We start from the raw sequence: 144,179 nt of genomic DNA, 5'->3' as shown, positions 1-144,179 counted from the left end.
ACATAGCGCTCGCACCCGCAGCACACAGTGTACGTCTTACAGTCCCTTTTGGGGGGGACACACCTGACACCACTTGTATTTACCGGGCCGTGCCACGGGCGGCGGGTGGGGCCAGGGGGTTCCCATGCTCACTCTCACGGCCAGTCGCGGTGCTCTGGACGGCTCGCATGACGGCAGTGGAACCTTCAACCTGAGGGCTCCGTGTCCTCTTTTCGATGGGTGGAGTCACAAGCGCCCTACCCGGGACCTCCAGGAACAGCCTCCCCCTGTTGCCTTTGCTGGGCATCCAGTCCGGGTGGAGCTCTCGCCACAACACAAACGCGTTGTAGCAGGACACGTCGATGATATTGTGCAGGATGACCATGGGCCATGGGACCATCATCCTGCAACAGCTGTACGTCCCAATCACCTTGTTCAGGTTATCGACACCCTCCTTGTTGCCGTTGTAGTCGAGGATCACGAGGGGCTTCTTGTCCCACCAGTCGCTGAGCCCACGTCTGCGTGCCATGTGTTCATGAGCACCACGACCTTGTTCCTCTAGGGCACGTACGAGACCAGCGCGGCCGCAACCTCGAGGAGGGCTCATGTCCGAAGGTTTGGGTGGGGGGGGGGCGATGTCCCCTTTCTTTCTTTCTTTCTTTCTTTCTTTCTTTCTTTCTTTCTTTCTTTCTTTCTTTCTTTCTTTCTTTTCCCAGCGTGTCCCTACTACACTGGCCCAAGGGAGTAGTAGTAGGAGGAGGAGGAGGAGGAGGAGGACGAGGACAATCGCTTCCAAGCTCCTTCGCGCGAATTTTGGGCCTGGGGGGGGCTCGCCTTCGTTTGTTTGCTCCTACCTTCTAGGTCTGATGCTTCGGCCGGCGTGTGGACAGCCAACGGGGACAGATGGACTGAAGGGAGAAGGGAAGGAATAAAAAAACAAAAAAACTAACAAACCCGACGGAAGATTGTGGACAAGGGAGGCTGACGGGCTGACCGGTGGGGAGGGACCGTCCTTGACCGAACCGACGAACTAACTAATCAGAACAAACCAACCAAACGAGGAGCCGGGCCGGGCCAAATGAGGGAGACAGAGAGAGTGCCGAGGGAAAAAAAAAGAATAACCAATGGATGATCCGGGGCGGGACAGGGACCTAGGCATAGGACAGGCGCAAACAGGCTAGGGTCGGGTCAGAAATGACCCGTTGGGGCATTGCGAGGGTTAACTTAACTGTTTAACATACCACTGTGTTGATGTTGTTTTCCCATTACAACATCACAAAACAATATGTGTGCAATATGACACAATAATATTATGGTAATATATGTTAACCTTTGTTTTTCTTTACTTCAATTGGAATATCCTAAACTAGCAGACAATCTAATAAGGAGGAGGCAGAAGAGGTTAACATTAATACTGTATGAGAGCATTGATGTCCTTAACTTGTGGCTGATGACACTGCATGAAAAACCACATTTGATCATGTGTTTGGATGACAACTCTGCTGCTATTGGTCATCTGTGCGCCACAAATAATAATAATAGTAATAATAAATACATATTAATTTAAATACTATATAATAAATTAATATATTAAAAATAATTATTTTATAGGTATATTTATGTATATATAAAATATAAATGATATATATATTTTATTTGATTGATGATTCATTGATTTATTTGGCGATCCACCTTCTACACGACCACACAGTAGAACACAAAGAACACAGTTGACAGAAACATTTAGAAAAAAAGTCTTTAATGAAATCGTGACACACACATTAACAAGGATCAACCAAGTAAAATCAGTGACTACTGGGGGAAAAAAGCAAGGAAATGTGCAGAGGGGTTCACTGATAAGAGTCTCTCGGTTGGGCCATGCCGCTCGTCCATGGTGCATGAAAAAGAGTCTAAGGCCTCTGGAAATGCTTCTTTGCTGCCTCTGGGTCATACTGGTTTGGTGCATGTCACTTTGAAGGGGACTCGATGCGAAGCCTCTTGCGGTGTGTCGCCACATACTTTGGGTCGCTCTCCAGCCGCTCTTGCAGTGTCTGGCAGAGTTTGGAGAGCTAGGACACTCCTTCTTGCTTCCAGCAGCTGTAAATACAGGTGTTAATATAATATTAGTACTGCAAAGAAACAATAACTCATGATAACATATGTGACCATGTTTGTCAAAAACAATGCAGCTAATAAATAAAATTCAGCCCATTTTTACATTGTTGTGAAAATAAAGCGGCATTCATGGGACTCTTACCTGCTTCCTTCTTTGTCTGCTGCCAGCTGAAATCTTCACAGTTGCTGCCTGAACTGGAAGAGCTTGCTGGGCATACCTGAAGCTCCTCCACACCATCTCATAATATGTCTTACAGGCCGTTGGAAGAAAATATATATTGGTTTGAAATAATTAAGACAGGCTTCAGTAAAAACAACAACAAGAAACAACAGAAAGGGTTTAAAACAACAACAACAACAAAAAAAAACTTACATAAAAAGACTGCTGTCCACACCATCCATGTCTGGACTCTCAGTTAAAGTCGCCATCAAATATGACGTCACCGTTTCGTTGTGGGGCGAGTTTAGTCTGTAAAACACAAAAAGTACGGGTCATGCAACGTTTACGTTTACTTATATTCTGCAGAATATTTCCTGTGTATTTTATTAACTTACCCCTGCTCAGGTTCATATCGCCTGTCGTGTCCGTCACTGTTGTGCAGACGTCGCACCTTTTCCTTTAAAATACAAAATACATTGTAATGTTAAATGTAACGTGAACGATTACCAAACGTTCGGAACGTAGTGCAATAAGAATAATAAAGGTTTGGCGCCCTAAAAACTGCACAATGGAGTACTAAATGCTAACTTACGTAACTTACGCACCCGTCCCTTCGTCTCCGCAGCTGCAGTTCAGTCGGGGCTGCTCCTCCAGAGCGAGCAGTCTGGCTTTTATCACGGCCATTTTCCTCGCCAAATGCGCGATCAGCTGCGTTAGCAGCCGAGACAATCCACTGAAGACGCTCAGCAGTTTCTTCTCTAAATTGTTTGGACTTTCTGGATATGGTCGCTCCGCAGCCAGGCCGTCCACTCGTCGCAGAGGAGTGCCTTCTGGGATGAACTGAAGACGACGTCCGACCATTGTATGAACAGAGTTAAAGTTTAGCAGGACCCGAAACGTACTGTTCTAATCTAAGCTCGATTCACGTTCACAGACGCGCCGAGGTCGTTTTCTGTCGACGCCATTGCGTCAGAGGAGGCGTCCAATCATATGCGAGGTCGCGCTCTCTGAATTTCTCGCGAGACCATTTTTGTTGCGTAGAATGAAAAACATGCTGTGATTTTGTTAGGTACTTTGATTTTCTATTTTTGTACCTGAATATTTTATAAAACATGTAAACTTCTTTAAAGTGACATCATCGAAAATATAAAAAAAGAAAAATAACTTTTACCCTGCTGGAATTTTGCAAGCTAATCACACAAGCATTGTTCATCTGGTGTTGTGGTGGCAAAATGCGAAAAATTGTGACCAGTGTCCAAGAACTGTAGATGCTTTAATTTTCACAATTTTGATTTAGCAATTTAAGTGGAAAATTAAAGACCTTTGAGAGTCAGGACACTTATCCTGTATGTAACCTATAAAATTATCTAAACACACTTTTAAATCCTCATGAAAAAAAAAAAATCTTTGTATTCTGTAGGCACAGAACACACACACACACACACACACACACACACACACACACACACACACACACACACACACACACACACACACACACACACACACAAAATCCCAATTTGCATTTGTATAGCTTTGCAGCATTACATTTGCATTTTAACACCTCATGGTCACAGTGGCTGAGAGAGAACTTCCACGGCAATTTACAGTGACGGAAATTGACGGAAATGTGGCTTTTCATGCAGTGTGATGTCGGAGGCTCCATACTGTGACTAAATGTTGTAGTATGAAATTAAAAAAAACGAAGTGTGTTGTTAATTTCAAGTAGCTGTGAACATATGCCCATTTGCTTTGCATGTGAAGCAGTTGGTTAAGACAATTTACTGCTAGTTTGCCACGAAATTGTGTATGACCTTATAATTCAACAGATCTATCTGATTCAGGATATGGACATTTGTGACTGTCAGAGAGAGAGAGGAGCAGGAAAGCTCCTTTTGACTGCTCTGGAGAGCGTTTTACTTCCTGCCTGTGTACTGTAGACTCTCGCTCCTCTTTTCTTTAGTGCTCTATGCTCTACCTGTGGCCTGTTGCTCAGTTTTCCCCTCATCTACCCCCCTGAATATCTTTGGGATGCGTGAGTACTGATTACATTGCTTGTGGATTTTTATTTTATGCTTTTGTAAACAAGTCAAGCTGCCATTACAGTTTTTAGGCCTCCATGCTCCCAAACCTCAACTCAGGCCTACGTCAGGTTTTGCAACAACAGACTTAAAGTGACTGAGAGACACTGACTGGTGGATGCATAAGAAATTCTACTGGAAGTGGAAGTTAAAGAGCTTGTGCACAGGGGCCTCAGCAAGGCCATTCCAGTTCATGTTCACGTTCACGGTTCCATGTTCATCATTCTTCTTTTTTTTAACATTCTTTTTATTCGTGGATGCCATTTCAGGGACTGACTCCTCGATACAACTACTATTCTACATACATACATGCTACCACCCGCTGCATTTCAGGGGAATTTATAAACACATCAAATAAGGGACTATGCCTTGTGTCAACTTTTTAAAACTGTGCTGCCCTCATCATATGTGCTGCATATAACTTGGCAGTCAGATAAATGCTTTCTTAACATCAAGACTCTGAAGACCGTTGTTCCCTTGTCCACAGATTTATTTACATTGCCAGGAAAGGTGAAACTATACAACACAGAAAGAAAAATAAATTTCTGCTTGCTCTCAACATGTACAGAATTAACAGTGTAGCGCTATCAAATCAATTTTCCATTAATTAAATAATTATTTTTACCTGTTGCAGTTTAATGTATTTTAATCCAAATTGTACCAAATGCCATCATTTTTTTAGCATCTAAATTATTGTCACTTAATATATTTATTGCAATGGTCCTTTAATGAACTGAGTGACTTGGGCGCTGTATAGTCCTGTAACAATGGTGTCTCTAGCATCTACCTTAGTTTTTATCATCAAACTTCACAAATGCAAAATTATAACAAAAATAATGATTTCCAATTGTAGATAATAAAGCAAGCACATACATACCCACGATGCGACTTTAGGCATAAAGACGTGTGCAGATTCTCGCCCATTGTAGCTGGGATAGGCTCCAGCCCCCCGTAACCCCGAAAGGGATAGGCGGTATAGATTATGGATGGATGGATGGACGTGTGCATCTGAGTGACACTGGATTCACTCAGATGTATTAAATCAACAACATTCAGAACCATGCTTATTACTTCCTCATTTCTGGTCACATGACATGTTCTGTTCCTGACTTCCTGTGACTCTTAAAGTGACCCTGGTTTACATCAACATACCAACTTAATTGTAACAAAACAATTACTTTTTTAAAAGGAGATTCACAGGAAAATAACATTTAAACAGGAGGACAAAGGGACAGAAGGATAAAAAATGGGAGAATCTGATTTCTAATTTCATTCTTGTATGGAGCACCTGCGACAAAAACTGTTTCCTCGGGGATCAATAAAGGAATCTGAATCTGAATCGCGAGATAAGGGTTGATTGCCTGCTAACTCCCAAATTGCTCGTTGCCACAGTAGTAAAGGGATGGGAAGAGTGTAGAGACCTTTGATGCTTCTCTTTCCATCCTTATTTTTACCATTGTAATCAAGTGGGGTCTATGCTCCATCTTATTTTACATTCATTTTCAATCCCTGTTTTTATGTTCAATCTAAAACTGGTCTGCGATGCAAAGGGTCAGCATGCCTTTGTCCTTGCTTTTGCCATGTTGTTTGTTCAGGCATTGCTCAACCAGCCCTCATGGGTCAAGGTTCAGCCACTAGAAGCTCCCTGGTGAGTTTCCCTTCCAGATCTGGCTTCTATTTCCCTGCTCTGCTGTTTGATGCTGTTGTTTGTGCTCGGTCAATTCATGTGAGATCTGTGAATCAATGTTAGTGAGGCACCCACCTCTGGGACTAATTTATCTTGGGGGACCCTGCCAAGAACTATTGCTCCCAACAACACAAGTCGCAGCATCACAGGGAGGCAGAAATCCCCTGCCATGTTAAGGTGGTGATTCTTGGAGTGGTAAAAGCTGTTGTTAGAGTTTTGACCTCTTGAGACTTTTTCTGTTGTCTATGCACCTTGGAAGTTGTGCCAGAAAGAAAGAAAGGAAATTATGCTACAACATGTCAGTGGCATGTTTCTTGTGACAGTGGTGCTGTGCATTGTTGGGCTTATCTTGAAACCACTGTGTTTGTGTTGAGGGCTGTCATTGCAGGGGAACAGAAGACAGCAGTAACAAATGAGCCTGACAGATTCATTACCAATGCATCTCAAGATATATTGATTTATCAATCACAATCCTGGACACTGACATTCCCCTCAGGATGAGATCAGAGCCATTGTTATGAACCCATTTGCCTTGCAACCCAGACAGTCTTCTTGCCCCAGCCCAGTTATGCAAGATGTGATTCAGCCCAGTAAGACATTGTGTGAAATATTTATCCTATGTTCAGTCTCTTTATTTTGTCATGATATGTTCAGGCCTGCAGCACGGTGGTGCAGCAGGTAGTGCGCGTGCCTCACAGCAACAAGGTTGCCGGTTCGATCCCCAGGCGGGGCCCTTCTGTGCGGAGTTTGCATGTTCTTCCCGTGCATGCGTGGGTTCTCTCCGGGTACTCCAGCTTCCTCCCACAGACCAAAAACATGCTCATTAGGTTAATTGGTGACTAAAATTGGTTGAATGGTTGTTTGTCTGTATATGTTGCCCTACGATCAACTGGCGACCGGTCCAAGGTGTACCCTGCCTCTTGCCCGTTGACAGCTGGGATAGGCTCCAGCCTCCCCTGCAACCCCAAAAGGGATAGGTGGTATAGAAAATGGATGGATGGATGTTCAGGCCTAAGAAAATGGCTCCTGAAGTCCAAATTCAAAAGTAGTGACACTGCCAACTGGAGTCAGTTAACTGCTTTTGGAAGTGGTCTTGAAGTCTCTACTTAAAAAAATATAATTTCTCCTTGGTGTTGAATAAACTCCATCTTCCAAAAACAGCTCAGGACTATCATGTCTATTGCTTAACTTATTTCTTTTTGTAAGTTAGTTTGTTGAGACAAAAAGTCAATGCACTGACAAAAGAATCAGAGAAAGACAAGAACAAAAAGAACATTAAGAACATTGACATCGTTAGAACACAGTTATCTTAGCTGTTTGATGTTGGCATTGGTGGTGTTCTATGTAGCAAACTACATGGCACCCCTGCCCCATCCCCTGTAAGAGAGGAAGGATTGAGGCACCACCAGTGAACTCCAGAACAGGTCGGCACGGTGACTCCAGTAGAATCAACATAGGTTACTGTTTATCATGTCTATTGTGAGGACCATTTAAGATATGAACAAATGTAGCCATAACACTGTTGACAAATTTCCTTGCTTTATCAATCTTAAGAAAACATTATCTTCATGCCAAGGTGCCAGAGGTCAAGCTGGTGCAGGTCCTCCTTCATCATTGTGACTTCTGCTGACCTCCCCCCTGTTGTTGGTGCCACAGTGGATGATGAGGACCTTCGGTGGTGCTCTTCCTTGTGGGAAGTGCGAAAAGTAGTGGGGAAGCCCCAGTGGCGCAGCCAGGATTTTTCAACAGGGTGGACATTTGCGCAGTAGTGTGGGCCACTATTTTTTACATTTTTTTTTTTTATTCCGAGGCAGTAGACCTACAGCAATTGTCCCAAAATTAAATAACACATGATTTCACAGATCAGACCATGGGCCACATTGATAAATAGATTATACTTTATTCATCCCCGGGGTGAATTTAAGGCAGGACATACATGCATGCATGTGATTTTAACATTGAACATACAGACTTGTCAAATAGCTACTCAAGACCATGGAGAAGAGAACCATATAAAGTAGCCTGGGCTAAATATGAACAACAAGACGCACGCAGACTAACTTTGTAGGCAATTGTGAGCACTTTGTAAACATGTAACAACAACAAAAAAGAAAAACAAAAAAACGTCAGACAGCCTGAACCCAAAACATGGATTCTGAAGGTACTGCTCAAAATGAAAAGAGTTCAATGAACACTTCACAAACGCTGATGATCAATTCGGTGCGTGTGAGTGCGTGCGTATGTGGGAGAGAGAGAGAGAGAGAGAGAGAGAGAGAGAGAGAGAGAGAGAGAGAGAGATGAACTCGAATCCGTCCTGATGGCCACTGAATTTGGAAGAAAGCGGGGAGGGTGGGAGAGGGAGAAACAGAGAGAGCATGTGCATGAGGTTGTGGCGAGCATTATCATGTCTCTCAACAGCTTGTTGACACCTGGGAAAATGTCTGGTTGACCGCTGTCCATCACTTCTACCAGGGACGTAAACTCATTCCCTAACGCAACCTTCCTTTCAAGTTAATGTCGGGCACTTCTGATAGGGTGGGCCAGCTGCCAATCATAGTGGCACTGGCCCACATTGGCCCTTATGTGGCTACACCACTGGGAAGGCCTTTCCTCTACCGTCCATCGCAGCCAAAGCAACAGACAGTGACATCCAGCACCCTGAGGTTGCGTCCCCAGCTCTAATAGTTCTTAAGAGTTGAATAAATGCTTCAGATCATGAAAAATATGAAGTTAACTATAAAGGCTGGATCAGTTTTTTTTTCCATTGACTATATGGAAAAAGGTAGGAATACCTCAAAATTTAGATGACAGTCTTGAAATATATGTTTTTGTAGTTGTCTATTGAAGACAGACAGTGTCATAACAGGTGTCTAAAGTGAAGTAGACAAGACTGGTACTTGTAGTTTATGCAGTGGAGCCAGCTCACAGGTGCCCATGAGCTCAACAACAACCAATGTACTTAAAGAAATAATTATTTTGCAACAAGATAATCTCACACAGCACTGTCGATAGCAGTGCACATCAGTTTCAGTCCCACATGGACTTACATCAGTACCAAAACCATGAATATGTGCACTGTTTGCAATTACTGTAGGGGAATTAACTTAATTTAATGTTACATTCATTCATAAAACACCAGGGCACCAACCTTCCTCAACTAAGAAGGATTTTATTTGTTGAATCTTGAAATGCTGATGTAAGGATAACGAATGAACCAATAGTAGACCAGTCTGATAATCTGAAGCAAAAACTCTAGATACAGGGATTGTTTATATCCAGCTCAAAAGGACACCGTCTAACCACGACTTGAATAAAAGTCTTACTTATTAAACACAGTTATGGGTAATGAATAATGTATCATGAATAGTACGACAGAGGATATAGGTGATATGAAATAACACAAACAATTGCAGAGAGAAACTTATGGCAAAACAATGGCAGAATGAGTTTGGTGATAGTGAGAAGTAGTTTTAAGGGAAAAATGGGGACGCAAATGGAGAGTTAATTTCTTGAATAAATGGTTGAGAGAATTTAGGTAAATTAGCAGTATCATAACCTCACAGACCAACTCTTATTCAAACCTGCTTAATGCATGCCTACTTGTCAGCGACGTTCCTGTCGAGGCCTGCTCTGAACTGACATGAAGAGGTTTCCAGTAGTCGTCCATAGCTCGGTCTGTTCGGAGGTCCAGTGAATGAACCAAGCACACCAAAGTTGAGAGCTGTTGTTGGACAGAGATGTTTCAGGAGCTGGAGCTCTACGGTGTCGGTGACAGGCGAGGAACGGCTTTGGATGGTTATCTAGCCCGGACCAGCGGGTTAGCAGCAGGCTGCAGGTCCTTAGCTTGGTTGGTAACCACGAAGCAAGACTTTAGATTTAACAATAATAAGATTGATAACCTCTTCGATGGCCGGTTGAAAAGTGTCTCCAAAATTATTATTACTTGATGAGAATTTTACTAAAAAAAAAAAAAAAATCATGCGGCTTAGCGTGGCGAATAAAAATTAAAGTTTTAAGGAGAGCAAACTAGAAAAATATGTCTTCTGAAGAATGAAATCAAGTCACTCGGCGTGACTATGAGCAGCACAAAAGACGTAGAAAACGACGGAACAAAAACACGACAAAAAAGACAAGAGGGCAACTAGACTAGAGGACAGAAAACTAAGACTCAGACTAAAAGAAACTAAAAGACAACTGACTGTCTGCTGCATGCTGCAGACAGTATATCGCTCCAGGACATGTCTAATCACTAACAGGCTCTCACACATGTGGGATGGCTTTCAGGCGAGCGATGTCATTTCACCTTATAACCTTATAACCATTCATGGTAACAATTTCAAATACTCATCCTAATATATATGATGACTCAGGGTGTAACTAACACAACATAACAAAGAAGTAAAGAAAGGCAGACTATATTTGAACAAAATGATTATCACTATTATGGTTACTATCAATAACGATCTCACATCAAGCGTATTCAATCTAACTGCTATGAACCCCTAGATGGTTCCATGGTAGAATCTCAGACAAACTTTGTAGGAAAGTTAACATCACAGCTTTTTCATTTTATAAGCTACAAATACGGGAAAAGCATTGATATTATACAGATTATGAGCTTAGTAATGTGAAAACATCCAAAGTTAAATCAAATATAGAGATTCAGTTATCCTAGTTGTGAGGAAGCCTCACCTCCCTCACTATTTGTTAAACCCCTGTTTTTCAAGTAAGGTGAACAGACACTCTCACACAATTGCTTTGTTTTCTTTCTTAAATTTTAGTTCAATAAATTAACTGAGAAATACCAATCTTGTATAATTGTACTCAGCATTAGAAGCACATTTTTTTAAGAATCTAGTAAACTCATGTGGTAAAGTTTTAACCTGTCAGAGGGTGAGTCCTGGTGGAGGCCATCTTGTGCTGGTGTTCAAAGAGGGAGCACGCCTGAACAATAGCCCTTTTATGTGCTGTAGGAGTGGGTGGATTCTTAGATTTGATTGGTCAAAAGGATGAGAGATGAAATGATGGATGATTAAGACAAATACTGTGCGATATTTAAATGATTTACTTATTTTGAATGTATGATATTTGTGATAACACACTGAAGAATGAAATGAGGCTTTGTTGTGTGAGCTAAGCTAAGAAAGACATTACAGTATGTGTTTGTGGTTAACCTTGTCAACCCTCTTTCCTGCAGTGCTGACCTGATAGGTCAGTTTGAACTGGCAAGGCGGGCTCCTATACTATACAGGTGCTGGTCATAAAATTAGAATATCATGGAAAAGTTGATTTTTTTCAGTAATTCCATTAAAAAAGTGAAACTTGTATATTATATTCATTCATTACACACAGACTGATATATTTCAAATGTTTAGTTCTTTAATTTTGATGATTTTAAACTAAGAACTAATGAAAATCCGAATTTCAGTATCTCAGAAAACTAGAATATCACTTAAGATTGATAAAAAAAAAGGATTTCTAAAAATGTTGTCCAACTGAAAAGTATAAGCATGAAAAGTATGCGCATGTACAGCACTCAATACTTAGTTGGGGCTCCTTTTGCCTGAATTACTGCAGCAATGCGGTGTGGCATGGAGTCGATCAGGCTGTGGCACTGCTCAGGTGTTATGAGAGCCCAGGTTGCTTTGATGGTGGCCTTCAGCTCTTCTGCGTTGTTGAGTCTGGCATCTTGCATCTTCCTCTTCACAATACCTCATAGATTTTCTATGGGGTTCAGGTCAGGGGAGTTTGCTGGCCAATCAAGAACAGGGATACCATGGTCCTTAAACCAGGTACTGGTAGCTTTGGCACTGTGAGCAGGTGCCAAGTCCTGTTGAAAAATTAAATGTGCATCTCCATAAAGTTGGTCAGCAGCAGGAAGCATGAAGTGCTCCAAAACTTCCTGATAGACAGCTGCATTGACCTTGGACCTAAGGAAACACAGTGGACCAACACCAGCAGATGACATGGCACCCCAAACCATCACTGACTGTGGAAACTTGACACTCGACCTCAGGCAACGTGGATTCTGTGCCTCTCCTCTCTTCCTCCAGACTCTGGGACCTTGATTACCAAAGGACATGCAAAATTTACTTTCATCCGAGAACATGACTTTGGACCACCCAGCAGCAGTCTAGTGCTTTTTGTCTTTAGCCCAGGTGAGACGCCTCTGACGCTGTCTCTTGTTCAAGAGTGGCTTGACACAAGGAATGCGACAGCTGAAAGCCATGTCTTGCATACGTCTGTGAGTGGTGGTTCTTGAAGCACTGACTCCAGCTGCAGTCCACTCTTTGTGAATCTCCCCCGCAGTTTTGAATGGGTTTTGTCTCACTATCCTCTCCAGGGTGCGGTTATCCCTATTGCTTGTACACTTTTTTCTACCACATCTTTTCCTTCCCTTTGCCTTTCTACTAATGTGCTTGGACACAGAGCTCTGTGAACGTCCAGCCTCTTTAGCAACGACCTTTTGGGACTTGCCCTCCTTGTGCAAGGTGTCAATGATCGTCTTTTGGACGACTGTCAGCAGCAGTCTTCCCCATGATTGTGTAGCTTATAGAACTAGACTGAGAGACCATTTAAAGGCCTTTGCAGGTGTTTGGAGTTAATTATCTGATTAGAGTGTGGCACCAGATATCTTCAATATTGACCTTTTCCACAATATTCTAATTTTCTGAGATACTCAATTGGGGGTTTTCATTAGTTGTCACGTATAATCATCAATATTAAAAGAAATAAATACTTGAAATATGTCGGTCTGTGAGAAATGAATGTATACATTATACGAGTTTCACTTTTTGAATGGAATTACTGAAAAAAATGAACTTTTCCATGATATTCTAATTTTATGACCAGCACCTGTACACAGAGTTCAATGTTCACTCAGGAGTTCAGCTACATTCATCCTTTTGGAATGGGTCACTTCACAATTTATTGAGTATAACTCTTGGAAGTGTTAGCATCTGATCCATCATTTCTCATCTCTATTCTTTCTCTTTTCTTCCTCCCTGAAACACATAGGTACACCCAATAGGATGAATTCTGCTTAAAGATCCATTACTGTGATGGAGTGGTGGAGTATACTTTTTTGTAGTATTAATAAATTACACTTTTTGGAAGTATTTAATGTGTCCACTCTCACTGATTCCCGTTAACTCATTGCATGGCTTAAGGTATGTGGTTTTAAAGAGTTGCACAGTTGGTATACACATTCAAGAGACTGAAAAGACTGAAAAGGTGTGTGTTGTCAAATGTGGTGGGCCAGTCTGGTCCAAAATGCCAGGGCCGATTTCTTATCCCAGTCCGCCCCTGGGTCAAACACACAAATATGGGTTACAAGTGAATACATGTGTTACGACTAGTGCTGTCAGGCGATTAAAAAAATTAATCTGATTAATTACAGGATTTGTAATTAATTAATGTAATTAATCGCATTTTAATCTCATATCTGCTAAAGGTCCCCAAATAAAGAATTTGAATTCTAGGACATTACAATTCACTGACATTCACATTACAGCTGGTGAATTCTTTTCATCACTGTAGTTCTCCACGGTAGCTGGAAATTAGAGTCAGATGACGCTATCTGAAACGCCTCTTTTAGGCCCTCGTCTTCCACGATTGAAATCGGCCTGCAATCAGCAGCAACCCACTTTGCGATTGAGTTTGTCAGTTTTTCTGTCGTGGCTTTGCTCATTCGTTTTCCTAGCTCAGCAAGTGTGGGTTGGTGGAGTGAGCTCACGGTAGCACTAGCGGCACTAGCAGCAACTACATGTTTAGCGTTGAAATGATAATTCAGGCTGGAGCTGCTACGGTGATAGGAAAATTCTTTTTTACACAAGGTACAAATCACTGCGTTCTTGTTAATAGTCCCGTCTTTGTTCTTTTTATAAATAAACTTGCCGTTCAAAGGTCCAAGTAGGCTTGCCTCACTCTCCGGTGTCGCATCCATGTCTGTTGTCACCCTGCTTTTGACCAGTGGCGCAGGTAAGATGCGACCTGCCACTGCAGCCTACGGGTCACTCAAAGGGCCAAATTTAAAATGTTTGTGCATTGACTTGCCACTCATGATTAATTGCGTTAATTTTTATAGCGCGTTAATTTGCAGCGTAATTAATTAATCTAATTAACGCGTTAAACTGACAGCCCTAGTTACGACCCCTAGCTCGTGGTGGAAAAAGGAAAGCAACAACCAGTTGGTCAAAGCCCTTAAAGTCCCGAAAAGGTATATTTTTTTTATCTTGTGCGAACAAGTTATTATCTTGTGCGCACAAGATTAATATATTATAGGAACAAGTTATAATCATCTTGAAACAATTTAATATCTGCATAGTAAAGCCATAATAGGTACTTTTTGAATACTACCTAATTTGTGTTTATAGCTTTTAAGAATTTGTTGATTTCTCAAGTATGTTTGAAACATGACAGCGTTTTATTGCTTTCTTTGACCAGTCAGTTTGATATGTTTTTGGTGGGTTAGCTGGTTGAAGATAGTCTATGTGATTGTTGTCTTCAGTTTTCTTTTAGATGATTTTCGGTAAGTTGGATGCAGCAGTCAAAACTTTTGGTTCTTTGCAGATCTTATTTGTAGCAAAAACCCACTTCAGTCAGAAAACAGTGCATTTTGTCCTTCTCCTGTGCACTCTTGACACTTTGGGATGCATTAGCTCTACTTTTTTGGCATACATGTTAATGTTTGATGATCACTACAACCGACTCATACTTTAATATCCACTATAGTTCGAAATCATGTTATGACAGTTATGCACACATTGGAATAATATAGCCGTAAGGTATTCATTTGAATTTAAATATTGGTCATGGGGCCTGCCATATTAGCCTCAATCAGCGAGCACAATTTGCTCTACAATATCGATCTATCGATCTTTTGGATTTTCTTCGTGAAAGGAAGATTGAGGAGGCCATCATCGCGAAAATTGTTGAGGACAATGTAAGTTTGGTTTAAATAGATAAATAAAAACTCATGCAGACATACAAAGACCTAAGAGCACGTCAGAGAAAAATTTTACAAATGAAGGAAACTGCCCATTTTTTTTTATGTGGATTCTTGATGGGGTTATTGTAGTATACAAATTCTTTACTATATCCTATATTAACCCCTCTAAATGTTTCCTTGTTGCAGATTGATACCACTGTGATTCCACTTATGTCAGATCATGATCTTGCCAACTACATACCCCGTTATGCTGACAGAATTGCAGTTGTGGCCTTTTGTCGTCAACATCAGTCATCAGAGGGAAACAAGATGGACAGAAAAAAACACTTGCTAGAGAAAATAAGATCAAGACTCTGCAACCCTTCCACAAAGAAAAAACACAGAGAAGACCTTTCACACAAACACATGGGAAACTCTTATGCCAAGAAGAAAACCAGGAGAATTGAATTAGGCTGGATGAACTACAGTGAGGATGACGGAGAGTTTAAGCAGGTTCGATCTGCAAAAGGAGGAAGGACAAGACATGTTAACATGGACAAACATACAAAAGTAGCAGAGATCAAAACTATGGCAGAGAGCTTGTTTTTCCCAGAAGGGAAATCGAAATATTTTGAGCTCAAAAATCTTCAATCTGACATGCAGGACATCTGTCACAAGCCAATTGATGAAGAGTTTACCATTGAAAAGTTATATGAAGAAACTAAGGTGAAACTACTGAGAATATACCTTTGCACCAGGAAGCTGGAGAAGATACACAGTTCACCTAATCAAACAGATGACATCGTCATCTCATCACCTGAACATACACCTGATGGAGATGAACAACCTCTTCCAGATGACATTCAACAGACCAGTGAAGAGCAAGAACCAACTGTCCTCGTGGTTTTAGATGAGACATACTTTGAAGACACAAATGTTGTGCAAGAACTGCAAGACCTGATGAACCAAACACTGTATGCTATGAGTGAGCACAACAAATGGAGAGAGGAAACAGGAAATGGGACAAATGCTGGTTCAGAGAATGGCTTAAATGTAAGTGACAACCAGACTGAGGACAGCTTTATTGAGGTTTTCATAGGGGCAGCCTTTCTTGAGAGTGAATCTGGCAATCTTGATGATACCATTCCAGTGGAGGATATCAATCCTGCTGTGGTTGTTGAAGTAAGAAGAGGGTTGTGTCTCACTGACCTAGTGAATGCATTCGGTAATCCAGCAATTATGAACAGAGAAGTGTCAATCAAAATGAAACTTCCTAATGGATCTTTTGAAAAGGGAGTAGGCTCAGGGGTATTCCGAGATTGCTTGTCTGAATTCTGGAATGAGTTCTACAGCAGATGCACTGTGGGTGCCAGTGTTAAGACCCCCTACCTCAGACACGAGTACCAAACTCATGAGTGGCAAGCCATTGGAAGAATACTTGTCAAAGGCTGGCTTGCAGTACAATATTTCCCCATACAACTTCCACTTCCATTCTTGGAGGAAGCCTTGTATGGCGCAACCTACAGCAGTATCAGAGAATCTTTCATGTCCTAAATATCAAAACCAGAGAGAGAAATCCTTGAGCAGGCACTACAGAACTTTGGATCTGTTGATCAGGACACCCTCATTGATGTTCTAGATTCACATGAATGCCATCAAATTCCAACTGAAGAAAACATCTCTGCACTTGTGACACAGCTGGGTCACAAAGCCCTCATACAAACACCCATGTTTGTAATTGAGTGTTGGAGGCCTGTTCTGAAGGCTCTTGCTGCAGCTTTGACACCACAGAAATTAACAGAGATTGTACAACAGCAAGTTCCAACACCAAAGCGTGTGAAAGACATCTTGAAGTTCCCACTGTCCATGAATGCAGCACAGAGGTGTGTCACCAGACACCTGAAGAGATATGTTGGGGAACTGGATGAGAATGGCTTACGGCTCTTCCTTCGCTTCTGTACTGGGGCTGATCTTCTGTTTGGAAGTGACATCACTGTCCACTTCATTGAAACCAGTGAATTTCAGTGTCGTCCTCAAGGAAACACATGTGGATGCTATCTCATATTACCAATTAATTATCAGAACTATCCAGACCTCCGCAGTGATTTCAATGCGATTCTAAACAGCTCAGTATGGGTGATGGATATAGTATAAACCTCAAATTGCTCAGTAGCCGTGCATGTGTCTGAGATGTTGACGTTCACACTTCATGCTTGTTTTTCATAATACAAAACGGCACAATTGAGCACACAGTGTGTGCTTTCACTGAGACATTGTTCACTTTGGTCAGATGTCAATTACATTATGTGGAGAAGCCAATCACAATTTACTTGCATTACAATAATGAATGCTTATGTATTTTGGTTGCCCAGCACAATACTTAAGCAATGTGGTGATGCCTCTCATGTGTTCCTGCTGTAACTTGCCTTTGTTCAGCAGACTGTCAAGAGTAAAATAAATAACTTTGCAATAATAGCTTTGTACCATTAAGCAAAAAATTTGAACTGATAAAGTTGAAGAATTTGAAAGTATGAAGAAAAAACAGTTCAGACTGAGAGCTTGCACATCTGTTCTTAAGAGTTTGATTTTGATATTACAGCTGTCAAAAAGTATGGTACATACAGCCATTTGAATTGTACTGGTCTGCACTTTTACAGTTTTATAGTTCTCATTAACATCAAAACCAAATGTCAATAAGTGAGGCTTGGCTTAGCATTCCAGTCAAAACATTTTCAAAGTGTAAACCTGTCTTCTATGCCAAAGAATTATACTGTAAATTACTTTATTATTTACAAAGCACATACATGTGGACAAAGTTTTGTTTTGTTTCATTTCATTTCATTTATATTTTGTTAAAAACACCCTACATCTGTCAGCCTTGAATAAAAGGTTAGGAATGCAGTTTTTATATTACAGAGTCAGGTAATGTTTTCAACAAAATTCTGTTACAGGTGTAAGTTTGTAAATAATGTTTGTAAAAAGAAAAAAAAATGAAAGAACTGCAGTGTGTGAAAGCATTAACTTTTTTTTCATTTGCTGAAGTGTATGTTGTAAAAACATTTTAGGTTTGTACAGACACAACAATCCCATAAAGCTTCATGTTTACTGTTCAAAGTGAAGTGTTGAACCATATTAAAGTATTTTCAAATTGACCCTCTGAACTCTGTTCTTGATACAGTAATAGACAAATGATAGTGTTGTTCATGTAATACAGAAATGTGAACAATCGCTTTTTATAATTCACAGCAGATGATGTCTATGCAAGCAGTGGCTATTTAAAGCACTTTCAATTTCCTGCATTTCTAAGTAGGCCTAAAGTTATTTATTTAATGCTATTTCAAATAAAACAGATCACTGTGTGAATGAGTTCTTTGTTACTGATGACACACGAGTGAGAAAGGTATAGCTTGTAGGCTAAACTACAAAAAAAATATCTAGTTATCACTGTTGATGGCATTTCTTAGTGTTAAGTATAGGTCAATAGCTTCCAGAGGGCTTTTACAAGGGAACTGTAAGCCGAGTTCCTCCACAAGTATCATACAAAGATCAAATATGTCTTCATCGCAAGGAACACAACTGCGAAACACACATTGTCCTTTGCACAAGTCCAGCTGATCAAGTGGCATGGCACAGTCCTCAGTGTCCCATAACTGTGGGGTGGAGTACATCACATTTGGGATTCCATATGGCACATTTGGGTTGGACGCAGGTCAGATTCGGTGTGCATTCCAAACATCCTTAATGTTATTCAGCTCTTCCTAAAAACAAACATAAAATGTCTACTTTAGTGAGCAAAATGAAAACATACTGGATAATCACATTCATCGCTGAGTAAGTCATAGTCATGAGTAATTTTATTGCATGATATAATGTTTTGCAATAGTCCATGTGTGACCACATTAACACCCAATAATCATACCTGAATTATTCCCATTACGCACAGCTGAAGTATGGCCTTGTCCAGTAAACCTCCATCAAACTCTCCTTCGTCCCGTAGCTCCCCAAGGAGCTGTATCCAATATTCCATACCCTCTTTCCGGAGGATTCCCCACCAACTCTCAATGCGTTGGTTTGCTGTACTCATTCCAGTGAGGTAGCTTCGGTCTCCCGACAAATCGTCTCCATGGGTTGTGCGTAAATGTCTCTGCAGATCTCTCACAAGGCTGTTTTCTGTGCCACGGTCAGTGCGCACAAGTTTGGGACAGCTATTTAGTGTATCTAAAGCTTCTACAAAATAGCCGCCGATAACTCTCGGGTCACTGCTGGTTTTGTAGGCATTCAGCCAAATTATTTTCCGGGAATAACCGTCTATACATCCATTAATGCACACACCAAACGGCTTGTCATATGAATCTATGTGCCAGAGATAATTGGGTCCCTTTGAGAAGTACTGTCTCCTTTGAAGTCTCCGCTGCTGTCTGTATGCTGACCTCTCAGGATCCAACTCAGCTAATATGATTCTAACTTCTTCTTTTTTGCTTTAAGGCCATTTTGTCGGCACTTTGTAAACATCCATCTATAGCCATGCATCTTGCCCGGACCCTGTAATTGTTCCTGGACGAAGTCAATGACACGGTCTAAATCTGCATAGTCCTTCCGCCGGCTGAGTCTGTTGTCCTTCAGTATACGCAGCAAATGATTTCTGCTGATGATAATCCCGTGTCTACGTGCAAGAGCAACAAGAATTTCATTGTATGACATTCCGAGGTAAAAATAAAACTTGATTAGCTGAGTTCTCTCCATTATATGGTGGCTATGTGCATGTTAAGTCGTTAGAGACGCATGTGAATATATAGTAAATTACTTGTTCGCACAACTTAATTATCTTGTTTGCACAAGTTATTATCTTGTGTGAACAAGTTATTATATTGTGCGCACAAGATAATAACTTGTTCGCACAAGATAAAAAGATATACCTTTTCGGGACTTTACGGGCTCCGTAAGTTGGAATTGGTTAAAGCAAAGTTATTTATTATAAAGGTAAGGAAAATGATATTTACAAACAAAAACCTGAGGCAACTCTAAAGGAAATGGGCGTGCAAGTGCTGATAAATCAAAACAATCAAAACGAAAAGAGGACTCTCTGAAGCTGCAGCTAATTAACAAGAAACAATCCAAAAACAAAACCCTCTCTGCTTCACTAGAATTTAACATAAACAACAAATCAGCACCCCTTCTTCCTAATGTGGCTAAACAAGGTCTTCACTACCTCTGTGTAAACTATGAACATCAGTGTTGAAACTAGCCCTGGTCCAGTCCTTCTCATATTTCAAAAATGCCTCTCACACCAACAATACAGCCATATACAAAAGACACATGTGGTGCGCTGCTCTTGAGCCGCCCCGACTGCTGGTCTGCTCGAGTCTTTCAGCATCCAGTCCTCGATTGGCGCCTGGGGATTGGTGAACGGCCCCGACACTGCACCAATCCAGCGAGCAGACAGCCAAAGGTGGGAGGCGGAGGGAGACCACACCTCCGTGACGAGCCAATCCTGCGCTGCGGTCTGCACCGCTTGCTCCGCATACACTCTCCTTTGGTGCATGGCAGGTTCGACAAAAAGGGGGGGGGCGTTGGTTTCCGTAACAACATGCTTAAAGGCCTCTGTCAGACAGTAAGGTTATATGAGGTTACCAGAGTTCAGTACACCACACAGAGAAGCAGCTGCCAAGACACCTGTGTATGAGTCATAGATAAATAACCTTTTTTAATTTTTCATGTAAAAATATAAAACTAATAACATTCATCAGCCTCAGCTTGTGTTCAGTACTAATCAGCAAATGTTAGCATGCTAACGTGTAAATCTAAAGTGGTGAAAATGGTTACCCCTATACTTGCTAAATACCAGTATGTTAACATTGTCATTGTGTGCATGTTAGCATGCTGACAATAGCATTTACTCAAAGCAGTACTACAAAAAGCACTGAATCAGTGCAGCCTCAAGTCACTTACATGACTGTAGACTCTTCGGGCTCTATTTTCGACAGTGGCATTTTTGAGCGGCGCAGCCAGGCGCAAGGCGCATTTGGTATTTTGGTAAATTGAGGCGTACAAAGATGCGCCAGGATGGGCGTTGCGGCGCAGTAGGGAGGAGGTGTCGGCATAATGAGCTGGTGCATTGGAATTTTCGACCATTTCGGTCTGCGCCGGCGGCATAAAAGTGCGCTGAAAGCTCGCCACCCCAGACCTGGTCAACTCTGTGGCGCAAGTGGATTTTCGTAAACCGGCGGAGTCATGCGCTCACGTCACCAACACCTCACAGTCAGGTTTCCACAGTGTCTGGCATTTCACTGCAATCAATAATTAGCAACAGCCGCAATTCAATGCAACTATCTGAGTCAGCACATACAGTCAGACCTAAATTTATATATTTTGATCCGTCTCTCGTGTGACCACATCGAAAGCGCATTCGGCATGCGTAACGATCACTCAACCTGACCGAATGTAGGTGAAACAGGGATGTCTGGTGATCTGTGACTCAAGTTGCCTGGTGACAAACGTGTATGCCACTTTCCCCGGGTCGGCACATGACTCGTTCATCCTGGCGAATTCTAGCATCCCTACAGTCTTTCAGGGGGACACCCCTCTGGATGGGTGGCTGCTAGGTAATAACGGCTATCCACTGAAAACGTGGTTGATGACGTCATATATCACACCATCAACAAGACGGCAGCGTGGTTTTAACAGTGTTTTCAGCAGTGCTCGGTCAGTCATCGAACACACACTGCGATCAATAATTAGCAACAGCGACTGTTAGAATGGCGAGTGGGAAGGGAAGGAAGGCACAGGCTGATGCAGGCTGTATTTCCCCCACATGATCATTTATTGTGCCGAAACCCAGACTATTTACAAGTGATTTGGACAAATGTTACAAAAGGCAAAAAAAAAGAAAAAGAAAACAAATCCTTTCAAAAATAAAAAAAAAATAAGAAGAGAAAATTAATCAATTAAATAGTAGCTCAAGTCATCTAAATAAACTTTGAAAAACAAAACTGACTCCAAATCACAGCATAGGCTAAACCCTTGTAGGGCCCTAAGCTCTAAGCAAGCGGTCCTGCTCCTATCCTCTGGGTGGAGGACAGCAGTCAACCCGCACCCCTGGGTGCTGGCCACCTTTATTCTCTAAGCTCCTCCTACAGGGACAAAAGAATAATTAATTTTCAATTTGCACACAATTAAACCCTAAGCTCCATTTCATATGACCATACAAACTTTATCAAAACATGTAACAGAACATGATAAATTACAATAGCCCTACAACTGTTAGATGCTTAAAAAAAAGTAGATATGCACGTTAATTAATTTGGACCCCCCTCCTCTCAACCACACTTGGCACAGTCCACTGCCACCCCTCTCCATAAATGAGGATGGCCTCCTCCGCCTCAGTTTCCCTGGCGGGGACTGAGCCGGCACCACTAGGCGCAAGAGAGGACAAACAAAGGGGTAAGCGTTAACATGCAAAAAAAACTCATTAAACATGTTAAACTGTAACATGTCTCCGTGTCCATATTTAATGTTTTAAATGGCCTATAAAATGTGTCAGCGGTTACGTGCTGTGTCCTCCATGCCGGCGAGATGGTTAAACAACGCAAACGGTAAGACACAACAGTCCGTCCATGTACTGCTTGTCGGCATTACTGTAGGGAACCGGGCATCCCCGTGACAGCGGCGATTCAGTGCAACTGTCTGCACATACCAGTCAGACCTAAATTTATATATTTTGATCAGCATCTCATCTGACCACATCGCACGCGCGTTCTGCACGCGTAATGGTCACTCACCCTGATCGAATGTACACAGGTGAAACAGGGGTGCGAATTAATCGGTTATAGTCGCTGTGCCAACCAGAAACAGCCATGGCATCCTACAGAGCATATATACTGCATCTATCTCAGAGCACTCGAGAGACAGAGAGAGACAGACATATGAAAAAACGTAAGTGATGATCGTTGTCAGCTATTGCCCACGTCATTTCATTCCAAATACAAATGTAATCAAATGGCGGCCTATCTCGGCTGTCAACGGGCGAGAGGTGGGGTACACCCTGGACTGGTCGCCAGCCAATCGCAGGGCAATACCACAAAATATAGAACAGAATATAAAACAATACACACACACACACACACACACACACACACACACACACACACACACACACACACACACACACACACACACACACACACACACACACACACACACACACACACAGTTTGGGCGTCGGACTTGCTACTTGCCATGCGTCTGGCCAGCGGCGTATTTAAAGGTGAGGCGAGGAGCTGCTGTGATTGGTGAATTTGACTCGGCTGTGTCAAACTCACTCCACGCCGTCTCCCCTCCCTCTTTCCGAGTTGCGCCGCTGGGTGGGACTGAGATGAGAAGGGGGAGGAGATGCGCCGCCGGCGCAGCGCAAGAGAACACCAAAGTCTGCGCCGCCACGCCCCATCGGCGCAGCGGACCTGACTTTGCGCCGCGCCTGCGCTGCGCCTGTGGCGGAGTCAAAAATAGAGCCCTTTGTCTTGTAACATAGTCAAAGAATCCATCCATTATCTATACCGCCTATCCCTTTCGGGGTTGCGGGGGGGGGGCTGGAGCCTATCCCAGCTACAATGGGCGGGAGGCGGGGTACACCCTGAACCGGTCGCCAGCCGATTGCAGGGCCACATGCATGGACGGTCCGGTCAGGTCCGCTGCGCCGATGGGGCGTGGCGGCGCAGACTTTGGTATTTTCGTGAGCTGCGCCGCATCTCCACCTCCTTCTCATTTCAGTCCCACCCAGCGGCGCAACTCGGAAAGAGGGAGGGGAGAAGGCGTGGAGTGGGTTTGGCACAGTCAAATCTTCACCAATCACAGCAGCTCCTCGCGCATGGCAAGTTTCCAGGAGACTGACGTCACTCATGTCTCCTGACAACCGTTTGTATCACTTTGCACACCCGTTTGTATATACTGTTTATTTTCTCTCTCTCTCTCTCTCTCTCTCTCTCTCTCTCTCTATATATATATATATATATATACACACACACACACACACACACACACACACACACACACACACACACACACACACACACATACTCATAAATATTTTGTTTTTATATTTGCTTTTTATATATATAGTTCTCTCTATTTTCTTTCTTTTCTTTTTTTTTCTAATTCTATTCTTGTAAGGAGCACTGCAACAAAAACAATTTCCCCTCTGGAATAAATAAAGAATTTCTGATTCTGATTCTAATGTCTAAATATGAGGTCCTTAGATGGTAAATCCTCCTCAAAGCTATAATATACTCCATCTTTGTAGATAACGTTAAGCATTACAATGATAACGTGTATTTAGAATGAAATGACGTGGGTAATAGCGGACAATGATCTTCACTTACGTTTTTTCATGTGTCTGTCTCTCTCTGTCTCTCGAGTGCTCTGAGATAGATGCAGTATATATGCTCTGTAGGATGCCATGGCTGTTTCTGGTTGGCACAGCGACGTTAACCGATTAATTCGCATCCCTGCTTCACCTGTGTACATTCGGTCAGGGTGAGTGACCATTACGCGTGCCGAACGCGCTTGCGATGTGGTCAGATGAGATGCTGATCAAAATATACAAATTTAGGTCTGATTGTATGTGCTGACTCAGATAGGTGCATTAAATCGCGGCTGTTGCTAATAATTGATCGCAGTGAAATGCCAGACACTGTGGAAACCTGACTGTGAGGTGTTGGTGACGTGAGCGCACAAATCCGCCGGTTTACGAAAATCCACTTGCGCCGCAGGCGCACAGAGTTGACCAGGTCTGAGGTGGCGAGCTTTCAGCGCACTTTTACGCCGCCGGCGCAGACCGAAATGGTCGAAAATTCCAATGCGCCAGCTCATTATGCCGACACCTCCCCCCTACCGCGCGTCAACGCCCATCCTGGCGTACCTCTGTACGCCTCGGTCTACCAAAATACCAAATGCGCCGTGCGCCTGCCTGCGCCACTCCAAAATACCACTGCGCCGGCGGCGCAGCCTGCGCCGCGCTGGCGGCGGACTCGAAAATATAGCCCTAAGAGTCCACCTCTCAACAAGACCAGACAGTATCAATATCATTCCTGCTGTTGGAAATATCCTCATGTGTTTGAAGATGTTTTTGAAAACTCACCCACTAATGTCACACAGTACATTTTATTTTACGACACATATATTTTTGCTATGCATTTAAATGTGTACTAGTTGAAACATTTTCAATAACGACAAAGATACAGGAATCAATATTATATTGAAAATTTTATTCAATGTAGACATCATATAGCAGTAGTACAACTTGTACTGTACAAGTTGGAACAAGTTCAATCAGAATATCCATGTTCATTTGTGCATAGTGTAACATTGACATGATTGTATGAACTGACAGCTCATTACAATGCATCTCTTTTTATGCTAGTCTTTCTTCTCCCTTAAAATGTTCTTTTTATAGCACAATGATAATAATTAACAAAATACAAAACATGACATAAAGATACCGGTAGCAGAGTCGAATGACGTGCTGATTCTTCATCATGCCAAATTTTATCAGTACTGACTCATCTATTAGCTTTTCTGGACTTCACAGAATAGGTCAAAGTAGTTTTGAGTTGGAAAAATCACCTTGAAATATTTTTCTAGATATGATCATTCTGAAAGCTGATCTGAACCAGCTGTAAAAGAAAGCATAAATAAATGGATTGAGCATAGAATTTGACAGTGTAAACCAGCCAAGACTTTCAATTACAGCAACTGGCACTGACACGTGATTCAACAGCTGGAAGGAAAAACAGAGAAAGAAAGGAGACCAGCAGATCAGAAATACTCCCATAACGATTGCAAGAGTTTTAGTGGCTTTTCTCTCCATCTTACTGGCAGTGGCTCCAGACTTTGTGCCCTGGATGCTGCGTACCTGTCTCTGTGCAACAAGGAAAATCTTCAGGTAGATACAGAGCATTAAAATCACTGGGAGGTAAAATGAACAAAGAAGTCCCAAAATGTTTGCAAGTTGAACATCAATAAAACACTTTTCTTTACATTTATCTTTGTTTAATCCTGCCATTACAAGGCCAATTGCAACTAAAGCAGAAGCACTCCAGCTCACCAGGATCATGATCACAACAACATGAACATTTATCTTCATTGTATATGTCAGAGGGTGACACACTGCATAATATCTGTCAATAGAAATACAACATAAATTCAGGATGGAAGCTGCGCACAGTGCTACATCAATGGTCTGACGTACTCTACAAAATAAATCTTCAGAGTACAGACATGAACTTACAGAGAATTCCATAGTGAAAGGAAAAGCTACAACCCCAACGAGCAGGTCAGCTACTGCCAAGGAAAGGATGAGAGAGTTTGTAGGAGTGTGGAGCTGTTTAAAGTAAATGATGGAGATTAATACAAGAAGGTTTCCACATATTATGACAACAGACAATGAACTCAGGAAAACATATAGTAAAACACATACTGTGAAAGGTATGCTTGTCAGTATGTAAGAAACATTCAGTCTTTTGTAACAAAGATGTAAGTCCACATAAGTGTGTTCGACAGTGACTTCTGGTGCCATGTTTCCGGGTTCCTGTAAATCAGTTTTCCATTAAAAATGAACAATATTCAAAATAGAAAAAATAATGTTGATTTTAAACTGTTTAGCCCTGCGTGAGTGCAAAGCTGCCATAATAGTTATCTAGATGAAAATAGTGATTTTCTGTTTATGTCATACCTTTTATATGCTGAGGGTAGTTCACACATCAGTGTTGATAGGTGTTCTTCATCACTGTGCCACTGGGTACAATCTTGATTTTTATCAACCCCTGTCTCATTTACATAATAAATACATTATATCATAGAGCAGTCAGATGTGGGAGTATTCATCTTGTTAACATTAGATACCAGAGAGACATAATGTACTGGAGATGACATCAACAAACTGTAAATATCTGATTTTTCATTTTGGTAGACATCCTAAGATGTTTTTCCAAGGACATGAAACCTTGTGATTTTTGATTTGTTTCACCTGTCCCTTATCCTTCTGTCTGTAGTGTGTTCAGCCTGTGCCAGTTCATCTTAGTACGTTGTGTGTCAAGTGTTCCAGCCTTTTCCCAGTATTGATTTCAAGTGATTTTGGATTTCTGTTTTGTTTACCGGGACCTTGTTTAGTTGGATTCAAGATTCTTTCCTGTTCCTCACCATATTTGTTTATGTTTGTAGGACTGCCTTTTCCTTGACTTGACCTTTGACCTGCTCACCATTCCCACACACCTTTTATGTGAGTTGTGCTATGGACTGCAAGGATAAGATGAGATAAGATATTAAAAGACTTTATTGATCCCACACTGGGGAAATATAGTTGTTACAGCCAGCAAGTATTTCAAAGAGCAAGTACACTGGCATAAAGAGGTCAAAATAAAAAGGTCTACAGCATACAGAATAGAAGAAAAACTATGACTATGTACTTTTGCGACATATTAGACAATAACATATTAGATAAGATTAGATTGAACTGTACTGTCATGTCAGAGTGCAGTCTGACAAGCACTGAGTCAGTGCAGCCTCAAGTCACTTACATGACTGCAGACTCGTTGGGCTCTATTTTTGATTCTGCCACTGGCACGGCACAAGGTCAGGTCCGCTTCGCCAATGGGGTGTGGCGGCGCAGACTTTGGTATTTTCATGCACTGTGCTGCCGGTGCAACTCCTCCCCCTTCTCATCTCAGTCCCACCCAGCGGTGCAACTCGGAAGGAGGGAGCGGAGAAGGTGTGGAGTGGGTTTGACACAGCTGATTCCAATTTTCACCAATCACACCAGTTTATTGCCTCACCTTTAAAAATGCGGCTGGCGAGGTGCATGGCAAGTTTCGAGGATGACTGAGCCCGCACAGGAAACTGTCCGACGCCCAAACTCCTCCCAGGAGGAAACTGACGTTCTGGTCCAGGAGGTCCAGGCTCGCAGTGGCCGTGTCTACAGCCACGCAAAGTTTATTTCAATAGTGTCTATCTGTTTAGTGTGGAAAGTTATTGATTGTCAGATGTTTTTTGAACTGATGTAACTGCAAATACTCACTTAAAGATAAAACTGGGCGGTGAGGGGCTCCCTCCTCTCCCATGCGCTCTGTTGCTCTCCCAGTTGACACGGCACATGCAGTTCAGCTTCTCTCCATCTTAAGTCCCTTAATGTGTCCTCAACGAGTTCATAGTGACATCCACGTTGTACAGCCATGTTGTGTAAAACGCAACATGCCACGAAGAATGCACCGACACCCTGAGGGCTGTATGTTAATGAACCACCTGTCCGGTCCAGACATCTAAAACGCATTTTGAGAACCCCAAATGTGCGTTCGATGACTGACCAAGCACTGCTGGAAACACTGTTAAAACCACGCTGCCGTCTTGTTGAAGGTGTGATATATGGTGTCATCAACCACGTTTTCAGTGGATAGCTGTTATCACCTAGCAGCCACCCATCCAGAGGGGTGTCCTCCTGAAAGACTGTAGGGATGCTAGAATTCGCCAGGATGAACGAGTCATCTGCCGACCCCGGGAAACTGGCATACACGTTTGTTACCAGGTAATTTGAGTCACAGATCACCAGACATCCCTGTTTCACCTGTGTACATTCGGTCATGTTGAGTGACCATTACGCATGCTGAACGCGCTTGCGATGTGGTCTGTAATGGCAATTTCAGCTCCTTGTACTTCATCTACTTGAGGCACCCCACCTCCCATTTCTTCACCAGGATATCAGGTCCATTTGTGTTTTAAATCCTGTTGTCTAGACCTCTTTACATCTACATACAAAGTCCTGCAGGATGCCTCCAGTGTGAGCCACCCCCTAGAGAGTTGGCCCAGATACCTCCAGCAGACCCAAAAGGTGTGTATTCACACCTTTGGGTAGGGGAGATGCTCCTAAGGTATAAATGTTACCTCTCCCCATGCTCGGGGTCTCTCTTCATTCTGCCGCTCGTGTGATGATTGTGATGATCACCAGCAGTAGAGAATTTCCACAACAGGTCAGATGAGATACTAATCAAAATATCAAAATTTAGGTCTGACTGTCGCAGTGAAATGCCAGACACTGTGGAAACCTGCCTGAAACAAAATCATCTTGGGCTTAGGGTTGATTAGACATGAGAGAAGTGGGGTTTAGCTTCGCTCACAAGCATGATGATTTCAAATCATGCCATGAACATAAGCAGCCATTAAACTGTAACATAAGTCTTAGAATCCATCCATCCATCCATCCATCCATCCATCCATCCATCCATCCATCCATCCATCCATCCATCCATTTTCTATGCCGCTGATCCCTCTCGGGGTAACGGGGGGGCCGGAGCCTATCCCAGCTGTCAACGGGCGAGAGGCAGGGTACATCCTGGACCGGTCGTAGGGCAACATATATACACAGACAGCCTTCTTGCTGTGAGGCACATGCACTACTTGCTGCACCACCGTGCAGCCAGTTTTAGAATCCATCATTTGATATTGTTTTCACTTTCAACAGTGTTCTTTAGTTGTGCTGTCTCCATGGTGTGGAGAAGAAAGGGTTTGGCTACAGGGCATTCAGTCATTCGCAACTGGACTTTGTCAGTTTGTCTTGGAAGACGTTTCGCCTCTCATCCGAGCAGGCTTCATCAGTTCATGGGCACCAGACTAGATAGGACAGCTCTAGTCTAATGAAATGGTGTTAGGTTCAAGTATTTATCCTCTTTTTGAATCCAAATATCCAAATTTTTGAATCTCTTTGGAAGAGATGAAAGGACAGCATTGTATGTGGGAGATAGGTGGTGTCTCAGACCTCTCCCTCTGTTCAGAGACGGTTTTTCAACCTTGACATGGATGGCTTCTCTCACTCCTCTTTCAAACCATCTGTCTTCTCTGTCCAGAATATGCACATTTTTATCCTCAAAGGAGTGTGCTTCCTCCTTGAGGTGCAGGTAAACAGCTGAGTCTAGACCTGAAGAGTTAGCCCTTCTGTCTTGTGCCATGCGTCTGCTCAGTGGCTGTTTTGTTTCCCCAATATATAAGTCTGTGCATTCCTCACTGCACTGGACTGCATACACCAGATTGTTCTCCTGAGTATGAGGTGTCCGGTCTTTGGGGTGCACCAGCCTTTGTCTAAGAGTGTTCCCAGGTTTGAAATGTACTGGGATGTTGTGTTTGTTAAAGATTCGCCTGAGTTTCTCTGATACACCAGACACATATGGAATGACAATGTTATGCCGTCTGTCTCTCTTTTCTTCCTCTGTCACCCTGTTCTTTCTGGAAGCAGCTGAACTTTTCACAAAAGACCAGCTAGGATAACCGCAGGTTTTGAGGGCATCCCTCAGGTGTTTGTGTTCCTTGTCTCTGGCCCGTTGGCTGGTTGGAACATTATCAGCTCTGTGTTGGAGAGTTCTGATAACACCTAGTTTGTGTTCCAGTGGGTGATGTGAGTCAAAAAGGAGGCACTGGTCTGTGTGAGTAGGTTTTCTGTAAACTCCAATATGGAGGCTCCTGTTCTCTCCAATGTGGACATTACAGTCCAAAAAAGGCAAACTCATGTCCTTGACATCCTCTCGAGTGAATTTGATGTTCTTGTGCTCGGTGAAGGCTTGCACTTCTTGGCTTTGGATTTTTACCCATGTGTCATCCACATATCTATACCAATGACTTGGTGTTGTTCCTTTGAAAGAGTTCAGAGCCGTTCTTTCCATGTTCTCCATGTACAGATTAGCCCCAATGGGGGATACTGGTGAACCCATTGCACACCCATGTTTTTGCCTGTAAAACCCCCCCTAAATTGAAAATAGGTGGTTTTTAAGCAGAGTTCCAGTAAATGGCATATTTGCTCCGGGTTAAGGGTAGTTCTGTGTCACACTGCGGTGAGGTCGTCCTGTCTTGGGTTATTGTCTTGTCATTTCCTGTTTTATTTTGAAAGTCTAACTCTCCTCTCGTTTCAGATCACTTGCCCTTCCTCTTGTGTCACCTGTTCGTCATCCCTGATTCCTGATTGTGTCCACCTGTTCCCCATTACCCTCATGTGTTTAAATAGTCTGCGTCTCCCTTTGTCCTGTGCCGAAGTGTTTCGTCTTATGTCCGATCACCAAAGCCTGCATCATAGCTCACAGCCACAGTCTGTATTTGTAAGTCTTGTTTCCTCGTCAGAGTGATTTTTTGTTGTAACTTCTGTAGTTTAGTTTAGCATTTATAGTCTTTTGAGTAATTTGCTTTCTTGGTTTGCCTCCCTTTGGAGTGATTTTCAGTTCATATAGTTCATAGTTGTAGTGAGTCTAGCCTCCATCTTTTAGGAGAGTTTTTTGTTTCTGTCCTGTTCTTTCTGTTTCTTTGTTAGCTCTTTCTCCATTCGGAGAGACTTTAGTTTAAAGTTTTGTAGCCTTTTGATTTTCCTCTCTGTGAGTGATTTTGATTTTGATAATTTTTATAGATCCGTGATTGAGATATTTTCCTCCTTTGGAGTGTTTTTTGTTTTCTCTAGAGTTGTTGAGTATTTTCATAGATCAGGTTTCATAGCCCCTTTGTTTGCTCTGCATTGAGGTTGTCTTGACTCAATAAAAGTCTGCTCACTGTCATTCTCTGCTCCTGAGTCCTGTTTTGAGTTCGGGCCTGACAGTTCTGTTCTGCAAAGTGTTGTCTTGTAACAACTGCCGCCTCACTGTTTCCACTGCATCCTGAGTTGGAATGCATGTGAACAACGATGTGACATCGAAGGAAACCATTGTTTCTGATGGTATAGATAAATAGTGAAACAAAAATAAGTTCAACTTAACAACTTATTTATCTAAAAAGGAGAGAGTTAATAGTCTGGTCTGAACTAGTCAAAAGTAACATAATACGCTATCTAACCTAAAAGAACTATTTCTAACCTAGAGAAAAAAAGGGGGAAAGTGTATCATATTTACTTCTGTTATACTTTGTTAACTGCAGGATAATTTGTTTGTATTTTACCTTACTGTGAATTTGTATGTGTTTATCTTGTTTGCATTCAGTAAATTGCTGGCTCTTACATTTAAAGTCTGTGGTCTTTGGTCTATTTTATAGCGCTTCCCCACTCCTTTGAGCCTAGAACTGGTCCAGTAGCATAGACAGTGGTGTTGGTTGAAACGAATGCTACACAAACAACATTGCAGCACTGAATGCAACGTTGTTCAGATCATGCAGTACCATCTGGCCTTCCAGGACAACCCCAATGTCCTCTGGTTTGTCGGTGGCATCTCTTGCTTTGATGACATATATTCCTAACGTAGTGTCCTCAGTGGATCCCTGGAGGGCTTCATCTCCTGCCTGCAGAGTGCAGAGTTTGGATTAGAAAAGTTAGGTTTAGAACTTTAACTCATTGTTCATACAATGGCCGGACGTCGTCTTCAGTTCACCCCAGAAGGCACTCCTCTGTGACGAGTGGACGGCCTGGCTGTGGAGCGACCATATCCAGAAAGTCCAAATAATGACTTAGGGAAAAAACTGCTGAGTAGCTGACTTAAAAGGAGAAATGGCCGAGATAAAAGCCAGACTGCTCACTTCGGGGGAGCAGCCCCAACTGAACTGCAGGTGTGGAGAAGACCAGAAGAGGAAGAGACGGGTGCATAACCCAAAAGTTGCAGTAAGTAACGTTAGCATTTAATACTACATTGTGCAGTTTTTAGGCCGCCAAACCTATATTATTCTTACTGCACTATGTTCCGAATGTTTGGTAACCGTTCATGTTACAATTAACATTACAATGTATTTTTGTATTTTAAAGGAAAAGGTGCGGCGTCTGCACAACAGTGACAGAAAGGACAGGCGATATGAACCTGAGCAGGGGTAAGTTAATAAAATACACAAAAATACACAGGATATATTCTGCAGAATGTAAGTAAATGTAAACGTTGCATGACCTGTTTGTACTTTTTGTGTTTTACAGTACAGACTGAACTTGTCCTACAACGGATCGGAGATGTCACATTTGAAGGCCACTTTAACTGGGAGTCCAGACATGGATGGTGTGGACAGAGTCCTTTTATGTAAGTTTTTTTTTTTTAATTTAACCCCTTTCTGTTGTTTCTTGTGTTCTGTAAGACATATTACGAGACAGTGCGGAGGAGCTTCAGGTATGCCCAGCCAGCTCTTTCAGTTTAGGCAGCAGCTCTGAAAATGGACTGAATTTTATTGATTAGCTGCATTTTTTTTTGACAAACATGGTCACATATGTTCTCATGTGTTATTGTTTCTTAGCAGTACTAATATTATATTAATACCTGTATTTACAGCAGCTGGAAGCAAGAAGGAGTGTCACTGGTGACATGATGTCTAGTGAGGAAGTTGACACCGCACCATGCACCATGGACCAGCGGCATGACCCAACCCAGAGATTCTACCAGGGAGCCCCTCTGTTAGGCAGTCTGCCACTAAATAGTAAGACCCAATGATGCAGACCCGGAGACAGGACTTATGAAAACAACAGTTTATTAACAAAAGGCAAACCAAAAGCGCACTCAACGAGTGGACAGGAATAACTAAGAACACAATCAAAAGGAGTGGATAAACAAAAGGAGCCCGACAAGGCGGGTATAGCAAACAAGGCACGCGTGGAAGTGGCGGGTAGGCACTGAAACAAAAGAAAAGAGCATACTATCAGTGGCTGAAACAAAACAGTGGAACATTAACAATTCTCGAGAGGAGAGGAGGACAAAGAGACGTAGTACTTACAACCAATAGACCAGACACCGTCATGGGAGGATGAGGAATAATCCAGCAGCAGGTAGGAGAAGGCTCACTGCTTAAATACTCAGCCAAATCAGGAAGTGTGCTCACAGGTGAGTCCAGCGGGAGGCGGAGCTGGCTGAGGTAAGGGGATGCCCAGCCACACCAACAGAGGTGAACAGACAGACAACACACACGGGGAAAAAAGGGCAAGGAGACACACAAGGAGAGGCAGGAAAGCAGGATCCTAACACCCTCTGCAGATTTCCTTTCTTTTTCCAGTCACCAGGGACCAGCTGTGTGGCCCAGTCCCCAGTAGTCTCTGGTTTTATTTGGTTGTTTGCTGTTCCTTGTTGAAGTGTTGTATTATTTGCCACAATTTCATTCAAGACTTTTTCAACATGTTTCTGTCAACTGTGTTCTTTGTGTTCTACTGTGTGGTAGTGTAGTTTTCAGAAGGTGGATTGTCAAATAAATGAATCATTAAAATAAAATAAAATAAAATAAAATAAAATAAAATAAAATAAAATAAAATAAAATAAAATAAAATATTTAAATAAATATGCGTGTGTGTGTGTGTGTGTGTGTGTGTATTAGTGCTGTCAAAAATATTGCGTTATTAACGCGTTAACACAATTCAATTTTAAGGGCGTCATTTTTTTTTTTTTTGCGCGATTAACGCTCTTTGTGACCTAGTGAAGCTTAGGTCACAAAGAGCGTTAATCGCGTTAATCGCTTATAAAAAACTGCGTTTTTTATAAGCGATGGCCACTGCTAGTAACATTAGGAAAACTAAAGGGTCCGATTGTAAACTGAAAAACAAAACAACTGGCATGCCCCACGCACATGTTTGGTCTTGTCTGCTCCCTAGCTGTGAAAGAGTAGGCTACCGGTTTTTGTGGATGTCAAGTGCGAAACGCCGATATGGAGGCGAACAAGATTCTGAATGGAAAGTTTAGTTTCAAACGTTGCCAGATGGGTCGACTGACAAGACTAAAGTTATTTGTGTGTATTGTCGGTGTGAACTGAGTTATCACTGTAGCACTGAAATCCCACTTGATGGCCAAAGACATGGCGAATGCAAATTCTCCTCCGCCTCCTTGTCAAAACCAGGCGACAATGGATGGCTTTCGACAGAGACATATGGATACAGCAACTAAGAACAAGCTTACTGCAGCCAAGTAATGTTCATTCTTTCTGGAGAGAAATAAGAGGCTGGGTTGATAAGCCTCTGGTGAATAAATAGAAAAGCATTATACTCTGACTGTTTGTATGTTCAAAGGAAACTTAAGAAAGGAAAGTTTAAGCCATGGTTTAACTGCACTATAGGCTGAGTCCTAGTTTACAATGGTGTGCACTTTGAGATGTGAGATTTTGCTTCAAATGTGAATGACTGCTCAAAGTGAGAATGTTAGTGTGAAATATAACACTACACATTGTTGTTTTCAATAAAAAACATTTGCACAAAGCAAGCCTATCCACTTTTCCATGTTGATAACAGTATTAAAATGATAATTAATGGGACATTTAGAATAGATAAAAATGTGCGATTGATTTGCGAATAATCACGAGTTAACTATGACATTCATGAGATTAATCACCCCAATAACAGCAGAGTTGCCATCCAATGGCATGATCACTCATTCATGTGATTGGAGTTGCTATCCAATTACGTGAGGGTTTCCGTTAAAAATGCCTGTGGAATCATTCAATGGTTGTTTGTGAAGCCTGAGTAGATAAAAGTTAGTACTACTCATGTGCTAATTAGAGTTATTCGCACCTTCGCGAATGTGTTTTCTGCAGCCCCGATGTTGTCTTTTCAGCTCGTCCGGGACTACAAACCTCTCTCCAGGCAGAAGCGTGGGTTTACACAGTGCGATCAGCTGTTTGCATGTGTAGACAATGCCCCCACTCCCCTCTGTATGGCCCTCCTTTACAAAGAATGTAAAAAGTAACAAAAAAGCCACCAGAAATGTTGCAAAACTGCGTGAACATCACGACACAGTTACCAAAAACGCAGTAAGAAAATGGAAATTAAAAGAAACGTAGAAAAACACACTAAAACATGAACGAAAGATGAACAAAAACGACGGAGCTACTGCAACAGGCTGCCACCTAACACAGCGCCATCTTGCATTCTTCCTGGCGTCCCATGGGGCTGTGTGCTGAGCCCTCTCCCCTTCTCCCTTTTCACCCATGACTGCATGCCTGTGCATGGCTCCAACTCTATCATCATGTTCGCAGGTGACATCACGGTGATAGGCCTGATTAATAATAACGATGAGTCAGCCAACAGGGATGAGGTTCAGCAGCTGGCCCTCAACACCAACAAGACAAAGGAGCTGATTGTGGACTAAAGGAAACTAAAGGCTGCAGTCACACCCCGTTCACATCAACGGGGCTGAGGTTGAACATGTCCAGCTTCAAGTTCCTGGGCGTTCACATCTCCTCGGACCTCTCCTGGACCCTCAACTCCTCCATCCTGATAAAGAAGGCTAAACAGCAGGAGACTGAAGAGAGTTAACCTTGCTCATCAAATCCTAGTCAACTTCTACTGCTGCACCATCAAGAGCATCCCACCAACTGCATCTCAGTATGGTACAGCAGCTGCACAGCCTCCGAGCTGAAGGCCCTGCAACAGGTAATGAAAACTATCCAGTACATCACTGGTGCCCAGCTAACTGCCATCGAGGACCTCCAGCACAAGCGGTGTCTCAGAAGGGCAAGCGGGATCAGCAGAGACAGCTCCCACCCAAACTATGGACTGTTTGCACAGGAACAGCTTCTTTCCCAGAGCTATTACCCTGCTGTACTCCACCTGTCAGCATGTATTATGTCTGTATGTATGTATTTGTACTTTGGATATTATGCCTATTTGCACTTCTGGTTAGATACTAAACTGCATCAATTTTCAATCAATAAAACTTTATTTGTATAGCACCTTTCATACATAAAAATGCACACACACCCACACCCACACCCACACCCACACACACACACACACACACACACACACACACACACACACACACACACACATACTCACACACATGCACGCCAACGAAATTGTCGGTGTAATAACATGACAGGGCACTGAGGAATCATGAGAGGAAAAAGAAAACCACCTATGGGGAGCTCATCCACACTGTGAAGGATCACAGCCCATGGCCACAGGGAGCACCACCGCCGACCCAGATAAACCGGGATGGACCCCATTCATAGTGCAGAGCCCCCAGGTCCCCCGACCCGGGCAGACCGGGGTGGACTCAACACACAGGGCAGAGCCCCCCAGTCCTCCGGGCCCGAGGGGTCCCCAGGACGATGCGGGCAGACCAGACACACCTCCCAGCGTGGAGGCCCCCCATGAGGAAACACTGGAGCTAAAACCTAAAAGACAATATAATAAAAGACCTAAAACCTAAAATTGAAGAAAATAAAAGGACCTAAAATCTAAAAGACAATGGGCTAGGGTAAAACATGTCTGAATTAAAAGAGTATAAGAAATCAATTGAAAGCCAAACTAAAAAGGTGAGTCTTGAGCCTCCTTTTAAAAACACCAACAGTCTCTGCGGTCCTGATGCACTCTGGCAGGCTGTTCCAAAGCTTCGGACCATAATGGCTGAATGCCACCTCCCCGTGGGCTTTGGTCCGAACGCTTGGAACAATCAAAAGGCCAGTGCCAGAGGACCTCAGGATCAACGAGGGCTGAAAACTAAAAAAAAAAAAAACTAAAGCTCAGAGTCAAAAATGACGCCCAGCTCATTATAATGCACCTCTTTTTGTGTCAGTCTTTGTTCTACCTTAAAGAGTACATGAAACACTCAGATTCTTATTTATTTCACACAGAAGTAGGTGTGTGGGAATACGTCTGTGATTTTTTTAAGATGGAAAGTGCTTTTACATAAAATTAGGAAGGAGGAGGAAGAGCAGCTGAGGGAGTGGGCAACACAGCGTGGTGTGGGTTTGGCAACTGAAGGGAAATGCCCACCCCGACAAAGTATATTTGTTGTTGGGAGGTGAACATGGGCTATCTTCTGGGGGATCTTCCCTGCATCACTTTATTACGCACCTACCAGATACTCTGCTGTGAGAGGGAAGTGCTGGAAGTGGCCATGCTTTTATTGAAAGACATCTGTGCCGAGACCCTGGTGCGCCCCATTAACAGCAGGTAATTTAACAGTAATTTTAGTTGCTGAGCTAGAAAGGCTCGACTGATTGAAAGATCATTATGTCCAGAGTATAGTCTGCCCTAGCCAGCATTATAGTTCACTGGCTAATGTCCTCATCGAAATTGCAGGTTAATCATGCTAAGTTACTTGTGTGCCACAATTGTAAACCTGCTAGCGTGTCATTTGCTAACCAGCTCCCTGGCTAGTTAGCTTACTCGTGTAGCTGTAATGCCACAGCGAACTCATGTAGCGTAACGCCACATACTAACTAGCTAGTGAACCGGCTGGCTAATGTTACACCAGTAAGTTTACCAGTGTGGTAACGTTAGGTTTATTGTGGCGTTACCTTGCTAGTGCCACATTAGCAAACGAATTAACTTACTAGCTAAAAAGAGCGTAAGCTAGCTAACCTTAGCTTACTTGTCTCATCCCTCTAGGAGGCAGAGGAAGCGCACCAGTGTTTTTTTTCCCATGATACTACAGGGACGTTGTGTACTTGGCAGCATCCTGTCATCCCAACATTGAGGAATGGTGTGGAATCAACTACGTGGATGGCAGATTAGAAATGTGGATCCTGTGGCTACAGATGATGTGATGGTTGAGGCGATGAGGCAGTGTACACTGATCGCAGACTGAATGGATCTCTAACTATTTGCGAATTTCACAAGAGCTTTAACATGGATTGAAAATAGTTTTTAACAGTTTTTTTTATGTGTATGGGAAAAATTAAGTAATCTAGAATCTTGAATGAGTGTTTTATTAATTATATGAATTGATTGTTTGATGTTTATTATTGTAGAAAATGAAGTGAAATTATTGTAGTTATTATGTAATAACTATGCCACAGTATTTTTCAAGCCTGCCATCAGTGGAAAAATGTGTTGCTTATATCCATGGTCCATTTGAATTGCACAGTGTTAGCAGGAATAAAAGGTAAATTATATTGTAGATAGCAAGCAATTTTATTTATTTATTTGTTTAAACGTGCCAGTTCTATGGCTGACGATATGGTTCTAACTAAAGATGGTGTCATCCGCGCACAAGCTGCACGCACACAGGACAGTGCATGCTCGAGCCACTGCAGTCAGTTTCCGTTTTCATGACCTAAATGTATGACTACATTTTGATCAGTTGTGCATAGTACTAGCAATCTCCACCAGCTAACCTATCTCCCTCTGCTCTGCCACAATGGCACGGTGTTATGCTCTTGCCTTAAGGCGCACAGGCCTCTTTGCTGCTGCCGGACTGTGTCGGGCGGTCTGTGGACCATACACTGTAAGATGAAAAATCAAACACAGATGGAGCAGCTTCTGGCTTTAACCTGTTTGTTTTACGAGTCACCAGGACACCTGATTCAAAAGCCTTCTCTTCAATGTAGTCCTCATTTACAAAGTGCTCGCTGCAAACCTTAGCTGTGGGACTGAGAGGGGGACTCTGGCATTTGAGAGCAGCTAGCCAGCGACGGAGAACCGATTGCCACTTTAGTGGAAAAACATGAAAATGTACAGTCTTGCCTTGGGTTTTTACACTAGAATTCATTGCTACAGCCTGGAGCGATACAAAAATGACCCCCCTTGCAGTTCTTCTTTCTTTGTGGTTCCATTTTGTCACTGTTGTCACCAGTGGAGTATTAAAAGACCTTGATCCAACCAACCTCGTGACCTCACGCTCTATGCCAAGACAATATTGCTGCGCCCTTGTTTGACAACATAAAGTTTGGGAGTTAATTTCTTTTGTAACAACTTATTAACAATGTTAGGCATTGGCTAATGTTTTTGTGTGGAAAACCTTGTATTAATTTTTGTATATATATACTGTTTTTTGTTTCCTGTCCCTTTTAAAATATTGATTTTATAGCATAAAGATGATGATTAAAAAAAAAACATGCAAAACATGACATAAAGATACAGATAGCAGAGTTTAATGACATGCTTAATCTTCATCATGCCAAATTTTATCAGTACTGACTCATCTATTAGCTTTTCTGGACTTCACAGAATAGGTCAAAGTAGTTTAGAGTTGGAAAAATCACCTTGAAATATTTTTCTAGATATGATCATTCTGAAAGCTGATCTGAACCAGCTGTAAAAGAAAGCATAAATAAATGGATTTAGCATAGAATTTGACAGTGCAAGCCAGCCAAGACTTTCAATCACTGCAACTGGCACTGACACATCATTCAAAAGCTGAAAGGAAAAGGAGAGAAAGAAAGGAGACCAGCAGATCAGAAATACTCCCATAATGGTGGCAAGCGTTTTCGTAGCTTTTCTCTCCAATTTACTGGCAGTGGCTCCAGACTTTGTGCCGTGGATGCTGCGTATCTGTTTCTGTGCAACAAGGAAAATCTTCAGGTAGATACAGAGCATTAAAATCACTGGGAGGTAAAATGAGAAAATGGGTCCCAAAATGTTTGCAAGTTGAACATCAATAAAACACTTTCCTTCACATTTTTCATGTTTTATTCCTGAAATAAAAAAGCCAATTGCAACTAAAAGAGAAACACTCCAGCTCACCAGGATCATGATTACAACAACATGAACATTTATCTTAGTTCTATATGTCAGAGGGTGACACACTGCATAATATCTGTCAATAGAAATACAACATAAATTTAGGATGGAAGCTGTGCTCAGTGTTACATCAATGGTCTCTCGTACTTTGCAAAATAAATGTTCAGAGTACAGACATGAACTTACAGAGAATTCCATAGTGAAAGGAAAAACTAAAACCCCAACAAGCAGGTCAGCTACCGCCAAGGAAAGGATGAGAGAGTTTGTAGGAGTGTGGAGCTGTTTAAAGTAAATGATAGAGATTAATACAAGAAGGTTTCCACATATTGTGACAACAGACAATGAACAGAGGAAAACATATAATAAAACACATACTGTGGAAGGTGAGCTTGTCAGTATGTAAGAAACATTCTGTCTTTTGTGACAGGGGTGTAAGTCCACGTAAGTGTGTTCGACAGTGACTTCTGGTGCCATGTTTCCAGGTTCCTGTAAATCAGTTTTCCATTAAAAATGAACAATATTCAACATAGAAAAAATAGTGTTGATTTTAAACTGTTTAGCCCTGCGTGAGTGCAAAGCTGCAATAATAGTTATCTAGATAAAAATAGTGATTTTCTGTTTATGTCATACCTTTTTAATGGCGAAGGTAGTTCACACATCCATGTTGATGGGTGTTCTTTATCACTGTACAACTGGGCACAGTCTTGATTTTATCAACCCCTGTCTCATTTCCATAATAAATACATTATATCACAGTCCAATCAGATGCGGGAGTAATATTCTTGTTGACATTAGATGCCAGAGCAACATAATGTACTAGAGATGACATCAAACAAACTGTAAATATCTGATTTTTCATTTTAGTAGACATCCTAAGATATTTTTCCAAGGACATGAAACCTTGTGATTTTTTATTTGTTTCATCTGTCCCTTATTATCCTTCTGTCTGTAGTGTGTTCAGCCTGTGCCAGTTCATCTTAGTACGTTGTGTGTCAGGTGTTCCAGCCTTTTCCCAGTGTTTATTTCAAGTGATTTTGGATTCTTGTTTTGTTTTGCAGGACCTTGTTTAGTTGGATTCAAGATTCTTTCCTTTGTTTATGCTTGTAGGACTGCCTTTTCCTTGACTCAACCTTTGCCCTCCTCGCCATTCCCACACACCTTTTATGTGAATGGTGCTATGGACTGTAAGGATAAGATAAGATAAGATAAGATAAGATAAGATAAGATAAGATAAGATAAGATAAGATAAGATACTCCTCCGAGCCATATTAATACTCACATTCCTCGAGGCAGCGGCAGAGGAGGTGGAGTTGCAGCCATTTTTGAGTCAAGCCTTTTGATCAACCCTAAACCTAACCTCGACTATAACTCATTTGAAAGCCTTGTTCTCACTCTTTCTCATGAAAAATGGAAAACAGTGCAGCCAGTTTTATTTGTTATAGTATACCGCTCTCCTGGTCCTTACTCCGAATTTATAGCTGAGTTCTCTGAGTTTCTATCAGGTTTAGTCCTTAAAGCAGATAAAGTAATTATTGTAGGTGACTTTAATGTACATGTCGACATTGATAATGACAGCCTTAGCACTGCGTTTTTCTCAGTATTAGACTCAGTTGGCTTCCATCAGAATGTACATGAACCGACTCACTGTTTTAACCACACCCTCGACCTTGTTCTGACACATGGCATTGAAATCGAAGACTTAATAGTCTCCTCACAGAATCCTCTTTTGTCGGACCATCATTTAATAACTTTTGAATTCATATTACCAGACTACCAGCCAATAGGCAAAAATTCTTATACCAGACTCCTGTCTGATAGTGCTGTCGCTAAATTTAAGGATATGATCACATCAGTATTTAATTCAATGTCATGTCTCAATACAACAGAGGATTCCTATGCTAACCTTAGTCCCTCCCAGATTGACTACCTGGTTGATCGTGCTACAGGTTCATTGCGTATGACACTTGACTCTGTTGCTCCCCTAAAAAAGAAGATAAGTAAACAGAGGACGTCCATGGTATACTCCTCAAACCCGCAAATTAAAGCAAACTTCACGGAAAATAGAAAGGAAATGGCGTGCTACCAATTTGGAAGAATTTTGGTTCGCCTGGCAAGACAGTCTTAAAATATACAGGAAAGCCCTCCACAGTGCCAGGGCAGCCTATTACTCTGCACTAATAGAGGAAAATAAGAACAATCCCAGGTTTCTCTTCAGCACTGTAGCCAGGCTGACAGAGAGCCATAATTCTGTTGAACCATGTATTCCTTTCGCTCTAAACAGTAATGACTTCATGAGCTTCTTTAATGATAAAATTCTAACTACTAGAGACAGAATCCATCGGCTCCTGCCATCAACAGGTACTGTTTTGTCTTCACATACAGAAGCCCTAGAAAGTGTTACTCAGCCTGTCGCAGTTTTAGACTGTTTTACTCCCGTCGACCTTCACTAATTTCAATAATTTCATCAGCAAAATCATCAACCTGTATTTTAAATCCCATCCCGACTAAGCTGTTTAAAGAAGTATTACCTTACCTAATTGACTCTTCAGTATTTGACATGATCAATCTGTCTTCATCAACAGGCTACGTACTACAGTCCTTTAAAGTAGCTGTGATAAAACCGCTACTTAAAAAGCCTACTCTTGATCCAGGGGTTTTAGCCAACTATAGACCGATATCCAACCTTCCCCTTCTCTCAAAAACTCTTGAGTAAGCAGTTGCCAATCAGCTGTGCCACTTTCTAAACAATAATAGTTTATTTGAGGATTTAGAGTGCATCATAGCACAGAGACAGCACTGGTTAAAGTTACAAATGACCTTCTAATTGCATCTAATAAAGGATTTGTCTCTGTGCTAGTCTTATTGGATCTTAGTGCTGCATTTGACACCATTGAACTCGGTATCCTATTGCAGAGACTGGAACACTTCATTGGCATTAAGGGAACTGCGCTAAGCTGGTTTAAATCCTACTTGTCATATCGCTCTCAGTTTGTACACGTTAATGACGACTCCTCTGTGCTCGCTAAAGTCAACTATGGAGTTCCGCAGGGTTCTGTGCTTGGACCAATTCTATTCACCTGATATATGCTTCCTTTAGGTAAGATTATCAGGGAGCACTCAATAAATTTTCATTGCAGATGATACCCAGCTATATTTATCAATGAAGCCAGAAGAAACCAGTCAATTAACTAGACTACAAGCATGTCTTCAGGACATAAAGACCTGGATGACCTGCAAGTTTCTGATGCTAAACTCGGACAAAACTGAAGTTATAGTAGTAGGCCCTAAACATCTTAGAAAATCACTTTCTGATGACATAGCAGTTATGGATGGCATTGTGCTGGCCTCCAGCACCCCTGTAAAGAATTTGGGAGTTATCTTTGACCAGGACATGTCCTTTCACTCCCATGTAAAACAAATTTCAAGGACTGCTTTTTTCACCTATGTAATATTGCAAAAATCAGGCATATTTTGTCTCAAAATGATGCAGAAATACTAGTCCATGCATTCGTAGCTTCCAGGCTGGTTTATTGCAATTCCTTACTATCAGACTGCCCAAATTCGTTGCTGAATATTCTCCAGTTGCTCCAGAACGCTGCAGCACGTATTCTGACAAAAACCAGGAAGAGAGGTCATATTTCTCCAATACTAGCCACTCTGCACTGGCTCCCTGTAAAGTTTAGAATATAATTTAAAATTCCCCTCCTTACTTACAAAGCCATAAATGGCCAGGCACCTTCTTATCTTAAAGAGCTCATAGTACCTTATTACCCCACTCGAACACTGCGTTCCCAGAATGCAGGTCTACTTATGGTTCCTAAAGTCTCAAAAAGCAGAACAGGAGTCAGAGCATTTAGCTATCAAGCTCCTCTCCTGTGGAACCATCTTCCAGTCTTTGTCCGGGCAGGCAGACACTGTCTCTACATTTAAGAGTAGGCTTAAAACTTTCCTTTTTGATAAAGCTTATAGTTAGGGCTGGCTCAGGCTTGTCCTGGACCAGCCCCTAGTTATGCTGCTATAGGATTAGACTGTCGGGGGACATCCAAAGATACACCGAGCTCCTCTGTCTTTCTCTCCCTCTCCATCTGCACGCTTTCATGTCCTACTACGGCATGTTACTAACTTAGCTACTAACTTAGCTCCTTCCCTGGAGTCTCTGTGCTTTGTCGTCTCGCAGGTTCCCATGGACAGTGGCTGAATCTGGATTGTGGATTGCGGCTGCATCTCCTGTCTTGGCCCTGCCTGACATCCACTGCAACTGCAACTACTGTTATTACATCCACTGTCACTGTCACTGTTACTGTGACTGCATGTCTGTCTGTCTCCCTCTCTCTCTGTCTCTCTCTCTCTGACTGCATTTCTGTCTCTCTCTTTGGCGCTATACAAATAAAATTGAATTGAACTGAATTGAATTGAATAAGACTTTATTGATCCCACACTGGGGAAATTTAGTCGTTACAGCCAGCAAGTATTTCAAAGTGCAAGCACACTGACATAAAGAGGTCAAAACCAAAAAAATGTATAGGGTACAGAATAGAAAAACAACTATGTATGTGTACATTTATACAGATTATTAAAAGCTGCCATAAATAAGTACCATTGCTAATATTCTTATGAGAAAGTACTAATGACATATGTTGTATTGCACTTAAGAAATACTATTGCACTTGAGAAATATTAGGACTATGGAGATGCACAAAAATACAGTTTATAAAAGCACTGTTGCCAACATGGATAATAAATAGTGTTTTTGCAACGTTGAGAGAAATATACAACTTAGAAATGGCCCCAGATGAAATGGATAATGTTAGCAGATATTAGCATTGACAACAATAGTCCAAAACAAAGTGGGTTTATGATGTAGAATTGAGAAAGAAAGCATCAACACAGTGATACATTACATGATGCTGGAGTTAAACAGTCTGACAGCTGTTGGGATGAAGGAGATGAGGGCCATCACAAATCAATTCAAAGCCCTGGTATTTGGATGCTCCAGGCATTGAGGAATTGTTAAATGAGAATAATAATTTTAAAAAGGCCATTTGGCTAAATTGGATTTGTCCAGTAGCTTCCATGCTGACTTTAGCATAAAGCCTGTTAGCCCCCTGTTAGCCCCCATCACCCCCACCACAGCTACCAGTCCAAGCTTCCGTCCCAAGTTCCCTTAGTCTGGTAGACACCAGCTTACTACCCTCTAGCCATGTCCCGCTCCTGAGTTGGCTTGCTTCATGTTTGAGTCCACCTCTGACAATTCCCCTCCTTTGTGGGGCATCCAGCCAGCCCACCCTGCCAGATCTCCAAAGCAGTTCTGCCCATGTGTCCTTGACCCTGGTCCACCTCTTGAGTGACATCCACATAGCCCAACCAGCAGAGAGGTTCCGCCTTTGCCGCCAACCTCCTGCCAGACCTCCCAAGCAGTTCTGCACATGTGTCCCAGTACATTAGTTGATCTCCTAAGCATGCAGAGTTTTCGGCACTGGTACCATGTAGGATGTTTTTCACAGCTGTGGCACTCTCCCCTGCTTCAAACTCAGGTTGACAATGTGTTTGTCCCACACAACTGGCTGGCACAGGACTTGAGGAGCCTTGAGCGAGTGACATTTGGACCTGCAGCCTCTCTTGACTTGATCCCTCATTCCTCACATGGTTTGGTCTGAGGGACAGATGAGGGCGGTAGGGCATTGTAACAGAAAAGCGGTCGATATACAGGATGGCTGTCAGCTGAATGTTGTGGTAAGGGGATTTAGGTGGGGGTGGGGCAGTGCAAAGGGGTTGGAGGACTGGACAAGGGTGTGTCCATGTGGGGGTCGAATGACTGATTAAATATATTCAAGAAAAGATTCTGATCATTCACTCACGCACCTTTAGTCTCCTTGTAGCCAGAGATAGTCTTAAGGCTCCTCCAGACTCTATTGATGTTGTTCTGCTTCAACTATCTTCCTGCTGTAGCTGTTTGTGCCCTCTCTGAACCATCTCCTCCATCTGCACATTCTGCAGCTCCTTTTTATCTCCTGTCCTTGTTTTTTCCTTGAGGAGAGAATTTATGTTAGGAGTAATGCCCTTTTTTGCCGGAGGAACACCATACAGTCCTGGTCGGTATGGCACTCTCCATGCAGAAACTGATCAAGTCCATTATACAGTGTGTGAGACTCAGTGTCCTCCCTATGAACATCAATAAGTACTTCCCTAATTCTTGTATCAAAACAGCTGAGTGACAGCTGGCTGCCTATGTAGCAGAGGTTTGTACACAGGCAGGAGGTGCACCAGTTTGTAATCAGATCTTCCCAAGGGAGGGAGAATGATGAGTTTTCTGTCTCCTTGGTGTTGGTATAAAATAAATCCAGTATTTTCTTGTCTGTAGTAGTGGTGGGTATTATGACCTGACATTCATATCACACCCTTATAAAAATAAAACGGATACAAAAAGCATGAATCTACGTCTTTTCACTCTATTAGCATAGGGAACATATCTTCAGAATTATTTCAAAAAAAAAAAAAAAAAAAAAAAAAAGATTATTTGCTCCAATTACACACGAAAATAAAATACAACCCCATTTCCAAAAAAGTTGGTGCAGTGTGTAAAATGCAAATAGAAACAGAATGTGATGATTCGCAAAACATCGAAACCCATATTTAATTGAAAATAGTACAAGGACAACATGATAAAATGTTGCAAATGAGAAATTTTCTTAGAGTATTTTTTAAATTATATCCTCATTTAGAATATGATGCCAGCAACATGTTTCACCAAAGTTGAGACAAGGTCATGTTAACCACCCAGTTGTTGTGAGAACATTCCATTCCAACATTTCAACTGAATTAATCCACTGGGTCCTCACCTCCTTAGGTGGTAGGAGTACATGAAGCCTTTTGTCTTGGTTCTTGCAGCCAACAACAGAAAAATTGTTATCATAATCTGAATTAGTGTAATGTTACCCTCCACATCTTAATGTTACCAGAGTTAGCATTATAGTGAGGAAAATAATAGTTACTTGCTATAACTCCAGTTCTATCAGAATGTGTGTAGCCCTCTCCCTGCATGTTATAACAGCTACAGTCAAGCACATTATTTGCAATATGGAAAAACATTTTTTTTTTTTTTTTTTTGCAAAACCTATGCCCTGGCACAATATGACATCGGTGATGGTGACTTAACAGGCAGGGGTGGACTGGGACAAGAAAATCAGCCCTGGCATTTCAGACCAGACCGGCCCACCACATTCAATAACGCACACCTTTTTGGTCTTTTCGGTCTCTTGAATGTGTATACCAACTGTGCAACTATTTAAAACCACGTACCTTAAGCCATGCAATGAGATAACGGGAATCAGTGAGAGTGGACACATTAAATACTTCCAAAAAGTGTCATTTATTAACACTACAAAAAAGTATACTCCACCACTCCATCACAGTAATGGATCTTTAAGCAGAATTCATCCTATTGGGTGTACCTATGTGTTTCAGGGAGGAAGAAAAGAGAGAGAGAAAGAATAGAGATGAGAAATGATGGATCAGATGCTAACTCTTCCAAGAGTAGTACTCAATAAATTGTGAAGTGACCCAGTCCAAAAGGATGAATGTAGCTGAACTCCTAAATGAACATTGAACTCTGTGTATGTATGTTTGAGAGAAAAAGAGAAAGAGAGATTTAATTATTGGTCAGTCTTCAAGATAAAAATAGCAGTGTAGAAACTGAAAACTTAAGAGGGATGATGACACATGAATGAGGGAGAGGGCTACATCGACAATGTCTAAAAAATACCTGTGTATACATGTATTACAAACTAACTGGAATACAAACTAACCTGGCCATAGAACATAAGCCAAAAATATGTTATTGACATTTTATCATTGTCAGATTTACCAAGGGGTTGGGTTGCTTCACTCACTACAAGTGTTCTGTTAGCAGTCCATCTAACCGCAGGTTTTACTGCATGTCCCTGTTCAATGTCACCACCACCACTGTCATCGGCCACAGGAGCTGATGAAGGCCCTGACGTGTCAAACATATCAGAATTTTTTTCGCATTTGGCAGCGTTAGTTTGAAGAGCCAGCTTCTTTTTGTCTCGCAGTTTCTCTGGACATCCTTTTTGTTTTCTCTCCATTTTCAAAGATCCTAACAGATTATGTTACCGACGCAAAAGAGGAAGTGTTTCATGATATGATTGGGCGAGATGAGCCCCGTCACGTGTCAGTGAAGAAAATAACCTCTGGGCCGCAGACCAGCGTGTGTCGAGGGCCAGTCGGTGGTTATGAACAAACTCGGACTTTTTTTTTTTTGCCAAATGCATTACGCCAGCAGGACCAAAGTGAAAGGGGTTGGTGTTTAACGATGTGATTGGGCCAGCCTAATGTCAGTCGGGCTTCTGATCAACTGTCTGGTATTATGGGCCGGTCAGACCAATCTTTAAAATTAGAAAAAAAAAAAAAAGTGGCCAAGTGTCAGCCCAAATAGCACGTCGGCCCACCGGGATGCCAGATGGTCAGTCCGTCCCTGGTGCCAACTGAAACGATTGTCGACAGCTCAGCCGTCGTGTACAATATGTTACTTCCTGGTTGAAAACTTACTGAAGCAAAAGCCATAGAAAGACTCCTTGACCTAGTCGTCCAAATTAAATGGAAAATTACATCATCATAATTGTTAGTCATAATTTTTATAGCAACTTGTTTTGGGGCTCTTGTTGAAATAACTGATACTGCTGTTCTATTTGGGAGGACAGTCTCATTTTTTTTATTAATTGAACAAAACAGTCTGAACCAGCAAAAGACTTTGCTGCTAAACTGAAGACAGTAGCTACGTTTCCATTACAGTTGTTCGCAAAATAAAAGCGATATTTCTGAAATTTCGACAAAGTTCAAGTGCTACTTGCAGGTGTTTCCATTGAACGGCGGTTGCAAACTAACCGAAATTCTCGTAAATTCTCGGCCGTCCCGCGAGACTTCACTTTGAGGAAGATGGCCGAAAGCGTTATGCGTCTCGGTACACTGATCTCAGGAGCCGCTACGGCTGTTGCTGTACTTATTATGAACAGAAGGCGGAGGCAACGTATAACTGTTCAAAGGCGAAGCCCTTATGTGTGGCAGCGGCCACGAATAAGGGATTTCTGGGAGAAGATTGTAAATGAGGAATTCACAGACGAACTGTGGATACAACATTTTCGGATGACCCGGGCCACGTTCAACGAGCTTTGCGATGTTCTTGAACCTCTTGTGGCACCAGATGTGTCATGCCCCCAGGAAGCTGTTCCTACTCGGAAGCGCATGTAAATGCGAAAAAAGTGTTTCCATTACACTTTTGCAATACACTTTTATATCGACACGTCTGAAAAACCACCTCATGAGAGCGTAAAAATGTTTTTGCGATATTTGAGAGGATTTTCGAAATATAGGTGTTTCCATTATCAGTATTTTATTGCGATATTTAGGTTTTGCGCATTTCTAGGGGTAATGGAAACGCAGCTAGTCAGAAAGAGAGCTGTAGCATTATGCATGGTGATATGGTTGTTTGTTGATGTGCATACTGAGGTGCGTGTGAATGATGATGCCAGCTGGGTCAGAAGAGGTGAAGGAAGTTCAGTCAGTAACTATGAATGCTCGAACCAAATAACAGAAGCAAAATGAGTCCACCTCCAGCTCCGGGCCTGAGAAGGTACTGTGTATAGGTACCTTTTTAAAATGACTTTTTGGGACAGAACAGAACAGTTCAGTTGGCTATACAGTTTGTTTGCCTTGTATACTTTCATCACTGTATGTTTATTTTTACTTATATGGGTAGCATATTTTTCAAAATCAAAAGTTTAATGCATGTTGATCTGAATTCCCACTTATGGCTTCATTATTATGTCTCCACCTAGATGATGTAATGCAAGAACCTTCAATTAGAGGTGTGAATGTATGGTGTTGTTATTGGTCCCGAGGCTGTCTTTGTCACAAGTACATACACACACACACACACACACACACACACACACACACACACACACTTCTCACCTCCTCAACCTGGGGCCTTTTTGTTTTCAAGCAATAACAGAACTGATAGAGCAAAACAAATCCATGGCCCCTTAATGATATAATATAATAGACCCACAGAGTCCAATTTAATAAAGAACAAGGAACAAACATGACGTCTGAGAATAAACCCTTGTTATAGTTTGGATAATACATTCTGTTTACCAACTGAATATCAAACCAAAAGTTTTCTTGAGTGTAAGAATGATGATTCAGTCTAAGTAGAATTCTTCATTTACATCATTGAGTTTTATCTCTGTGCAAATACTCACACACACGCAAGAATAATAGTCAAATTAAAGAGCTGTCAATGGACTTTGACTTTCCAGGTTATCGTGGTGAACACCTAACCTGTTGCTAAAATGACACTAGCTCATCCCATTCAAAGCACCATCATCCTTGATTGACCAGTTGACCCTGTCTCCTAGATATTATGTCTGTATATTACGTATGTGTTTTCATAATTACAGAGTTGTGACAAAGTTCAGGACTGTGACACCAGAATCCAGGGTTTTTGTCCAGATTTCAATCTGTGGTTAGGTAGCAAAAAAGGCACTGTGGCAAGGTTAGGGAAAGATTGGGATTTTGGTGAAATATAATGATATTTCTGTATTAAAACAAGCGAATTAAACAGAAAATAATAACTGAACCAAGTCTTAAAATAACAAGTAAACAATATAAAAATAAGTTCCACATGGGACACAAACTCTAGTCTCTGGGGTGAAAGTCCTGTGCCTGACCCATTCATCCACCTTGACCTGCACCGCAGGCAGACTTGGTCAGTTGCAGTGATGGTGTTGCAACATTAATTATAATGTTGTAAGAACAACACCAACACCGCAATAGCAGATAAACTGTAGCACAGTATGAGTGGATCCTGATAAGGTTAATCGAAAATGTAACTCAGTCAGCATTACCTTTCCCTCAAAAACGTATTCGCTGCTGCAGATTTGTTGTATATAGATATAATTTCTAGGAGACCGGGCTGATAAATGGAAACACACTTGCAGAATGTTGGTCGGTTGTAGTAGATATCACGAATTAACCATTAGCTATAGCCTTCCCCAAACAGCAGTTCTCCAGCAATACTGTGTATTTGAACAGTTTGACAGATACTGTCCATAGGATAGTGAACAGTCTAAGTAATTGATTAAACAATATATTTTTATCATCTCTAACAAAAACTGCAAAACTGTTACTGTCAAGGCCCATTCACAACTAGCATATCAACTGTGTAGTATTCCCCAACTGGCTGGAAACAAGTACTCTATGCTATCAGAGTTTACCTTAATGTTAGCGGCTCTGTCCTGTTCTTCAGTGAACTAAGGAAGTTTACGCTACAGGAACCAGTGCCAAAGTGACCTGAGATAGCTTTACATTTGTAGTATGTACTCATCCTAAAAGCCTTTTCTCTTGCAATGTTAAAGTGTGTGTGTGCAGAACATTGTCGGTATGAGTGTGTTTTTAGTGTTATAGGCTAAAAAGACATTTTATGTTTCATGCAAGTTCAAGAGTGGATGTAAATGATTTTATCACCAGTCAGTGAGTAGACCAAATTCGTTTTTGTGTTGCTCCTGCAACCAGATTATAGTGGTTAGGTCTGCTGATCTAGGTCTGCTGAAATGGTTTTATCTGTAAGAGGAACACATTCCTGGAATAAGTTACCACTACATCAGAAACTGCAATAACTACATACTCTTTAAAAAAAACCCTCAAACATTGGTTAAAAATAAAACAGACATGTACGCATTTACCCTAAATACTATTTTTAATCTGACCCCTATTCCTGGGGCTCTTGGTCTATTGTACTTTTATCAGTAACTGTGGGTTAAAATTTTATATTATCAGCTGCTTTGATATTTTCTGTCTGCGTCCTTTTTGTTTTGATGTTGTTTGTCTATGTCTTGTTTTGTAACTGTCTATTGTATGATTTGTAGCTGTGAGGTCTTAAAGTCTTCTGTGTCGTTGTTATGTATTTTACCTGCCTGAGCAATGTTTTTTATGTTATGGGACTACGGATGGAAATTAGCATTTTTGCTACAATCCGGCATGTTTACATATTTGTATGTTTATTAATGTGCACTGTCCCATCCAAATAAACAAATAAATACAAAAAATACAATTCTGCCAGCACAAGTATGCAGGCACTTAGAACAGCATTCATAAATGGTGACTGCTGTAACAGAGTGTATAAACTCAGGCTGGAGATAGAAAAATATATTAACAGGTATATAAAACCTGAATGCGAGACACTAAGGCAGGTATATATATATATATATATATATATATATATATATATATATATATATATATATATATATATATATATATATATATATATATATATATATATATATATATATATAAAAGGCGAGCTTTAATGACAAAAGTTGATTCCAGTCAAACAAAACTGGCAGGCAACAAAAAGTGAGGGAGCAAGCAAAATCTAAGAACAAGGAAAAATCCCCAAACCATCACACAAAATGAGTCAAAATAATTTAGGGGGCTGATGGTTGTCATCAGCTCTTTCCTAAGGGGGGAGGGGTGATGATTCATATGCCTCCTTGTTGTTGGCATAGAATAAGTCCAGTGTTTTATTGTCTCTGGTGGCACATGTGACATACCGGATGAATTTGGGCTAAGTGGAAGACAGACAGGCATGATTAAAATCCCCAGATATTAGTAAGAGGGAGAGTCCGCAGCCTGCTGATCATGCTGTTGATGACATCACAGACTGCATCGCCGTTAGCAGAGGGAGGAATATACACAGCCACCACTATGGCATGTGAGAACTCCTGCAGCAGATAATATGGCCTCAAACTAACAGCCAACAGCTCAATGTCCAGGCAGCAGTGCTGCTCTTTGATAGTGATGTGCCTGTAGTTACACCTTCTCTCATTCACAAACACTGCCAGCCCACCTCCTTTTCTCCTACTGCTCCTCTTTGTCCGATCTGCCCGTATGAGTGAGAATCCATCCAGCACAACAGTTGCGTCTGTGTGCTGCGTGCCCAGCCATGTCTCTGTAAACAATAGCATATTGCACCACCGGAATTCCTGATAATGCCGGGTCAGTGCCGCCAGCTCGTCCATCTTATTGGGGAGAGATCTTATGTTCCCCATGATGATGGACAGGAGAATCGGTCTAAAAGCTCTCCTCCTGTTGTGGCGTTTGATCCCAGCGCGGCGCCCCCGCATCCTCCTCCTTAACTCGCCGGGGACATCAGGTCGCTCCTCCAGCCGCACAGCTGTGTTACGCAGGGCCAGCAGCTGATCCCTACTGTAAACAATGGGAGCCATTGTCTCTCACGAACCCACAGATGCGGAGAAAAGTTGCACAAGTTGTAAAAGTGTTGAAAAGTAGCACCAGAGTTACCGTGCTTGATGTCTCTGATGCACCAGAGATTTACAAACACGCAGAACTAAAATCGATAAAAAAGACGCACAAGAAAACAGAAAAAGAGAAGAAAAACTCAGAAGAGTCTAGAGAGCTGCTGTAACAGGCCACCGCTCGTACGGCGCCATCTTTTTTTACCCTGAATATTAATAATGGTAATGGGATAGTGCTTGATAAATACACATGTATCAAGTTCACAGGTTCAGCATGTAGTTCAGTGCAAACACATCAAACACTTGTGTGACTACAGAGGTACTGTATGCAATTTAGAGAGAGAGGTAGAGAGTGAACTTAAAATCATGCTCTTTTTCTGAGAAAGCTTGGAAGGAAGTTCCTTTAAAACCTAGAAATTATCAGTATTATTGATGCAGGAGCTGAGAAGCATGGAACCAGAAGCCATTTTTAAGAAAAAGAATTCCTTTATTTGTCACAATTTACACACAACATGCAGAGTTGAGGAGGAAACTGCAAACGCCATGCATTTGTGAAATTCTTTCCCGCTTTTTGACCCATCCATGGTCAGTCCTTCCTCCACGGCAGACCAGGAGTGGTGGACTGCCAGTCGACCAGCGCCCGGGGACTTAGCTCTCGTTTGTCACCACTGGTCAGTTGGTGATCTTCTTGCATGTTTTTAGTGGGGGTAATAATAATTACTTACTATTATATTATATTATATTATATTATATTATATTATATTATATTATATTATATTATATTATATTATATTACTAATTAATAGAATTTATGTTGTCAATAATATACATTCTTGTTATGAATTAGACAATTCACCTTACATATTGCTGAGCAGCACTTCTATCGTATTTGTTTTATTATCTGTTATACTTGGCTCTTTATGTGCTAACACTATGGGCTCCATTTTTGGCCCCATTTTTGGCCCCGCTGGCAGGGCACAGGGTGCATACCCCACGCAGTGGTATATTTGTGCAGCGCAGGTGGGCACACAGCGCACTTGGTATTTTGGTAAACCGAGGCGCACAGAGGTGTGCCAGGATTGGCGTTGCGGCGCAGTAGGGGGAGGTGTCGGCAGGATCAGCTGGCGGATTTGGATTTTCGGTCCATTTCGGTCCACGCCGGCGGCGTGAAAGTGCGCTGAAAGCTTGCCACCCCAGACCTGGTCAACTTTGTGCGCCAGAAGCATGCCGCTGGGCAAGTGGATTTTCGTAAGCCAGCGGAGTCGTGCGCCCACATCACCAATACCTCACAGACAGGTTTCCACAATTTCTGGCATTTCATTGCGATCAATAATTAGCAACAGCCACAATTCAATGCAACTATCTCAGTCAGTACATACAGTCAGACCTAAATTTATATATCTTGATCAGTATCTCATCTGACCACCTTGCAAGTGTGTTCAGCACGCGAAATGGTCACTCAACTTGACTGAATGTACACAGGTGAAACAGCGATGCAAACTAATCAATTAACATCACTGTGCTAACCAGAAACAGCTGTGGCATCCCACTGAGCATGTATACTGCATCTATCTCAGAGCATGAGAGAGACAGGGAGAGATAGACACACGGAAAAAACGTAAGTGATGATCCATCCATCCATCCATTTTCACCCGCTTCATCCGGGGCCGGGTCGGGCAGCAGTCTGAGCAGAGACGCCCAAACTTCCCTCTCCCCAGACACTTCCCCCAGCTCTTCCAGTTGGACCCCGAGGCCTTCCCAGGCCAGCCAATTGATATTGTCACTCCAGCGTGTCCTGGGTCTTCCCCGGGGCCTCCTCCCGGTGGGACATGCCTGGAACACCTCCCTAGGGAGGCATCCAGGGGGCATCTGATAAAGATGCCCAAGCCATCGGATCCTTCAGGGAGCCCCAGCAGTACCAAATTTTTTCTTCTCCCTCTGTTCTCTAGGTCATCCGTTTTAGCTTCCAAAGCTTTGATCAGGTTTTCGGCTCGATGTAGATCCCGTTGTGCAGCTTGTAGAGTATCCTCTAATGTTGAGATCCTCTGCTCCGCTTCATCCATGCGCTGCTGTTGTTTCTCGAGTACTTGATTTGTTTTTGTCAATGTTTCTTTCATTGTTGATACTTGCGCAGTCACACTTTCCAAACGAATATCAATGCCATCTAAGCGGCTCAGTATCAGATCGTTGAGATCTTAATTCAGTCAGTATCTCAGCAAGTGAGGGGTTTGTATCGCTTTCCTGATACTCCCCACCAGTAAATGTTTGTTCCTCGAGTGCTGGCTTTTGTCGTAGGTTTTTTCTTGCCATTTTTGCGTTTTCTCTTCCTTTACACGAGGAATCAAATGTTACACTTTCACTCAAAGCTTAGCACTAGATTCTACTACTCTACAGAGTGGAGGTAAAACAAGCTAAAGTGAATCACTGAGATTGTGCAGCGCTCTCAGGTCAAGCAGCCATCTTGTCTTTCCTCGCCCCCCCCCCACAAGGCAATCAAACACAGACACATATTCAGCAGAAACTGCTCACATGGCTCAAACTCCCTGCCGACTACACACTGGAGTTGGAACGAGTACACCGCTCACTACGACCACATCCAGAACCTGGAAAACCTCCGAGACCCATCCTAATCCGCTTTCTGTGGTTCAGAGATAAAGAGCTGATACTTCAGTCCGCAAAGAAAATATCGATCCTTGAGGGTAATGCTAAACTCACCATTCGCCAAGACCTGTCTGCAGAGGTTCGCCGAAAACGTAAGGAGTTTGACCGGGTCATTAAAATATTCGCCGAAAGGGGTATGTTCTGAGGGTTTGCCAAACAGCTTGAGTAAGTCTCCCCTAACTCTCAGCACGAGCGGAAGTAAGATGCTGTTTTTGTTTACCCCCTCATTATGAATTATAACCTATGACTGAACTTTTGTTGAAGATTCATGCGGGGAGAGGACTATGTTTTTTTTCTCAGTCTTACCCCTTCACTTCTGAGGTGGACTTTTTTCTTTTTATTATTATTTTTTCTTAGACGAATTAGCTGGCTCACTCACACTTAGCTGATTCAACGGTTGTTCATTTCCTGCAACAATAAGTGACGAAGCAAAGGACGATACCATGAAACCAGAAGAGGGGGGTTACAAAGACAATAATGTTATGTTTGAAATTTAGTTCCCCACTTTACCCGCACTGTTTGAGTGTCAGGAGGTTTCAATTCAGGATCAATTCTTTATTAAGGACCCACATGTGATGGGGTTTTTCATTTTTTTATGATCGTTCCCTCTATAATCGGTAAATTCTCATTCAACGTGTGAAGGTTTGAGGGAACATACTAAGGTGGGCAATGGATGATTAGGGGCTATTAAGGTGACTTGAAGATTTATTTATCGACACATCTCTTTTGTGTGTGTGTGTGTGTGTGTGTGTGTGTTTTATTTTATTTATTATTATTATTTTTAATTGTCATTATTTATCTATTGCTAGGGGTTTGTTTGTTTGTTTGTTTGTTTGTTTGTTTGTTTGTTTGCTTGTTTGTTTGTTTTTTGGATCTCTGTCTAAGGTTATTGGAATCTGACTGCAAGATTTATTTATTTATTTTACTCTTTTCTCTTTAATTGGTATATGTAGAGGTTTAATAACTGGTCACTTTTTTACCCCAAATCTCCCTCTCCTTTGGAGGGGGAGAACAGGATTTATATGTTGTGTTTATAATTCACTAATTAGGAGCACTGAGGCAGAATGCTCCAAGTTGCCAGCAACACAAGGAGGACTTTTTTTTTCTTGTTTTTTTACCTTGTTGTTTCTCTGGCCTACAATGAATATGGTTGATTTGAAGTGGACGATAAAACCACGGCTGGGGTGGGTGGATTTTTGTTTTTTCTTTTTGTTTTTTGTGCTAATATTTCTTTTTCTTTCTTTATCATTAAGTTTCTTAATAAAAACAGTGACAATTTCATATATCTCTTCAGTTACACATTTTTTAATGGCAACTCCAGAAATGTACGGCAGTCACCATGTCAGACTTGAAAATAAATTCATGGAATATTAAAGGATTGGGAAATCCCATTAAAAGGAGAAAAATTTTGACTCTTCTAAAAAAAGACAAAATTGAAATCGCTTTTTTACAAGAAACCTATCTTTCAGATAATGAACATGCTAATTTGAAGAGGGACTGGGTGGGTCAGGTTTACTTTTCTTCATATAAAACTCATAGCAGAGGAACAGCTATTCTGATTAATAAAAACATTCCATTTAATTTAGAAAAATCAGTCATAGATCCAAATGGTAGGTTTATTTTAATTTCCGGCATGATATATGGAACACCAATTACCTTTTTAAATGTTTACGCCCCCAATACAGATGAGCCAACTTTTATGTCCGACATGGTGCTGCTCTTCAATGAAAACTGCAAAGGATTTGGAGTGATGGGTGGAGATTTCAACTGTACATTGAACCCTTTTTTAGACAAGTCTAGTCAGACTTAGAACTTTAGTCCTAAATCATCAAAGGTTCTGACAGGGTTATGTGCAGAGTGTGGAATAATTGATGTTTGGCGTGAATTAAATCAGGGTGTCAAAGACTATACTTTTTTCTCAAATGTTCATAATTCATATTCTAGAATAGATTTTTTTTTATTCACTCTAGATATATGCATATGATAAATGACTGTGGAATTAATCCAATTACTCTCTCTGATCATGGAAGAATTCACTTATCCATTCATTTGGATAGAGAAAACTTTAGGTCTAAGCGATGGAGATTTGACACTTCCCTGCTTAGGGATAAAGAATTTAAATCTAAAATGCAAGAGTGGATCAAAAACTACGTTAAGGAAAATAACGATTTTCTTATAGACCCCAATATTATCTGGGAAACGGCAAAAGCTACTTTAAGAGGGTTGATTATTTCATATGTAGCTTTCAAAAAATGTGAAAGTTTAGAACAAAGACAAGAACTTGAGAAAGAAGTAGAGAGATGTGAAGCACTTCTGCAGCAACAGAGGAGAATTGGAGACAATTAATTACAGCCAGAGTCAAATTAAATCTCATTATTTCAAATGAAATCACACAAAAAATATATTATGTCAGACAAAAGCAATATGAATTTGGTAATAAATTACTTGCCCATCAATTAAAAAAGGAGGAAGCAGAGAGGGTTATAAATGCAAAGCTCACAAGAAGAACTGGATAATTTTCTTCAGAACATTAATTTACCTAAATTATCGGAATCAGACCAACAAAATTTGAATTCGCCATTCACACAAGCAGAAGTTCTAGCTACACTTAACTTAATGCCTACAAATAAAAGTCCAGGCCCAGACAGATTTCCAGCTGAATTCTATAAAGAATTCTGGAATGATCTTCAGCCGATTTTTATGTCAATGATAAATAATTTCTGTCACAACAAAATACTCCCTCAATCAATGAACTTTGCACACATTAGTGTGTTACATAAAAGCGGAAAGGATCCTTTAAAATGTTCCTCATATAGACCTATAAGCCTTCTGGACCATGATTATAAGATCATTACTAAACTATTAGCAAAAAGACTTGAATCTGTTATGCCTAAATTAATTAATCCGGACCAGTCAGGCTTTATAAAAGGGCGATTTTCTGCTGACAACATAAGAAGGCTTTTGAATATGATTAACTATTTGGACACTTGCCGAACCCCTTCTGTACTCCTTTCGTTGGATGCGGAGAAGGCGTTCGACAGGGTCGAATGGAACTTTCTCTTCTTAGTCTTGAGTAGATTTAATGTGGGGTCGAATTTTATTGAATGGATTAAGGCAATTTACAAAAGCCCCAAAGCAGCAGTTATCACAAATGGTACAACCTCAGACTTCTTCTCCCTTTCGAGAGGGACAAAACAGGGGTGTCCATTGTCGCCTTTGCTTTTTGCCATCAGTAAGATGGAAAGAAAGGCCACAACAACTTTGGCTATCATTGTGGGAGTTTTTCTTTGCATGACATTTCCTTCTTTTAGAACTGATTCAGTCTCAGTTGCTGTATTTGAAACTCTTAATTGGCTTGCACTATCAAACTCAAAGCTCAACCTCTTTATTTATGCCTTCTTTTACAGCTGGTTCAGGTCAGCTTTTAGAATGATCATTACTGGTAAGATATTTCAGGGTGATTTTTCTAACTCTGCCTGCTTCGGTCTACCAACAGAAAAAAGCCTGCTGGCAGCTAAAGCTAACTAGCACCAAGATGCCTCCTTTCTCCACAGATGACCTCTACAAATGTCTGCAGCAGGTTGCAGTGTTGGAAACTAAAGTTCAGCGTCTGGAAATAAACGCAGAAGTGAACAGACTTTGTGGAAATGACAGCACTTTGCCACTGACTCAAAAACTAAAGGCCTGTGTCCCGGGTAATAAATCTGCCAGTATTAGTCCTCCCTGGAATGTTCTTGGGGCAAAGCCCAAGAGTAAATCACCTGATATGGGGAGATGTCCAACAGGTAGAACACAGTGCCCAGAGATCTGTGATGCAACAGGCTGGCCTGTGTTATCATCCTCCTCAACACCTGTGCAGAGTAAGACACAGCCGTGGACAAAAGCTAAAGGGAAGATGAGCAACAAAGCTCCCAAACCAGCTGGTGTGCAGTTACAAAATTGGTTTGCTCCACTACTGCAGGACCCTGGATCTCCAACTGAAAACCTGGATAACTTCTCGGACTCACAGAGAAGGGTAAGGCCTGACAGGAAGTCAGAAGCTAGAAAGCTACAAGGAAAGCTACTGACTGGTCCTGAGACTCTGGTTGTTGGTGATTCTGCTATTAAAGATGTGGGAAGAATGTACAGCAGAAACACAAAAGTGTTGTGCTTTCCTGATGATACAGTCTCCAACATGACCGACAAAATCCTCAGTATTGTTGCAGATATTCCAACTCTGAAATACCTTGTGCTGCACACAGGGGCAAATGATATTGCGAAACGACAATCTGAAGTGAAGTGAAGATTTAGGTAAACTGCTAAATGCAATGAGCTCTCTGAATGCTGAAGTCTTCTTCAGTGGGCCTTTACTACCAGTAAGAGGAGGAGGAGAGAGATTCCGCAGATTGTTAGCAGTAAACAGGTGGCTTTCAACTGCATGTGATGTCCACTCATCACATGCACTTTTATTGACAATTTCAACTTTTTCTGACACCGTAGACATTTTTTCAAAGGAGACAGACTTTCCCTAAACAAGTCAGGAGTAAAACTTTTTGCCTCCAACCTATCTTTCTTCCTGTGTCACACTGTTCCCACTCCCAAGGACAAGAGACAAGAGGAATCCAAACAAAAGCAGCAAACACCAAAACATGAAGGAGAACCAACTCTCCCCCCACCTGTGTGTTCTAACCATGTGGAATGCCAGAGCAAAAAGGGGATGCCTCATATCCTCCACCAGAGGCCAGTGCTCCTGAGGATTCACCGACTCCAACCACTAAAACTCCACGTAGGTCACCATCTCCAACCACTAAAACTCCACCTAGGTCACTATCTCCAACTGCCCAAACTCCATCTAGCTCATCATCTTCACTGGGTATCCCATCACCCTCCTCCCCCCTGCTGGACTTTACTGACCAAATGAACGAACTTGTCAGCACTGGTATCAGGCTTACTCCTCGCCCATCTGTCCCCCCAAATTCCGCCCCGCCCCCTACAACCACCCTGTCCCCCTCCACCACCACAGCGCCAACGGGCACCACCTCCACCCCCTCCACAGCTTGATCTGAACCTACTCCAGTCCCCTAGTAAAAGCCCAGCACAGCCACCTATTTGTGTTGGTAACTGATGTGTTCTGGGTCCAGCTTTTAAGGCAAATGTTATGCCTGACTTTTCCAAGGAAAAGCCAGGGCCCATTGTGCTGGAATCTTCATTGATTCATGTCTCAATATGTAGGAGGAGAAGATCAGTCCATCTCTCCAGAAACATCATATCATCAAAACATTCTTAATCAATGACTTTATCATCAAGCACAAGCTTGATTTTATGTTTTTAACTGAAACTTGGTTAGGACAAGATAACAGCGCAGCAGTTCTCAATGAGTCAGCCACTCCGAATTTCAGTTTCATAAGTGAAGTAAGAATGCATAAGAGAGGAGGTGGAGTCGCCATTTTGTTTAATGATAGCCTTCAATTCAATAGAGTCTCTTACAGTCAGTTTGAATTGTTTGAATATGTTGCCATTCAATCAAAGTCTCCCTGTCGATCAGTCTTCGTAACCATCTACAAGCCCCCAAAATACAATGCAAAGTTTTCCGATGAGTTTGCCAATCTACTGTGTGTTGTTTGTATTGATTTTCACCGTGTTGCATTAGTGGGTCAACATTCATGTTGATAATCTCAAAGATGGATGTAAACATCCTGGATCATTTTCTCATCTCAGCACATACAGATGGAGCAGCCTCGAATTTCCCCTAATCTCGCGCTGGGGCCCTGGCGGGTCTGTGACCGGTCCCTGCTCTGCAGTAGGCGGGTTCGTGACTGTAATGAAATCCCCCGCGATGACGTCATCGGCGCGGGGCCAACTCGTTACGCCCCTAAGCTCAATTTGCAGAAACTACCTGCACTCGCTCGATCAGTCCACCAGGAGGAGCAGTCATTATGATTGGTTACCGTGTCAGCTTTGCTGAGTCTTCTTTGTTGTTCATTAGATCTGCACATAGCCTCCACTGCTGTAAGAAAAACTGCTCGTCTAGTAGAGCACCCTGTGCAGTTTTTTAAATATAATTATGCTTAATCATCCACATTATTGTAGTGCTCGTTCACACACTTCTTGGATCTGCTCATCTGCCCATCCTGCCTTTTCCTCCACATCTCTCTCCACCTTTGGAGAGGCTCCCAGCGCATCTCCGCATGCCGAGTGATTTGTGCCCAGAAAATTAATCATGAATAACAGAAGTTGTGCGTCGCGTTTTTCTAGCTTTTTGAACTGCTAAACAGTTAAATGTTTAATACTCTGCCTGATTTGCGGAGCCACTCTGCTTTTCAGTTGGTGGGTTTCCTGTTTGTAGCGCATTTTAGATTTGCGGGTCGCTATTTGATGCGGCGACCAGCAATATGCAGAGTCCTGTATGTGTGTGTACTGTATATTACTGGACAGAAATCATTTACAGTGTGCTGAAGAGGGAGGGACGGGAAGATGAAATGCCAATTTCAGCCTGTGATCTGTTAATGTCTGACTGAACAGCCTCATGGAAGTGATATTTTACAGTTCTACATATTTTAATCTAACGAAATTCATTAAAACAAGTCACTTGGTGCTTTCAAAGTCATGTCATTGAGCTGAAAGGTTCCAGATTTCGTTCGCCTTCACAGGCGGCTGCGGAGCGCAGCAGACGGCTCGCACTGCGCACTGCGATATTCAACATCATAGGCTATCATATAGCCATAGCTAGCATCATAATGCCAGTGAGGAAGATTTTACATTAAGACGTTGTGCATGTGTGTTTGATATTAATATTGTGCCGCCGCACCTCAAATAAATGTTTTTTTGGGAAACGGAAATGTTCAACATGACTACATCATGTTAGACCAGACAGACAGGTTCTTACCTGGAATCTCCAGATGACGCGCGGCAGCAGCCACGCAGGACTGGCGCAACTCTCCCGCTGCTCATGCTTGCATGAGCATGAAGCGGCCAACAGTCAAATCAGTATCGTATGAGTATTTCACAGTGATTATAATGTTTGTATCTGCATATGTGACACATATGATGAGTATCTCTGCTCCTGCAGCTCTGTCTCTGTTCCAGCACATGTAAAGTAAAATTAGGTCATCATTTTTGTTGATAATTATCAAAAGCAAACTCTATGTAAACAGATGGAGCCTGTTTATTCTTGGAGTCACAGGCTGTTTTGTAAAGATACATCACTTTTATGACTCAGGAATGATTTTGTAACTTTTTTTTTTTTCGAAGTTATGTTTTGGGCTTTTTGGCCTTTAGTGTATAGGACAGCTGAGGAGCAGCCATAAAAGTGGTTCAGGAGAGGGAAGATGACATGCAGCAAAGGGCTGAAAGCGGAAATCAAACCCATAGCCGATGCAGAGAACATGCATACATGGGGCGGACACTCTACCAACTGCGCCACATCTCTCCGCCACATGTTTTCGTAACTTTGAGCTGATGCTTCTCATTCTCAAGTTAAAACTTTTTTTTATTTTTTTTTTAAGATGAGAACTGAATCTTTTCGACTGTTTCTGTAATGTGAAGTATGCTTATTATCATATAGGAAGTAATTATATACAACTTTTTTACATGACTTTGTTTTTTTTTATCGCAACAATCACAAAAAAATTCATACAGTATATTATATTGAGAAAAACTTAGGAATTTTCTATTTGCAAATCGAAAATATGCATTAAAACAGGCTGATGGAAACACACATTTAAGACTTTTTTAAGACTTTGTGCGAGAAATATTTTTCTAAGTTGATTTGAATAATCAACGTAAAATAGTTGAGTAACTGTGACTGCCTAACTACAAATAAGCCTACTAAAGCAGATGAATGTAGTGGAGTAAAAATCTTTGCCCCTGAGATGTGTTCCTGTGAGGGACACGCCATCTCCTGGTGACACCCTGCAATTGAATGAAGAGGCGCGTTTATAGTGGATTCTGGGCACACCCCCAAGAGGAGGGGGGGGACTCCCTGCGACTGATAGGTGGCTGGCAGCCGGCTGGGAGCCGGCTGGGAGCCGGCTGGGAGCTGGATGGCCTCTGACTGGGAGGGGAAATTCGAGGCTGCTGCATCGGTAACACCTTCAACACATAACAAAGGGCATATATTAGATTTGGTTTTTTCCAAAGGGCTTAATATCTCTGAGGTTGTGGTGACGGATGTTGCTCTTTCTGATCATTACTGTGTGTCTTTTAAAATGGCCACACCTGCTATTCTTAACAAAAGGAACAGAGGTAATCAAAAACCGTTGTATTAATCATAACACCTGTGCAGTCTTCACTCAGTCTTTTCCACCATCACCAACACTGCCCCCAGCGTCAACTGATGACCTTGTAAATAGTTTCAGTTCCAAAGTTATGACTATTATTGACTCCATCACCCCAATTAAGACCAAAGTTTTGTCAGGAAGGAAAAAGGCACCTTGGAGAAACACCACACTGGTCAAAGTCCAGAAAAGAGTCTGCAGACAGGCAGAGCGCAGGTGGCGAAAATCCAGACTCCAGGTTCATTATGAGATTTACAAAAACAGTCTCCACACCTATAGCCATGAACTAAAGAAGACAAGGCAAGCATTCTCAGAGATTATCAACAGACACTGTAATAATGCCCACACTTTGTTTTCTGTTGTGGATAGACTGACAAACCGCACAGCATCAGTCTCTCCTGAGCTGCTAAGCCATTCAATGATTTTGCAGCCTTTTTTACAGATAAAATTTCAAGGATAAGACAAACAGTGTGCAGCTCCAGCTCAGGCAAAATGATAAGTCCATCTGTGCCTTCTTGTTCTCCAGTTAACCTTAAACATTTTAACCTTCTAGATCATACAAGGCTGACAGAAACTGTATCACAATTAAAATCCACAACATTCTGCCTTTATACTCTGCCAAATGTTTTTAATTGCATAGCTCCAGATGTGTTGTAGATAATAAATAATTCTCTTCAGTCTGGCCAGTTTCCCCAGGCCTTGAAAACTGCAGTAATAAAACCTCTCCTAAAAAAGACTAATCTGGATGCTTCAGTAATAAGTAACTACAGGCCAATATCAAATCTTCAAAAGATGATGTGTGGAGTGCCACAAGGGTCCATTCTCAGATCACTTCTTTTCAATATCTACATGTTGCTCCTAGCTCAGATTATGGAGCATCATAATATTTCTTATCATACTTATGCAGATGATACACAACTTTATATTTCTGTGTCATCACATGACTACACTCCCTGTCCTATAGCTCAGGCTGTAAGAGGAGGACTCTGGAGTCAAAGGTTGTGTGTTTGAATCTTGGCGCTGGCACCATGCCTTGGTGGAGGAAAAAGGGGCCTTTCTGTGTGGAGTTTGCATGTTCTCTCCGTGTTCACCTGGGGTTTCCTCCGTAATAACCCCCACTAAAAACATGCAAGAAGATCACCACCTGACCAATGGTGACAAAGAGGTACTGGTCCCCGGGCGCAGGCGTCAGCGTTGCCTGGCAGCTGGCAGCCCACCGCTCCTGGTCTGCTGCGGAGGATCGACAGATCAAGGATGGGTCAAATGCGGAAAAAACTAATTTCACAGAAAGCATGGCGTGTAGTGCAACTAACACCTTGTGTAATGTGATTAATAAAGTATGTTTCTTCTTCTTCTTTCACTGAGTGAGAGTATTCATCAAATCAATGAGTGGATGTGCCAGAATTTTCTTCAGCTTAATGCAGATAAGACAGAAGTGATTGTATTTGGCCTCAAAAATGAAAGGTCAAAGATCAGTGCTCATCTTAACTCCATGTCACTGACAACAACAGATAAAGCCAGAAATCTTGGTGTAATTATTGATTCTGACCTGAATTTTAACAACCATTTAAAGCTGATTACCAAATCAGCCTACTACCACCTGAAAAATATAACCAGAAATAAGGGATGTCTGTCCAAAGAAGACATGGAAAAACTTGTTCATGCATTCATTTTCAGTAGGTTGGACTATTGGAATGGAGCCTTTACTGGCCTAAACAAAAAATCAATCAGGCAACTACAACTAATTCAAAATGCTGCTGCACGAGTCCTTACAAACACCAGAAAAATGGACCATATCACACCAGTCCTCAGATCACTACATTGGCTTCCTGTGAGTCAAAGAATAGACTTCAAAATCTTACTGTTGGTCTACAAAGCATTAAATGGTCTAGGACCAAAATAGATTTATTAACTCCATATGAGGTATCCAGACCTCTCAGGTCATCAGGGACAGGTCTATTGTGTGTTCCCAGAATCAGAACCAAACAAAGTGAAGCAGCTTTCAGTTATTATGCTCCTCACCTGTGGAACATTCTCCCTGCACACCTGAGGTCTGCACCAAGTGTCAGCTCATTTAAATCAGGGTTGAAAACATTATTATTTGCTATGGCTTTAACTTAAAGTAAATATATTTGCTCAATGATTTTAATCATTCTAAATGCTTAATTATTGTCTTTCTCTGGCTTCTGTTTTTAATTTTCCTTTATTTTTATTTTTTTATTCTCTTCTAATCTCTTTCTTTCTTTCTTTCTTTCTTTCTTTCTTTCTTTCTTTCTTTCTTTCTTTCTTTCTGTGAAATGTACGATTTTAATGTATTTTTATGCTTCTGTAAAGCACTTTGAATTGCCTAGTGAATGGATTGTGCTATACAAATAAATTTGCCTTGCCTTGCCTTGCCTAACTCAAAGCTCCTTTGACTTCTTTGGATAGCTGAATTTGAATGTAATTATAATCAATAATTATATGTAATAATAAAGGCTGGCACAACAAAGATCAATACCTTTACTCTGTTCTTTATTTTTACTGACACTGTATTTTACACTGTACCTTGCCTTCAGATATTTGTGTTTTATTTACATATAAAACTTTCATTTCAAATGGAAAATGGCCCAATAAGTTTTATCAACTCTCAGTACAATATGAGATAACTGCAAATATCAAGGATTATTGCACACCATGCATTAAACACATGATACTGCAAGAAGTTTTTGCAGAATTTGACTGTATTTATTTGAAATGAAGAGTAATTTTAAAGTGACTCCAGTCAGACATTTGAAAGACTGCCTGTGAGAGTCTGGTTAGATTATGTAATCTTATAATGGCACTTGTCTTACAATATGAAGCTGTGGCCTTTCCACATTGTTCAACAAGATCCCGTATTAATTATCATTTTAAAAAATTATTGTTGTCTGGGACGTTCAGGTTCAAATATGCATAAAGAAAATCAAATATCCTATCAAGAGCAGATTATGACTCTTTTTAACTTGAATTTATTTTTCTGGATATTTTTATGATCTGGGCTGCACTTTGGCACAGCAGGTAGTGCGCGTGCCTCACAGCAAGAAGGTCACTGGTTCGATTCCCGGGTTGGGCCTTTCTGTGTGAAGTTTGCATGTTCTTCCCATGCATGCGTGGGTTCTCTCCGGGCACTCCGGCTTCCTCCCACAGACCAAAAACATGCTCATTAGGTTAATTGGTGACTCTAAATTGCCCCTAGGTGTGAGTGTGAGCATGAATGGTTGTTTGTGTATATATGTTGCCCTGCAATCAGCTGGCGACCGGTGCAGGGTGTACCCCGCCTCCCGCGCATTGACAGCTGAGATAGGCTCCAGCCCCCCGCGACCCCGAAAGGGATAAGCGGCATAGAAAATGGATGGATGGATTTTTATGATCCCACTGTTGCCATTTCTTGTCATTGAAATGACAAACAATAACTACACTCAGTCAAAGACCACCATAGTGCCACATATAGAGTTAGAGTACTGTTTAGAAATTGTTCTAGCTTTTTGCTTTTTGTGTTTTTAGGTTTGTTTCTTATGCTGTAATATTTGCCTGTTTTACTCGCAAAATAATTGGTGGACAAGCATTTCATAGTTACAAAACATGGTACAGGAAGGCCAGGTTTCTGTTAGGATCCTACTGACCTATTCTCTCCTAGTGTGTCTCCTTGCCCTTTTACGTAGTGTTTGTTGTCTGTCTGTTCTCCCCTGTCTGTGCAGAAGGGTGTTTCCATGCACCCAGTCAGCTCTGCCCCATCAGGGGCTCACCTGAGAGGCATGTTCCTGATTAGGCACAGTATTTAAGGAGAGAGCCCTCTCCTGTCTGTGCCGGATTATTCCTCCTCTTTCCATGGCGGTGTCTGGTCGTTCCCAGCATGAGTACTCCATTCATCATTTCCTCCTCTCCTCCAGAGATCAGCTAATGTCCATTGCCTTGAATTGCCACTAAATTGTGTGCTCCTTTGTTACAGTGCCTACCTGCCGCTTCAGTGCATGCCTTGCCTCAAACCCGCCTCGTCGGAGCTCCCTTTGTTCGTTCCCACTCCTGTTGAGTGTGCCTTCAGTTTAGTTATTATCCATTTATACGAATGCGCTTTCTGTGGTTTGTTATTGTTAATAAATTTTCATTCACGTGATTTCTGTGTCCGGGTCTGCATCCTTGGGTCCAAACTAAACCATTTGGCAAAAGCCTGTTTTGCCTCTCATTATCAGAGGTAGGATCACAAAACACAATTAAGCTAACCTTAACTCCAGTCTAAACCCTGAAATTTAATGATTTTCCATTGTGGAAACTTGCCTTTTGTCCCCATAAGGAAGGTGAGTTCCCACAATGTGACAATGTAAACAGATGTATGTCCCCACAGCATGAGGAATACATGGCATACACACACACACACACACACACACACACACACACACACACACACACACAGAGTGAAAATGATGCCAGTCACGCTGCTATTGCAACTGGAAAATACAACCACGATTCCAAAAAAGGTGGAAGGCTGTGTAAAACACATATAAAACATCAAGTGATACTTTGATAATCCTTTTTGACATTTACTCAATTGAAAACAGTATAAAGACAATATATTTCATGATTTACCTCATCAACTTGTGTGTATTCTGAATTTGATACAGCAACATGTGTCAAACACATTCGGACAGGAGCATCAAAAGCCTGGGAGAGTTGTGGAATGCTCCAAAAACACGTGTTTGGAACATTCCACAGGTAAACAGGTTAATTGGTGACGGATGTCAAACAGATGACTGTATAAAGGATATTACTACATGGGCTCAGGAACACAAAATCACTGTGAGTAAACATACTTGGTTTGGAATTGACTGCATTTAGTTTTTATTTACATTTTACAGAGTTTCCAACTCTTTCAAAACATATATATATATATATATATATAGATAGATAGATAGATAGATATATATATATATATAGATAGATAGATAGATAGATAGATATAGAAAAGATTCTCGCTATTTCTCTATTAAAGTGTGTCCTAACAGTTCTATTACTGCCTTCGTCCCCTGTGTTTTGAGTGTACCAGCAGAGATCTTGAGGTGTTAAATTGTTTGCGGTAAATCCAAACTGCTTATGAATTCAAGACTCTCGCAACATGTTGTGACAGCTCAGCATTGTAAGGGAGTCCCACTGGGAGTCTTCTGGTCGGTTCAGCAAGGCCTTCCTCTTGAATCTACACAGTGTAGGATTAGCGGTCAAGCCACAGTGAATGAGAGAGAAAAATAAATATAGACATAGTCTCACATTTTTCAAGATGATCTTGGCCAAGAGCCTTTTTCTTCATAACCAAGGAAAACATTTGTAGTTAGGTGCTTTGCATAGTGTCTGTATAAAGTGCAGTAGATCCTTCAGTATTCTAGTGAAACTCAAATGATTTGTTTCAAAAGTTTCAAGTTTGAAAAGTTTTGAAATTGTTGAAACAGACTCAAGGACACACACAGAGTATCATCATATCACATGCAAACACAAATGTAGTGTATCACATCTGATTGGACAAGAGACCTTTGTATTCATGATGGTAACTAGGTGGGGGTTGATTATTTAAATATCAAGTTCAAAGCTTCTGCACAGTGGAATAGTAAATAATGATATACATCAACAATGACGTTTCACTATGGTATGAAACTTAAACTACAAGTCTTTAGTTATTGTAACTTCATGTCTTTGTTTCTTAAGAACACAGATGATGCTGTGGTTTTCTCACTGTAGTTGGTTAATATTGGAGAACTGAATTGCAGGAATCAAGGATCATGGAACCAGAGAGGACTGTCAACAGGTCGTACACCGTTCGTGACATACATCCCTGCTATGAATCAGATAATGGAGCTTACATATTTACAAGCAACCCTTCCCTAATATTTGTATTATTATATGTTTTCCTTGGCTCACTGTCTGTTGTTATAGTATGTGGAAACCTTCTTGTAATAATCTCCATCATTTACTTCAAACAGCTCCATGTCCCGACTAACTACCTCATCCTGTCTCTGGCTGTGGCTGACCTGCTTGTAGGAGTTTTAGTCTTTCCTTTCAGCATAGCATTTACTGTAACTTCGTGTTGGTATCATGAAGGGTTGCTTTGTAAAGTACGAAGTAGTTTTGATGTGACACAGCTTCTATTTTGAACTTATGCTGTATTTCTGTTGACAGATATTATGCAGTGTGTCAGCCACTCACTTATAAAAGTAAAATAAATGATCGTGTCATTGCCTGTGATGTGGCGCTACAGAGAGTGAATACACTGTAAGTCGTAGGGGTCAAAATCCAGTTGCTGCAAACATATGTTTGAGTTAATCAAATCAAGTAAACATCTTCTATATTGAAGTCCAGGTAAGGTTACGTATGAGCATATACTGTTTTTAGACAAAATCTAATGAAATCCTGTAAAACTTGTGAAGAAATAAAGCACTCAAAATCTCTCCACGGCAACCGCTTGAGATTTCAATGGGTGTGTATTGCACGGAATGTTCGCGCTAGAGTGGAGAGGATTAACTGCCAGAGTGGAGAGAAGCTCTGAAAATTGGCTGAAACTTTCATCTTTCCACGCTCCTCCAAAGCACAAATTTCACTCTACACGCGTGAAACTTTCCAAGGTTGTAGTGCCATTTGCGCTGATTCTCACGATGTGCCTGGCTAAGCGATAGGAATTACAGTATTTGAGTTCTCAGCCTCTGAGCGAGGAGAGCACCTCTGACCTCTCCCATAAGGTCCAATACAAATCAAAAACTGGCGAGACAGAAACCAGCCATTTTTTAACTTGCTGTAAAATCCGCATTTTTGAGCCCAGCGAAAAAAGAAAGTGATCAGCTTGTAGAGCAAAGCCTTGTGGCTCTCACGGTGAAAAAATTTCGGCAATAGGGGTTTCGGTCTTCGTGTGAGAAGCGTTTGTTCGAGGGGTGCGCAGGGGCCAAATTCAGACGTTTCTCAGGCTCGTCTCATGCGTTTCCCATAAGAAATGAATGGGACGAGCCGAAAAATGCGAAAAAATCTCCCCCTTTTTCAACGGACTACTGCTCCGGCATATGTTGACCTAGAGACGCCATTCGAACTTTCAAATGCAGACACAAGTCTCGTGTATTGGTGTATTAATTCTCATACACACACATATCGTCGCTGTCCGATAAAAAGCACGTATCTCCAAAACTCGTTTTTTTCAGGAGCATGAAAAAAGTGTTTTACTCGTCAATTAACTTACAAATTAAACCCAAAACACAGTAATTAGACACACTTAGGACTCGAAATGAAAACCTATAGTTACACGGTGATTAGCAACCCGTTTAGTATTTTAATCGGATTTACGTGCGTTGTTATGAGTGACATTGGACATACGTGTTTTTTAAATAATGCGTTCCAATGATGTCCGGTCATTTACGAGCCTCGAGTCTCCCGTTCATGTCCCACTAAATCCGTAAACTATTGATAGCAGGCTATCCTACATTTCCACATAGCACATTACCCTAATCTAAGATTTTTTTGGTATTTTGTGTTGAAATCACATTAGTCCATATAGGCGAAGAGTCATCTAATACTGTATTAACGCACATGCATCAGTCTGACTCGGTTCAAGGAAATCACAGAGTTTATCGTCTATCCCTTGCTTAAAACCTAACGTTATTTACCCAAAGATATCATCTAAACCCCTGTCATAATTTCTCCGTTCCTGCGTAACACTGCACCACACAAATTACTGCAGAAACTTACCTTTCGGCCTACGTGTATCGGTGGGCTATTAAGATGCTTTGTTACAAGAAACGGTGCAGTGTTTCCTCCTGAACAGATACATTTGGCATGCATGCATCATGCAAGGACAACATTAGCCTAGCGTTAGATGCTATAATAAGTCTGCCAAGTACTGACGGTATACAGTCTGTGTTTACGGACATGACAAATCATCTGATATACAGGCTAAGGTTAGCTAGCGGTTAGCCCTCAGGATTGAGTTGTACAGAACGAAAATATGTGAAATACTACGTGCAAATGACAATCGTGAATGTCTGTTAACTAGTCGAAAACTTGAACACAGTTGTCATACAATAGATTGACATACACGCATACGGGAGATACGCGCATTGATGGACACTTCTGACACCCAATGGAGATACGTGTTAAATATATGATGTAATAAAACGTCTTTCCATTGGTCACTTGGATCCCCAATGCTACCTGTTGCTAGAGGAGAATGTGAATATTCCTTAGCCAATGGAAAGTCAAAATCATTAAAAGTGGAGATACGTGTTTTTTATCGGACAGCGACGATATGTAAATTCAGCTGCAGCTATGTAGTAGCTTGACAATGAGCCACAGCCTAGCCTCTTACTGGTGAGTTATAAATGTTAGCGAGGTAATGAATGATGTTGCCCTGTTAGCATTAGCCACAATGCTAACATGCTAATGCTAACATGCTAACCTTGGCTAAAATGAATGTTCATTGCGTTCTAATGGTGGTTCCAAGGTTTTTAATGTGTTATTCGACATGCTAATATTAGCATGCTAATGCTAACATGCTAACTTTGATTAAAACGATTGTTAAATGCGTTCTAATGATGGTTCAGAGGTTTTTAATGTGTTATTTGACATGCTAATGTTAGCCTAGCATGCTAATGCTAACATGCTAACCTTGGCTAAAACGATTGTTCAAGGCATTCTGATTATGGTTCAGATGTTTTTAACGTGTTATTTGACATGCTAATGTCAGCTTAGCATTAGCGGTTGGCATCGTCCGGCAGCGGCACCCGTGGCCCTTTCAAAATTTCCCAGGGGGAAATTGTCTAGTTGAACCTATTCTTTGCTCCATTTAGAGAGCTTGACGCCCTGTGCCTGTGCGGCTTATTAGATTCAAAATGAAAATACAGTCAAAAGTACACACTGTGACATAAATGTTTTGCCATGACGGAACATCCAGCCATAGGTGAGCTGTGTGTATTACAGTCCTCATTTCCATTCTCCATTTTGGAACAAGTGTTTCATTCATATATGCATTGACTTTATGTCAGGATATTAGGTACACCTAAATGATGTCTCATGCCAGCATTAGACTACATGTATCTGGCCTGATTTTGATCCGATTTTGTTGTAGTCAATGAATTACCAGCATCTTGGCTGATCTACACACGTGTTGTGTGTCGTGCTAAACGTGTCTGGGATGCCTCACGAGACCCCAACGAAAAGTCTAGCATGTCAGAATTTCTTTGTCTTGACATGTCTGGTGTGACATCTGGCATGACATGTTCCTGAGCTTTGACCAATCAGGTGCTGCCTCCAGAGTGCAGTCAGGTAAGCACGGTGAAGAGGAGGAGGAGGAGAAGGAGGTGGAGGGATGCTGAAGTTGCTGCTGTCAGGAAAATTTCACTGAGCTGTGGCAACAGCACCCCTTCCTATTTGACCTTTCCTCACGGGAGTACCATGACCAAGTCAAAAAAGACAAATGTTGGCGAGAAATAGCGGAAGCACTTCATCAGCCAGGCGAGTAGCTTACTGTGCTGCCACAACATGATCCCCGGCACTATTGCGGGAATATGCTAATCATTACACCAGTAGCATATGGTTATATATTACTGCTCACTATTCATATATCCATTAGATATAGAAATAATTTCTTCTTTTATCGCTATGCCAGCATCACACACAACGCTTCTGTCAGTTTGATTGACAGTTGCTTCACCTGCCTCCCTGATGACATCTGAAATAAGACATGTTGTGAGGAGTAGTCATGCATGCATGTAGTCTTGCCAGTCAACCAACCAAGATACAACAAGAGTTTATGGCACTGTGATGGTGAAATAAAAGACCAAAACATTTTGCAGTCTGGTCCCAGCATAATACAGCCACAACCCTGCAATGAACCACGCCCGAGTTTAGCTAATTTAATTCAACTTGCTTTTGAGATGGGCTTGACCAAGAAATGCAAGACAGATTGGAAAGACAGTTTACTGAGGAGATTGATCCTGAGCCTCCAAAGTGTTGTAAGTCATGGTAGTACTGTTTCAGAGAGTGTTTTGTCCGAAGAACTCACTGAGGCCTTGGACAGTCTGTGTATGAATTTTAAAGGTTCAGTTGTGAAGGAAAATGTTTAGATTTATGTGCTTTGTGTTTTTCAAGTGGACACGATGCCATATTTCAGTTCTATTAGAAAATTAAATCATTTATTTAAAAACTTTTATTGAAACACTTACTAGTGAACAAGCATGCATGCACAAACACACACAGCTCATTTTGCATCTCATGTAAACAGAATGTAGGTCCCTAATTGGAATCACCAAGGCTTGTCTTCATTTAAGTAATGAGACAGGGATTTATAAATACTGTCCAAAGGTTCTTCACAGTGTCACAGTGACTAAGGACACACAACACTTTTCTTGCATAACCTGGTTTGTGTTACTAGGTCAGGGGGGGAAAGCTTAATAGAAAGTCTTTTTTTCTTCAGATGTCGCTGTTTTTTGTAGCTGTACACACACGCTCACCTAAATATTTTTAAATATTCTTAGCATTAGTGTTTTTTAAATTTTCTTTTCAGAAATCAAGAATCATGGAACCAGAGCTGACGATCAACAGGACTTCCATTGTTAATGACATACATCCCTGCTATGAATCAGATAATACAACTTATGTATTTACAAGTAACCCTTCCATATTATGTGTATTAGTTAATATTTTCCTTGGCTTACTGTCTGTTGTCACAGTATGTGGAAACCTTCTTGTAATAATCTCCATCATTTACTTCAAACAGCTCCATGTCCCGACTAACTACCTCATCCTGTCTCTGGCTGTGGCTGACCTGCTTGTTGGACTTTTAGTCTTTCCTTTCAGCATGGCATTTACTGTAACCTTGTGTCTGTACCATGAAGGTGTGTTTTGTAAAATACGCGACAGTTTTGATGTGATGCTGTGCACATCATCTATTCTGAATTTGTGTTGCATTTCCATAGATAGATATTATGCAGTGTGTCAGCCTCTCACTTATAAAAGTAAAATAAATGATCGTGTCATTGGGATCATGATCCTGGTGAGCTGGGGTATTTCTGCCCTAATTGGAATTGGCATCATAATTGCAGGATTCAGCCAAGGAACATGTGAAGAAATGTGCTCAGTTGATGTTATAATGGCAAACACTATGGGACCTGTTTTCTCATTTTACCTCCCAGCGATCATAATGCTCTGCATCTACCTGAAGATTTTCCTTGTTGCTCAGAAACAGGCAAACAGCATCCAGAACGCAACTTGTCAGAGCACAAAATCTGGAGCAACTGTTAGTAAAATGGAGAGGAAGGCCACCAAAACTCTGGCGATAGTTATGGGAGTTTTTCTCTTATGTTTGACACCTTACTTTCTTTGTATTGTATTTCAGCCTTTAGCTTATGTTACCCCACCAGTTACTGTGATTGAAACCCTTAACTGGCTGACATTGTCAAATTCTATGCTCAATCCATTCATTTATGGTTTCTTTTACAGCTGGTTCAGATCAGCTTTTAGAATGATCATATCTGGAAAAATATTTCAAGGTGATTTTTCTAACTAGAGATTTTTTGTATTATTGTGTTGAAATTTTGACATGTTAATAAAAAAAATATACAGTTATTTATCTCAATATTGCACACTGTCTATGCATTGTATATTTTTTTTGTTTAGCTGGTAAGAGTAACAGAATTAAAAAAACAACAGTGCAATGTTAAAATATACAGATGAAGTATGTTGTGCTGCCGAATTTCCATTTAAATTAATCATATCATAACTTTTTGTAAAAGTTTGTTTTGTAAAGCTTTTTGTGACCACGTGACTGATATTACACAGTATGCAGTATAATCCATGAACAGATAGGCCGAGGTGTCAGATATTAGATTTTAAGATTGCACTGCTCAAGCAGCAGCCTGTTCTCACAGTGACTTTTGTATCTCACGACCTAGTTCACTGGACAGACTGGGGGTAATGTTGACCTCCACGTCACAAACTTGCTCAGGCAATGTGACAGTGAGGGAGTCCACACAAGAGATTAACATTAAATAAACAAATTTATTAGACTAAAGCCAACACAAATGAACAGTGAGGTGTGGAAATTAGCAATGTCAACAATGAAAGCAGTGCATGGATGTGGAACAGTGGGATGCAGATCCCTAAAGAAGAAAGAACGAGAAAGAAAAAAAAAAAAAAAAAAAAAAAAAAAAAAAAAAAAAATATATATATATATATATATATATATATATATATATATATATATATATATATATATATATATATATATATATATATATATATAAAGGCAATATAAAAAAACAATATTAATACTAAGAAAATATGTAAATAACATATATACAACACAATAAAATGTACAACAATAAAACAAATATATATACTGAGCATTGGATGTGCAAAAATTTGAAGTTGGATGTGCAAAACTGAAATGGAAAATATATATTAGAATTACTATATATACTGAACATTGAATGTGCAAAATTGAATTGGATGTGCAAAATGGGAAAATATATATCAGAACAGATATATTTTTTACCATTTCAATTTTTGCATATAATTCTGATAATTATATTTTGCATATAATCATGAAAGAAAGCATCTGTTTTCCTAGATAGCAAACTATTAGTTGTGAGTCTCTGCCATATTATCTGCCAAGGGAGTTTACATGCACCAACACCACAATACTTTAATTGCCATCTCAAAAGATTTCAACAGTGTGTCTCTCTCAGCAACACTGCATCTGTCTTGCAGTTTGTAAACTGCCCTAAAATGGAAAACAAAACTTCCAACTGTATATCCTACTGTATGCAAATATCAAGAGTATAGACTTCAGTTTCATGTTCCATAGTGTAATGGGAATCACTCCACTTTGGGCTGTCACTGCACATCCATGAGCTCTGCAGGTGGGATCCCCTTCTTGTAAAATACATATCATGTTCTAGACATCTAGTTAAGTTTTATGTTACTAGCGGGCATTTCTAAACAATGTTGACAGCGCACTATGACCCTGCAGTGTAATACAGTGCACAGTTATGCTTATGTGTTGGAATATGGGAAGTCTATGGTTGAGATCTGTAATGTCAAAGGGAAGAGATGTCTAACAGCAACATATAGCACTTAAAATATTCAAATTGTGGTGTACATTGTTGACCGCTGGTAAACAAGACTTTACTCACCCGTGTTGACACACACACACACACACACACACACACACACACACACACAGCGTATCATTACTCATAACATCTAGATTGTGTAGCAACTGACACAAACTTTCTCACAACTGATACGTCAGCTGAGGAATAAATTACTTATGATAATAAGTTAGGGCTTGACATACTTCATCATCACACATTAATCATGAATATAAAAATAAAATGACAATGTCTTCTGTCTGCTGAGAAGAGCTGGTACTGCTGGAACTGTTTTTATTTGTGCTGAAAAAAATATTATTGTTAAAGAACCAGGAAGCATGGACCTTCAACTATTTTTAATGGAACTAATCCTCTTCAGGACAAATATAGGCCTACCTGTAATGACTCACAAAATCTATCATGCCCAAGGGCAATCATGAAGGCCCTGGAGCGGCTGATCCTTGCCCACCTGCACCCCCTGGTGAGCTCGTCCATGGACCCACTGCAGTTCGCGTACCAGCCCGGGATTGGAGTGGACGATGCCCTCATCTTCCTCCTCCATTGAGCTCTGTCTCACCTGGAGTCGCCTGGGAGCTCTGTTCGTATCCTTTTCCTGGACCTCAGCAGTGCTTTCAACACTATCAGGCCAGCCATCCTGAGAAACAAGCTGGAGCGTTCAGGGGTGGACCAATACCTCACATGCTGGATAGTGGACTACCTCTCCAACCACCCACAGTATGTGAGGACACGGGACTGTGTGTCAGGGACTGTCCTCTGCAGTGTAGGGGCCCCCCAGGGAATGGTGCCGGCGCCGTTCCTCTTCACACTCTATACGGCTGACTTTTCCCACCTGTCACCCACCTGCCACCTGCAGAAGTTCTCTGATGACTCTGCCATTGTCGGCCTCAGCACAGATGGGGATGACAGGTCATACAGAGGACTTATCCAGGATTTTGTGGACTGGTGCCGATCATTAGCGGGTCGACTAGCGTTCAAAAACCCCCATCAACCCGCTTATTTCAGTGGGGATGCAGCTTATAGTTACCAGGCTGACGCGTTTTTTTTTTTTATATGCGGTCGACCCGCTTTCAAACGGCATAGGGCTCCTTTCCCACTGGCCAAAAAACCCACATGCAGCCAGTGGGCTGCGTGGCCGTTCACCCCCACTGCTGCGCGTTGCCATGGATACGGCACACCTGAAAACACCTATCACCTATCACTACATGTTTATACAGCATCTAACTCTACATAAAAAAAATATTCATACACTATGGCGGTGGTCAGTGTTTTTCCACTCCCCTTCCTCATGGACCATAAGTTGCTCTGTTATTTTGCTGTCTTGTCAATCCTGCGCAAGGTTGTTTGAGTCACAACATCACATATATAAGCGGGTTGATCCAGGTATAATATTCCCACAGTTCACACCGTTCCCGTAATAATGAGGACAGGTCTCGCACTGTTTCACTCCTATAAGAATATATTGTCTGTGCCGAATACTTGTTACAGTCGAATATGAGGCTCAACCCTACATTAACTTGCTGTTTCAGTCTGGCAGCGCTAGCCAGCTAGCGCTACATGCTGACATATTTCCAAAAATGAATGAACATGAAATATTCATCACAGGTTTAATATCTTGACGGATCATTTGAGATGGAGAGACATTAGACGACCAATGCACATTACCAACAGATGAATTAACTAAGCTAAAATAATTTTAAATGTACTTACTTGGACGGCTCGGCTCCGAGAAAAAAAGATGGCGGTCGGCTCGGATTTAAAGTTCAAAACTACGCGTGAAGTCACATTGCGGGCGCATGCGTGTTGGTTGAAATGCCCACCTTGACGTATTTTCTGAAGTTAACTGAATGGATTATCATGGGTTTTTAATGAGTTTCCACGCTTTTTTTCAAGTTGAAGTTGTTGTAACTCTTCTTACTTTATTGTAATGGGCAATGAGTTCTCTCAGCTTGACAGCAATAGTCCTTCTGACTAAAAGTCCAAATCCCTTTTAACAGTGCAGGGAAAAGATCAGGGAATATACTCAGCACTGGGAGTATTTTGATAGGTCTACAATTTGAGCAAGTGAAGCTTGCTTTTCCATCTTTGGGTAATGGTATGATGTTAGACTCTTTCCAGATTTCTAGAAAGGTTCTAATGAGTAAGCATCTAATAAAAATGTCACATATTGGTTTGAAAAGCAGCCTTGGTCAGTTTTGAGTGGAGGATTTTTGAGATGAGGGTGTTGATGGCAGAGTTGAAATCCACAAACAGGATCTTTGCATATGTTCCTTGGTGATCAATGTGTTGCAGGATGTAGTGCTGTGTTATGTTAACTGCATCTTTCACCAACCTGTTTCTTTAGTAGTAAAATTGTAGGGGGTCCAACAGGGGGCCTGCAATGTCTTTCAGGTGAGTCAATAGCAGTCTCTCGTGACCACAAATGTCAGGGCAAATCCTGTAGTCATTTAATCCTGAGATGGAGGATTATGGAGATTTGTCTTGAATTCAAATCCTGGTTTCCATTGGACAAGACCCACTGAAAATCAGGGACATCTCCGTGACACTGCCATGACATTAATGAAGTCAAATGACACAGAGAACATCACATCAATATGACAAAGCAGAACAACACAGTCAAACAACAGGGAGAGTATATCACATCTGGATGGCATTCATGACAACAGAGGACGACATGTAAAATGACACAGTCAGAAGATAGGGAAGATGACAAAACTGGTTGACATGCAAAACAAATCAGTCAAATGAGTGCAACAGGACAACAGAGATATAGTTTGTTGAATTGAATTGAATTGAATTGAATTGAATTGAATTGAATTGAATTGAATTGAATTGAATTGAATTGACAGAGACAAATATTTTGTCAGGTCACCAATCGACAGAGACAACCTGATTGTCAAACTAGTTTTGTCACAACTGAAGTACATTTCAAAGTTGAATAGATATAGACAAATCTACAACATGCTGCTGTTGCAGCATGCTGCTAGAGACCAGTAAGGCAAGTCTGTTGGACTGGCATAGGTGTGGCAACCACGTGTGAAAAACTTCGGACAAATTGGGTTTGGCAAAGCTATATTGACCACCTGAGTATGTGTGGATTCATTTGCATGTTTTGTTTTTTTTTGTTTTTTTCACACTTTGTTTATTGACTTTTTCATTAATAACATAAACAACAAACCCAATGAACTCACAAAAGCCCTCCTTTTCCTCTGTGCATTTGATACAGGAATATCCGGATTAAAATGGTATAATTTAGCTTGTGTAATATATGTCCTGAGCAACCATTTATACAATGAAAGCAGACAGTTTGCCTTTGATGTTAATAGTTTGGGTTTGGGCCAGAAGGCATGTTTTCTCCCATTCCTCTACCGAGATGTCCTGCTGCAGGTCATTTTTCCATGCAGGTAGATAAGAGTTGTCTTTAGAACCTGCTACTGTAGTAATACATCATAAAACATGGACAACTGGCCTCTGTCGTATAGGTGCTTTACTGTGACTTTTTCAATGGCAGACAGCGGGGAGTAAACAAAACTCCTAATTTGCAAGTATTTGAAAAAATGCTTCCTTGGAAGGTCATACTTATTGTTGGAATGACATTAGAGTTCCTTCGTTATACAGATCTTTTATTTTGCTCAGTCCTCTCTCCGTCCAGTTTGAATCCCAAATCACATCACCCTGGTTTAAAGTTATTATTAATTTATTATTTCCCCAAATAGGGGTGAAACATAAAAGTTTAGTTGATTCATTCAAAAAGGTGTGAGCCTCATGCCAGACTGATATAGTGTTATTGAGGAATGGATGTTGTGCGTTTTCTAAGTATTTTGGTTCGTGCTGAATAAAGGTACAAGCACAATGGAAGTTCCAGTGTACTATTTTCTGTCCCTATCCAGGCTGGAACTTCTGTACTACAAAAGTAATGCATGGCAGCCTGGAGTTGGGCTGCCTAGTAATAAAGTTTAATGTTAGGCAGTCTAAGCCCTCCACAATCATGTGGGAGGTAAAGGAGAGAGAGAGTGACGCAGCCAAGGGCATTTATATTAGCCATTGCTTGGTTTCCTCCTTTCCCCTTGTGTTTCCCTGTGTTTCCTTGCCCCCCTTGTGGTCTTGTCTGTCTCTCCCTGTCTGTTCAGGTCCGTGCTGTGGGCTGCACCTGCCTGTCCTGCCTCCAGGCTGTTCTCCTGAGTTCTCTCTGAGTTTATCACTGTTGAGTTGCCTCTTTCTGGCCCGAGTGTGTTCCACACACACTTAACAGTTTATTGTTCCATATAAAGCAGGTGAAGCTTTTTTTAAGTGTGGAAAAGAAGGAGGCTGGTAGGGGGAGAGGGACTGACTGGAATAGATATAAAAAATTTAGGTAGGATTGACATCTTGATAATATTAATGTGTCCTATTGCAGAGACAGGGGCATATAGAGGCATTGTGCTCCATTTCTCTGATTCTCCTACTTCTTTTACCAGGGGATCATACTTGATTGGGATGATTTTTCCAATGTCTGGGGTTATTTTAATTCCTAAGTAAGTGAATCCTTCAGTGGTGATAACAAAGTGTGCATAGACTGGTGGACCCTCTCTCTCTTCTTTCCTGAATTTCCTGAAAGTCTCCAGAAGGTGACATAGCGCCTTTATGAGGTTCCCAGATTCGTCAAGAACAAAACAAAATCATCCATGAAGAGAGACAAACGATGCTCCGTCTTGCTTATAGTCATGCCTGTGATTTCAGCCAACTGACCGATTGCCATGGCCAGAGGTTTGATGGCAAACAAGAATAATAAAGGGGACATAGGGCAGCCCTGTTGTGTAAATCTGCAAAGATTAAAAGGCTTTGATATTTGGTTGTTAGTTATAATCTCTACTATCATTTGGGTGTATAATAATTGGATCCATTTAAGATACTTCTCCCCAAATCCAAATCTTTTTAAAGTATCAAAAAGATACCTCCACTTGATCCTGTCAAAAGCCTTTTCAGCGTCTAATGACAGGATTGCATGGTCCCTGGCATTCTGTTTAGCATATAAGCACAACCTAAATGTGTTTTGAAATGCTTCTCTACCCTGTACAAATCCATTTCGGTCGTTGGTGATCAGATTGGGTATGACTTTTTCAATTCGCTTAGCCAGGGCCTTGCATAGTATTTTGGTGTCACATAACATTAAAGATATGGGATGATAAGATGCTCTTTCTGAGGAAGGTTTATCCAACTCCCTGACATTCGAGAGTGTACAACTGGGCATAATATACTTTGGACTGGACTGCACGGTGGAGCAGCAGGTAGTGCGCGTACCTCACAGCAAGAAGGTTCGATTCCCAGGTCGGGCCTTTCTGTGTGAAGTTTGCATGTTCTTCCCGTGCATGCGTGGGTTCTCTCCGGGTACTCCGGTTTCCTCCCACAGACCAAAAACATCTTCATTAGGTTAATTGGTGACTCTGAATTGCCCCTAGGTGTGAGTGTGAGTGTGAATGATTGTTTGTGTATATATGGGTGTACCTCGCCTCCCGCCCATTGACAGCTGGGATAGGCTCCAGCCCCCCCGCGTCCCTGAAAGAGATAAGCGGCATAGAAAATGGATGGATGGATACTTTGGATTTGTACTTAGTGTAGCTTATGATCTGGCCCCTTAAGTATGCCTCGAATGCCTCCCATTTAATTGCAGCACTGGTTTGGTTTGTATTGAGAGAGAAGTATTCATCTTTTTTGCCATCAAGAAATGTTACAAAATCTGGGTATTGCAGCCAACTAGATTGAAAGTGAAATCTAGGTGGTGAGGAGTTTATATCGGATATCGGATACTTGTTGTATGGGATGGGAAGTATCGATGCCAGGAGAACAATCATGTGTCGGATCCATGTACACAATTAAAATCACCACCAATTACATTGTTTATGGAATCATCATTCTTTGTATGTATTTTTCATTGTTTATCTTATATTTTTGCACAACAGTTTTGTCCTTGTTGAGCTGTATGTCCTCTCTTCTTATGTAATACATGGAGTTTAATGTTTGAGCTGTTAGTCAAATTCCTTGATTGTGCAAACAAACTTGACAAATAAAGCCAATTCTGACTCTGAAAAATAGAGTGTGACTATTAGAGGAAATAAGACTCAGGTTAACTCAGCAAAAGGAAATCAGACTGTTGTGCAGCTATTTGGGAGCGACAGAACACCAGACTCGGTTAAGACAAGGTGAGGTAGACTCTCCGTTTACATCAACACTTGGTGCTCAATCTCACTGAAAGTAGACAGTGTTTCCCAGATGTTGAGCTTCTGATGTTATGTTGTTGACCATATTAGCTGCCCAGATAACTCACCAGTGTCTTTATTGCTGCTGTTTACTTTCCTCAGCATGCCAATTTTTAAAAATGCACCACAGTAGCTGGACCATACGAGGTAATCAGCCATCACATGAAAAAACTACCCAATGGTATTTTTATTATAGCTGGAGATTTTAAACAGACCTCAGAGTTGCTTTACCTTAATTCCATGAGCATGTCCAATTCCCACCTGGGGAAGCTATACCCTAGACCATGTTTATATGGTAGAAGGTTAATTTATTTCGCATTCTACAACACAGGGCTGTACAGTGAAATACAAGGTATAGTCCAAGAGTCACAGTGAACTGACTCACATTGGGCTACAATTCTGCGTGACTGCAGAAAGATGAAAAGCTGAAGTTGTTGTTATTTAGGCTGTTGTCTAAATGTGTCTAAACTATAAAGCTGAAACCTGAATTGTCTTCTTACTTCTAGCTTTCTTGTATTGGTTTTTATTCTATTTCTGTGTAAGTACATTCACAGCAACAAAGAACAGTCATATTCCATGTATGTGTAAACATACATGGAGAATTAAGCTGATTTAGAAAAGCAGGAAACATTTCTTATTTCAGGAAGGTTTTCATGCTGCATCATGGACCAGGGAGACGTGGACATTTACGTGACCTTATGGTCACTAGAATGTGAAATCTTAAGTTTTGCTTTAAGAGTTGCTTGACTAATTAATTTGAAAGAGGTCACTTTAACTGGTGTCTTTGTATGGGAGATTAAACACATGCACCAGGAGTTGTATGATAACTCATCATACTGACCAACATAAAATGCCACTCCCTTGAACATAATATGCAAATGAGCCCACGATAATGAATTTAATCCATGTGTCCTCAGCGGCACAGAGACCAAAGACTGTTAGTACTACAGACGCACAAGCCAGGATTAATAGCCATGGTATTAAACATACAGAGCATTAAGATTAACTTAAGATTTCTGTCTACTGCAAACTGGATACTGTTGTGTTATATTTTCTTGATTTAAGACATGTTATTACAAATGTTACATGAGCCTTAATGACCATCTAAGGCATGGAACCTAAATTCTTTGTTAACAGGTCTGATGATGTTGTTGAAGACAAACATCTCTGTAATGAATCAGCAAATGCGTCTGACCTAACAGCTGTCACCTCTTCATATTTATTATGTATTTTCATTGGCTTCTTATCTGTTCTTATAATGTGTGGAAACCTTCTTGTAATAACCTCCATTGTTTACTTCAAACAGCTCCACACTCCTACAAACTACCTCATCCTCTCTCTGGCTGTGGCTGACCTGCTTGTTGGCGTAAATGTGTTGCCTTTTAGTGCAATACTGGCTGTACGCTCATGTTGGCATCTTCAGGATTTCCTCTGTAAGATCCGAGGTTGCTTTGACATCTTTCTGTGTGCATCATCTATTTTGAACTTGTGTTTCATTTCTGTTGACAGATATTATGCTGTGTGTCAGCCTCTGAGGTATAGAACTAAAATAAATGTCCATATTATTGCGATCATGATCTTGGTGAGCTGGACTTTTTCTGCTCTATTTGGAATTGTCACCACAATTCGAGGAGTGAACCATGGACAATCTAACAGGAAGTGTGTTCTATTTCAAAGTTCATCAGTCATCACAACAGCTTTTGGATTTTACCTCCCAGCAACAATAATGTTTAGTATTTACCTAAAGATTTTGATGGTGGCACAGAGACAGGCATACAGCATTCAGAAAACAACCTGTCAGAGCACAAAGTCTGGAGCAACTGTCAGTAAGATGGAGAGAAAGGCCACCAAAACTCTGGCTATTGTTATGGGAATTTTTCTCATCTGTTGGACTCCTTTCTTTCTTTGTATAACCTTTAACCCTTTGAGTAACTATACAATACCGGCCCCTGTGATTACAGCATTTAAGTGGCTCGGATGGTCAAATTCAATGCTCAATCCATTTGTCTATGCTTTCTTTTACAGCTGGTTTCGATCAGCTTTCAGAATGATCATTTCTGGGAAAATATTTCAAGGTGATTTCACTAATTCTAAGCTCTTTTGACTCATTATGAGTCGTTCAGCACTGAAGATGAATCTCTTGTTCATTGCATGTCAAATATACTTACATACACATTGTCACTGTACTGTGCATAAACCTGTACATCTGTATGTTGAGCCCACTGATAACCCTTTAACCAGTGTGTAAACTCAATGTATATGTCTGTTAATAAATGTTGGATCCATATATCTCAATGAGTGGCTCTTTTGCAAGATATATTCAGTTATTACTGTGTATTCTGTTGAATGTGCGAAGACATCTCTGAATTTTTGTCTGTGTGAATATTAATAGTCCTTTTTAAAGTCTTGACCTTTGCTTCCCTTGCTACAGCACACAAAGCTTTAAACAGACCTGTAGGGAAATAATGAATGGTGAAATGATCTGTCTCTTACAGCAGTTTTCAGTCAGGGCTTCCATTATTTGACCTGGCTGCAGATGTCAGATGTCAAAGACATCATTCAAAGTGATATGAAATAAAGAAGAGTAACTGCAAAGTACTGAATAAGACTTGTGCATGAACATTAATATCTAGATCAGTACTTTCACCAGCAAGTTGTGCATTGCTCACAACACTATGAATGTTACACTAAAGAAGGATAACTTCTCTGTTTCACTGCACAAAACCAGCCTTTTGCCTCATGCTGTCCTGTACTAAATTAATAATAAAGTACTAAATGAGACTTGTGCATGAACGCTAAAAACCAGCTTCAGTAAAAAGTGTCTGTCTTGTGTCATGCTGGCCTGCCATTGTATTCACGATTAGAAAATATGTTTATTAATATTCACTCCAACATTCCTCATATATCTCATATTTTCATCTATTCTAAATGTCCACTTTCATGGCCTTTTACAATTATCAGTCGTCAGCTGACACTGAACTTTATATATTTAGTGCTATTGTTAGGATCCTGTCTCTCCCTGTGTGTCTCCTCTCCTTTTTCCCTGTGTGTGTGTCTGTCTGTCTACCCCTGGATCCATGGCTGGGCAGCCCCTCACCTGCTGCCAGCTCCTCCCACTGCGACTCACCTGCAGTCACTCTCCCTCATCAGGGAGAGTATTTAAGACGTGGACTTCCTGCTCCTCGTCGCCGGATTATTCCTCTTCTCCATGTCGAGTTTGATCAGTTGGTTCGTAAGTACAAGTCTTGTTGTCTGTTCACTTCTTCAGAGAAAGTTTGTTTTTTGTTGTCCCTATTTTCCAGCCATTTATTGTGCTGTGTTTTTCTTTGTTTCAGTGCCTGTCTGCCGCTTCCACGCGTGCCTCGATCCATACCTGCTTCGTTGGTGCTCCCTTAGTTCATCCACTCCGTTTGAGTGCGTCTTTTGTTTGCTTCGTCTCCCACTCCATTTGAGTGCGCCTTTTGTTTGTTTATTATTCCGCTCGTTGAGTGTGTTTTCTGTTCTTCGTTTTGTTAATAAATTTGTCCTTGGTTTTACACAATTCCTGTCTCCTGGTTCTGCATCTCTGGGTCCGAACACTTGGCGGCTGCAAAGCCCTAACAGCTATAACTTTATATCTGGCCTCTGGTGTGGTATAAACTAATCAAAGCACAAAAGACACATTTGTGTGCACTCTGTCACCTTATTTACATTCAACGTACACGTGTTAATCACTGAAAATTTTAAATGTGTACCTCATAAATACAATCATTAAATATCTATTGACTAAAGATGGAAAAACTGTTTGTCCATGATGTCACCCATAAGATTCTCAAGAGACTTTGTGAAGCTCAGGCTCCGGATGACACTATCTTGGCAGTGCTTGACTCCGCTTGACTCCACTAAACTCCTGGCAAATCCAGAAATGGGTAGGGCTGGGCAATATGGCTGAAAACTGTATCATGCTAAAAGTTTTTTATATCGGTCGATATTGATAATTATTGATATTTTTTATGACCTATTTAAAATAAGGACCAGGAGAAAAATACATTAAATTTAAACATTTTTATTTTAAATTTGACCTTCCTCTGATTATAATCCTCTCAGCTATCAAGGCAGAAAGGAAAGGAAATGTCAACACAACCATGGAAAATGCTCAAATAATAAATGTAAATAAAAGTCTAAAAATGTAAACAGAGAGAAACCTGAGAATTTTTTTTTTCTGCATGTTTAGTGCCAGGAAATTGAGCTGATTCACCTTCTGGTGAATAAAATGTTTTCAAATATGTGCAGTGTTTTGTAAAAAAAAAAAGAAGCAAAAACTGAGGTAGACTTGACATCTGTAACATACAAAAAACAAAAAACATAACAGACAGCACAGTAAGATTGATTGAACTATAAAACCAGCCTAGACATGAACAACTTTAGTCACTCTTCTTACTCTAAACATACATGAACTATTCAATTATATTTTTATTGCAAGTGTGTTTAAAAAAAAAAAAAAAAGCACTTGTAAGAGGTGTTGTAACCTGGCTTCTCCTCAGTGCTCAGTGAAGCATGTCTTTAGCTATATGATATGCTGCTGCCTCCGTTACGTCTTTGTGCCTTTTAGATGATTTGTCATCAGGCACTGAAGCAGATACCTCTGCATGGTGGTCTGCTGCTTGTGCAGTGGTGCTGCGGTTGCAGATGTTGTTGGACCTTGGCGGATATGGCTGTACCCCAAAGGGTGAGCACAGCTAAGGTGGTTAAACAAGTTTGTGGTATTACCGGTCTCGCATGATTTCCAGACCATATTGGTCTGACTATGGTCCGACTTATAGAATCCAAAAAACTGCCACACTGGCGAGCTGACTTTCCCTGTTTTATCGACAATTTCTTTCTATCTCTCATCTCACTCCTTGCGAAGAATCAAACACGAGACAACGAGATGGCGCAACCGCACGTGATACTGTTACATGATTGGCGTGTCAGCGTGTTACTCCCACTGATCAGTGATTACTTCCTCCATTGCTCGGTTACCTGAGAGCGAGTGCCTTTGTTCATGCAACCAACCTTGCTTTGCAACCTCTGGTTTCTTCTGACGAAGAAAAAAAATTATCGAATGTTTTATCGAACGCATTTTTTATTCTATTCAACAAAACTTGAAATGCTGATTAATCTGTTATTGACTTTATATTACACAAAATTATATGTGCTTCAATGGGCACCCCTGTGGCTTGGTTTGTGGGATGTGCACCCCATGGGCTCTATTTTCGATTCCGCTGCTGGCGTGGCACAGGGTGTGCACCCTGGCCCATAGTCCAGTTTTGACGGGAGGGGCAAATTCATTTATACTTTTGTTAGGTATCCAGGGTCGGTGCACGACACTAGAGTATTAAAGAACAGTGGTATGTTCAAGGGTGCTCTGTACCCTCCCCAAGGGTACTTAATCGTGGGTGATGGTGGCCACCCCTGCATTAGCCATCCAGTCGCCATCATCACCCTGTATCAAGAGCCACTGCAGGGGAGGGTACAGAGCAGGTTTAACAACCACCATGCCAAAGCTCGCTCAATTATTGAACACTGTCATCACCGCCTGTGCTGTCTTGCACAACATTTGCTTGACGGCTGGGGATATCCTTGAGCCTACGCTGGACCTTGATAACCCCTCAGTGCCTCCACCGCGTCCAGTAAGGGGGGAGCAGAGTGCTTCTGCTTGGAGGGACAGACTGGCTGCACAGCTCTCAGCCCCTCCTGTGCGTATTCCAGCCTTGCAGGAGCATGATTATTGAACAGTTTTTACCTGGCTATTTTTTGTTTCTACATGCACCTGATGTGTGTTTTTTTTTTTTTTTTGCCAGGCATTAGTTATGTGGCTATGGACCTTCAAATATATCTGATTTTTTTTATTACTGTGTTTATAGATCTCATTTATGGACTTGTATCTTAAAATACTGCTAATAGTGAGCTGAGTTGACTTACTTGATTTAACATTGTTTCCTTTATTTCTCTGGTTGTTTGTAATTGTGTTATGTGTTGTACAGCAAGCAGCCCCAAACAAGTTGACCTCAGTGTTCAGTAAAGTTTTCATATAATTTATATTTTTCATCAGTGTTGTATTGTTTCGTTTCGGTTTAGAGTTATTGGACAATCTTAGTTCATTATTAAGATCAAGGTTTCAAGTAATATGATGCAACAGTTTAACACAGTTTACCCAGTAGACATCCCCAAAATATGCACTAAAGCCTCATGCTACGTGTGTTGATTAATTTGACCACAGTGACTGAAACAAGCCACTACCTGTCTAGAGTTTTGCAAGTATGGTGATATTCGTTTGGGATTTTTTTATTATTATTTTTTTATTATTATTATTATTTTTTTTTTTACATTTTTGTGATGTCTGGTTTCTATTATAGCAAAAATGTGTTCACCTGTTCCCCAGGTTGAAATGTGTTTGGGCACAGCAAACTGAAATAATAACACAATTCAATTAGCACAGAAATTTATTCAAATGGAACCAAAGATTGATCGAGAAGCAATAACAAATTACAAACTGAGGTATTTTGGCCTTTCGAGTATTGGCAAAAGAAAAGGAAAAAATATTAAATAAATGCAACTTTAAATTAATTCTTTTTGACCAGTTCTTCAAAGAGGTTTAAAAACCTTTCAGTCTGCTCCTGGTTGGCCCTGAAGCACTCCTCTTCTTTAACAGCCTCCTCTTCCAGCAGCTGAACCAGCCTGCTCTTCCTTCTTTTGTAAGGACGGGGACAGGCCGACGTGGAGGGCTCACACTCCTCCATCCCTGGGGTCCTTGATGTCTCCCCTTCTCCCTCCTGTTCCTCCTCCTCATTCTCAGCTGCTGCTGCTGCTGATGATGATGATGATGATGATGTTGTCGGCCCACTATCTTCAGACAGAGGAGAGGCCACACCATCCGCTGGTGGCTGGTTTTCCACAATGTACGAATCAATCAGGACAGGAGGCACAATAGATGGCCTGCCCCCAATCGCCTCGTGAATCGGGGTAAACCAGGGCCATGTGACTGCTGTGGCCTCTCCTCTGTCCTTACCCATCCCTGTTGCAGGATTTTTGAGCTCCTGAAAATAGACAGGTCAAGGCTAAGGCAAGACTGTTGAACAAATGTGTGCCAAAATAAATTCATAACTTGGCAGAAAGCTTATTGAAATAAGATTAACAGAAACAAACAACCTGCATACCTTATATTTTCGTTTCAGGTTGTCCCATTTTTTTGAGACTTGATAAGGGCTCACTGTTGACTGGAGACCCAACTCAGTCAGTATACTTCTGACGGATGGAAAAGGGAGGCAAATAGCTGCATTCAAATACCTCGCCTGCATGCATTTGCCTATATACAAAGCAGGATTATCAACGTCAACTGTGTAAAGACATCTGCTACTATCATACATGAAATTAGTGCAGTATTATTACTGTTAGTAGCCATTTCTTTTCATTCAAACATACTTTATTGGGCTTAGAAAAATTATGTATTTCAATGCACAAATCACTCACCCCCAGGCCTGCTTAGCTGTAAAGCATCTTTTTAGCCATCCTGTAAAAGGATGGTCATGTTGCGCTCTCAGTTTGATTAAATTGAGGGTCTCCTCCAACCCTGTAAAACGTGATATTATGGTCAGATCTACAGTCAAACTGTTCTACTCCTGATTGCTATTGATGAGGTTTTCAATTTAATATACCGTAATATACCAAGAATTTTCATTAATTTCTTGGTGACAGATTCTATTGTTAAAAGGACACAGTTGAAACAAGATTCAAGATCACGGACTACTTACATTTGCGAAGACCTGCTCTCGGCATGATTCAAACGTGTGCCACATACGACACGCCCCTTAAATAATAAAAGACTTCTGCATAGGCTACACTGGTGTATCCTCACTCTGATCTCCTACAGAATCCTCCTCTCTCCTCGCTCCTCGTCTCCTTCAGGTGCATTTAAGCAATTGGAAGATCCTTCATCATGGTGGAGGGGAAACGCCTTCCAGGTCAACGAAGGAGAGAGGACACGAGGAGGGACAATTCAACATAATGAAACGCACCCTCTGAACTCATGGAGGACACATTAAGGGACTTAAGACATAGAGAGGCCAAACTGCATGTGCCGTGTCAACTGGGAGAGCAGCAGAGTGCACAGGAGAGGAGGGAGCACCTCGCCACCCAGCTTTGTCATTAAGTGAGTCCATCATCAGTTCAGCACCAGGAGAACACATGCATCACCAAAGTGGTTCACAGGTTACATCAATTACTTTCAAGTCTCAAGTGATGTCTCTGATCTGTGACTTGTTCGTTGTCCATTTGTCCCATTTCCTTTCAAATTCGGCTTGTTGGAACCAGTTCTTCAATGTCGGAGGATCCTCTTTACACCATTTCCTGGTGATTGCCTTCTTGGTTGCTGCTAGCAGTACTTTGACCAAATATTGAGCTCCACACTGAACATTTTCACTTGTCAGGTTACATAGGTATAGTATCTCACATGACTTTGGTATATCATATCCCAATATTGTTTTCAACTCCATCCATACATCATTCCAATATTTTCTCATTTGTGCACATTCCCAAAACACATGAAAGTGGTCTGCCTCTTGTTCCCCACACTGTCTCCAGCATGTTTGTTGTGTAGATAGAAATCTGCTCTTACAGTTTTTCTCAAATGCTAAAACACAAAAGCCAATCCTCTAAACCAAATGACCAGTTGTCTAAACACATTTACTAAATCTAGCCATCATTTGCCAATATCATAAACACATTTCACATGAAGACACAATTCACAAAACACAATCCTCCGTTCTCATAAATCTAAACACATTTTTCCTTGCTAAAACACAAATTGCAAAGGAACTCTGCCCATATTCTCAAATGAAAGCTCATGTGATGCAAAATGCTTGCCACAGTCAGCAATATTTGAACACAATGAACACACCTGGCGTCATTCATTACACACAACAACTCAAAATTGCAGACACCTGTTGCTAATGCTGTGACCACATGTATAAAAGCAAGTTCAGAGTGCACAGTTTGCTGAAGATTCCAAACAAACACAATGGATGAAGGCAGAGTCAGGGGAAGAGAGGAGCTGGCCATGGAAGAAGAGGAGCAGGCCAACGAGGAAGAGGAGTTCAAATCAGAGGAGGAAGAGGAGCAGGCCAACGAGGAAGAGGAGAAGGCCCAGGAGGGAGAGGAGAAGGTCCAGGAGGAAGAGCAAGACAACCTCGCACCATCATTACGGACGAGATGTGAGCAACAGTCATTGACCATGTCATTGTCCATGGCATGACAATGGCTGAAGCAGGACTAAGAGTCCGTCCAAACCTGAGTAGGTTCACCGTGGCCAACATTATCAGGGCATTCAGACAACACAACAGGTATTGTACTCTATTGCTTTCTTTGTCACAATACAGTTTTGCAAGCCTGTGAAAGTAGTCTATTGGTTTCAAATCAGTTGTTATTGTAAAACATGTCAATTGACAACACATGTTTCTGTCTTTAGAGTTGGAAGAATGCCATATAGAGGTGGGAGGGTTGCTATATTTACAGCGGCACAAGAAACCGTCATTGTGGATATGGTTCGTGAGAACAACCTCATCAGACTCCGGGAGATCAGAGACAAAGTCATTGCCGATAATGTCAACTTTGGGAGCATTGATGATGTCAGTTTGGCCACAGTAGACCGAGTTCTCCGGCGCCAAAAGATGCGAATGAAACAGGTCTATAGGGTTCCCTTTGAGCGCAACTCTGCGCAACACAAAGACCTACGTTACGAGTATGTGCAAGTAAGTATAGATCCATGTTCACAGTACAGTTAGTGGACATACTGTGTTGCTCAGTGGCCTACATTACTTCTGGACAATACTGTGCTACCTGATTGACTATTGTTCTGAACACCTGTGCACTTTCACATTTTCACAGAGGATATTACAGTTGGACGCGATGGCCAGACCTCATGAGTACCTCTTCCTGGATGAGGCTGGCTTCAACTTGCAGAAACGAAGACAAAGAGGCCGTAACATCATTGGCCAAAGAGCCATCACTGAGGTTCCTGGCCAACGGGGGGGTAATATTACTCTTTGTGCGGCCATGGGTTCGGAGGGGCTTGTCCACCGGCATGCTGTCCTTGGGTCTTACAACACCCAACATCTCCTCACCTTCCTAGAGGAGCTAAGAGACATCCTCCTGGACCGCCAACAACACCATCCTGGGCTCGCACATCCCATTTATGTGATCATTTGGGACAATGTCCGCTTCCACAGAACAAACCAAATCAGAGAGTGGTTCACCACCAACAGTAACCGGTTTTTAAACGTCTGTCTGCCACCCTACTCCCCTTTCCTGAACCCTATAGAGGAGTTCTTCTCATCGTGGAGATGGAAGGTTTATGACAGACAACCATACACTAGAGAGAACCTCCTAAGGGCAATGGAGCTGGCCTGTGTTGACATCCCAGTGGAGGCCTTCCAAGGATGGATTCGCCATTCCAGGAGGTTTTTCCCACGGTGCCTGGCAAGAGAGAATATAGCCTGCGATGTGGATGAGGTGATGTGGCCCGATGCAGCTCAGCGACATGATGCCGCACAGTGATTGTGGTGTGAATAAAGTAAATAAAAACACTTCACACCCTGAACATGTTTTCAAGAGTACTGTTGTGTGCAATAGATTCTGTTTTTGCATTGAGTTGTGTTACAGTAGTGTACATGCAGTATTTTCTATAGATTTATACTCTTCATATGAAACTCACAAATCTAAATGCCTAATCCTCTACAGAGATCTAAGAAGATCCGTTACTGTAAAGTTTCTAATAATATGCATTGGCAGTTATGAAACAAAGAACCTTCTCACAAATTGAGTATTGTGTTTTCAATTGTTTTGCTGTAGTGTGTAATGATGTGTATAGTGTTTACATTTTGAAAGGTTCGAGCTGCTCTTTTGGTGTAAAAGTTTGAGTTTTGAAGTGAGAAGGTGTGGTTGTGTTTATGTAGCTTGAGAAAAGGGTGTTGTGTTTAGACATTGGGGAACATTTGTGAAACGTTTGTGAAATGTGTTTTAGCATTTGAGAAAAACTGTAATCTTAGGAGTGAAAAAGAACTGGATTATATTTTTCCAGCAAAATTCTTTCCACATCCTGGAGCTGGTGGTGGTTCGCTGAACATCACATATGTTAAACCAATCTTCTTCAGATAATTGAATTCTAATTTCTTCCACCCATCTGTCCCTGATATACAGTGTGGAAGTTCCCCTGTTGTTTACCAGTCCTCTATACAGTGTAGATATCACTCACCCGGTGTTCTTATATGCTTTACTCATTGTTGTAATCACTTCATTCAGCTCATGTGGAAGCTCTGGTTTTATTTCTTTGTCAAAGTAGTCTCGTACTTGTAGGTATCTAAAGTGGTCAGAATCGTCCAAGCCAAAGTTTTCAATTTTACCCCATCTCCATTATTGTGCTTATGGCTGTAATGCCGTTGATACTCCATTGTTGAAACCAGTTATCCAATGTTCCTGGTTTAAATTTAGGATTATGAGCCAACCAGCTCAAAATTTTAATATCCTGCTCCAGATTGTATTTCCTGACCACTTTGAACCAGATTTCCAGAGTTCATTTTGTGATGGGGTCAAGTCAACTTATCCTTATGCTTTCTTATCCGTTTAGCTAATATTTTTGTTGCTTTGGGACCCGATTCGTAGAATATACTGCGTGTGGGGCCGGATAAAAAGTATAGTCCTTCTCAAGTGGATGTAATTCCCTCCCTATATCCATAATTCCCAAATCTACCATACCATATTTATATAATGAGTCAATTGTTTTTTACTGCTTTTTTGTGCTAGTAGTGTCCAGCAGTGTCCAGTGTTTGTACTGTTTAGTGTCCGATTAAGGGTAGTGTTAAAATCGCCTCCACATATCAATATCCCTTCTGTTTCCTGAGCACTAACTTCAAATAAGTTCTTAAACCTTCATCACAGTCTGGAGGTGCATAGTATCAATGTATCAATACAATCAATCGTCCTTCTTTATCTTTTATTTCCTTTAGGGTTTAAAATTTTTGTTGTATTCGAAATTAAGATTGCTACTGCCCTCTTACATCCCTCTTTAGTAAGTATTTTTAAAGCCCAGCTTTATAAATTTTTTCGTGCTCTAGAACTAATAGATGTGTTTCTTGTAGATAATTCACCTGTGACTTTTCCTTTTTTAGCTTTGCAATGACTTTCCCCCTTTTCATTGGATTGCTCAACCCTTTTACATATTCGAAGACATCACTTTGAGTTGGTTACATTGCATTTTGTACTCTCTTAAAAGCTTCATCTTCCCTCTAACTGACACTTGACACATAAGAAACATTATGAACTAAAAAACCAGAACAGTCCTTCCGATAGCAATGGGCTACTCTCATTAAGCCCATGTCCGTGTTGGAAGGGGAGGGGAAAATCCTCTTGAAAAGTGGGGCCCCTCTCCAACAGGTGTCTCCCTTGCCTTCTAGTGCAGTCCAACATAATACCTGTAGAACATCTCCACCAGTCAGAATCAGAATCAGAATCAGAATCAGAATTACTTTATTTATCTCCGAGGGGAAATTGTTTTTAGCAGTGCTCCATGCAAAACAGAATTATAGATTAGAATAAAATTAGAAATAAGGACGAGAAGGAATATATATATATAAAGGCAATATAAAAGAAACAGAATATTAATACTCACTGTTTTAACCACACCCTCGACCTTGTTCTGACACATGGCATTGAAATCGAAGACTTAATAGTCTCCTCACAGAATCCTCTTTTATCAGACCATCATTTAATAACTTTCAAATTCATATTACCAGACTACCAGCCAGTAGGCAAAAATTCTTATACCAGACTCCTGTCTGATAGTGCTGTAGCTAAATTTAAGGATTTGATCCCATCAGCATTTAATTCAATGCCATGTCTCAATACAACAGAGGAATCTTATGCTAACCTTAGTCCCTCCCAGATTGACTACCTGGTTGATTGTGCTACAGGTTCATTGCGTATGACACTTGACTCTGTTGCTCCCCTAAAAAAGAAGAAAATTAAACAGAGGAGGTTAGCTCCATGGTATACTCCTCAAACCCGCAAATTAAAGCTTACTTCACAGAAAATAGAAAGGAAATGGCGTTCTACCAATTTGGAAGAATTTCGGTCCGCCTGGCAAGACAGTCTTAAAATATACAGGAAAGCCCTCCGCAGTGCCAGGGCAGCCTATTACCCTGCACTAATAGAGGAAAATAAGAACAATCCCAGGTTTCTCTTCAGCACTGTAGCCAGGCTGACAGAGAGCCATAATTCTATTGAACCATGTATTCCTTTAGCTCTGAACAGTAATGACTTCATGAGCTTCTTTAATGATAAAATTCTAACTATTAGAGACAGAATTCATCGACTCCTGCCGTTAACAGGTGCTGTTTTGTCTTCAAACACAGAAACCGTAGAAACTGTTACTCAGTCTGTCGCAGTTTTAGACTGTTTTACTCCTGTTGACCTTCACCAACTAATTTCAATAATTTCATCAGCAAAATCATCTACCTGTATTTTAGATCCTATCCCGACTAAGCTGTTTAAAGAAGTATTACCTCTAATTGACTCTTCAGTATTAGACATGATCAATCTGTCTTTATCAACAGGCTACGTACCACAGTCCTTTAAAGTAGCTGTGATAAAACTGCTACTGAAAAAGCCTACTCTTGATCCAGGGGTTTTAGCCAACTATAGACCGATATCCAAACTTCCCTTTCTCTCAAAAACTCTTGAGAAAGCAGTTGCCAATCAGCTGTGCGACTTTCTAAACAATAATAGTTTATTCGAGGATTTCCAGTCAGGGTTTAGAGTGCATCATAGTACAGAGACAGCACTGGTTAAAGTTACAAATGACCTTCTAATTGCATCTGATAAAGGATTTGTCTCTGTACTAGTCTTACTGGATCTTAGTGCTGCATTTGACACCATTGACCATGGTATCCTATTGCAGACACTGGAACATTTCATTGGCATTAAGGGAACTGCGCTAAGCTGGTTTAAATCCTACTTGTCAGATCGCTCTCAGTTTGTACGCGTTAATGATGACTCCTCTGTGCTTGGACCAATTCTATTCACCTTATATATGCTTCCTTTAGGTAAGATTATCAGGAAGCACTCAATAAATTTTCATTGCTATGCAGATAATACCCAGCTATATTTATCAATGAAGCCAGAAGAAACCAGTCAGTTAACTAGACTACAAGCATGTCTTCAGGACATAAAGACCTGGATGACCTGCAATTTTCTGATGCTAAACTCGGACAAAACTGAAGTTATAGTAGTAGGCCCTAAACATCTTAGAAAGTCACTTTCTGATGACATAGCAGCTATGGATGGCATTGCGCTGGCCTCCAGCACCACTGTAAAGAATCTGGGAGTCATCTTTGACCAAGACATGTCCTCTCACTCCCATGTAAAACAAATTTCAAGGACTGCCTTTTTTCACCTACGTAATATCGCAAAAATCAGGCATATTTTGTCTCAAAATGATGCAGAAAAACTAGTCCATGCATTCGTAACTTCCAGGCTGGATTATTGCAATTCCTTACTATCAGGCTGCCCAAATTCGTTGCTGAATATTCTCCAGTTGCTCCAGAACGCTGCAGCACGTATTCTGACAAAAACCAGGAAGCGAGATCATATTTCTCCAATACTTGCCACTTTGCACTGGCTCCCTGTAAAGTTTAGAATAGAGTTTAAAATTCTCCTCCTTACTTACAAAGCCATAAATGGCCAGGCACCTTCTTATCTTAAAGAGCTCATAGTACCTTATTACCCCACTCGAACACTGCGTTCCCAGAATGCAGGTCTACTTATGGTTCCTAAAGTCTCAAAAAGCAGAACAGGAGTCAGAGCATTTAGTTATCAAGCTCCTCTCCTGTGGAACCATCTTCCAGTCTTTGTCCGGGAGGCAGACACTGTCTCTACATTTAAGAGTAGGCTTAAAACTTTCCTTTTTGATAAAGCTTATAGTTAGGGCTGGCTCAGGCTTGTCCTGGACCAGCCCCTAGTTATGCTGCTATAGGATTAGACTGTTGGGGGACATCCAAAGATACACCGAGCTCCTCTGTCCTTCTGTCCCTCTCCATCCGCACGCTCTCATGTCCTACCACTGCGTGTTACTAACTTAGCTCCTTCCCCGGAGTCTCTGTGCTTTGTCGTCTTGCAGGTTCCCATGGACAGTGGCTGAATCTGGATTGTGGATTTCAGCTGCGTCTCCTGCCTTGGCCCTGCCTGACATCCACTGCAACTGCTACTGCTATTATTACATCCACTGTCACTGTTACTGTGATTGCATGTCTGTCTCTCTGTCTCTCTCTCTCTCTCTCTCTCTGACTGCATTTCTGTCTGTCTGTCTGTCTGTCTGTCTGTCTGTCTGTCTGTCTGTATGTCTGTCTGTCTCACTCTCCCTCTCTTGCTCTTCCTCTCTCACCCAACCGGTCGAGGCAGATGGCCGCCCACCCAGAGTCTGGTTCTGCTTGAGGTTTCTGCCTGTTAAAAGGAAGTTTTTCCACTGTCGCCAAGTGCTTGCTCATGGGGGAATTGTTGGTTTCTTTGTAGATAAAAGAGCTTGGTCTGTACCAGCTCTATATGGAAAGTGTCCTGAGACAACTTCTGTTGTGATTTGGCGCTATACAAATAAAATTGAATTGAAAATTGAATTAATACTAAGGATATATGTAAATAAGAAATATACAAATATACAGAAATATCCACTCAATGAATGTACAACAATATAAAATGTACCGCAATACAATTGGATGTGCAAAATTGAGATGTAAAATATATATTAGAATTACTATGTACTATGTACTATGTACTGAATGTTGAATGTGCAAAAACTGAAATAGTAAGATATACAACAGAACAGACAGTGACAGTGAAGTCCAAGGGCCATTCAGAGGGAGGAGTTGTACAGGTTGATGGCCACAGGCAGGAATGATTTCCTTGGTTCTCCTAAGGTCCACTACCAGTTCCTTAGTCTTTGCCACATTTAGTTGCAGATGGTTCTGCTCACACCACGTGACAAAGTTGTCCACAGCAGCCCTGTACTCATCCTCATCGCCCTTGCTGATACATCCAACTATCGCAGAGTCATCAGAAAACTTCTGAAGATGGCAGGTCTCTGTGCAATAATTTAAGTCCGTGGTGTAGAGGGTGAAGAGGAAGGGAGAGAGAACAGTCCCCTGTGGGGCCCCAGTGTTGCTGACCACTCTGACACACAGTGTTGCAGGCGCACATACTGTGGTCTGCCAGTCAGGTAGTCCACAATCCAGGACACTAGGGGGGCGTCCACCTGCATTGCTGTCAGCTTGTCACCCAGTAGAGCTGGACGAATGGTGTTGAATGCACTGGAGAAGTCAAAAAACATGATCCTCTGTTTGTCTCTGTATAAAATTAAAAGTAGCCTTTGCAACATTGGGAGGAGAGCCGTGTCCTTAACTCTAGGCTGTGTACTTACAACAGAAAATGAAACACAACAAAATATGTATAAACAATGTTTTATGCTAAACCGAACCTTATTATTATAGTTTCACGACTATTTGGGGATACTGACTCACTCACAACTCCACCTCCCCTGTCTCCAGTATTTTCTGTGTCCCCGGGTCTCTGAAACTCCAGCAACCTTCCTCTTACGCATTGCGCTAACACACTTTGTGAGCCTGGCTCACCACTTTAGTGTCAAATCGAAGAAAGTTAACAATTATGGATCATGGTGTCTCTCCAGGTCTCTCCGGGTCCTGCTCGGTGTGCCCGTTGAATCAGTAGGCTGGTCCCCTCTGGAAGAGCCAGCTCCCTCCATAGTAGCTCCTCCACAAAGCGGGGGACCGACCCCCCTTCCGTTCCCTCCAGAACTCCAAATATTCTCACGTTATTTCTCTGGGACTTTCCCTCCAAGTCGGTTACCTTTTCTTATAACTTTTTCTGTTCGCTGAGTGTTGTCAACAGAGCTTCTTTAAGAAGAAGAAAGAAGAAGAAGAAACGTACTTTTTATTACCACATCACACAGAGTTAGTTGCACACTACACACCATGCTTCCCGTGAAATTATTTTCTTCACATTTATCCCATCCTCGGTCTGTCGATCCTCCGCGCCAGTTCTCCTTCGTCACCATTGGTCAGGTGGTGATCTTCTTGCATGTTTTCAGTGGGGGATATTTAGGGAGGAAACCCCGGGTGAACACGGGGAGAACATGCAAACTCCACACAGAAAGGCCCCCTTTTTTCCTCGAGCAGCAGGCACCGAAGGCATGGTGGAGGAAACACCAGCGCCCACAGCAGGATTTGAACCGGGGACCTTCTCACTGTGAGGCAACAGTGTTACCACTTGTGCCACCGTGTTACCCAAAAGCCTCCATATTAAATGGCTCGAGCTCCTCGATACATGCTTGGGCTTTGCTGAGGTTTCTCTTTTGTTCTTGTAGTTTGCTGTTGTTTGCTTGTAATTTCTTGTTGACATCTTCCTTGAAATTGGCAAATTGTTGTCTAAAGTTGATGTTGAGTTCTTTTTTGACAGCCACAAAGTCGTTTTTCATGACCTCTTTAAGTTCACTTATTTCTTTAGTGATACCCGCAAGGCATTCATGTAGTGATGGTGTCTCTTCCTGGGCTCTGGCCACTCCGCCATTTTCTTCATCCTCAGAGTTTGTTTCCATAGCGAGTTTAGGCTCTCTCTTCTGTGTTTTTGGATTCAAAATGAGTACAATTTTAGGTAAGCAGTTAAAACAGATTAGGGATTTCTGGCACAACTTCATCTACTTCTAACGTGCATAGACAACAGAAAAAGTCTCAAGAGGTCAAAACTCCAACAACAGCTTTTTGTTTCGCTTTTTTTAAAGAGTGAGCTAATGGTACCAATCCAAGAATCATCATCTTAACATGGAGGGGATTTCTGCATCCCTGTGATGCTGGGACCTGTGTTGTCGGGAGCTATAGTTCTTGGCAGGGTCCCCCGAGATAAATTGGTCCCAGAGGTGCGTGCCTGTCTAACAGTGATTCACAGATCTCACATGAATTGACCGGGCACAAACAGCAGCATCTCGCGCAAGACAGGGAAAGAGAAGCCAAATCTGGAAGGGAAACTCAACAGGGAGCTTCTAGTGGCTAGACCTAGACCCATGAGGGCTGGTTGAGCAATGCCTGAATAAACAACATGGCAAAAGCAAGGACATAGACCTGCTGACCCTTTGTATCGCAGACTGGATTTAGATTGAACATAAAAACAGGGATAAACAAAATAAACATAATATAAGATGGAGAATAAACCCCACTTGATAATAATAGTAAAAATAAGGATAGAAAGAGAAGCATCAAAGGTCTCTACACTCGTCTTATCCCTTTACTACTGTGATTCTCCCATATTTTACCCTTCTCTCCCATTGTCCTCCGTTTTAAATGTTATTTTCCTGTGAATCTCCTTTTAAAAAAATAATTAAAAGTTGACAAAAGGCATAGTCCCTTATTTGATGTGTTTAGAAATTCCCCTGAAATATAGCGGGTGGTAGCATGTATGTATGTAGAACATACACGCACGCATGCACGCAAGCACGCACGCATGCACACACACACACACACATGCACTAAGAAATGCTGAATTGAATAAACATTTTTATTTGTACCAATTTATGTGTCATTTATCAGATCAGACCCCCCTCCCCACCCCAACCCTCACTGCCGCCGCCAAAATCTCAGTCTGAGCTTAGTTCAAAACTTGAGAGCCCTGCACAGGTAACGTCAATAATAACGTGCATAGCCATTATTTATTTCACAAAAGTGAACCATTTTATACAATATACATTTGTTGAACTCACATACTTATTGCTTTAGCTTGCAAGATAAATATATTTACATGTCGATGAAGCTAGTTTAGTGCTATCGTTACTGGGATTAGAAGTGGGCCAGTGCTAATTAGTTAGCACTAAACAGCATAATATGAAACATATAACATTACCCCCAAAAAATGCACTGTCCTCATAATTTTCGACCAGAGCATTAACAATCAAGCCAGATTTGGGATGAGTTAACGTGAACCAGTAACTTATTGTCTCAAATTTATAATTTCATTCGTAACCGTGCAATAAGCAGGATGATTCATCATGTCCGGGTTTCTCCATATCAACCTTCTCACTCTTACTTGTTACTGGTTCATGTTAATTCATCCCAGATCTGGCTTGATTGTTACTGCTCTGGTAGAAAATTATGAATGATAGCACACAGTAACGATAGCACTAAGCTAGCCTCATCGGCATGTAAATATCTTTAGCTTGCAAGCTAAAGAAATAAGTGTGTGAGTCCAAGAAATGTATATTGTATAAAATGGTTTGATTTTATGAAATCAATAATAGCTATGCACGTTATTATTGACATTACCTGTGAAGTCTCTCCGGGGCTGGTGGCGTTGCCCTGCATGTTTGCGTCTGGGGGACGCGCATGCGCAGTTGGAGGAATCACAGATCGATTACTTTCCTCTGCGAGTCGTACCCGTAAACTTGAATTCGTATTCACAGTGAAGACTTCGTAGTCGTAGAAAAATGAGTTGCATTCTCAAGACTTTGCACTCACAGCTTTTAGACTCATACTCATATAAGAACAATCGTAACCCGAACCCAATTTCACAGACTCACGTATATGACAGCAGAATTTTGTGTAAAATAACTTTTACGACACACAAATTGTTAACTTTACAAATATGAAACTTTAATGATGGACACGTCTTTTTGACAGCTATCTTACACCATAAGGGTGAAGGTGAACTGGAATGGCCTTGCTGAGGCCCCTGTGGACAAGCCCTTAACCAACTGCTTCACATGCGAAGCAAATGGGCATATGATCACAGCTACTTGAAATTAACAACACACTTCATTTTTTAAAATTTCATACTACAACATTTGGTCACAGTATGGAGACTCTTGTAGATTACAAAAGTCCAAATCCAATGGCGGACTGGTCATCAGCCAAGTTATGGACATCAGTGCTCTCATACAGTATTAATGTTAACTTGACTCTTCTTCTGCCTCCTCCTAATTAGACTGCTATTTTAGGATATTCTAATTAAAGTAAAGAAAAACAAAGGTTAATATATAATATTATTGTGTCATATTGCACACATTGTTTTGTGATGTTGTAATGGGAAAACAACATTAACACAGTGGTACGTTAAACAGGTAAGTTAACCAGTCATGAGAACATTTTATACATATTTGCACATTTTAAACATATATTTATATGCTTTTAAGCAGAAAGTACTGTATTTGTACAGATTTGCAAAGGTGACTTTTTTTTAATGAAGATTTTCATTCTACTTCATGGACCTGGATGAAGTGGATGGTCTGTAACATGTATTTGATTTAAAATAATTCAAAGTTAATAATAGCTAATAATAAGAGTGATTTGAAAGAGATTAAAATTGCAAAGTGGTGTGGGAGATTAAACACGAACATTGACAAGGAGTTGTATGACTCATCATATTGACTGACGTTAAATGCCACTCCCTTGAACATAAAATCCAAATGAGACCACAATAAAAACTCTGAATCCGAACATACTTCTCAATAGCACGGAGACCAAGGGCTCCCATCAGGACAAATGCGAAAATCAAACAGGTATGCTATGACACATACAGAGCACTAAAAGTAACTGAAAACCTCTCTCTACAGAAAACTTGATTCTTTTAATTTACTTGATTTAAGGCATGACTGCAAATATTACCTCACTGTTAATGATCATTTACACATGGAACCTAACTTTTTTTGTCCACAGATCTCAAGATGTTTTTGAGGACAGACATCTCTGTAATGAATCAGGAAATGTATTTGGCATCACAACATTGACCACCACCACATATTTATTATGTGTTTTTGTTGGCTCTTTATCAGTTCTGATCATGTGTGGAAATCTTCTTCTCATAATCTCTATCGCTTACTTCAAACAGCTCCACATTCCTACAAACTTCCTTATCCTCTCTCTGGCTGTGGCTGACCTGCTTGTCGGGCTTTTCATTTTGCCTTTTAGTGCAATACTATCTCTGAGCTCTTGTTGGTATCTTCAAGATTTACTCTGCAAAGTACGAAGCAGCTTTGACCTCTTTTTGTGTGCAGCATCTATTTTGAACTTGTGCTTCATTTCTGTTGACAGATATTATGCTGTGTGTCAGCCTCTGAGGTATAGAACTAAAATAAATGTCCATGTTATTGCAATCATGATCCTGGTGAGCTGGACTGTCCCTGCGCTAAATGGAATTAGCATCATGATTTTAGGAGTTAACCAAGGACAATCTAACAGAACATGTGTTTTATTTCAAAATATACGTTTTGCAATTATAGGAATTGGTTTGAGTTTTTATCTCCCAGCAATCATAATGTCCACCATCTACCTAAAGATTTTGATGGTGGCACAGAGACAGGCATACAGCATTCAGAAAACAACCTGTCAGAGCACAAAGTCTGGAGCAACTGTCAGTAAGATGGAGAGAAAGGCCACCAAAACTCTGGCTGTTGTTATGGGAATTTTTCTCATCTGTTGGACTCCTTTCTTTCTTTGTATGACCTTTAATCCTTTGCTTAAATATTCAATACCAGTCCCTATGATTGCAGCATTTAAGTGGCTCGGATGGTCAAATTCAATGCTCAATCCATTTGTCTATGCTTTCTTTTACAGCTGGTTTCGATCAGCTTTCAGAATGATAACTTCTGGGAAAATATTTCAAGGTGATTTCACTAATTCAAAGCTCTTTTGAGTCATTACTTGAAGTGCAGAAATGTCAGTAAATTCATCAGTAGTTTGCCACTGCAGATTTGCATGTTGTGCACTCCATGTCATATGTATGTATTGTGCATGAAGTACAGTAAATGACATATGTACAACTCAGTGCATAGATGTACAATACTATACTACAATACTATTATACTATGCAGTACAATACATAGTATGTAGTAACAGTGTGTATGGTAATCTCAATGTCAGTGTTCCAAAAAATACAATTGGTTTCATTGTTTGCCTCATTGCCGTATGTACTTAGTTATACACGCTGCATCTGCAGTGTTGGGAAAGTTCACTTTCTAAATTAACTAGTTCAAAGTTCAGTTCACAAATTTAAAATGAGCTAGTTCAGTTTATAGTTCATAATTCAATATTTTGGATTAAGTTCACCGTTGCAAAAATGAACTAGTTGATAGTTCTTTTTTGTCCATATGTTGCTGTGAGCTATTATTTTTCAAAATTATTGCCACAGTCCATATAGAACCACAGACACCAATTATTTTTATCAGTTTTAACACTGTAACTAAGGATTTTTCCCATCCTTACCGACCTTGACATAAAACTGGTTTAAACGCCTCCATGCTGCTTTTTGTTTTCATGACGCACGCGGAAGTGCGACACTGGTGACAGGTGTTGCCAGATTGGGTGTTTTCTCCGCTACATATTAAGCCCTGTTTATGGTGTGTTTTATACCCCAGCTCCCTCTACCCTTCTCTGTATTCCTCACAAAAACAACAAACAGTGGCTAGTCCAGACTTCATCACTGTCTCGTGACAGTGCAGATGTGGTTCTGTTGTTAGAGTGTCAGTGTGCATTTCTTGACATCCCCAGAGAAGTGAATAGAGACAACTGAGAGAGAGACGCACACACTCTTACATCATAATAATAGACAAATGGCAAAGCCACAATTTGTAACAGACCTTGCTCATTAGGCCTGCCCTGACAAGTGAAATAAAGTGACAGATATACATCAGTCATTCTAACTTGGTGTGTTATGCACATTTAGCTTTTATCCAAATGTTATAAAAAAATGTATTTACTTTATTCCACAGGAAAGCCATTTGTTGAAGTCTATGTCATCTCCTAATAATAACAGAATTTCTGCCATTGAGCCATACAAAAAAGTGCCCCCAAGATGCCCTTAAAAGCAAAATATAATAGAAGCAATAACAAGGATTGGTTGATCACCACAATTTATTGGCCTGCTGATTTTACAACAGAAAGGGACATAAACTGCTATCTGAAGACCCTTTCAGACACAATGCAACAATATTACCATTGCCCTGTCTTACTTATTATTTTCATTGGCTTGCACCACACTACAAACAGCTTTTCACCTTTGAATTAGTTGAGCTTTGGTTACAAGCTTGCAGACTAAGTAACGATTCCAGCAGCAAATGCAGCTGAAACTGCATGATTTCTGAAAGAACCTTGATTCTTCAAGTTATTCTTCAAGAAAATTGTCTTGAAACAATCGAAGGAAACTATCTTAGAATCATCCACAAGCCTGCTTCATCACACAAAAAAAGTAAAGGCAATTAAAAAAAGTATATTTCTTGATGAAGAATATGAAAATTTATTTGATATTTGAACATGTGCAACAATAAAGACAAATACTAATGTCAAATGTGACGATGTTATACATAATTGTGAGTTCCATCCATCCATTTTCTATAACCGACTATCCCTTTCGGGGTTACGGGGGGGCTGGAGTCTATCCCAGATTTCGACAGGCGGGAGGCGGGGTACACCCTGGACCGGTCGCCAGTCGATCGCAGGGCAACATCTGGAGACATACACACTCACACTCACACCTAAGGGCAATCTTAGACTCACCAATTAACCTAATGAGCATGTTTTTGGTCTGTGGGAGGAAGCCAGAGTGCCCGGAGAGAACCCACGCAAGCACGGAAAGAACATGCAAACTTTGCACAGAAAGGCCCTGGCTGATCTGGGGATCGAACCGGCGCCCTTCTTGCTGTGAGGATGTAGAACAGAGAATGTAAAGTAAATTCATGGGGCAAGATCAGTTTTGTTCAGTCCAATCAGTTTTAGGAATAGGCAGCACTTGGCTGTTTATCCAAAGGTATCTGTCCATCTGTGTGTACACAAGTTTTAAAGTGAAATCCAGAATACAGTACAAATAATTTTCAACACTGTTTCAATTTTTGTAAAGCTTTTGATTTATAATAGAAAAACAAATGATTTGAAAAAATATATCTATTTTTTACCAGCACAATGTACATGAGCACTTTTACACACGGAACCTAACTAACATGGAGCACATTTTGAAAAATCAATTACAATGACAATAAAACAGCACATTACAGCCCTGAATGGGCAAGACAGGCAATTGAAAATATGTGTCAACTACAACAAACTGGCAGAGCAAGAGCTATGCTTATGACATTGCACATTGGCTGCTGTTGAACTAACATACGTTATTGATCAGCAACACTGTTCACCACAGCTCAGTTTACTTTTCTACACTGATGCACAAAATAGATTTCCTGGCACAAAGCCTACACACTCTGCTGTTAGAAGATGTCAACTCCAATTTAGTGATTTAACAAAAAGTAACTTATTGGGTCTAAGTACAAGTGGCAAAGTAATTGGCTAGCAGTTAGCTAACACTGTTTTCTCAGCAGTGTGCATGCAGACATGGAGAATTTATCAGTGATAAAATACATTGTACGTGTATAGTACAAATTGCTGCTTGATTCATAAACTAACAAATGACTCCAATGCACCAGTGCTGCTTGAGTTTGCAGCTTCTGACAGACGGTAGATATCTGAAAGACAAATGAACTGTTACTGAGGCAGCTTGATATAAACAGAAAAGCAGCTGAAGTGCCTCACTTAGTGACAACTTACATCTCCTCCCACGCAATCGACTTATCCAGTTTAGTTCACCGAGAGAGGAAATACCACCACTTGTACTCTATTGTTGAGACAGATAAATACATATAAAATTACATGATTGCAAGAACAACGAGATTTAAGGAAATGATTTCCGTAGCATTTAGCAGGCCTATACATTCAACCACAGGCTATATTGACAAAAAAGGGAAACATTTCAGGTATGCAGGGGTTTTGAAATATTTAAAAAAAAAACAAAAAAAAAAACACTTACTCTTGATGGATTAGAGACTGTGCTTGATGTAGGTGATCTCCTTGCGAGGATAGAACGGATCTAAAGGTACAATCAAATTCATGACAACGTCATCAGTAGTATTCAAGTGCAGTGCAATTTGGGAAATTTTCAGCAAAATTAGCACTTTAAAAGAGCACTTTGCATTTTTGGGAAATATGCTGTCTTTTGAAGAGTTAAATGAGATAAAGTCTTTATGTTAACCTAAACTAAATGGCTCTAGCATTACACTTAGTGCACAGATGTACAGTACACAGATGAGTGGCAGTGGTGTAAAGTTGCAAGTACATTTACACAAGTACGGTATGTTTTGCAGTACCACTACATTTATTTGATAATTATAGTTACCAGTTACTTTGCAGATTGCATACAAAACCTATAAATATATGATGGATTGACACCACTTAACCATTTATAAAGTAGCAAACGTGAGCTCAACCTCAGCCAACTACAACAGTAAAAAGCTACAACATTTGATAATCTAGCATTGATAGGAGCACTACTACCATAAAGAGTACTTTTATTTTTGATTATTAAGCACATGTTGCTGATAATACTCAATGACTTGACAAGGATTTGGAATGCAGGACATTAAGTTGTAATGTAGTATTTTTACATTATGAGGCATACCTTTTCTTCAATAAAGGTTCTTAATACTTCCTCCTCAACTGTGAGAGTGGTATTCATCTTTTTCTCTAACTCTCAGTAAAAGAAAACAAACAAAAAACAAAAAAACAAACAAACGTGTATTCCCCAAAATGTCCAAGTATTTTTTTTAAATCAACATACCTTTGAATCAAGTAGTGTCCCAAACACTAAAATGAAGAAACCCTAAAGAAAGACAGATGACATGCATATTTCATCATCAGATGGAACGAAGCTAAAATGTTTTATTACAAATTCCAAAAAAAAATACTGCCTTGTAAGTATTGAATTATTTTTATTTCAATGGATCTAAATACCTGTAGTGAATTGAAGAATGCAAAGGCGATGTGGATTCCTTTATTTGTTGATGATACCATGGTTCCTACTCCCAAAGACCAAGTTAGTCCAAATAAAGGTGTCAAAATGATCACACACCTTGCAATGACCACCAGTGTATGCTTTTCATCTGTTTGAGCAGTGTCTCCCACGCCTCTTCTCAGCATTTTGAACAAGACCACAATGACAATTAAAATGTTGATAAAAACTATGGTCAAGGCAGGTATCACCAAGGCCAGCAGGGCCTTTGTTTCAGTCCAGTTGAGCCAACAAGCATTGTACGTCCTTATGTATCCATTACCTGATGCTGTGACAGCAACAGTAATAACAGCTATAATCAGAGGGCACCCATAGCCTAAACTGAAGCCAATGGCCAACATGGTTGACTTGGACATGTGGGAGAAGACCATGACTGTCCGGTAAAAGAGCAGAAGACCTGACACAAGCATCCAAAAGAATAGAGCTAGGTAGAAAAAGTGCATAAAAAATGTTGCTGTGCTGCATGGTCCAACTGGAACTTCATAGTCCTCCCCTGGGTTTTCAAGGGGGTTCTTCGCAATAGAGGCACCAATGATGAAACAGATGTCAGCAATCAACAGAGACAGGGCGGTGTTAATGATGGAAACATGACGCATAAAAGCAGTGCTATTTCTGGTAATGGCTTTCCAAACATATCCTTCAATAATGAGACATATAACTAGGCTTGCCAGAGATATCCCAACTCCAACATAAGTGATCACATCCAAGGCATCTTTCAGTTCTGCAGGGATGCCCCTTGCCATCAGAACTGAGAAGGAGGTGAGATGGTTGCAATTGCAGGTTACTGTGTTGTTTATGTCTGAAACAAATGTACACCCCTCATCATCCCAAGCACCCAGATTATCAAAGAGGGTGAAGTTCCAGAAGACACACTGTGGGTTAAGCGACAGGGCGTTGTTTAGCTTGTCGTAGCTCAAGGTGACATTGTGAATTGTTGCATTTATTTGGACTAACACCACAGCAGCATTGATGGCATGATCATTAACAGTTTCATTGCTGGTGCTGTTGAGGAGGCTGGCATCAAAGCTGGAGTTCCGTGATGGCATAACATTATTTAGGGTGGGGAAGGTGATGGTGGTGATAAAGATGTTACTAATAGTGGTGTTTGGAATGTCTATGGTGATGCTGGAGTTCAGCTGTGCTGTGAAGGAGTTGTCAAACTTAGTTCGGTTGAGAAGGATCCGTGGAGTTGTAATTTCGAACTCCCCAACCAACTCCTTGGAGATATTCTCCAGTGAATTCAGTAACCCTGAGCTCGCACTGTGGGTTTCATTAGCATTCAAAACTGCCCAGGACTCCCTTGCATCATCACCAATGATTACATCAATTGTTGTAAGTACATTCTGCAGATGGAAAGACATTTCATTGTGAGGATACAACCTTAATAGAAAGTCTAAAAGTACATTTATTGACATAACACACATATATAAATGGCCACAGATACTTCATTTATCTTCTGTGGGAAATTCTGATGTAGGTCCTATTACAGAGGGGAAGGTTTAACCTACCTGCATGACAGATTCACCGACAGCAGTGGAAACATTTGCAATGGTGTTTAGGATCTCAACAATAGCTGATATAGTTGCAGATGAATTTGCAATTTCTGTTCTGTTTTCCTGGACAGTTTTACTCAGATTTGCTGTAAATTGTGGTACTTCCTCCACAACCAAATCCTGAAAGAATGAAGTATTAAAAACACAACAGCTTTCTCTCTGGCCACTAGAAACGGTTGCAGACCGCAACTGTGCACCTTACCAGTCACATGCATACAGGGCAAGCTAAAAGAATGTGCTTTGTAATGTTCTGATCAAGTTTTTTTTTTGGCCCCATTCGTAGTTATCTGATGTTCTGTGGGTTTCATGTATGTATCTGTCAAATTTGATGTATTCTGTCCAGTTTGATGTCTTTGTGTACTCTGAGGTTGTACAGAAGGTGGAAACAATTTTGCTTGCAGAAGGACAAATAAATCTAAATTTGCTGAGTGAGTCCAGTGTAATATTTACTTAAATGCTGAAGTATGTATCTGGCACACTGAAATAACAGTTGAGCTAAATCTCTAAATCTGCTGAAACTAATTTTCTAGAGAAAAGACACATCATTTTGGTAAAATTGTTGGAAATATAAAAACACTAGTTCACTAGTGATTGTACAGCACTGTTCTTCCCTCACAAACAGTCTTTGGCTGACTACAAAAAGACAGATAAGTTTCATTTTGGCCTGTTATCAAGTTACTCATGGAATTAACATTAATGTGCGGCACATGATGTGACCTGACCCTTTCACATTTTAACTAGTGAAAGCAAAAGTACTGGCTTTAAAATGAGAAGCTGCTACTTTACATGGATGTTTAGCATACACCTAAACATACTTTGCTGATTAGAAAGAGTGAAGAGGCAACAGATTTACAATATTGGAGCTCAGTAAATCTGTGTATTTTGCCAACCTCAGAGTCAAACTCAAAGTTAATCACTGGTGTGGCCAAATATTTTTTTCACATTGTCACATTGCCATCTACTTTTGACAATTTTGTGAAAATAACACAAGTGATTTGGTGTAAATAATGAATATTTGTATGGTACACTGTACGTACTGTATATTTCAGAAATTTCTAATGGGGATGTGGTATCCCCAGCAGATCACCCACCTGTGAATCAATTAATAATTCCTTGATTTGTGTTATGATGCAGGTGTCCATCATAAGTTTCCACTCCCCTGTTTCCTGACAGACCGCAGTCGTGCTCCCCTCTTGGCCGTTATCACATCCTATGCTTGATATGTCATTTGTTCGTCCAGTCCCATACTCAGCATCATTACATGTAATATCTTAAAGAATTAAATAATAAATTAGTGTTACTCAAAGAAATAGTAAAAACAGCAAAGGAACAGTATAGTTGCATTTCAAATTTTGGTCTTACCCTCTCTGAAAATGGTCACTGTTGTTGTCATTTGATAACCCTTTGGTTCATCTACCTTACATGTAAAAGCTAATTCGTTTTCCTGTAATCCGCTGCAGCTTCCTAGCTGATAATCATGTTTGATACAGTAGGTTTCTCCATTGTCAGTGTCAGCTGTGAACATTTGACAGCATCATTAGTAAGATAAACTGTTAATAGCTGTGTCTAGTTTCTCACTATGGTCACAATGAAGACTTTTCAACACTCACTTCATACTTACTTGAGGGTAAAACAGCTGTGCCTTGAAACCACTTAATTCTATAGGAGGACTGTACACAACACTGAAGTTGTAGAATGTGTCCCTCTTTGCATTTAACATTAACCTTACTCTGTAGTCGCACAATGGGAGCTTGTTTGATGTGGTCTCCTGTCACAAGTCGTTTTTGGAGGAAATTCATTACTTTGCCTTTCATAGTACATTCATAAAGCCCTGTGATTAAGAAAAGTAAGTATTAATGCATGCACTGGTAAACTATAAAACAGAAAAACAGAAAAATGCAATTATGTCAGTATTTCACTATAGCTGTGACTATATATTTCCACACTGACACATCAACCAATCAATAGCTGTGTATGTTGTTGCTTCCAGACAACATTTAATGGGAGATGCAGTAACAGTGAGTGGTTTCTCACTTTGGTCTCTTTGGTCTTGTCTACAAATGCAGATAATTTGAAAATGAATATTTTCCTCTCATCGAAACAGCATTTCATGTCACTGAAAGGGAGTTTTTTGAAAATGTTGTCTAAGGTTTCTGAGAAATGATGATGTCACCACCACAATTCACGCATACACACTGTCGCTTAATGCACCTAAACTGTTCGGTTATGGGTGTAACCTTTGTTCTCTGAGTGAAGAGACTATCTCTCCACCTATTACATTCCGTATGTATAGGGAATCGACCCATTGGATCGTCTAACGTGGATACTCTTTAAGACACATCGGTTGTACCGGCCACACCCTTGATTAGTGTTGTATAAAACACTTGTGTTGGAGTGGGACTAGTGCTTCTCACTGATCGACACACTTGGTGGAGAGATAGTCTCTTCACTCAGAGAAGAACGGTTACACCCGTAACCATACGTTCTCTAGATTATCTCTCCACCTATTACATATTCCATAATATGGAATAATAATATGTATGGGGAACCTCTGTAAGACACCACGTGAGGGGACTGTGTGGACCAGGCACAAGTGAAAACAGATAGATAGATAGATAGATAGATAGATAGATAGATAGATAGATAGATAGATAGATAGATAGATAGATGAGCTATTTACACTAATTACAAACCCCCAGGCCTGACGGCACTGCCAGACGTAAGTGCTCCTGCCTTATGTCCAGTGGCAGATCACCAAACTGGGCCTGCCAACCCCGCAAGACGCCAGGGTGTAGCGGGGGGTTGAGGGAGACTCAGACCTGCCTGCCAGACACAAGGCTGGATGAGTTGCAACAAGGGATTAACTGAAAGCACCTTGGGCCTCAGTGTTGGGAGCAAGAGTAACAATTCAATCCATTTCAGGGCCAGGGTGCGGCTAGCACCGGCTCTCCAAATGATGGGCTAGCTGCTATGCAAAGAGAGTAGTATTTTGCAAAGGTCGAGGGCGTTGACCAAGTGGCTGCTTCACAGATCTCCTTTAAGGAAGCACCTCGCCATAGTGCCCATGAGGTTGCCATGCCCCTTGTTGAGTGAACACGGAGCACTGTCGCTGGGCGCCCTTCAGAAATTGTGACATGAGGGCACAGCAGTGTCCCAACAGGCTATGGTTCACTACTCGTGAATCCTTAATCGCAGCTACCGTGCCTCTGAGGGTGGCGGCAGATTATCCAGCTGCTATTGCGGAAATTGCAGGATATGTCATGACGTGGAAAAAAGGGAGTCCACTTGATGGACTTCACACCAAGAGGTGATCTTGCCCCAACGGAAGGCATATGCTGCACGGGTCGAAGGTGCCCTTGCCAACTCCAATGTTTGGATGACCTGATCTGGCAGGCTTAGGGCCCTGAACTCTGCCTCATCAGGGGCCATGCCCACAGTTTCGGGCCCCGTGGGAAGAGGTGAAATAAGGCGCCTCGTGCCTGCAACAACTGGTCTCTCCAATTGAGGAGCTCCAAGGAGTTCCGTTCAGGAGTGGTGCAGTCTCCGAGAACCATGGCATGTGGGGCCAATTTGGGGCCACCAGGATCACTGCCGCATTCTCGAGCCAGATCCTCCATAAGAGGGGGTGGAGAAGGCTGAAAGGGGGAAAGGCATACAGCAGGCCTTGAGGCCACTGGAGAGCCAGAGCATCCATTCCTAGTGGTGGATTGTCCCTCCCCAGGGAGAACAACATCTGACATTGAGCCATCTCCCTGGAGGCAAAAACAGATCACCTACTGCCATCCAAAAGTGGTGCCAGATCTGCAACTTCTTGATGGAGCCGGCACTCTCCTGGCTGGACAACAAGTCCACTGCGGTGTTCAGAGGGCTCGGCAGGTAGGTAGCTCTAAGTGAGAGGAACCGTGGGTATGTCCATGTTCATAATTTGTGAGCCAGCTGCCCTAAGTGGGGAGAGCCCAGTCCCCCCGTCTGTTAACATAGGCTGCTGCCACTGTGCTGTCCATCCTGACTAGTACACAGCAGCCCTGCAGGCATGGGGGAATTGCAGAAGCGCAAGGTAAATTGCCTGTGTGGTCAGGGAAATTGATGCTGTACTGGAGTCCAGAGACATACCCAGGAACTGAGTGACTAGTGATTTTTCCAGCTTGCTCTTTTTTTCATTTATCTGCAGCCCCAAATTCTTGATGTGCAGCAGCAGCCTGGAAACATGGTCGTGGCACATCTGTTGTGTCTGGGCACATACCAACCAGTCATCCAGATAATTGATGACCCTGAGGCCTTGTTGACAAAGGAGTTCGAGGACTGTGTACATGAACCTCATGAATGTGCAGGGTGCCAGAGAGATTCCGAGAGAGAATGAACTTGTAGGTTCTGCCCCCATATTGGAACCAAAGGAAGCACCAATGCCCTCTCCAAATTGGTATTTGAAAGTAGGCATCTTGGAGGTCAACTGTGACAAACAGCATCTTGTACAAGAGGGGTCACAGATACCGGTTCAGGCCTCTTAAGTCTGGGGGCTCTATTTTCAATTCCGCTGCCGGCGCGGTGCAGGCTGCACACCCCGCACAGTGGCACTTTCATGCAGCGCAGGCAGACGGACGGCGCACTTGGTATTTTGGTAAACTGAGGCATACAGAGGTACACCAGGACGGACGTTGCGGTGCAGTAGGGGGAGGTGTTGGCATAATCAGCTGGCGGATTTAGATTTTCGTTCCATTTCGGTCTGCGCCGGTGGCGCAAAAGTGTGCTGAAAGCTCGCCACCCCAGACCAGGCCAACTCTGTGCGCCAGCGGCGCCCCGGCGGGCAAGTGGATTTACGTAAACCAGCGGAGTCATGCGCTCACATCCCCAATACCTCATAGGCAGGCTTCCACAGTGTCTGGCATTTCACTCCGATCAATAATTAGCAACAGTCACGCTTCAATGAAACTATCTGAGTCAGCACATACAGTCAGACCTAAATTTATATATTTTGATCAGTACCTCATCTGACCACATTGCAAGCGTGTTAGGCATGCGTAATGGTCACTCACCCTGACCGAATGTACACTGGTGAAACAGGGATGCAAACTAATCAATTAACGTTGCTGTGCCAACCAGAAACAGCTGTGGCATCCTACAGAACATATACTACGCACTATATATTGCATCTATCTCAGAGCACTAGAGAGACAGACACATGGAAAAATCGTAAGTGATGATCGTTGTCTGCTATTACCCATGTCATTTCATTCCAAATACAAATGTTATCATTGTAATGCTTAACGTTACCTACAAAGATAGAAGGATTTACCATCTAAGGACCTCATATTTAGACATGAGTGACGTCAGTCTCCTCCTGGGAGAAGTTTGGGCATCAGAGACTTTCCTGCGCGGGCTCAGTCATCTTCGAAACTTGCCATGCGCCTCAGCAGCAGCGTTTTTAAAGGTGAGGCAAGGAGCTGGTGTGATTGGTGAAGATTTGACTCGGCTGTGTCAAACCCACATCAACTTGCGACTGCAGAAGTTGGATCAAAGCAAAGGGGAGGGGGGCGAGGGATAGACTGATGATCCCAGGCCACACAACACAAACTGCCTCAAATAAATTGTATTTCATTCATAAAATTAATATAGATCCATATACCTACATGTAATTAATTCGGTTATGTGAAAAATGTATAAAAAACAAAAAAAAAAACAACTGCATGCATCTACGTGAATTTGTTTACATCACGTGAGTCCGCTTGTTTGACAGACGAACGGATGGATGGTGTTGGCAAAAGGTAATACAAAAGGTAATGATGTCGAGTCTTCTTCTTCATCATGGATCAAAATAAAAGACCAAAAAAGCCATCAGGTGCCCAGTTCAGAAAGAGAAGAAAAGAAGAGGGGAGATGGGCAAAAGATAAAGGTATGCAGTTTTCTATAAGCAGAGAGGAGTTTTTCCAAGCTGAAGCTTATTAAAACATACTTGAGGTCCACTATGCCACAGGAGCATCTCTCTGGACTTGCCATCATCAGCATCAATCATACACTTGCACAACAGATATTTTGTATGATGATGTAATTGATGATTTTGCGTCAAAGAAGGCTAGAAAAGTCAATTTTTTACAGTTGTTGTTAGTGTTAATGCCAGTTGTAAACAGGGTGAAAGACCCAGGTTGAAAAATCTGCTACAGTCTGAGCACTGAATTCAGATTATGTTAATTACTGGGGGGGGGGGGGGGGGGTAAAGGGATGGTTCACGGTTCACCCAGGGCGTAAATCTAGCCAGGACCGCCTCTGATGCTGCAGGGTTTTCTCTGGCAGCCCATGCTATGCACTTGTCGTGTCTATGGAAGTATTTCTGTGCCATCTGAGTTTGAATATGAATTTCTAAGATTGAATTTTTTCATCATCAAAATCAGACTTTGAATCTTAAAAACTTCAAATTTCTAGCACTGAAATTTTTTTGCCTCTGAATTTTTAGTTTTTTGCTTGAATTTTATTTTGTTGAAATAAATTCAGTGTAAAAAAAAATCTTTGTCTCAAAATATTCATTTTTTCAAAGAGAGAAGGCCAGCTAATAGGACGACTGGTGGGTATAGATGCTTTGTTATATATTGTTGCTTGTAGCTGTTTGTCAACAGCTGCCATCACTAACTTAGAGCAACCACGATATGCTGTGACCCAGTGTTTCCCAACAGAAAAAAAAAATAAACTGCATTTCACCATCTATCATCTCTGCCAGTCAGCCCATCCACCTGCTGTCTCTCTTGTGTGCACCGCACGTATACGCACAGACAGGCCCTTATTATTATGATTATGATTATTATTAATAATTTGTCATTTGTGTTAAAAATGTAAAATAATTTTAGTAATAGATATTACTCGACACGTTGCACATTGACCGGATTTATGGAGCAATATCTACAGTGAACTTTTAATGAGGTGGCGTTCGTACACTGAATTTTTGGGGGGTGTTGAATTTCCTGACATGTTGAATTTTGAGAAAATGAATATTTGAGATGATTTTTTTTTTTACACAATTTATTTCAACAAAATAAAATTCAAACAAAAAATTCTGAGGAAAAAAAAAATCTGTGCTAGAAATTTGATGGTTTTTAAAATTCAAAGTCTGATTTTGATGCTGAAAAAATTCAATCTTAGAAATTCATATTCAAACTCAGATGGCACAGAAATACTTCCATACATGTCCATCCTCCATTGGCAGTGTGATGGCACAGGCCATGTCTGCAGACAAGTCAACACCTTTTTTTTTGTTTCTTTGTTTACTTACCCGTGTGTTTAATTTTTTACAACACACTATTTATTTGGTGAAACCTTCCCTGTAAACCTTCCCTGTAATGCCAAGTCTTGCGTGATTACGTCACGGCTGGCCACGAGGGTTTGTTTACCCCAGAGGAATTAGGCTAGTTTAGCTGCAGGTTGGTTTGGTCATAGCTCTTCAATTGTGGCAGAGAGACCAACACCTAGAGCTGAAGCCCAAACTCTCCTCGGTCACGTTAACAGCACCAGAGTGCATAATACGCTGTAAGAGAAACCTTTGCAGCTCACCTTCACTTGGGGAACACTAATCAAGGGCGTGGCCAGTACAACTGGTGTGTTCTAAAGAGTATTCATGTTACACAATCCGGTAGGTCAATTCCCCATACAAATGGAATATGTAATGGGTGGAGAGATGGTCTCAATACGATAGAGAACAAAAAAAATGGCAGACTCCAAATCTGCTTACGTTTGGTTAGCACTACTAGGCTGTGAGCAGCAAAGGCATTAAATCAATAAAAGTGAAGAAATAGGACTCAAACAACTACAAATAAATGAATAATTAACCTACTATTGTTTGTCTTTTTAAATTACTACTGCAAAAAGGAAAATAAGCTCACTACACGTACTGAGAATATTGTTCTCTGTAATTCAGACAACTCATCATTTTCCTCTAACACAGGAAAGGACTGCTAGCTTTGACTTACCAACATCAGCAAGGATGACGTTGTTAACTGTAAGCACAGACTTTGTGCCAGAAGCAGTTATTTTAATTCTTGGGCTGTCTTTAATTTCCAGTCCTTTAAATTTCCACTCAGAACCAGAAATTTGTCCCAAATTAATATTTTCTGGAGGGCCACAAGTCAGTGTCATGGTATTACCAGTGTAAGTCAGTTCTGGAAAGTCGATTGAAGTTGAACCTTTGGAGACAGGAAGAGAGATCAGTTAGGACTCAAGCCAAACAAAACACATTAAACTACTTGCCTCTGTGAACTTACTGTTGTAAAATGCAGTAACTGAGCCAATGACTGGGGCAATAGGCCTCATTGCTTCTTGGAGTTTTTCATTTGCATCAGCCATTTCATCTGCAATAACTTCTGTTGTCTGAACAACAAAGTCTGTAATTACACTTCCTTCTCTGTAAGAACAAACAAAAGCCAAAGTGATGATGTAAAATGAGTATAGAGTCCTGCCTCCAAATGTTTTCAGTGCCAGAATTACTGTACCTGAATGCCTTCACAAAAACATTGATAAACCCAGTGATTCCCTTATACTGCTCCTCTAACTGTGGAGACAAGTGGTTAAAGATATCAAGATGACAATTTGAAGAAGTGAGAATCCAAGTCAGAACTGGATCTGACATTAACAATACACTTACCACTGTAAGAATCTTTGATTCCAGATCCTTGTATTCAGAACTTGTTGCATCATTTAATTCTGCTGTGTATTCCAGGTCTAATCTGATTGACATTTCCACATCAAATCCTGTTTAAAAATGTTTACAAGCATGAGCAAAGCTACAAATGAACATTTCGTATTTGTTATGTTTTTTTTTCCTTTTTTTTTTTAACTTGTAGTGCCTTAAATCATGCAGAATAATTTTGGAATGTTAATTGGTGTAACACAGTAATATATGGAAATTCTGACCTCCACTTATGACATCATGATCAAGAACTGATAGAGGAAATAAATGCACTATGAATCCATAGGTGAGGTCAAGTTCTAAGTACCGTAATTTCTGGACTATAAACCGCTACTTTTTTTACACGCTTTGAACCCTGCAGCTTAAACAATGAAGCGGCTATTCTATAGAGGGGGCGCTCTAGCAGGAAACGCAAGAGCAAGACAGACGGATGGAGGAGATAATGCACCGAGGAAAACGCTAGTTTGATTGTGTTTTCTGGTAGGCTAACAGGCTACAGCTGCTAGGCTGGTTATGTTTTTTTAACCAGCCGTGTTCCTGCATGTTTGCTGTGATTTAACTGCCGTGTTACTGCACGTTTGCTGTCGTTTTACTGCTGTGCTACGGCTGTATTACTGCCTTGTTACAGACACTGTTTGGAAAAAAACATTTTTTTACAGTAATTTTTTTACGGTAATTAAAATTTTTTAAAAATCCTACTGTGTGCCATCTTTCTGTGTAAATACCTCATGCTACAACGTGGGCACCTGCAGGTTATAGACAGGTGTGGCCTATATATGTACACATCTTTTTTTCTTTCTAAATTTAGTTGGTGCGGCTTATATTCAGGTGCGCTTAATAGTCCGGAAAATACGGTAATATATTTTAATATAAAATTCAACTTTCTTTCAGTCCTCTTCTGTGACTCTACTAAAGACCAATGCAGATGTCAATGTTTCTTCCCCGACCTAGTGTGGTGCAGTTATGGTGCTTAACCAATCAATGGCCAGCAAACTGGAACAGTGTTGTTTAAAACAGCTGATATAAGGTCATTCATAAGATAATGCTCTGTGACAGTGCCTACTTAATCCCTTTTTATCGATAAAACAATACCTGTAACAGCTGTAAAAGGCAGCGTTGTAACTATAGGAGTGGCCGTAGTTGCCCTAGTTGTTGAAAGGGTGCTGGTAGTGGTGGTGGAGATAGTGGTAGTTACTCTGGTAGTGGTCGTGGTGGGGACAGTGGTAGTGGTGCTTGTTGTGGGGATAGTGGTAGCAACTCTCGTAGTGCTTGGGGTGGGGACAGTGGTGATAACTTTGGCTGCTGTCGTGGTGGGGTTGGTGGTGGTAACTCTCATAGTGCTTAAGGTGGGGACGGTGGTGATAACTTTGGCTGCAGTTGTGGTGGGGATAGCGGTGGCAACTCTCATAGTGCTTGTGGCGGGGATGGTGGTGGTGACTCTCGTAGTGCTTGAGGTGGGGACAGTGGTGATAACTTTGGCAGCAGCCGTGGTGGGGATAGTGGTGGTAACTCTTGTAGTGCTCGAGGTGGGGATGGTGGTGATAACTCTCATAGTGCCCGAGGTGGGGATGGTGGTGGTAACTCTTGTAGTGCTCGAGGTGGGGGTGGTGGTGGTAACTCTTGTAGTGCTCGAGGTGGGGGTGGCGGTGGTGACTCTGGTAGTGCTCGCATTGGAGACAGTGATGATTACTCTGGCAGTGGTTGTGGTGGGGATATTGGTAGTAGTGATAACTGTTGTGAGGGGTGCGGATGAACCTGGGATAGAGGTAACCTCTGATGTTGCAGAGCTAGCTGTGGTATGCTGGCTGGTCATACTAGTAGCTGAAAGTTTAAAAGTTAAAAGTACATAACAATTACTTAAGATGTCCTGAAATATATGGTGCAGAGAATTTACAGTTTCTAAATGCCACAAGTCACAGTAATGGGTTTTGTTATGACATTCATATTTCACATAACCTTAATTTCATCAATAATTGTCCAAATATAACACTACTTGTACACTAATTGTTACACTACTTTTACTACATAAAAGTAGTGTAACAATTGTTTTGAAGCTTGCTGTTGTAGCACTAGCACTGTGATGAGAATATATTGAAATTTTAGTGTACAAGTAATGCCTTTCAAGTTGAAATTAATTGCTGAACAGTTTAAAACAAATTTCGAGAAGGGAAGGGTTATCCCACAACTGATCTCTTAATACCTACTGGTAACAACAGTTTTTGCTGGAGTTGGGTGTGTTGTCACAATAAGCGCTGAATTTTTTTTAAAAAACATTTTATACGATCACAATTATTTTTTCCAACACTTACTTGTTACAATTGCTGTTGGTGTTGTTGTGCTAACATCTATTGCACCAACTGTTGTTGAATCTGGAAAGATAAATTTATAATTATGTTTGGTGAAGTAAAAGATTAAATCCTTTAAGTGAAAGTAAATTATAGAAAAGTTTTAAGTATTTTTAAGCATTCACTTCACACACGAGCGCTGTAGCAACTATTGTAATCTGGGAAAGAAAAAATACAATTGTGCATTTTAATTGAGAGATTGAGAAAAATGACTAAATTGTTTTTCTTGTATTAAATGTTGGTGTAGTTGTCGGTATGTGTAATGTAGTGCTCTGATATGTTGCAGCATGAGGTGTTAAGTCTGCAGAGACCATTTTGTGATCGTGCAGTATTGCATCATTCAAACCCAAATAGTCTATTGTAAGGTTTTGTACTACATTTAAGTGAATAAAAAAACTGACATTAAAAAACAAAAATAGGATGTTATCAACAGAAATGCAACTTCATCGCTTATTACTTGAAAACTCATGGGTAACTGCAGTTGTAGTTGAAGTTAAGGGTGTTACAGTGGTTTGATGTGTTGTGGCTATTGATGTTGAATCTGCATGAACAATTTTACATCCATCAATTACAACCATAAAGTTACTGATAAAACTATAAGCCAAAATTATTCAAGCCTTACTAGAAGTTTTACTGCATATTAAGAAGTATATCATGAATAATTATTCAAGCCATTATTCAAGACCATACCTTAGCAATTCTTTTGAAGCACTTACTTGTTACGACTGTTGTTGGTGTTGTGGTAACTGTTGTTGTGTTCACACCTGGAGTAGCAACTGTTGGTGAATCTGACAAAATCATTTATTTATTTATTTATTTATTACTATATGTACTGTATGTTAAACTGAAACATGAGATCAACTTGATTAAGACAATAACTGTCTTCTTATAACAAGGAAGGAAATTATTCTCAAGCTCTCATATGTTGGTGACAGTAATCATTTTAAAACCCTATAGCAGTGCAGGAAAAAATACCCTAAAACACCTATCCAAGGCAAACCCAAGGTAATCATAGCTTTTCTTGAACCATTTGTACATGCATGGTTTTGGTCTCTTTTGAAAGGTAACACTCTGAACGTTTATCCCCATCAGTCAGAATCACTGTAATCACTGTTTTTTTTCTGCCTAAATGTTTTTTTGAAAATAGATGGTTGCAGATGACTATATCTGGGACTTATTAGCTGGAAAACACAATTGGTCCACAGCATGAAGCCTTACCCTAGTCCAAGTTCAATAAAGACTGACAATACCACAGAGACTGAATAGTTTCATGTTAGTTTAGCTTAGTTATCACTTAATTATCACTGAAATCCTTGATATGAGGTGACTGGAACTGTAAATGATCCACTGATGTGGCATATCGACCTATTCAGAATTTCATTGGCTATTTGAAGTGTCAGTCATCCACAAACTTGCAATTGGCTCAGTCTACACAGTCTGTATAGCTCAGACTGTTATTGGCTTCTCTGGTTGCAAAGCTTCATATGACAGATCATGATTGGTCAAGTGAGGTGTCATTTGAAACCTGAGATTCAATTTGTTTATACTTTTCTTATATTTTCACACTGTACAAATAATTTAGAAAGACTTACTTGTTACAGTTGCTGTTGATGTTGCAGCTGCTGCAGTGCTCATATCTGTTGTAGAAACAGGTGTTGAATCTGGGAAAATCCCAGGTCAAATCCCTTACTTCTAAAAATGTACTCATAACTAGTTCGTGGAATTATGGGTGTTGCATTTTTTGATTGTACACAGTTGTTGAAACTAAAAAGCTAAATTATTCAAGCCCAGATTACTATCTGTAATCTTCACTCCATTTTCATGAATATGAATTAAAGAAATGGTCAAAGAAACACTAACCAGAGAAGTGTCATCCCATCCCTTATATCTACAAACTCACTGGTAACTACAGCTGTTCAAGGGTGCTGTAGTGTTCATGTTGTGGCGATAGGTGTCAAATCTACAAAAATCATTTTATCTTTGTTATTACTAATAATTTTATATGATTCATATTATTCTTAAGCACTTACTTGTTGCACTTGCTGTAGGCGTTAAATCTAAAAAAAAATGACAACAGTCCATATTAAACTGAAAAATCAGCCTTTCAAGTCATGAGTAATTGCTGTATCGAGTCACTCAAATATTAAGCAGGAGTGTCAGACATCCGTTAAATGTCAAATCTTACTGCTGACTGCTGTTGGTTTGACATTTCTTAAACTGTGGGTGTTGCAGTGCTCAGATTTGTTTTAACAAAGGGGGCTGAGTCTACAAAGTTTGATAATTATTTGGCACTATATGATCAGCTGTAAATTAAAGCAACTTGGGAGCCAGTTGCTTTAATTCAAAGCACCTTCTCCCCTCCCTCCTTCCAAGTTGCGCCACTGGGTGGGACTGAGATGAGAAGGGGGAGTAGATGCGCCGGCAGCGCAGTGCACGAAAATACCAAAGTCTGCGCCGCCACGCCCCATCGGCAAAGCGGACCTGACTTTGGCAGCAGAATCGAAAATAGAGCCTATAGTGTTCACATCTGTTGAACCAGTAAGTTCTGAATGTGTAGAGATCATTCCAGCTGACTCACTGTGATTTTTCTACTACATTTCTGTGCTTTAACAATCATTTTGTGAATACTTACTTGTAACTGCTGTAGGTGTTGGTGCACTCGTTGTAGTGTCCACATCTGTTGTAGCAACAGCTGTCGAATCTGAGCGGAAATGTTTGCAGCTATAGTTAACTTTTTGAAATTGTGGGTGTTGCAGTGCTCAGTTTTATTTTAACAAAGGGGGTTGAGTCTACAAAGTTTGATCATTATTTGATATTATATGATCAGCTGTTCTTGCCTTTACAACATGTGTTTGGATACAATTCCAGGTCATTTGCTCTAAAGTCCAGCAAGTGCTTTAATTCAAAGGACTGACTCCCAAGATTCAATCAAGAAGTTGTGGAACAGTTTTTTAAAACTTACTTGGCACAAATGTTGTTGGTGTTGCAGCTGTTGTAGCAACAGGTGTAGAATCTGGGAAAGAATATTTTAAAAGATTAATACTCATAATCATGTAAAGACTCATGACACTGTCAGACTAATGTTTTGTCTTTTTGATTTGTTCATCGCTCATGTCTGAGAAACTTACTGTTAACTGCATTTGTTGGTGTAGCTGTGGGTGTAGTAATGTTGAGCATTGAATCTAAAATGTAGAACATTTACTTTCAGTTTAGCTCAGTGCATGTAGTTTTGTGGTAGAGCTTCTAAAAATATGATGAATATTATTCTTAAGCACTTACTTGTTGCAGTCGGTGTTGGTATTGCAGCTGTTGTAGTCATCAGATCTGTTGGAGCAACAGGTGTTGAATCTGTAAAAAAAAAAAAATATATGCAAGGTAACGTCCTTAATGTGAAGACAAAATCACAGAAATATTCAAGCAAAGTTAACCAGGGGAATGTAATCCTTTATCTTTAAAAACATACTGGTAACTGCAGCTGTTAGTGAAGTTAAGGGTCCTGTAGTGTTTATATCTGTTGTAGAAGCAGGTGTTGAATCTGCAAAGACCATTTCACAAACATATGTTAATGTTGACAGTAGCAAACATGATTTATACTCAGATCATTTACTGTAAATTTTAGTTTACTACTTTTAAACCAAAATTAGCACATATATGTTGTTTTCTAAGGTCCAAAAACAGGCAATTGACTCCTTTGCTGTTGCCAGTAGAACAGTTTGCCTTTCTGTGTTTGTTCTTGTGTCACATTCAATGTCACAAATGCAGCAGCCATTTATAATTATGTATTATTGACGACAATAAAAACAGCCTTTCAATATATTCAGTTATTTCTAACCTTTATTTTGTGGCAATTAGCTGCTAAAGGCAGGGCTAACTCGAAAGGCTTTACATGCTGCTTGGCAGCTTGTGAATTCTGTCCAAGGAATCAATAAAGATGTTAATCTATCATTAGCTTTATTTGTTATTTGGTAATTTTGCATCATTAGTATGAATGTGCAAAGAACCTTAAGGGATCAAATAAATGTATTAAGAAGTAAAAAGTACAGTATTTGCTTCTGAAATGTCAAGTATGAAAGTAGAAGAAGATGGACTCAAACTACCTCAGAATTACACTATGTACCGCTGTTGGCTCCTTAGAACACGGAAGGACACTAACTGTTCTTTGTGGAGTTGCATGTGTTGTAGTGTTCACATCTGTTGAACCAGTAAGTTCTGAATGTGTAGAGATCATTCCAGCTGACGCACTTTTTTCTACTACATTTCTGTGCTTTAACGATCATTTTGTGAATACTTACTTGTAACTGCTGTAGGTGTTGGTGCACTCGTTGTAGTGTCCACATCTGTTGTAGCAACAGCTGTCGAATCTGAGCGGAAATGTTTGCAGCTATAGTTAACTTTTTGAAATTGTGGGTGTTGCAGTGCTCAGTTTTATTTTAACAAAGGGGGTTGAGTCTACAAAGTTTGATCATTATTTGATATTATATGATCAGCTGTTCTTGCCTTTACAACATGTGTTTGGATACAATTCCAGGTCATTTGCTCTAAAGTCCAGCAAGTGCTTTAATTCAAAGGACTGACTCCCAAGATTCAATCAAGAAGTTGTGGAACAGTTTTTTAAAACTTACTTGGCACAAATGTTGTTGGTGTTGCAGCTGTTGTAGCAACAGGTGTAGAATCTGGGAAAGAATATTTTAAAAGATTAATACTCATAATCATGTAAAGACTCATGACACTGTCAGACTAATGTTTTGTCTTTTTGATTTGTTCATCGCTCATGTCTGAGAAACTTACTGTTAACTGCATTTGTTGGTGTAGCTGTGGGTGTAGTAATGTTGAGCATTGAATCTAAAATGTAGAACATTTACTTTCAGTTTAGCTCAGTGCATGTAGTTTTGTGGTAGAGCTTCTAAAAATATGATGAATATTATTCTTAAGCACTTACTTGTTGCAGTCGGTGTTGGTATTGCAGCTGTTGTAGTCATCAGATCTGTTGGAGCAACAGGTGTTGAATCTGTAAAAAAAAAAAAATATATGCAAGGTAACGTCCTTAATGTGAAGACAAAATCACAGAAATATTCAAGCAAAGTTAACCAGGGGAATGTAATCCTTTATCTTTAAAAACATACTGGTAACTGCAGCTGTTAGTGAAGTTAAGGGTCCTGTAGTGTTTATATCTGTTGTAGAAGCAGGTGTTGAATCTGCAAAGACCATTTCACAAACATATGTTAATGTTGACAGTAGCAAACATGATTTATACTCAGATCATTTACTGTAAATTTTAGTTTACTACTTTTAAACCAAAATTAGCACATATATGTTGTTTTCTAAGGTCCAAAAACAGGCAATTGACTCCTTTGCTGTTGCCAGTAGAACAGTTTGCCTTTCTGTGTTTGTTCTTGTGTCACATTCAATGTCACAAATGCAGCAGCCATTTATAATTATGTATTATTGACGACAATAAAAACAGCCTTTCAATATATTCAGTTATTTCTAACCTTTATTTTGTGGCAATTAGCTGCTAAAGGCAGGGCTAACTCGAAAGGCTTTACATGCTGCTTGGCAGCTTGTGAATTCTGTCCAAGGAATCAATAAAGATGTTAATCTATCATTAGCTTTATTTGTTATTTGGTAATTTTGCATCATTAGTATGAATGTGCAAAGAACCTTAAGGGATCAAATAAATGTATTAAGAAGTAAAAAGTACAGTATTTGCTTCTGAAATGTCAAGTATGAAAGTAGAAGAAGATGGACTCAAACTACCTCAGAATTACACTATGTACCGCTGTTGGCTCCTTAGAACACGGAAGGACACTAACTGTTCTTTGTGGAGTTGCATGTGTTGTAGTGTTCACATCTGTTGAACCAGTAAGTTCTGAATGTGTAGAGATCATTCCAGCTGACGCACTTTTTTCTACTACATTTCTGTGCTTTAACGATCATTTTGTGAATACTTACTTGTAACTGCTGTAGGTGTTGGTGCACTCGTTGTAGTGTCCACATCTGTTGTAGCAACAGCTGTCGAATCTGAGCAGAAATGTTTGCAGCTATAGTTAACTTTTTGAAATTGTGGGTGTTGCAGTGCTCAGATTTATTTTAACAAAGGGGGTTGAGTCTATAAAGTTTGATCATTATTTGATATTATATGATCAGCTGTTCTTGCCTTTACAACATGTGTTAGGTTAAGCGCTTTAATTCAAGCAAGATTCAATCAAGAAGTTGTGGAACAGTTTTTTAAAACTTACTTGGCAGAAATGTTGGTGTTGCAGCTGTTGTAGTGCTCATATCTGTTGTAGTAACAGGTGTTGAATCTGGAAATAATAATCATTATTAATTATCCTGCAAAGATTTCTAGCTTTCATTCATGTCTGAGAAACTTACTGGTAACTGCAGTTGTTTGTGTAGCTGTGGGTGTAGTAATGTTGAGTGTTGAATTTAGCTGTTTTTAACTTATTACTTTTTACAGTGGTGGCTGAAGTGCAGTGTCATGTCAGGCTGTTATGTCTGTAAAGATGACTTTATAGTTGCCTGTTTTTGATGACTACAAAGTAAAAACTGAACCCTGGTGATATTATGCGAGAATCCATATCTATATTTTTCTTATCTTTTTTAATTTAGAGTGAAATATTTTGTTTATTGTAGATAACTAACCTATCCTCTTCTTTTAAAATACTTACTTGTCACAATTGTTGGTGTTGTTGTAGCTGATGTTGAGCTGGTGTTTCGATCTGTTGTCGGGACAGGTGATGAGTCTAAAGAGAACATTTTACAGTTATTTCTGTGTCTCTCCTTCAAATTAAGATAATTTCTGGAAATTTTCAAAAAAAAGTTTCCTATTCATAAATATGTACTGGTGACAGTTTGTGGTGTAGTTGTCTGTGTTGTAGTGCTTCGATCTGTTGTAGAAACAGGTGTTGTATCTGTAAATAACATCAGTGTTGATTCAAAATTATTCAAACTTAGATCATTCACAGTAATGATTTAGCATTTTTACTGTACACCTATTACACATGACTGTAAAAACTTAAAATCACTCCACTTATATAAAGAAATAACACTGTTGTAATCACACTTATATGTTACATCTCTCACAGGTGTTGTTGCAGCTGTAGCAGTGTTCAAATCTGTTGTAGAAACAGGTGTGGAAGCTAAATGGAATATTTCAAGTTATTTATTTTCTACGAGTAATGAGGTAAAGCTCATAACACACACATTTCACCCAGACCTGTTGTTAAACCAAGGCTGTCACAGGACTTACTGGTGGCGACAGCTGGTGTTGTAGTGTTGAGGTCTGTTGTGCCAGCAGGTGTTGTATCTAAAAAGAACATTTGAACAATAGAATGCAAAATCAGACAAGCCCAAATGACTCACTATGAGGTTTTAGCACTTTGATGGCACAAGTTGTGCACAAAACGCTCATTCATAATAATATACAAGAAGAGCGTTATTCTACAGCACCTGTGGCAGTTGATGGTGTTGTTGTCACTACTGTAGTGTTTACATGTGTTGTAACAGCAGGTACAGAATCTGAAAAGAACATTTTAGATATCACATAAACTGAAAAGCTAAATCCTTCGTAGTTATTGGTGTTGTAGCATTTAGATGCTGTGTGGCAGAGGCAGTGATTGAATCTACAAGGGTCATTATGCAATAACTTACACATTTGAATTGACAGTAAAACAATATAAATGTTATGTGTGTCAGTCGATCTATTTTTTAGCATTTTATTTGCGTCCATGTTACATATGATCTGCATTAGCCACAAATGCTCATTGGCAGTGTTGATATGCTTTTCATATGGCACTGCTAAAAGGTAAAAGAGAAGAGCAGTGGAATTTGGATGCTGAGGTCTGTTGTAGCATTGAGTACTCAATCTCAAATGATCATTAGAGTAAAAATAAAACTAATTTTATTCCACAATCACCTATAATATGTTGGAAATCCTTTTGTTTGATGGTGTGGTACTGACACAAGAAGGGAGGTAAACAATATACATGCCATGTTTGACAGGTGTTGTGTCTATTATGACATTCTAGCTTCAGATGTTGAAAATAAAAAGTAAAGTTTTCAGATGCAGATGAAGGAGTAAAAATTGTACCAAAATCAAAGTTTTTAGGCAAATATAGAGAACAACAGAGAAAATTGGGGTGTTTAGATATGTACTATTATTGTAGGTGGTGAGTCTGTATAATTATGTGTAAATAAGTGTAATTCTAAGATTTTTTAACAAGAAACTGTATGTATAATACATACATAAAAATGTATTATGAAATATAAATCAAGCAAAAATGATATCCTATGATAGATATTTAACTCATGGCCTTATTTTAAAGAAGTGACTTGTAAGAAATGTTGTTGCAGCTGGTGTGAAATCTCAAAGGAGTCGTAGCAACAGATGTTGAATCTAAAAAGACCATTTTGAAATTATCTATAATCATTCAATCAATCCTTATATGTAAATACTTACTGGTCACTAGGGTTGTGGGTGTTGTTGTGTACAGGACTGCCGTATGAACAGGTGTTGTGTCTGAAAGGACAACTTATGATCATGTGTTATTACTGACATCATATGACACGTGAAACACTCACTGTAAGGCTTAACAAGCTTGTAACATTTGTGAATGGTGCACACAGCCATGCCATTGCATTCCACTATTTCCAATGCCATGCATGGGAGACGGTGACACTAATATAGACATAAAATATGACAGTGATATCTTTTAGTTTAGTTTAGAAGTTTAACCCTTGTGATTGATTGGTTGCAGCAAAACCTAAGTGAGGAAGCAAAGTGAAATTCAGCATTCAGTGTCAAATATATGAGATGACTAATACATACCAGTTATGACAGTTGGGGTTGTTGTTAAGAGTGTGGTGGTCCATGTTGTTGCAGTGTCTGTGATTTTAAAAAGGCAAAAAATACCAAGAAAACATGACACCAAGAACAGCAGCAAAACTTCACATCACATTTTAGAAACTCAATAAAGCAGAGTGACAGGTTGAATAAAGAAGGAAAGAACTCTACACTGTGTGTGGTATAAAATAAATACTTTATACACTGGATTTTCATACCATTTGGAGGAGTTGGTGATGGGCAAATGAAGAGATCTGTGTGAAAAAACAAACAGTGTTTTGGAAAGGTCATAAAACAAACAGGAAGTGCTCATATCTTCCAAGATGGAGCCGCGGACAGCTGCCTCAGTGTGTTGGTGCGCATTGTTTTGTTTTGTGTGTTAAATCTGGTTTTTGCGGAGCTCTTTCACCAGAGATGAGCTCATGAACATCAGGGGAGCAACACCAGAGGATTTATTTTTACCAAATTTCTGCTCCCAACAGTGGAAATTTTGGACATCCTGGTCAAAGGTGCGCTCACCTTTGCTCACGCAGTGAAACGCCGGAGGAGAGGAAGACTGGCCAGCGCGGACTATGCACAGTGTTACCAGGAATATTTCTCTCTAATGTGCGTTCGCTGCCCAACAAACTGGAGGAACTGCTACTGCTTTTGGGTAGAAACAGGAACTTTTCTTCATGAAGATGTGGCTCTGTGGATTAATTCCGGACTCTGCGCTGCAGCTGGCTGGCTTCCAACTGTACCGCGTGGACAGAGACACGGAACTTTCCGGCAAAACGTAAGGTGGAGGAATCTGTTTCTACATCAACAGTGGTTGGTGTAATGACGTGACAGTGATCCAGCAGCACTGTTCTCCTGACCTGCAATCTTTTACCATTAACTGTAAGCCCTTTTATTCACCCCGTGAGTTCGCTTCATTCATTCTGGTCTGCGTTTACATCCCGCTGCAGGCCAACTTGCAGGACGCACAGTGCGTGCTTGCCAACCAGATACTGCGTGTGGAGTGGACCAACCCGGAGTCTTTAGTTATTGTCCTTGGTGACTTTAACAAAGGTAACCTCACTCACGAACTCCCTAAATACAGACAGTTTATTAAATGCCCAAGGAGAGGAGAGGAGAATATTCTGGATCACTGTTACACCACTGTCAGGCATGCTTATCACACCGTGCCCTGTGCTGCACTGGGCCACTCTGACCACATCATGGTCCACCTGATTCCGGCGTACAGGCAGAAACTAAAGCTCTGCAAACCTATAGTGAGGACATCAAGGAAGTGGACCAGCGAGGCTGTGGAGGATCTCCAGGCGTGTTTGGACTCTACTGACTGGGATGTGTTCAGGACACGGAGGCTGTGACGTTCTACATCAGCTTCTGTGAGGGCTGCTGTGTTCCATCATGCACCAGGGTGAGTTACAACAATGACAAACCCTGGTTCACAGCCAAACTCAGACAACTAAGGCTGGCAAAGGAAGAGGCCTTCAGGAGTGGGGACAAAGACAGATACAAAGAGGCGAGGTGCAAGTTTAGCAAGGCGGTAAAAGAGGCCAAACGACTGTACTCTGAGAAGCTCCAACACCACTTCTCAGCTAACGACTCTGCGTCTGTCTGGAAAGGGCTCAGGCAGCTCACCAACTACAAGCCTAAAGCCCCCGACTCCATCAACGATCGACGCCTAGCCAACAACCTGAACGAGTTCTACTGCCGCTTTGAAAGACAAAGGGACAGTCCAGCAACCATCCCCCATGACACCTCCCAACAGCTCCAGCTCCAGTCACCTCCACCAATGCCCACCTTAAAGGACCTCCCCTCCCCCTCCCCACGCACCTCAGTGATGACTCTTTCCATTCATGAGAGGGACGTCAACAAACTCTTCAGGAGACAGGACCCCCCGGAAAGCAGCTGGACCGGATTCTGTCTCCCCATCTGCCTTGAAGCACTGTGGTGATCAGCTGTCTCCAGTGTTCACAGACATTTTTAACACCTCACTGGATACATGTCACATGCCAGCCTGCTTCAAGTCTTCAACCATCATCCCTGTTCCCAAGAAGCCAAGGACCACAGGACTTAATGACTTCAGACCCGTTGGCCTGACCTCTGTGGTCATGAAGTCCTTTGTGCTCTCACACCTCAAAGACATCACCGACCCTCTCCTGGACCCCCTGCAGTTTGCCTACAGAGCCAACAGGTCTGTAGACGATGCAGTCAACTTGGCCCTCCACTTCATCCTCCAGCACCTGGACTCCAGGAACCTATGCTAGGATCATGTTTTTGGATTTCAGCTCTGCTTTTAACACCATCATCCCAACTCTGCTTCAGGAGAAGCTCTCCCAGCTGAGCGTGCCTGACTCCTCCTGCAGGTGGATTACAGACTTCCTGTCTGACAGGAAACAATGTGTGAAGCTGGGGAAACACGTCTCCGACGCAAAGACCATCAGTACCGGGTCCCCTCAGGGCTGCATTCTTTCTCCTCTTCTCCCTGTACACTAACAGCTGCACCTCCAGTCACCAGTCTGTCAAGCTCCTGAAGTTTGCGGACGACACCACCCTCATTGGACTCATCTCTGATGGCGACAAGTCCGCCTACAGGTGGGAGGTTGACCATCTGGTAACCTGGTGCAACCAGAACAACCTAGAGCTCAGCACTCTAAAGACAGTGGAGATGGTTGTGGACTACAGGAAGAACTCAGCCTCACCTGTCCCCATCACCCTCTGTGACTCCACTATTGACACTGTGGAGTCTTTCCGCTTCCTGGGAATTATCATCCCCCCAGGACCTCAAGTGGGAGCACAGCAGAGGATGTACTTTCTACGGCAGCTGAAGAAATTCAGTCTGCCAAAGACAATGATGGTGCACTTCTACACTGTCATTGAGTCCATCCTCTCTTCCTCCATCACCATCTGGTACGCTGCTGCCACCGCCAAGGACAAGGGCAGACTGCAGCGTGTCATTGGGTCTGCAGAGAAGGTGATCGGCTGCAATCTCCCATCTCTTCAGGACCTGTACGCCTCCAGGACCCTGAGGCGTGCAGGAAAGATTGTGGCTGATCCCTCCCACCCCGGACACAAACTCTTTGAGACACTCCCCTCTGGCAGGAGGCTGCGGTCCATCAGGACCAAAACCTCACGCCACAAGAAAAGTTTTTTCCCGTCTGCTGTCAGCCTTATCAACAAGGCCCGGAACCCCCCCGACACTCTTCACATGTCACGTCTGCCTCTACTTGTCACATTGACATTGCCATAACCCTATGCATTACATTAACGTTCTGTTTGGACTTCCTTTTGAAAAAAACAGACTGTGCTTCTGGGAAAAAACACTCTTGTGTACATATATTTATATTGTTATATTTTTAACTTTTTTTATTAGCTTCTTTTTAATAGATATGTCATGCACCAAACTCACCAAAGCAAATTCCTCTTATGTGTAAAATCATACTTGGCAATAAAGCTTTCTGATTCTGATTCTGATTCTGATCTTGAATGGAGCTGGGGAATGAAAGTAATTCAAGAGGCTCTCAGCTCCTACCTGATGGTGTCTGGCAGTAAGACCCATCCGGAGGGATGGCATTGATGCAGCCACAAGTATTGTCGATTATGTTACCACATGTACCAAAAGTGGAACACATATGGCAAGGCCAGCGGTACTGGTCTTCACATCTGCACTGGTATGTTGTACCATTTGGGTAACAAACTACAGAGAAAATGACATTGAAACAGCCATAAAATGTAAGATTGTTGGCATAATTTGAAATGATTTCTGGAGCATCATAATAATCCATTCTGTGGGTCTGTTACTGTTACCTGTGGAAATATTGATGTCAGAGATTTGTGTGTTGTTGTCGATGCTGATTGGATAACTGATGTTGCTCAGAATGATCCTCAGTTGATTTATTACTGCTACATCAGAGATGTTCAACTCGACAGAAATCAGGTATTCATAAAGAACTGGAGGAGCTGTGATGAGAGAATCCAAAAGAGATATATACATCAACACATGCAGTCAGTACTGTGCTTATCTTTTTTGTGTTTTCACGAATGAAATGTTGTCTTGTCAGTCTTACTGGTTGGTGAAGGAGTTGTTATGTGAGGACAGCCTGTAAAGTCTGTAAGCAGGAAGAGAGAGAGGAGCAGCTGCTGAATAAACAGTCACCACTGCACTTCAAAGCTACACACTGCAGTGGGTTGCTGTTGTTGTGAGTTTTCAACAGCAGATGGCACTGTTTCCATCTTTTGACAACTCCACAGCCAGGAATAACAAAGAGAGACACAGGTGAAAAAGTGGCTTAGGGAAGGCAGTTATGCAGGTTTTCAAAGCTTCAGTGGGTTATGCTGCAAATGTTTGGAGCATGGTTATCAAGATGACAGTCTGTCGAACTGTCGATCAAGGCAGGCTAGAAAAGTAGCTCCTCTGAATGTAACGTTCAAATATTGTAAGGCCCAAAACACCACCTTCAACAACAGAGAAATACTCCATGATACCAAATTGAACCACCTGTAAGCTTGACATGAGATTAAATGGATGGATCTTAATAGAGCCTGTTTTTCTTCTTCATGCTTCACCAAATTTAGCAGAAGTTTGATTCTCTTTAAAAGTCTGTTTTCATTTTCCTTGAAGTTTGTTTTAATAACGGTAATTCAGTTGAGACATATCCTCAAACCTTAATTTAGGTGTCATTCAAAGTGTTTATTATTTTAGTTTTAAGCAAAGGGTTTGTCCAGTGAGGCACCTGACCTATTGTCTTGAGTGAATTACAGTACTACAAACCAACTCACTGTGCTGATCAGCAGACTTGCAATACTGTCTGTCAGGAGGAATGGCATTGATGCATCCACATGTGTCACCGGTGATGTTGTCACAGGGTCCATACAGGAAACACTGGTCACATGACCAACGATACTGATCCTCACATCTGCACTGGAAACCACCACTGCTCGGAAAGCAAACTGGAGATGGAAGATGAGTTTCATCTGACTTCACTTTTACAACCCCATTTCCAAAAAATTTTGGACACTGTGTAAAACGTAGATAGAAATAGAATGTGATGATTTACAAAACACTGAAACTCCATAAGTAATTGAGAACAGCACAAAGGTGACATATCAAATGTTGAATTTGATGTGTGCACCATGTTTTAGAAAAGTTGGGACAGTGGCAACAAAAGACTGGAAAAGCTAAAAGCAAACAGCTTGTGGAACAACTCACAGTTAATTAGGTGAACTGACAACAGATGAGTCACAAGATTGGGGATTAAAAAAAGAAAGCCTTCCACAGAGGCTGACCCTACGTTTACACGTAGCAGGGTATTTTGGAAAACGGATGTTTTTGCCCCTCCATTTTCAAAAATAACATCGTGCACACAACATCGTTTTCAAAAATGTTGCCATTTACATGAACCCGGATAAATATGCCATCAAGCACATCATAACTATGCCAAACCTATGGGCGCGAGTATAAACATAGGTCGCTCACATGACGTTAAGTATTTTCAGTCGCATAAAACGGCGTTTAACCCTGTTTACATGCCAACACATAACTGGTGTTTTCAGAAATCTCCACTTTGGCCAGAGTTTTTAAAAATGATCGTTTTCATAAAAAACTCTGCGTGTAAACAAGAGGTCAAACCGCATGAAAACATACGCGTTTTCCCTGAGTGTAAACGTAGGCTGAGTCTGTCTGCAGTAAAGATGAGGAGGGGTTCAAAACTCTGTGAGAAAACAGTGCAGCAATATAAGAATAATGTTTCTCAATGTAGATTTGCAAAGAATTTGGCAATTTCATTGTCTACAGCACATTAATTTCATTCAGAGAATCTAAAGACATTGTTGAAAACCAGTACTGGTGACCTTCAGTCCATCAGACAGCACTACATTGAAAACAGACAGGATTCTGTCGTGGACGTCACTGCATGAACTCAGGAACACTTCAAAAACTTTCGTCTGTGCACACAGTTCATCACTGCATCCACGAATGAAGCGGAAACTCTACCATGTAATGAGGAAACTGCATATAAACCAGATCAGAAATTACCCCCAACTGTTGAAGAGCTGAAATCGTACATCAAGCAAGAATTTGAACATATTCCACTGATAGCAGTCGCTCTCCTCAGTTCCCAAACGCTTACAGAGTGCTGTTAAAAGAAGAAGTGATGAAATAAAGTCCTAAACATGAGCCTGTCCCAACCTTTGAAATGGGCTGCTAGCATCAAATTCCAAATGAAGATATGATTTTCAAAAACAGTGAAATTTCTCAGTTTCAACATTTGAAACTTGTGCCATTTTCAAGTAAATATGGGATTCAATGTTTTGCAAATCATGATGTGTGGTGCCAAATATGTCATGAGTTTTTCAAACTTGGACACATGACAAAGCAGGTGTCATTTTTTAATTTTTTTTTTTTTTTTCAAATGAGACTGTAGCTTTAAAATATCATACTTGAGGGTAAACATGAATTTCACATACCTACTGTATAAAATGTGAATAAAGTAAACCAAGATGAAAGGTGTACCTGTAGAAATATTGATGTCAGAGATTTGTGTGTGGTTGTCGATGGTGATGGGGTAACTGATGTTGCTCAGAATGGTCCTCAGCTGATTTATTAATGCAACATCTAAGATGTTCAACTCGACAGAAGTCAGGTATTCATAAAGAACTGGAGGAGCTGCAGAGGCAGAAAATAAAAGATCAGTCGGACCACTGAACTCAGTTTGATCATGTCCAGAGAAAAGTGTGATAGAAATCAAGTGGATCATATGTAGAAAAGATTCTTCTTCATCTTTTTTTCTTTTTGTATTAAAACCAGCAACATCTTCTCAGCTTTACCTGTTGGTGGTGAAGTTGTCAGAGGACACACTGAAAAGTCTGTAGACAGACACAAAAGTTTGAAAAAAGAAAGGACAAAAAAAAAAAAAGTGAAAATACAGGCACTTTTCAAAAAGACGTATTATTGAGATAATACATAAGCAAAGGAGAATTACATATTCTAAATCAGTTTCAACATTACACCATATAATGTAGACAGTGTTTTAAACACAATAGAAAAACATGAATTTGGGCAGTAAAACTGGGATTGTGCAGCCATACAGTAGTACTCACTTTGATGGTGTATTGACTGACAATACTGCCCGTCAGTGGGAATAGCTTTAATGCACCCACATGTACGGTTTGTATCACCATCACATTTCCCATAGGTGGCACACTTGTCACAAGGCCAAAGGTAGTGATCCTCACAGTGGCACCGGACCTCAGACCCTCCTGGGCTGCAAACTTTTAAAAGGTGAGAGGTTTAAGGCACTTTAAACAACCAATTCTACCCTCTGAGGGTTCAAATATTTGTCCTTACCTGTAGTGATATCAGCAGCTGAGATGTTTATTTGCGTTCTGATTTGGACGGGGAAAGTGATATTTTTCAAGGTGTTTCTCAGTTGAACTGCATCTGTTGTGTTCACCTCTATGACAATCTGGTATTCATAAACAACTGGAGGTACTGTTGGAAAAGATTATTAGAAACAATATTGGTCATTATGTCATGTGATAGAGTACAGTAAGTGACATATGATTTGAGTTTTCTTCATATACTGAATGTAGTCCTGCATCAGGTGTATGTTGAATATTAGGTCTTTAGATCATATTTTTCCCAGTAAATATGGTGTCAATTTATGTGATGTTGTCTGTGTTGCTCAGTCTAACAGGAAAACTGATGTTATCCATAGTGTCCCTTAAGTGCCCTATCAGTACAGTGTCCATGACAGTGATTTCAGCTCTAAATGTGTATTCATACAACAGCTTCTAGTGGGCAAAAAGATGATTATTACAATACTTAAAGGTGCAAATTTCCATAGAATAGAATTAAAGTGTGAAAGTAATAAACTTGAAATAAGTCTCGATCACCTTTCTTTGGCTGGCAGTACGGCCCATCAGAGGGAATACTGTTGATACACCCACACGTGTCATCAGTGATCTCATCACAGGCTCCGTACGTGCTACATTTTCTATATGACCAGACATACTGATCCTCACATCTGCACTGGAAGTTGCTTCCATTTGGGTAGCACACTGAACAACAACAACAACAACAAAACACACATATCAACAAAGAGAGAATAATTAAAGGTGCTATAAGTAGTTTAAATGCATCTACAACCTGCTGACATGCATTTAACACTTGGTTGAGAACTGTGAGTGAAATGAAACTCAGTTATCAGATCAATCATTGATAGGCCACCTGTGTTTGGTCTGTGCAGTCACTGGGCAGGCTAAGGTCTCTTATGCTGCCCATTGACCACAGATTTTATATTGTTTCTTGTTGAACTTTAACATGCTAGCACACAACCTGTGAAGCCCAAGAAGTGCGTTTCTGCTGACATACAGTGCAGTTCAAGTAAGTATTTGGACAGTGCCACATTTTCTATTTTGTTGGCTCTGTACTCCTGCTCACCTTCAGTTCAAACAGTACAATAGGCTCAAGTGCTTCAAAGGTATTTCAACTTGCAGCATGACAATGAACTGGCCATTATTCCTACACTGTTTACCCAGTCTGAAAGTGAATCTCCTCAAAATAAAGGTGAAATCCAGTAACTTAACCTCATGGTGTTTGTTGTAAACATTAACTTAGGCACACCTTAGGCTATTAACATATTAAATGCGGAAGCATGGATGGTCTGTAGTTATTAATCACACATGGATCTAAGTTGGTTGTTGAAAGGTGAAATTAGTGCATGTTTTTGAGAGGCGGGTTAAGGCCCATTTTATACGGACATTGTGAAAACAATGATAGACAAACTTGAACACTTCAAGGTCAACAGAGCAGGTGCATGACGAAGCTGCTGTATCACTTCCTCCAGATATCTGGAGTTAATAGGTGAGAAATTAGACAATAAACCCTTGATTGTGCATTGATGCAAAGGAGACAAGTGGTCTGAGGGATTCTTACAGGACACTGTAATACTATCTTGAGAAATGTTTCAATGAAGAAACTAGTAATGTACACAAAAAAAATCATTAGGAACTGATATGAAGAAATGAATCACTGAGTCAGTTGTGGGGAGAAACAACATGGCACAATAGCATCTGAGGTGTTCAGATCAGATCCTCCATTCTTACCTGTGGTGATGTCAATGTGTGTGATGTTCAGAGTGGGACTCAAGGCCAGGGAAAAGGTGCTGCTGTTCAGCAGGTTCCTCAGGTCGTCCACTGTCTTCAGATCTGTAACATTCAGCTCCACATCTACGGTGTACTCAACCTGAGCCAGCAGTGCTGCAGTAAAAATAAAACATGATTTACAGACAAATGTTCGTCATTAGAATATGAAGTCTGTCAAAAATTCTTTTCACTTAACAAGAAACTAGGTTCAGTTCTTTGGGAGGGTCTTTTGCCGGACACTTCATTGAGCTTGTGATGTAATTTCATACTACATAGTTTTATGTTGTATGTATGTGTTCCACTGTCAATATAAAAAAAATTAAATATGGATTACTGCTTAAACTCACCTGTGGTTGATGAATACAGTTTATTTAATTGAATTGACATTTATTGGATTACACTGAATTAAACCGACACCTCCTCTGCTTGGTCAGTGCTGGTAAATAGCAGAACACGAAATGATGCCTCAGAAGTCTGGAGAGTGGTTGATGCATTAACAGATACCATCAGATATGTAATCACAGGCTCCGTACAAAATGCAGATGTAATATGGCCAAGCAAATTGAAAAGAATAGTATTTACATGCTTTTAACCTTTATAATATATCTGTTGTCAGGTTGTTAAAGAAGGTCAAGAGTTTTGCTGAACCTGTTGGGACGCTAATGTCAGAGATCTTTGTGTCGTTATCTAGTTGTATGGGAAAACTAGAAGCATTCAAAGAGGACCCAAACTGCTTAAATGTTTCTACATTACAAGCATTCACAACAACAGCAATCATGTAACTCCGCAGGCCCAGAAGCACTGTAAAAATTGAAATAAGAAAAAAAAACAATGTGAATTTTGGACAAGAGTTAGATGAGAAGATGGATACTGCACTCATGTCTTTACGTTAAATATGAAACTACATCTATGAGTTAGCTTAGCTTAGCATAAATAGTGGAAATATGAGAAAACTGTTGTTGCTCTGGTGAGAAATTCCCCCTACCAGCACCTTGAAAGCTCATTATTAACATATTGTAAGTGTGGGATCGTAGTGGGCTATTTATTGGCTTAATGCAGTAACATCCTGGAAACTTTGCTGGTTGTCAGTAACCTTGCCACAAGACAAGACTCAAGGCCAGCTGTTTCCCCCTGTGTGTTCCCAGAGTGGTGTCAATCTTCTGAAATAGCTCTCAACAAGAAAGCAAATAAAAAAACCAAAGTGTTAAATTATTCATTTTCATATTATTTTTCAATATTGATGAATCAGACTAACCATTCCTTTTCTCCCTGGCGTGAGGTAGGGAGTGTTGTTCTTCATGGTGCACCTGGAACAACAACAAAAAACTCTCACATATCAGGTTCATATAATTGCTTTGTGTTTATATCCAAACCTATCATTAGGCACGAGTCCCATATTTTCTGTTCATTATCATAAACACAGTGGACCTACCGGTAAAGCCGGACTTGAAAATTCAATGACGTTATCTGTTTCCAAAATAATAAGTGTCACCAGAAGGGCAAAGATGGTCAAGCCATTCTTTGATATTGCCATTCCTTTCAAGAAAGGTAGAGAAGGACAAAGGAAATAAAACAAGAGTTTATTGACAGCTTATTGTTTGTATTGTTGCACAGACAGTGGGTATGGAACTTCTCACATTAGCCATCTGCTACTGAACAGAAGAAAGACAAGGCAATTATTAATGCCAAACTTAATGATTATCTCATCACATCAATGCTGTTCATCTATTTACCAGCTTTGTCATTAAAATTTTTTAGGTGTGACTTTGGGGGACTTGTATCTCATCTCATGTACTCATGTATCTCTCTCTCTCTCTCTTTCTCTCTCTCTCTCTCTCTCTCTCTCTCTCTCTAACTCTGTAATATATGTATATTTGGATCACTTTTTGGAACAGAACTGCTATTGCCAAAAAGAAGAAATTACATTTTCGTACTGTAACTTGCTATCACTGCGCGCACAAGCAATCACTGCACGCGCAAGCACTGGCAATAGTTACTCGTATCACTTAAATCACATTCACAGGCTGTAGCATTAGACATTGTTAGCTGTTGCTTTGTGGCACTTGCTTCTTGAAAGCTCTGTACGAGACTCATATAACAAACATAGTGCTGAGGTTACCACACAGCCTGCTAGTCCAGTCATTTGTCATCACTACAAATGGACACATGAAAGAAGATAGCTAATGCTAGCAAGACACTGTCCTTAGATATGGAGTGTGTGAAAGTTGCCAACGACTCAGCAAGGCTTGAAAACACATGAAGAAAAATGCATGCCAAGAGGGAATAAGTGCAAACATTAGCTAGGGAAGCTAACTAGCACCCACTTTCAAACAAACTTGACAGCACAATGGGTCAAATGTTGAATGTTAGAAAGGGACAGATGTCTTAAATCACTAATAATAGGCCTACATAACGAATACTTGTTGTACAGTTACTTCAAACATTCTTTAATGTGCTCCAGTCAGTGAAGTAACCAGGGTAGTGAACAACATGTCTCCCAGCAATGGCAGCCATTAAATTTAGTAGATAGGGTGGAGAACGCCCACTCCACAAACACTGTGTCCAAAAACAACAACATCAACAACAAAAAACATCAAAGTGAAATTTCATTCACCTGTTTTAGTCTGCTGGGCTAGCAGTAGAGAAAGAAAAAGAAAAAAACGTTAAAAAAAATCTAATCTAAAGATCTAAAAACAAACAAACAAACAAAAAAAAATCAAGACAAATAAAACAAAAACTATCAGCATGGCCTGGTACCATCACCAAGGTACCACTCTGTTATTTGGGTGAACCCAGAAGACACAGACTCTAACCTGTTTGTGCTCCTGACATACATCCAAGTGTGACATAGGTGCTGCATTTTTTACTCAGAATAAACAAAAACCTCATATTGTTTTTCCAGTACACACACCTTTGATGGCTTGTCCCCTTCAAGGTAACTTTAACTGCACTGGATGGAGAAGCTTCCGCATAGTTTTGGCTGTAAGTCAGCAAGAGCCAGTGTTGCTGGATGGCATACGAGCAGAAGATTTCTCATTTTTAAGAGGCCGGAGTTGATACCTGTTCAGAATTAAAAGTGAGTGAGAAATGAATGAAGATACTTAAACATAGATACTACTAAAAAACTAAGGGGAGTGCATTTAATTGTGGTTATTTCCATTTGCAGATGCAATTTCATGTGGATTGGGTTGCTGCCAGGGGTGGGGTATGAAGGTTAATTGTTGTGCATTTGCAACTCGTTATTCCCAAAGTATCTCATGAGACACCGAATCTTCCTGCCATAAAGTCTTTCTAACACCGGGATAATGTTGTGCAGTGGTCACAGTTTGGTTAGGTGCAGGTACTCATTGGTTAGGTATAGAGAAGATCATTCACAGCTGGTTTCACTTTTGGTTGCAGGACATGAACCCCTTTCTCTCGGCTGTCTCCTGAGTTGTGACCCATCGTTTGACCCATCCATCTGCCCCTCATTGCTCTTTCCTTCTCTCATTTTTTTTTCCCTTTTTTTTTTTAACTTGATTGATTTAATCTCGGGCTGCACAGTGGCGCAGCAGGTAGTGTGCGTGCCTCACAGCAAGAAGGTTGCTGGTTCGATCCCCGGGTCAGACGGGGCCTTTCTGTGTGAAGTTTGCATGTTCTTCCCGTGCATGCGTGGGTTCTCTCCGGGTACTCCGGCTTCCTCCCACAGACCAAAAACATGCTCATTAGGTTAATTGATGACTCTAAATTGTCCGTAGG

At 40.9% G+C, this 144,179-nt stretch overlaps 8 protein-coding genes, 1 long non-coding RNA gene and 2 pseudogenes across 9 annotated transcripts; 3 read left to right on the top strand and 8 right to left on the bottom strand.

The window, feature by feature from the left end:
• The window catches only part of LOC139348064 (trace amine-associated receptor 1-like), a 2,216-nt pseudogene extending 1,630 nt beyond the window's left edge, over nt 1–586 (bottom strand).
• Nucleotides 587–25,539: 24,953 nt separating this feature from the next.
• LOC139348063 (trace amine-associated receptor 1-like) lies at nt 25,540–28,906 on the bottom strand. Its single transcript, XM_070988014.1, has 3 exons — nt 28,878–28,906; nt 27,776–27,915; nt 25,540–26,420 (listed from the first exon to the last, which is right to left on the bottom strand). The coding sequence occupies exons 1-3, from the start codon at nt 28,904–28,906 to the stop codon at nt 25,540–25,542; spliced, it is 1,050 nt and encodes a 349-aa protein (XP_070844115.1).
• Nucleotides 28,907–39,804: 10,898 nt separating this feature from the next.
• Nucleotides 39,805–40,785, bottom strand: LOC139348062 (trace amine-associated receptor 1-like). The gene has a single exon (XM_070988012.1). It carries the CDS (start codon nt 40,783–40,785, stop codon nt 39,805–39,807), a length of 981 nt encoding a protein of 326 aa, XP_070844113.1.
• Nucleotides 40,786–70,350: 29,565 nt separating this feature from the next.
• LOC139348061 (trace amine-associated receptor 1-like) lies at nt 70,351–76,112 on the top strand. Its single transcript, XM_070988011.1, has 2 exons — nt 70,351–70,678; nt 75,442–76,112. The coding sequence occupies exons 1-2, from the start codon at nt 70,351–70,353 to the stop codon at nt 76,110–76,112; spliced, it is 999 nt and encodes a 332-aa protein (XP_070844112.1).
• Nucleotides 76,113–85,209: 9,097 nt separating this feature from the next.
• LOC139348060 (trace amine-associated receptor 1-like) lies at nt 85,210–86,055 on the top strand. Its single transcript, XM_070988010.1, has one exon. It carries the CDS (start codon nt 85,210–85,212, stop codon nt 86,053–86,055), a length of 846 nt encoding a protein of 281 aa, XP_070844111.1.
• An 18,499-nt stretch (nt 86,056–104,554) lies between these two features.
• LOC139348058 (trace amine-associated receptor 1-like) lies at nt 104,555–105,704 on the top strand (annotated as a pseudogene).
• Nucleotides 105,705–108,084: 2,380 nt separating this feature from the next.
• Nucleotides 108,085–120,179, bottom strand: adgrf8 (adhesion G protein-coupled receptor F8). The gene is made up of 13 exons (XM_070987980.1): nt 120,075–120,179; nt 119,923–119,981; nt 119,695–119,834; nt 119,404–119,616; nt 113,073–113,282; nt 112,814–112,966; nt 112,543–112,721; nt 111,407–111,571; nt 109,841–111,241; nt 109,668–109,709; nt 108,861–108,920; nt 108,602–108,668; nt 108,085–108,519 (listed from the first exon to the last, which is right to left on the bottom strand). The coding sequence occupies exons 1-13, from the start codon at nt 120,165–120,167 to the stop codon at nt 108,449–108,451; spliced, it is 2,853 nt and encodes a 950-aa protein (XP_070844081.1). The 5' UTR covers nt 120,168–120,179; the 3' UTR covers nt 108,085–108,448.
• Nucleotides 120,180–120,845: 666 nt separating this feature from the next.
• LOC139348057 (hepatitis A virus cellular receptor 1-like) lies at nt 120,846–123,249 on the bottom strand. Its single transcript, XM_070988009.1, has 3 exons — nt 123,181–123,249; nt 121,212–121,940; nt 120,846–120,865 (listed from the first exon to the last, which is right to left on the bottom strand). Exons 2-3 carry the CDS (start codon nt 121,930–121,932, stop codon nt 120,846–120,848), a joined length of 741 nt encoding a protein of 246 aa, XP_070844110.1. The 5' UTR covers nt 121,933–121,940; nt 123,181–123,249.
• A 1,821-nt stretch (nt 123,250–125,070) lies between these two features.
• Nucleotides 125,071–128,469, bottom strand: LOC139348091 (uncharacterized). Its single transcript, XM_070988039.1, has 11 exons — nt 128,417–128,469; nt 127,588–127,659; nt 127,404–127,472; nt 127,253–127,306; nt 127,087–127,137; nt 126,757–126,816; nt 125,928–125,999; nt 125,744–125,812; nt 125,593–125,646; nt 125,427–125,477; nt 125,071–125,156 (listed from the first exon to the last, which is right to left on the bottom strand). Exons 3-11 carry the CDS (start codon nt 127,441–127,443, stop codon nt 125,071–125,073), a joined length of 537 nt encoding a protein of 178 aa, XP_070844140.1. The 5' UTR covers nt 127,444–127,472; nt 127,588–127,659; nt 128,417–128,469.
• A 253-nt stretch (nt 128,470–128,722) lies between these two features.
• LOC139348034 (uncharacterized) lies at nt 128,723–129,376 on the bottom strand. Its single transcript, XR_011603364.1, has 3 exons — nt 129,310–129,376; nt 129,136–129,210; nt 128,723–128,769 (listed from the first exon to the last, which is right to left on the bottom strand). It is a non-coding gene; the product is annotated as an uncharacterized lncRNA (long non-coding RNA).
• A 50-nt stretch (nt 129,377–129,426) lies between these two features.
• Nucleotides 129,427–143,485, bottom strand: LOC139348090 (uncharacterized). Its single transcript, XM_070988038.1, has 16 exons — nt 143,353–143,485; nt 141,874–141,977; nt 141,697–141,748; nt 140,403–140,555; nt 139,191–139,355; nt 138,643–138,786; nt 138,396–138,566; nt 138,123–138,161; nt 137,809–137,961; nt 134,830–134,994; nt 131,528–131,563; nt 131,295–131,351; nt 130,926–130,985; nt 129,717–129,773; nt 129,551–129,606; nt 129,427–129,459 (listed from the first exon to the last, which is right to left on the bottom strand). Exons 2-16 carry the CDS (start codon nt 141,973–141,975, stop codon nt 129,427–129,429), a joined length of 1,443 nt encoding a protein of 480 aa, XP_070844139.1. The 5' UTR covers nt 141,976–141,977; nt 143,353–143,485.
• Nucleotides 143,486–144,179: the final 694 nt, after the last annotated feature.

The sequence above is a fragment of the Chaetodon trifascialis genome, chromosome 19 (genome assembly GCF_039877785.1).
Source record: "Chaetodon trifascialis isolate fChaTrf1 chromosome 19, fChaTrf1.hap1, whole genome shotgun sequence".
Lineage (NCBI taxonomy): Eukaryota > Metazoa > Chordata > Actinopteri > Chaetodontiformes > Chaetodontidae > Chaetodon > Chaetodon trifascialis.
This window is presented reverse-complemented; position numbering and strand designations above follow the sequence as displayed.

Bases quoted from the DNA above. Each gene is read 5' to 3' on its own strand.
- adgrf8 (XM_070987980.1), bottom strand. From the start codon at position 120,167: ATGTCAATCAGATTAGACCTGGAATACACAGCAGAATTAAATGATGCA. The intron at 119,982-120,074 runs GTAAGTGTATTG...TTGTCTCCACAG, and splicing joins AATCAAAGATTCTTACAGTG to TTAGAGGAGCAGTATAAGGG. The intron at 108,520-108,601 runs GTAAGTTGTCAC...TTTGTCTTTCAG, and splicing joins TCGATTGCGTGGGAGGAGAT to ATATCTACCGTCTGTCAGAA.
- LOC139348062 (XM_070988012.1), bottom strand. From the start codon at position 40,785: ATGGCACCAGAAGTCACTGTCGAACACACTTACGTGGACTTACACCCC.
- LOC139348057 (XM_070988009.1), bottom strand. From the start codon at position 121,932: ATGACCAGCCAGCATACCACAGCTAGCTCTGCAACATCAGAGGTTACC. The intron at 120,866-121,211 runs GTATTGTTTTAT...TATAACCTGCAG, and splicing joins GCCTTTTACAGCTGTTACAG to GTGCCCACGTTGTAGCATGA.
- LOC139348061 (XM_070988011.1), top strand. From the start codon at position 70,351: ATGGAACCAGAGAGGACTGTCAACAGGTCGTACACCGTTCGTGACATA. The intron at 70,679-75,441 runs GTAAAGTACGAA...TGTACCATGAAG, and splicing joins GTATCATGAAGGGTTGCTTT to GTGTGTTTTGTAAAATACGC.
- LOC139348091 (XM_070988039.1), bottom strand. From the start codon at position 127,443: ATGACTACAACAGCTGCAATACCAACACCGACTGCAACAA. The intron at 125,478-125,592 runs GTAAGTTTCTCA...ATTCTTTCCCAG, and splicing joins ACCAACAAATGCAGTTAACA to ATTCTACACCTGTTGCTACA. The intron at 125,157-125,426 runs GTAAGTTTTAAA...CAGATTCGACAG, and splicing joins ACCAACAACATTTGTGCCAA to CTGTTGCTACAACAGATGTG.
- LOC139348060 (XM_070988010.1), top strand. From the start codon at position 85,210: ATGTGTGGAAACCTTCTTGTAATAACCTCCATTGTTTACTTCAAACAG.
- LOC139348090 (XM_070988038.1), bottom strand. From the start codon at position 141,975: ATGGCAATATCAAAGAATGGCTTGACCATCTTTGCCCTTCTGGTGACA. The intron at 138,787-139,190 runs GTGATCGAGACT...CTTTTCCAACAG, and splicing joins GTACTGCCAGCCAAAGAAAG to TACCTCCAGTTGTTTATGAA. The intron at 134,995-137,808 runs GTACACCTTTCA...TTTTCTCTGTAG, and splicing joins TGACATCAATATTTCTACAG to TTTGTTACCCAAATGGTACA.
- LOC139348063 (XM_070988014.1), bottom strand. From the start codon at position 28,906: ATGAAGAGAGACCCCGAGCATGGGGAGAG. The intron at 27,916-28,877 runs GTAACATTTATA...GCGTGGCTGTAG, and splicing joins GACCCCGAGCATGGGGAGAG to ACACGGCCACTGCGAGCCTG. The intron at 26,421-27,775 runs GTGAGGCAATAA...TACCTTTCACAG, and splicing joins CGCCAGCCGCATTTTTAAAG to TATGTGTTTTACTATATGTT.